Raw genomic sequence first — 124,789 nt, 5'->3', positions numbered from 1 at the left:
CACAGGATATTTGAAGTGAGGATTGTTGTGACTTTTTGATACAAATATAGATCCCTGCCCCAGACAGTCTCCACAGCCTTCACAGAGTTCTGGACAGTTCCAGGTCCAGGTGAAGCTTGCAGGGGGTCAGGAATAGTGACCCTATTTTCTCCCACTCACCCACTGCTGTTGGCAGAGGAGTAGAGGAGCCTGGAAATGTAAGAGAAGTGACTGGAGAGAATTATCTGTGTGGGCTCAGAAGAAGATAGGAGATGGAAGAGTCACCAGTAAAATCCTTGCTGGAAAACGGGGAAAAGTTGGTCACAGTGAGCAGGGATGTCAGAGGATGTGTGATGCCCACTGAAAGAGACAGTCTGTTGCCAACCTGCTGTTTGTAAACGTGTATCAGCAACAGCAGATTTTATAGATTAAAGCTTTCAAGGGAAAACTAGCGCTGAGTTTTTCCAAGAATTTGTGGGATTGGATCCTCATCTTCAGTACTCCTCAGGATGAACATAGCTCTTGCCTAATTCTTCGAGACTTTCCTGTATGAGTCATTGTTCATGGCAGAATAGCAGCTTTATACACAGATGGTTGTAGAACAGAGGCACCATTGAGAAGCAAACACTGAGACATCTATGTCCTGCAGATACAGGCACACACACACGCACACACAGATCAACAGCTTCATCCACAGAAAGCAGTCAGTCCTGCTCAGTGTGTTCAGGCAGAATCTCCACTCTTTCATGACACAAGAAATCCCTGATGGAATTCAAGTAACGAGCAATTCATGCTGAAGAGGAAAGCTTAGTGTCAAGGAAATATCAATGTCCAAGCTAGCACACCCAGAGGGAGTTTGGCCAGAGGGCTGCTTAGCTGGATTGTTCTCCTTAGCTGGCCAGAAGCCTAGTTCTCCACGGGCTTAAAAGAGAAGATCAGACACTCTGGGATCCAGCAAGCTGTTGCAGATTATCTGGCAAGCCCAAATCATACCACTAAGATTGATACCAAGCTAGAGAAAAGGACATTTGAAGGAAAGTTTGGGTGCTTTCATTAGAGCCCTCTTGGGATGTTGTCCTGTTTTTTCCAGCGCCCCTCCATGTAACCTTGGACAAGTCCCTCAGGACCCTTAAAATAAGTTCATGCTCACATCTCCGTGTGTGGGGAAATTTCAGAGTAATGATTCAGGTTTGGACTCCAGTGCAACTCTTAGGAGATGAAGGTCACTATTGGTGTGCTGAGCCTATGACTGTGGGCCAGCACAATCCTCAGAAGAAACAGGCAAGGGACAGGTTCCAAAATACCATGCCTGCACTGGAAACACTTGCTACAGAATGTTACCCATGCCAAGAGTTTGCTCAAAAAAATACCTAGCCTCAATAATGGAAATGAATGTGGAATGATGTGGTACCACCTCTAACTAGGGGAGGCATGAGCTATCATTTTTTGGAAATGAAGAAGGTGTTTTCAGAAATGTCTCTCTCTACCTGTCCTTCTCCCTAGACTTCTGCTGCAAGACATTGCTGGAGACAAGATAATAACCCAGACAGTCAGATCCAGAGCTATTTGTCTAATGTTGCTGTCTGACACTTAGAAGCTGAGATCCATGTAGTCACAGTTTATTGCTATTAATACTGTAATTACATGATTTATAGACAATGCCTTTCTTTCTTTCTTTCAATGAGTTTTCCATTTAGCCTGAAATAGTTAAATATTCAATAACCCCAAACCATTAAACATTTAATAACCTAGTGTTTATAGAGCTGGAAGAAGAGAGCATAAAGCTACAACAGTGTCTGCTTCAACAAATAGAAATGCCTAGGAATCATTGAGGTGGTTTAAAATGAGGCCTATCCTCTCTTAGTGAGCACACTGACACCATGAAGTGTCCATAATGTTTAGTTTGCAGCAAGAGAAATAGCTGCAAGACAAAGAGAGGGAAACTAATTTGAAATTCTGCAGCTATCTAATAGCAGCACATGGCTGTGGCTGAGGCTTTTCAGGGCCCTAAGAAGTGAGAGGTGAACACTGAGCTGTTGGAGAGAAGGCTTGGCATCACTCCTTCAAACAGGGGATTGTGACAACCGGCTGACACCTAACTCTGAGGCAAAGTGTCAGAGTTATTAGTCACATTTCTAGGACCAATTACTGTCTGTCATGTAGCAGGGTGGGGCCTGCCCTGCCTCTCAGTAGGAAATAATGTTGACTGGAAATAGGCTGATGTTATCGGAACAGTTTGTTATTCTCAGCCTGCTTCCAAGAAAGGAAGTGAATGAAAGCAGTCATCTCTCCAGGTGAATTATCCTGGCAGAAGAATCCAGTTTATTCCCATGTGAATCACCACGAGCTGTTTGTTCATGTAATATCACTGTCCATTTATAGAAAGAGAATACATTTGTTTATGTCTGACTCTAAAATAGTAGATACAGCTCTGGGCACTGCTGAGACAAGGATGACTAAACCTGCCCTGGAACATCACAAAGTTTTACTACAACCACAGCCAGGCAGAACACTGCACATCTGACTTCATTTTCAGGGTTGATCTTGTACAAGGGGACATCCAAGGTCAGCAGAGCCCTCTGAAAAACTTCTAAAAGCAGAAATCAAAGGTAAAGCCAAGCTGAATCCTTTGGTGCTTTTTTTAAAATTCATGTTTGAATCACATATTTGATCAGATGAACATGACTCATAAATCCAAGTGCTCTGCTTGGAATGTTTGAAGTCCTGGATGCCTAAATTCCCAAGTGTGATGCTCAAGAATATCTAGTCTAGGAAATTAATTCTCTGTGAATTGCTGACCAAAAAGACACTGTACACCAGATGAAGTTTTGTTCTGAGCTCCTGATCTGTTCTGGTGTTTTGGCTGTTTAAAGAACTGAGAATGGCTCCTTCCACCAAAAACTTTTAAGCATTTTAACAACTGAAAGCATCTTCTGTGTACATGCTCAGAACATTTACTCTCCAAAATGGAAATAATTTCTCCTGATCACTTAGATATCAAAGGTCATTTAAAGATCCAGTGCTACATGTGGCTTCGTTTTAGTCTCTTTCCTGGTTCCTGGCCTCAGGAGATGTGGTGCTGCTGTTCCTTGAAAGCAGGTATGGCCAATCAATTTTTCATGTGAATCTCCAATCCTTCCCAGTTATAAAGCTCTCCCATACACCTGTGCTAACTCATTCTCATTGGGAACTCTGCAGGATCTGTTCAGAGAAGACAGCTGGAGTCGTTTAGATCTGTTTCACAGGCTAGACAGATTGTCAAATACTGCTTTGAACAGAAAAGTTATTGACCATGCTGTTCCCACAGCTGTCAGGTGTGAACTTTCTTCCGGTACTCCCAAGATGTTCTTAGGTCCCTCTTCAGGAAATCTGCCCATCTGTACAGGACTTGCTGTAGTGGTGTCATTTTAAGGCCCAAGAACAAGCTCTGAAATCATGGAATGAGCTCTCTCTCTTGCTGGAAGACCACAGTGGAGGCTTTCTACAACATTATATGGAGTTGGTTCTTTCTCATTCACAGACAGCATATCTTGACATTAAGATTTGTTAAAAAGTTATTTGGCCAGGCCTTAGGTGTTCAACTTAGGCTTTTTGGTGGCAGACAGGAAGAAGAATGTCCTTTCAAGATCCCACACTAACACAGAATATGTGCACGGGATACTGGTTTAGAACTGGTACCTCATTGCTAAGTGGAATACCCTGCTGGAGCAGATGGCAGAGTGAGCATGACAGTTGTGATGGCACAGGAAATAAATTCTGGCAGATCTCACAGCCAGAGGGATTGTTTTGAACATTCAGTCAGACCTGCTGTGTACTGCCCAGGGAACACCTGCATGCAGCTGGGATGCTTCAGCTGAGCTGGCACAGACAGTAGGAACAAAGGCTAAGACTGAAAGCTGACCAGTTTATCCCAGTGCCTGGTACCCCTGAAGTGGCAAATCTGCATGTTTCTGGGATGGCTTCTCTACCTCATCAAAATTCTGGCTCTGATATGCTACATAAAAAAGACACCTATGCTCAAAAATAATTTTCCTCACACACCAAGCTCATCCCTTTTTAACATCCTTCACAATCCAGACATTATATGATCCAAAAGCAAGCACAGGTCCAACCAAGCCTTTGGCAAGAGCTGCTCTCTGTTGAGGAAGCAAAGCCATCCTGCAAGCTGAGGAGAAGGACTAGACATAGCTCAAGAGAAACCAACCTGGTCATTATCTGCAAAATGAAATGAGGATTATTTACAGAACTGTTCAAGAGATATTTTCCTTCAGTGAGGAAAAGGCACCCTCTGACAAGAATAGAACCCTGCTGCTTACAGACAGGATATTTGTACACAAGCCAAAGGAAAGTCATAGTAACAGGCTAAGAAAGAAAATTTAAAATAAAATTTAGGCAAGTGTTTACATTTGAGCTTGCCTGCTAAAAAGCTGAAGTTTGTAATTGCTTCAGGGAGGAGACAACCCTAGGACTGAAACCCTGCTAGAGGCTTTCCCATCAAGAGAGTTCATGCAAAGAAAAACAGGTGGGTGCAAAAATATTAGAAAGGGAGATAGTGACAAAAACCAAGTTGCAAGTAGAGGAAAAAAAATACCAGATAATAAACCAAAGAAAATATTGAAGCATTCTGTCAATGTCAAACATAAGAAAAGCAACAATTAAACCAAAATTAATTTTGGTTTAACTATTTTTTATGTGAATACTCTATGTGGATCCGAGTTGCAACACAGCAAAGCTGGGTTTGTATATTCTGAAGAAAAATACAGGATTTTGTTTTGATTTCAGCTCTTGCCATCTATAAATGGCATTGTTGGAGAACACTGATAGATGTACCTGGATGTGTGCCATGATAGCAGGTCTGTGGGGTTTTGCCAACCAAGGCACAGCTGGTGTGATAATACCACATAATGGATCATAGATCAGTAGTTATCTGCTTAAATACTTATCAAAAGGGGGTGATTTTAAGCAATTTATCACCATTCAGAGAATCAAAAATAGAACTGAGGAAAAAGGCTGAAAATTGTTGAAAGAATCCTAATAAAAAATCCTGAAGAGCTCCGATCAGTGCTGTCTAAATGAAGGACAGCTATATTGAAAGTCACCTTCTGAAAGCTCTGGGAGAAAGGCTACAAACTGGAGTGTCACACATGTGCAATTCACACACGAGCTACAGCCAGACACACATGAAGCAAGGGCAATTCACACAGGAGCATGAAGCAAGTTGTACACTCAGACAAGTGCTGCAGAGACACATGCACTTGAGGATGTGTCACACACACACTTCACACGTCCTTACACGTGTCACATATTGTCTTTCTGGCAAAATGGATCTCCCACCCTTGGTTGTGTGTAACGAGTGCACACACACAGTGAGTGCCCCAGACATCTGAGATGTCTCATGCTCGGGCAGGAATGATTCTCTCCAAACACACCCAATATCTCAGACACAGAGGGTCACACATGTAGGGTGTTAGACACGCAGGTGCTTCACCCACCAGCTCACAGACACACAGGTGACAAACACACAGGGTCACACATGCTCTAGGCACACTCAGGTGTCTCACCTGGTGCCTTTCACCGACACACACGGGTGTCCTGCTGTCACAAACACGGCGACTCCTCACACGTGGGCATCTCTAACACACCCACGAGGTGACACAGCGTCTGTCCCTCACACACACACACAGACACACACACACAGAGGGGCGTGGAGCACACAGAGCACACAGAATCCCTGGGAACGGTGTCTGTCACACACAGACACATAGACGGGTGTGGAGCACACAGAGAACACAGAGTCCGACGGAACAGAGTCTGTCACACACAGACACACAGAGGGACGTGGAGCACAGAGTCCCTCGGAACAGTGCCCGTCACACACAGAGGGATGCGGAGCACACAGGGTCCCTCGGAGCAGTGTGTCACACACAGAGGGATGCGGAGCACACAGGGTCCCTCGGAGCAGTGTGTCACACACAGAGGGATGCGGAGCACAGAGGGTCCCTCGGAGCAGCGTGTCACACACACACAGAGGGATGGGGAGACACAGAAAGTCTCTCGGAGCAGTGTGTCACACAGACACACACAGGGATGCGGAGCACACAGTGTCCCTCGGAGCAGTGTGTCACACACACAGAGGGATGCGGAGCACAGAGGGTCCCTCGGAGCAGCGTGTCACACACACACAGAGCGATGGGGAGACACAGAAAGTCTCTCGGAGCAGTGTGTCACACACAGAGGGATGCGGAGCACACAGGGTCCCTCGGAGCAGTGTGTCACACACAGAGGGATGCGGAGCACACAGGGTCCCTCGGAGCAGTGTGTCACACACAGAGGGATGCGGAGCACACAGGGTCCCTCGGAGCAGTGTGTCACACACAGAGGGATGCGGAGCACACAGGGTCCCTCGGAGCCGTGTGTCACACACAGAGGGATGCGGAGCACACAGGGTCCCTCGGAGCAGTGTGTCACACACAGAGGGATGCGGAGCACACAGGGTCCCTCGGAAGGGTGCCTGTCGCACCCATCCCCACGCGCGGTGCTCCCCGCGCACTCTCCCACACGCTGTGTCCCCCCGGCTCGCCCCTCAGGGTCACTCACACGCCGCTCCCCGCCGCCGTCCCGCCGACAGCAGCGCCACACGCACCGCCCGCCCCGCGCACCCGCGGCCTCTCCTCCCCCTCCTCCCACCACTCCTCCTCCTCCTGCCTCTCTCGCCCTCCTCCCCTCTGCCCGGCCCGCCTCTCCCGCCCCACCCCGAGCCGGCGGTGCCCGTGGGCGCCGGGCGCCGGGGCTGCTCGGTGCCGCTGCCCGCGCCGCCGGGGCCCCTCAGCGCAGCGGGCCGGGCGCGGAGCGGCGGCGGCTGCGGGCGCGTCCGGGAGGGATGTCGGGGACCCGCTGCCAGGCGCTCTACCCCTTCTCCGGGGAGAGGCACCGGCAGGGGCTGCGCTTCGCGGCGGGTGAGCTGATCACGGTGCTGCAGGTGCCGGACGGCGGCTGGTGGGAAGGGCAGAAGGAAGACGGGCTGCGCGGCTGGTTCCCGGCCAGCTACGTCCAGCTGCTGGAGGTAGGACCGGGGCCGGGGGCGGGAGGGGCCGGGGATGTCCCGCGGGGGCGCCGGCGGTCCCGGGGGCACACGGGGCCATCGCGGCGCTGCTGTTGGATCCCCCCTCGGCATCGCTGTGCCCCTGCCCCGGGCAGGTGTCCCGGCAGCCCGGGCTGAGGCTGCCGGCTGCTGTAAGAATCCGCTCGCTCGGCCTCGCTCCGGCAGGCAGAAGGTTTTGTGCTTGTAGCTGTAGCCATGGAGAGGCAGAGCTCAGGTGCGTGACGAGCTGCTGAGGACGCTTGGGTTTTCGCGGCGGCTGAGCAGCGGCACAAGTCGGTGGCTGCGGTGATGCAGCCCCTGTCAGTCGCTCACGAGGGTCAGATGCTGGGCGAGTTCCTCTCCCTCCTCTCTCCCTCACTCGCTCCTGCTCGTTTCCTTTCATTGAACACGTCGTGGCCATTATGTTGTGGAAGAGGTAATTCAGTACAGAATCATGGAATCACAGAATGGGTTGGGTTGGAAGGGACCTTAAAGATCATCCCATTACACTCACTTTGCCTGGTTCCAATAGACCAAGTTGTCCAAATCCCATCCAGCCTGGCCTTGGATACTTCCAGGGCTGGAGAAGCCACAGGTTTTCTGGGCATCCTATGCCAGGGCGTCCCCACCCTCACAAAGGAGAATTTCTTTGTAATGTCTAATCTAAACCGCCCCTTCATCAGCTTGAAGCCATTCTCCCTCCACTCCATGCCCCTGTCCAAAGTCCCTCCCCAGTACCTGTAGATATTAAGTTCTAAGTTCTCCCTGGAGCCGTCTCTTCTCTCCCTCTGTTGCAGCAGTTCCCAGCCAGCTGCAGACACCTCGCTGCCATACCTGTGGCATGGTTCAGGGAGCCCCGGCAGGGTTAAGGCTGGTTGTGCACACCCAAAGACCCATGGACTTTCTGTCAGGATACCAAAAGGCTCTGTCATCTTCAGTCATTTCAGTCACCCTGACAGCTGGGGTGACAGTTGGATTCCCACCTCGGGACTGCTTGTGCCTGAATGTGTTTATGGCTTTGAGTCCATGCAAACAAGACGGCATGTGGGGGTAAAAAATATGCCCGTGAAGAGTGCCTTCACAATCTCTGCTTGTGAATTTTGAAGCATCTCGTGCACTAAAGCAAGAACTGGCCATGACTCCATCAGTCCTCTTCTCGCTGGCCATTCTCTGTTGTCATTTGGAACTTACACAGAGGCTGTGGGCATGGCAGTGGTGTCTGGGAGCATCTCCCTGCAGTGACAGGGCTGGAGCCATTCACAGCACAGTCCTCAGGTCGGCCTCTGTTTGTCCTCCAGGTTCCCAAGGGGAATTGGCCAGCCTGCTTTGCTTATTTGCAAGGCAGGCAATGCCCATCCCAAGTTTTCCATGCATACATCCCACGGAATCCAGAGAGGCAGGAAGCAGAGTCCTGAGCAAAACCTGCCCACCAGCTGCATGTAGAGCAATGTTCTGTGAGCAAAAGACTCTGTGCAAAAGGACATTTTGCTCACAGATCTGGTGCTGCCTTTTCGTTTCTCTTGTCCAAATAAATTTTAAAAAAATCTGTGATGTTTCCATTGACTTCCTGTTTCTTATTATTTTTCCTGGAAAGACAGGAAAGAGAAGCAACAGTTGCCCAGACTGTGCTACAAGAGTGAGGCCACGGACTTTTCTGTGCAACTCATGCACTTGGGATTTCATTTGTTAGTTTCAGAGTGTGGGAGTCCTGTTGTTTGTCAGTTTTGCCACCTACAAGATCATCTATTGAGATACGTGAATGTTTGTGGTTTCACAAATTGCTAAATGTTTACACATCTAGGAATTTGGGAATTGTTTGAGGAAAAATATATCTAGAGATGTGAAAGATTCTGCTCAGCAAAGGCAGTGGGGAATTGCTTCAAAGTACCATAATTTTGCTTTTCTGTCATCTCCTTCTCAGAAACTCTTCTTTCCTGGCTTAAGTCAGAGCAAGCTCAGCTCAGTGCCCACAGATAGGCTTTTTTGACCCTTGGCTCATTCACCACTGACAGATTTGATGGATACCACTGGTCCACACAGTCTGGCCCTGTTTGTCTTGGGCAAACCTTCAGAAAGAAAGCAAGAAAAATGGGCTGAGCGTGCTCACTCTGGTATGTTTTCCTTTTCCCCAGAGATGGTACCTAATAACGACTCTGAGCCGGAGTTAAAAAATACATTAGATGAGAGCTAATTAACCAAATCCATGGGGTCACAGTGCTTGGCACCCATCAGGGGAGATGTGTGAGAAGGAAGCTCTGTGTCTGTCTCTCATGGCTCTGTTCAGGTAGCCCTTCCCTTCTCTACAGGTAGCTTATCCATTGTGTGCAGGCAAGCAGCTTATTCAGGGACCTGCTCTAACTAAAAGACACCACAACAGAAATACTCTCCTCTGTTCTCTGATCTGAGTCCCTGCCCAGCCATGCTGACATTGAAGCTGACCTCAGAGAGGTGGTCACAGTTCATGTCCAGATGGGGCTATGGACATGAGTCTGCTTTCTGTACCAGCCAGCCCTTCCATGGGCTTTGGGTGGCCCTGGCCCTGCAGCTCTCAGTAAGGTTCAGTTCTCTGTCCTCAGCTGAACCTGACCACACGTTGTTGTTCAAAGAGGAAGATGTTTCTGTCTCCCTCGGTTCTGCCCTTATTTCTGTGTGCCCACTTTCCCCAAGAACTACTTGTGCTCTCTCTGGAGCCTGAAGGAGAGTTGGCTGCATTTTCTGCCACAGCAGTGACTGAACGTACCTCATGGCATTGCCTGCCTCCACAGCACACACCCTTTCTTCTCTCAGCAAGGTCCATCAGTGCCTGGGAGCTACCAGAAGGAGGTGGCCTTCTTCCAGAACCTTTGTGACTTGAAACCTGCACTGTGTTTAGACAGGAAGCCTGCATTTTCTCATTCATAGGGCTTCACATTTATCAACCCTGGGATCTCCTCTGAGAGCACTGGTTCAAAAGTCTCTGCTGAGTTTTGGTTCTGAGCTGAAAGAGGGAAGTGAGAAAGGTGTGAAGCACAGCAGAGAGGGGAAGCTCTCCCACCCTTGAGCAGTGACTGAGCAGCCAGTCTGTGGTGTGCTGGTTCCTGAGAGATAAAGGAGGAGGAGGAGAAGTGAGTGTTCCCAATGCTGTCGTTGACTTGGGAAGAACCTGCTGCACCAACAGCACCTGGGTCTCCTCACAGACAGCCAGGCTGTGGAGCTGCCAGCACTGGTCATCCAGACCAGCACTGGTCATCCAGACAGCTCCAGCTGGCTTCTCCAGGAGCTGAGGGCAGGGCACAATCTCTCACCTTGTGTACCCCCACACTGTGTGGTAGAGTTGGGCAGCCCTGAGAAAACCATGAAGGTGGCTTCCAGGAAACAAAGCCCAGTGCCAGAGATGGATATTCCTGAGGGCTTGTTGCCTTCTGTGTTCTTTTGCTAGCAAAAATGTGTCTTCAGTTTGTTCATCACAGAAGATCGAGGAAAGGACCAAAAATGTGGTAAATGTGAGGCAAGAGAGACACAGAGAGGTAAAGAGATGAAGACATTTGGCATCCTTTTGTTTACTGTTCCCGTGGCTGCTGCAAGCCTGGAGTGGAGGGTTGAAGGGAAATGGTGATGGCTGGATGCTCCTGCTGAAGGCAGTGATGGAAGCAGTGAGAGCTGGAGGAGGACTGGAGGAGCTCATGGTAGGGGCAAGCCAGAAATTACATAGGGACAAGCCAGAAATGACATGTCTCTGTGAGCTCTGGAGAGGATACTGCTGTCAGAGAGCAAAAGTAGTAGCATAAACCAAAAAACTATCAAAAGCAGAGAGCAAAGGGAGAAGGGAAAGATATCAGCTTCATGGTGGGGTTCCAGATGGATTCCCTGAGGCTGGGCTGGTTGGGAGCAGTTGAGGAGGCTGCTGTGGTTTTAATCACAGAATCAGTGGGTTGGAAAGGACCTTTGGAGATCAGCTAGTCTGGCTTGTCTGGCTGTGTCTGCCAGGCTTCAATGTGTGCAAGGGTGGACATGACAACTGTTCTGGACAATGTATTCCAGTGTTTAACCACCATCACAGTTTTTTGTTGTGTTCTTTAAAGGGATTTATGTCCCTTTAAAGGGATTTTCTGTGTTTTAATTTGTGCCCATTGCACCTCATCCTTTTGCTGGTATCACTGAGAACAGTCTATATGCTTTTTTTACTGTCCCTCCCATAGATTTTTATTCACATTGATAACATCCCTCTCAAGCTTTCTTGTCCTGATGCTAAACAGTCCCAGTTCTTTCAGTTTTTCTTTCTATGACAGATGCTCCAGTCCCTTAATCATCCTCATGGCCCATTGCTGGACTCTCTCCAGCGTGTCCTTGTCTTCCTTATGTTGGAAACCCAAGTACACTTTCTTATACTGCTGTAGATAGTAGGTTAATGGAGAAATGGTCCCTGAGCAGTATTTCCTGAGCATGAGAATCCATGGACACTAGAGGAGTCCTGAAGACTGCTGTCAGATTCATTTGGTTTTGCTTTGGCTGAGCTTGGTCTGTGAGCAGGCAGCACCCTTCTGCAAGGTGAAGGGCTTGGGGAAGGATGTTGTTGCTTGGTATCCATATCCTATTGAGGAGATACCATCGGCTTCAACCCTCACCCCTCCTTTGGTGATTAATAGTTATGGCAGCTGTGAGACCTGAAAGTCTGGGATTTTCTGACCCTTTCCTCCCTCCTGTGTGCTTTATATTTTTGCCTGACCTTTTGACCATTGGAGCAAAGCCCTACAGGGCCCTTGGTACCAGGCTGTCACAGCCCCAGGTTAAGCAATTGGCTTTCCCAGCCTGAAGCAAGAGGGAATTTGTGCAGGTGCAGGTGAGGAGGTGGTGTACACAGTTCCAGAGCCAATGGAGTGTGTGATACACTGAGGGATTTCTCAACAGCTCATGTTTCTTATCCCGAGGCTGGCTGCCTCCTCACCCCAGCTGCATCAGGATTCTTGGGATGATGATGTGTGTAGAAAGATCTATACAGCTCCAGATGTAAGAGCAACCTGGCACAAGGCTCAGGTGCTCCAGTTTGTGACAACCTTTATGGTGCAGGGCAGCAGAGATGTTGAGAAAGTGGGTTAGTGTGTATTCCAGGAGGTGCTTTGCATGGGACCCTCTGGAGAAACCTCTGTTGCGTCTGTTTTTTCTAGACAAATGATTTTTGGAGTGTTGGAGCGATGTATCATTCAGTCACACTTGCAATTGGTTTCTTTGAAAACCTATTTTTGGGCCTTGATTTTTGTATTTGTAGTTAACTAGAAATCACTTATATAAGCAGCAGCAGCAGCAACATATGCAAATTTGCTGGAAATTGTCAGCACTTTTTATAGCTTCAGTCATCCCACAGATGTAAGTCTCTGTACGAAGCACAGCGTGTGCTTCCAGAATGGATGGAGGTGGCTCTGGAATCTGACTGAGCGGGCTGGGCTGAGTAGGACTGCGAGCTGCCACTGATCTTATCTGCACTCTCCACAGCTTGATTTACCAGAACTGTGAGGCACTTAGGAAGGAAGGAATGTGCTTTTCCCTGGTGCAGGCTTCACCTGCAAGTGTTCAGACAGATGGTTCATTGCTTCCACTGCTGTGCAGTATTCAGTGGGGAACTCACCTCGCCTAAACCAACCTGGGGCAGGTGAAGATGTGTAAACAGCTGAGCCTGGAGGTTGTTGCACATCCAGCTGCAGGAGGCATGGCATTGCATTCTGCTTCCTTTGTGGTGCCTGGGGAGTCAGAGAGAAAAAGGATGAAAGGAATACACAGAAATTAAAATGCCTTTTATTTATTTTGTAATAGCAGAGAGTGTGTAGAGGATTTCTGTGACACACTGCTCTCTGCCATCATGGGGCTGTATGATGTGTGGGATATATATTAAAAGGGAGGATGTTTTGGTATCTGTTGCAACAGAGTTTTTCCTGATGCACAAAGGAGAATAAAACTGTGTGTGCACCTGGATGGCTGTGGCTTCTGCGTCCTTGGAGTTTGTTGTCTCATTCTCTCTCATTCCTCCACCTCCCCACGCAAAAATCGGCTTACCATAAAATTCATGAAGAGCCACAAGAACTGAGGGGATGTGTGATGATCTCAGGCACAGGTGTGGATATTCTGTGGAGCAAGTGATGCTCCAACCTGTCGTCTTGGGTGCTGGGGAAGGAATCTGGTCTTTAATCTGGCATGATAAGGCTGTGGGTGCTGAACCCAAAAAGTGGATGGCATCACTGCCTGGCTGGGACTGGCATTCCTATCTCCTGCCCAGGGGTGCTTGTGACACCATCCTGAGTGTTCTGCCCATTTTGCTGCCCTTGGGAGGTGGTGCTGGGGCAGCAACCCCAGCTGAAGTGGGAATGGCATTTCCCCTGGTGGAGAAGGTGGGTTTTCATTCTCTTGGTGCAGGGATGGGTCCTTAATGAAGGCAGAGGGAGAGATTTGCATGGCTGTAGATGGAACCTGCTGTGGGTGTTGCCTCAGGGAAAAAAAAAGGTGAAGTTTCTAACGTTCAATGCTCATGGGCGCTGAGGCTGGTCTGCTCTGCATGATTCAACAGGAAATTTGTCCCAAGTGAGATGTTCGTGAGAGGAGTGACAATGAGAATACTGTGGTATTGCCTTGTGGTTTAGTTTCACACTGTCTTTTTCCTCTCTCTGACTTTCTGTAAGTGTATTTTTTAGAGTTGAAACTTGTGATCATCTGACCACTGATATTTCTGGCAAATGTGAATGAAATCAAATATAAAAGGGTGAGGAAATTATGTTTTGCTCCCAGAAAATGGCTCTTTAATCAAGGTTCTGAGGGAATTTGAAGCCCCAGGAGAATGTGAAGGGGATGTGATGCTGCAGTTCACAATCCCTGTTATCCGTCTAGCGATAATTGTCTCACACTGTTGAAGTTACAGATAAAATGCAAAAACTGAATGGTACCATAAATAGCCAAAAATTGTGAAGGGAAGGGTCATAATAGACAACTGTGGCATTTTTTGTGAACTCTTCTTTCCCCTGCACAAGTTAGGGTATTGCAGCAACTGGGCTCATATCTGCTGCTTCTTTAGCAGATGAGAACTGTCACTATGGCCTTACATAGGGCAGAATTTTAAAGGATGTTTTTCCTTTCTCCTTAGCTAAAAGATGAAAAAGTTTCCAGTTTGAACAGCTTAAACTGGAGTATCTCTTATGGCCTGTGGATTACAGAAAGAGTCTAAAAAGAGTCTCCCTGCAGACATCTGCCTTCTAGATGTGCAAGATTAAATGAGCTGCTGTGCACCTGCAATTTAAGGGTGGATATAGAGCAACCATGAAAAATGTGGATCGTTTAAAGACTCACTTGAAGATTGCTTTGATCCCTAAAGAATTTCCAGCTCATTCTGTGCTCTGAATGGGGCACATATCCTGTAGGAAAATACAAGAGTGATTTCTGCAGCAGTGAGCATGGGGAACTCAAGTCTCACTTTCCAGCTTGGGTGAAAAATGCACCTTAAGTGCCTTGAGTGTTGTGCCACAAACACTGGTGCTGAATGTGCCACACAGCACTTTATACTGCATGTAGTTTAAAAAGACACGGTAGGAATAATGAGAAGATGCCAGATACTTATTTTCTAAAAACAAAGCTTTGCTTTGGTGTCCAAAATGGAAAATTTGGCTCTGTAATCAAGACCAGAAAATTCTGGCAGCTTTGATGGAATTTGTTTTTTTTTACTTACTTCACTTTTATTTGTGGGATAATAAATGACCAGATAGAATTAACTGGTCATTTAACAAACCAGATTAAGCCTGTGTTTTATGCTCCATGATTCCTTATCTTCCATGGTTGCTTGTGCTCTTGAAGCACATTATTATCAGTAATGTGCCCCAATGCTCATTATCAGAATCTGAAGTGTCTGAGTGTGTTCTCAGGACTTGCTTTCGTTATTTTGCTGACTGCTGACACCAAGTGCTATCCCAAAGATAGGACACTGTCTGTTTTGGAGAAGCCTCACAATAACAGCAGCAGGCAGTATCTCTCTTTGGAAATGTTTGGGTGTGTTGATGGGAAGTTGTTTTCATTGTGGCCACGCTACAACTCAGGACAGCAGGAGTTTCTCACTTTGCCTGTGTTCATCCTGTTCCCCCCATCGGGAGCAAAGGGAGCCAGCCACTACTAACTTGTGTCTTGGAGTGTTTGACATAAGGCACTGATATTTCTGTCTCTCGATTTCTGACACTCCCAGGGAGCACTCATTCTGGGCAGCTTTCTCAGCATCCAGCACTTCTGCGCTGTGCCTTGCTCCCTGTGCAAGGCAGGTTTGCTGAAGCCACCCAAAAGCTGGGCTGGGGTGCAGTGGCTGCTCCCTGTGTGCTCATTTCCAGGAACCTGCACAGCTCTTTTTGTCCCTTTACAGAGGGACAGAGGACCTGGGGAAACCTGAAAGCAGCATAATGGAATTGGTGGTCCCCATGCTGTGCCTTGCACACTGTCATTAGTTCATGTCACTTCAAAGGGTCATTTGCCATATTTAATTACCTTTTGTGCTCCCTTTTATTGGTATGAGCCCTTGACTGTGCAGAACAGTGTGAAACCAGGGCCAACAGTTTGCTCAGCCACTGTTTTCCAAGATTGTGCTTCAACTAGTGTTTGTCTTGAAAATTTTAAGTATGCTTTAGCATATTTGGAATTTTTTGTCACGCCGCTGTGTAAAACATTACCTGTTGAGAGGAGCTGCTGTGCAGGGTTGGTATGTGGCAGGGCTGTTGATAGGTTTGTCCTGTACCTGCAGAGCAGGTGATCAGGCTGAGCCTCTGCAGCACAGGGTTAGGAGAGCCCCTTGCATACCTGTCATAGCTGCAGAAGTGCCTTTGTGATTGAGGGAGAGAGCAGGCTGCACATTTTCCTGGGATACAGACACCGTGGGGGCCTTCTCTGTACCTGCTGTGGTGACTGCCCTGGGGAGCAATCCTTTTACAGGCATATGGAATAGCAGAGAAAGCTTTTTGCTTGTACTAGTAATCCAGTTTTCCACATCACGCTATCAAAATAGCTTTTGTACTAGCCTAGTACATGTGTGGTTTGCTTTTTTGCTGGCACATTCCAGAAAGGGGTGCCATGGGTTACTCAGGAGCTGCCACTCTGCATTTTGTAGAGTATATCTGGCAGCAGAACAGGCCAGTGTCTTTTAACATCCACTTTTGTCAGCATTTGTGAGCAGTCCCCTCAGTACTCAGTCATCAGCATGAGGCACTTCGGAGTTAATTTAGGCTGACTGACAGATGACTTTGGTCACTAATCTTTGAGCTCCTCAACAGGTGCAGATACAAAGGTTGAAAACCTTTCTTTGACATAGTTTGAGACCTGTCTGGCATTTTTCCTACATTCGTGGTTGGTAAGAGTAGACTGTGCAGACTGTTCTTGAGCCACAGATATTCCCACTGTGATGCTGGCAGCAAAAGCACCGTGGTCTTCCAGTGTTTGTTTGAGCACCGAGTTTATTTACTGCACAGATCTCTCAGGGCTTTCCCAGCTCTGTGGCACTTGGAATGGCCTCTGCTGCTGCAGTCTCCAGGAACAAAACCTATCCAACTTTAACTCCTTTGCTGGCTATCACTTCGTGTGCCTGTATCCACCAGTTCTTTGCTTCTCTTTGGAGTGTGGAAAACCCCCTCAATAACAGGTAATTAGAAGTAATAAGCCTTGGGAGGACCTGGGGTTTTGTATTTTAAAATGGATGAGACCAAGGTCCATAAGGAAGGTATGTGATGTTGTACAGAGTGCTCCAATGAGATATTCTGTGATTTTCAGCAAAGAAGGGACACAGCAGATGTGAAAGCTGCAGAAGATCTGCCCTGCCCAGCGATGCCAAAGCAGGGGCAAGCTGCAAGGCCCTAGCCCATCACAGAGAGAGAAAGCAGGAGCTCCTCTGGGCTGGAAGTGAAGTCTGGAATAATCAGGCTGTCCCATAAACACTGGATTTTCATCTTTGAAATGCACTCTCACTCTCAGCAAGTCCAGCAGTGGGTAAAAGGGAGAAAGGTGTGAGAGTGGGGAAGGATCAGAGGCACAAAATCAGAAGTATCAAGCTGTTCATTTGATATTCCCAAACTTGCCCTTATGTTTTACTTGGAATCACGGTAAGAATTTCCTTGAAATCCGTTAGCTCAGAGTTAAATGTCATTGTTTAGTGCACCTGCAGTGTCCCTCCTGGCACTTCAGCACTGCTTGTGGCTCCTGTTCACCACCTCACAGCCCTTCTGCCAGGGACAGGCCAAGCAGCTCTGAGGCTGCTTGAGAAAAATGCAGCAGTGGAATGGAGAGCACGGAAGGGGTTAACGTGAAGCAGCTCTCTGGCTGCTAAAAGACCAGCTTTTGTGGAAGTCTGAGGGAAGGAACAGGGATCTTTGAGCTTGACATTGTTTGGGACATGAGAAATACAACAGGATTTCAGTTATTACCTCCATATGTAGTACTTTGCATTTATTCCCAGTGTGTTTTGTTTCCTGTGTTGTTGCCTGTTCTTTGAAGACTTAAGAGAGCTGATGTCAACAATAATGTATGACCTGAATGCATTTATAACACAATTCTCACTTTCCTGAATTGTCTGAGGGGTGACTGGCATCATCACTCCTTAGACACATAACCAGACCTTCGTGGCTCAGCTTTGATTTGAGAAAGACTCATTTTGCTTCTGCTCTTTGCCTTCTGGTTTATCTGTTTCATATTTTATAGTAGTTCTTTCACTCCTTGTCTGCTTCTTTTCTCCTGGAAGTCTTCAATAAAAGGAGTTTATGCTTTCACAAGCACACCTGTGATAGTTGGTCTAACAGCAGAGCTCAGCACTCCCAAGAGTACCATACACAGATTCTCATGCCACCATGGCTACAACATTGCCACTGAGTTTATTCTGTCATTCTGCTTAGATTTACTGTGGTCATCTATAAGCACTTTCAGAATGTTCTTTTAAATTGGCTGCCTGGATCTGCTTTGTCTTCCTGATCCTTTCTAATTCACTTATTTAGCCCTTTGTTGATGTTTCCAGAATGAAACCCTGCAGTTGCCATGTGCTGAAAGGCTCCTCCTTGAGCCATTTTCACAAAACCACAAAGCCAGACACACCGTGACAAGCGAGTGCAGGACAGGAGCAGTTCCACTTGCTACAGAAGTGGAATTTGGTCACAGAAGAGGCAGAGCTGGAGAGCTTTTGGGTTAGACAGAATAATTGGTACAGAGGATTTTGGAGGAGAAAAATGGAGATGAGGAGTGACAGAGTTTGCAAGGAGTGACAGAGAATGAAAAATTAACAGAGTTTGGATTTGATACAGATATGGCAAAGTGCCATGTAGAAATTGCACAGAAGAGGAATTGTATTTCCAAGGGGTCAGCAAATGCTTAACTCAGAAAGCAACAGACAGAAACTAGTTTGATAGATGTAGTTTGTTTTGTAGTCCTGAAGAACTGTGTGCAGAATTCAGTTTAAAAATGCTGCTGAGGGCTGTGTGTGCAGCACACAGCTGAGCAGTTCCAGCCCTGCCCATGTAATGAGCTGCCTGAGCAGCAGATTAGCTTCTCCTGTGCCAGCTGCTGTATAATAGGACTAATTCATTACCCAAGGCCAAGTAATCACTCTCAATAGCAAGATTTAGAAGAGAGCCTATGACTTGTCTCACTGCGCTGCAGACTGCTGATGATCACAGTGATAACTGAGACCAAATGAAGACTGGGAATAACCTCAGTCTGTTATGGAATGAAGAACAGAACTTCAGGTATTTCCAAGAAGAAATCATGTTTAAATCATCTTTTGGAAAAATAATTTTTTGATGAACCTGAGTCAGCGAACCCCTGTGCAGAGCTCCTCTGAGCTGCACTGCCCCAGAGTCTGGGGACTCCCTCCCTTGCTCTTGACCAGCACCATTTACTAAGGCTGAATATGAATCTTGAATATGAATCTTCGGTGAGGCACAAAGCTTTCCCTCAGTGCTTGCCAGAAACATCATCATGAGCCAGAAACATAATTCATCTCTGGGATGGGACTGTGGCAAATTCTGCTGTGCAAGTTGCTGGCAGTGCTGGGGAGGAGATTTTGCTGGTGCAAATCACTGTTTCCAGCACGTTGTGATCACTGTAGCCAGTGCTCTGTGCTGCCTGGTGTGCCCCAAGCACACCATGATGCTGCCTGAAACAGGATGTCTGTGATTCCCTCCTTGAAATCTTGTCAGTTTGGAGGTGGGACTGCCACATCTCAGAGGTGGAGTAGGAGAGGAGGTCTGCTGGCCACATTGGAGCCCCACATTGAAGACAGAGAACCCACAGATGGAGACCACCAACCACAAGTAGCACGTGAAAGGGGAAAGGAGCTGAGAACTTCTGAATGCTTCAACTCTGGCTGCATTTTTTACTCAGTTAGGTCAGAGAGCTTGATCACAGGGCTCCACCCAGTGATGCTCAGCAAAGTCTTTATATCACAGTCTTGTAAGTTTGCACACAGTGATTGTGGTGACACGTGGAACAAAGCTGGGTGCACTGAACAAAGCAGCTTTTTGCTGGGCAAGGTGTGAATCTCTGGAAATGCCTCTTTTGTGATTCTAGGGTCAGAAATACATGAGCAAGAATGACTGTAGTCCCTGTGTTAGTTTTAATAAATAAGGTTACAGCTTGGCTTTTGATAGTCTGTACACCTAAGATGTCTCATTCTGCTCTGTGGAGAGCAACAACTGTCTCTCTTTATCACAGAATGTATAACTACCTCAGTTGTCTTATCAGAACATTCCTAAGGAGTACAATTGAATTACTGTTCATCACAATATAGGACACAATTTTTTCCTCTCTTGTAAGGTTCTTCTTTGATTTATGGTGTTGCCTTTCTTGACAACTTCCAGGTTTTCTTCTCAAGGTGAGGAATTTATTTATAACTAAATAAAATATATGTATTCATAAATTTATGAATTCTTCACTGTTGTTCATTTTCCCCTCTCTCTGCTAGGCCACAGCTCCAGCAGTAGTAAGGCATTATCTTCAGCTGAAGGAGTTAAATACAGCACCCCAGAAAAGAGCAGGCCAGATCTGAAAGCTATTCCTGTAACACTAATTTTGATCTCAGCCCTGTTTCCTGTCTAAAGACTTTTCTCTTTCAGTGGAGATCATGAAATGTTACATTTGCTACTTTTGTTCAGCGCATGTTGAGAAAATATCTTTCAGCTCCAGAGGTTTCCTCTCTCAGGAGCCCAGCCTGAGGAACAACAACCACAAGTTACAGCGTAGTTTCAGTTCTCTATATTGTTAAACAGTATTATTCTGAGGAAAATAATACACTGAAGTGTGCTGTCATTATGTAGCAGAGTGTGATTAGTTGGGCACTAGATTCAATATGTTTAAGCATGCAAGACAAGTACTAGAGTGAGGCCAAACCCAAGATAACCTCTCAGATTTCCCCTCAAATAAAACAGGTTTTATTTTACTTCACATGGTGAGATCCTGCAGCTGTGCAAAATTCACCAAAAAAAAAAAAATTCCTTCTGTAATCCTCCCAACTCTTTTTTCCCCTTAATCCAGTCAATTACAGGAACTTGGAATGAACAGCACAGAGCTGCTGCAGCAAGAGCAGCACTGCACTGCTGACCCCTCTGAAGTGCCAGTGAGGATGGGAAGGCAGACATGGCTCTGTGGGGGCTGCACAGGAGGGCAGAGTGTGCACAGATGCCACAGGCATAACCATCCTGCAGATCCCAGGCTGCTGGGAAGCTTTGACTGTTCCAATTCAGCAGCAGGCACAGAAATATTTAGAGTTGTGTGAAGGATGTTTGGGCTGCGGCAGATGAAGACATGGCAACGCTAGAGACTGAGCTGCTCTGGGCTCCCCTTAAACCCTCTCTTGCCTCCTTAACCCCATCTGCACTCAGCAACAGCCCCCTGAAGGCCCTCTTGAACCTCTCTCCGTGCACTGGTCCAGCTCTCAGCGCTGGTGTTTTCCTGGCTTCTGTGTGGTTTGAGCTCCCGAGGCCACTGAGCACCAGAACCTGTTCAGAGTGGATGCTGAGGGTGGGCAGAGGGGCCAGACCCCGCTGTCAGCCACCTCAGTGCCTGCCCTGTTCCCCTGTGCCTGCAGCAGCCTGGTCTCCAGGAATATTGAATGTGCTGTGTGCTTCTCTGGATGGGGGCTAGAACAGTCTGAGCACATGGGGGAAAGGTGTTAGAGATGGCACCAGAGCCAGACCTCAGCCTGGTCACTGACACGTGGGTGTGCTGCTCTAACAGGTTATCTCCACCTCCTGACAGAGCTGGCCAGCCCTTCTGTACACATGATGCAGGAGATTTCTCCAGAGGGGATGACTGTTGGTTGATGCCTGGCAGGAGCTGCCCAGAGCTCACCAGTGGAAAACTTTTGGGATGGGGTGAGCAAGGGCTCCTCCTGGCAGCCTCTGTGCCTGATGGGGCTGTGAGTGTTTGGTGTCCACTGGCTCATTTTAGTCTCCAGGAGAGGAGGATTAACCAACCTACTGTGCCAGCTGAGCAGCTCAGGGGCAGAAAATAATAGATGTGGCTGCAGTTTCTTCTCTGCACGGAGTCAAGCACCACATACTTCCTCAGGGAGCTGCTATGCTGTGGTGTGACCATCCTGCTGCCCCAGGGAACCATTAGAAATGCCAGCACAGGGTGTCCAGGGGGATGGCAGGTTTCCCATAAGCTTCAAGGATTGTTTGTGCTGTAGTGTTCCAGCATGGACAGGTGAGAAGCCTCGGGGCAGGAACTTCTCAGTCCTGCAGACAGCAAAGAACAAGTTTATCCTCATTTCAAAAAGATGAAACACTCCAATTACAGCCAACTGAGGAAGGGAAACTCCTGAGGTCAGTCCTCCCAGTGCTTTTTCGGATGTCAAGGCTGAAGGAGCTGGGTTGTCTTTTCCTCCCTGGTGATCAGAGAGCTCAGCTGAGGTCTGCAGTCGAGTGGAGGCAAGAGACCAGAGCAGCTCTGCCTGTGGATATGCTCAAACAGGCTGTATGGCAATCCCCACAAGGAACTGCACTGAGATGTAGTTTTCGTGTCTTGCCAAGCTGTTCTTCTCTTGCTAAGTCAGAGAGCAGGAGCCTGAGGGTGTTGTTATCAATCTGGAGTTTGAATTCAGCATCTGTTCTGCATCGTCCTGCTTCTTTCCCAGGCATGAGGCCAAGGTTTGGTGTCCAGGAGGTGGGACCTGCCTGAAAATGCAGGGCTGTGCTCAGCCTCCCCATTCCCTCCTCCACAAACAAGGCTGCTGCAGCAGAGCAGGGAGGTGCAAATATGATTTTTACAGCCCAAAAAGCGGCTCTTGGCTTTGAATTAAATTTTCCCAGATTTTTTTTTTTCCCTCACCTTGCATCTGTCTGAGCCCAGCACAAGTGTTCAGGCAGCTGGGTGCAGACCACAGGTGTCACAGAGAGGTTCCCCAGGACTTCACTGGAAGTCTCAGAAGGGAAGTAGCACAAACAGTGAGGTGCCCTGGGCAGGACCAGCTCCTGACAGAAGGGATCCTGTAGGAGCTTGGTGCTCTGGGTAATATCAAGAGAGTGTTTCCATGACTCCTGGATTAGCTGTACCAAAAGCTGTGCCACAATACTTGTTTTTTCCTGCTCTTCACAAGGGTAGCAGCTTATGATCTGGAAATGTATGACCATTTATTTTTATGTAAAGTCTAGATTCAAAATGGAATTCTACCTTTTTCATGAAAGCATATGACTTAAAACCCCCACAGATTTAAAAATCTCATCTAAAGTAGTGGAATAGGATTGGCACACTCAACAGAACTTTCTTGTTTTCTCTAGATTTAATTTTTGTTTTGCAGTCCCAGGCTTCAAAATACCTCAGCTGCAAATATGACCATAATTCACATGCAAAAGCTTGCAGAAGTTCCTGTGGAGAGGGTTTAAAGGCTAGGAATGATTTTTTTATGCCTCTTTGAGGTAATGATGTAGAGGTGGTGCAGGGTGGCCAGGCAGCGCCTTCGCTGTGGCAGTATTATTAAAGGTTTCATTGTGAATGCCATCAGAAAGATTGTATCATCCCCACCCCAAGTCTTAACTTTCAGCTCCAAGTGTTGATCTTTCCTAAGTAGCATTTTCTTATCAGATTATGAGATTATTCCTATTAGATTTTATTTTCTTTCTAATACATGATGTCATACTTTAAATAATATTTCTATTTTCATATCAAATGTGTCCATTCCAATCCATCTCCCAGTGGAATGTCAGCATGGTGTAATCTTTGGAAACAGCTGCCGAGGATACATATGTGAACCTTGTACTCCTGCCACAGGCTCACTCCTTTTCTTCAGAAAGGCTGAATAATACCTACATCATTCCTTAAAAATAGTTATTTGGTGTTTTCTGGAAGAAGTTCAACCTTTACTGTGGCTTTGATACCACCTCCATCCTGAACCTTCCCTTTTGCAAGTTAAATTAAATTTTCTCTCTCCTGAGAGGGATGTGACTATAAACCATCCTTTTTCTTTTCAACAGATTGATGCCATATCTGAGACACTCCCCTTTCATTCACTATTCCTGCCCTGTATTAAATTACTTTTTTCTTTTTCTGTTGAGGTAATTTTTTCTAGGTTTTTCTTTTCTTTTGGACTAGATTTTCCATGGAGAAGATTAGCAAATGCTCTGAGAATTATGAGCCAGTTCTTCAGAAGTGTGTCAATCTCAGGGTTCTCCAACTTATTCTTTCCCTATTGCAGGCTGAAATCTTTGCACTTCTGACCTCTCTTGATGATGGAGGACTTTTTATTAATAAATGACACTATGTTGACTATCCTGAACACGGTCATTCATGGGTAGCTTTCCTCTGCTGAGCTTCAGCTGGTTCTTTTACTTAGTGTTCCTCTTAATATACATTTATAAAGTATTTCCTGTTACTGTTAATGCTTTTCTGCTGATTTTATCTCCCTTTTGCGCCTACACTTCTGTACTTGTCATAGGAATAGCTGGCAGCTTTTTTTAATTTAAGAGCAATCTAAAAGGTTCATTCTCTTACATGCCTAGTGCCAAGCACAAAGGCTTCCCAGTCCCAATGACTTGTGCTGTTTCCCTATTGCAATTATTCAAATTCACTGATGCAGTAACAGGTAATTATGTGCTGTAATGGACATAGGAGGAGGACAGATATCAAAATGCCCAGTTTCATAAACAAGATTAACTTGCTAGGTGTAGAGCAATCAAAGCAATATATTTTCTTTATCTACTTTGAGAGTGTGGTCTGATCAATGTGGAGTATGCAGCAGGTCACATTGGACCACGTTGGAAATGCATCTTCTTGGCAGGATAGTCCTAGGGATTAAAGTGCCAGGCAGTTTTAAAATAGGCAGTTTATTCATCACCTTCTTTAAACCAGTGTTAGTGGGATAGGAGACTGACTGGGAAAAGAGCAGGGGTGGAGGTGACCCAGTGACATTCATTGTGTTCTTCGCAGGATGCTCAGTTACTGCACAGGACAAATTAAAATTCATCAATAACTGTTTCCAGGGATTTCCCCCCCTGCTGGCTTTTTTTTCTGGGCTGTTTTCTCCCACTTGCACTTTTTCCAAGCTGAATATTGAATTGGTGTGTTTCTGCCTGCTCCATTTTTTTTTCTGCAGGCATCTGACCCATCTGCAGCTGGTCATCTCCCACCAGCAGGTCTCCTGCTCAGCTGCCACTGTTGTCTCAACACTTTCCTTGAGGTCTGCCTTTGCCACCCCTCATCTCTGCAGTCCTCCCCACCACTGGCCATGTGCTGCCTTAAATGTTATTGTTGCATATGGACCTGGACTGAATGAATTTCACTGCACAAATGTGTCCTGAATATTTTCCTTCTCAGATGAAATGTTTGAATGGCAGAGCTTTATTAAAAAGACCTAAAGCAGGCAAATGAGATCTGAACTCCCTTCAGCATGTAGAGGGCCAGGAGCAGCAGCTGTGAGGACAAGAAACAGGTTTTTTACTTCAGAGGTAGGTCACTAATTAAAAGGGAAATGTGAACAAACCCCTTAATTTCAGCCAGAGATAAGAGGCATTCACTTCATCAAGGACTGCCTGGTCTGGTGAAATGGCTGCTCGCATTACAGTCCTGGGAAGAAGGTTGCATGTGGAAGAACCACACAGGTCCTCTGCTTGTGTCCTCCTGCAAATCAGAAAGGCCAGAAGAAGGAGCAGAGCCACTGTGCAGGAATGCTGGGGAGGGGACAGCAGCTGCAGAGAGCTGATGGATCGATGAGAACCAGCTCAATTTTTTCCAGGAGCACGGGGAAGAGGGGACCAGTCGGCTCCTGCAGAGCACTGGAGACCCTCTGCTGCTCTGCCCACCAAGGGCTTCTTCAGGGTGCTGCATTACCTGGATGTCACACACACTGGCTGGCCTTGATGTCAGCCCAGCCAACAGCTCTGATGTGGCTCTCCAGACCTTGCTGGAGAGGATTGAGGCAGCCAGGCAGAGATATGTGTGGTCATGTCTGAGCAACCTCCAGAGTCGCTGAGCCTGGGGTAAAGGAGGATTTTCCTGAGCGACATCTCAGCCTTCTGTCAGGGTACAAAGGCAGCCCCACATTGCCGTACTTAGGGAAGGGCTCCCTGGAAAAAAGCTGCAGATGCAGGAATTTGTGTCAGTGGGGCTCTCCCTGCTTCCTGAGCCTGGCAGGAGTCTGTGCCCCAGCTGCAAGGGGCACCAAGCATTCTGCACTGTCCCCAAAGTCCCTTGTCCTTCCTGTGCCACCCTGTCCTGCCAGCAGGCATGGGCACATGGCACATGGGCAGTGCTGCCTGTCCATCTGCCTGTTTGTCTGCCTGGCTGCCCGTCTGTCTGGCCACAGCAGCAGGCAGGGTGAGCTAAGGCTCTGTGCAGGGGCTCCTGCAGCCTCCTTCAGGCATGCCAAGTGCTCAGAATCGCCTTCCTCCCATGCTTTATTTAGTTGTTTGTTTGTTTGCTCGTTTATTAAGACTTGTAGCAGCAGCAAAAATAAAATTAAAAAGAAACAAAACAGGGGCGGTGTGTCTGTGTGAGTGCATTGTGCTGCGGGGTTACAGGCACAACAGTCACATTCCCCACGCCTGAGAGAGATTACAAGGGAGGGCGCAGGAATGTGCATCTGGCAGCACTTTGTATCTTGGCCATTTCACTGCTTTCTCTGCATCTGAGGTTCCCAAAGTTTTGGTCATGGAGGACCATTTAGTCCAGGGAACAGATTTCCTCTGCGGGGGAAACGCCATTCAAGAAAAATGGAGGGTGTTTGTAAATAAAAGGTGACTGCTTGAAAAAGTGGTCAGTCACGTTGGGTGGGGGTCTGCTCCACCACAGCAACAGGAGAAAGCAAATGTCTTTTTAAAGTACAGGAAAGTGTAGCTATAATATGCCAAAAGATTGCTTAAGGCCTGGGGCCAGGAACAGAATCTGAGCTAACTACTGCAATTTTGTTTTAATTTCGTGGATTTTGAGATAGCACTTACAATAAAATCATCAGAAATGCAGATCATTAAACATAAGGTTCTCAGGCACCTCATCCAACATTCTTCCTAAAGACAGAAGATTATTTAAGCCTTTTTAAAAGTAGTTAAAGGTAAATAAATTAATGCCCTATCCCTGGAAGTGTCCAAGGTTGGACAGGGCTTGGAGCAGCAATCTGATCTGGTGGAAGGTGTCTCTGCCCATGGCAGTGAGTTGGAATGGGATGAGCTTTAATGTCCTTTCCAACTCCAAGCATTCTGTGATTCTGTGGTAAATACAGACAATTTATTGGGATTATTCATTGGACCCTTTCAGAATGTCCTTTTATTAACTTCTCATGAGAAGAAGAATACACTAGCTCTGGAGATCTGACAAGATCTCCAGAAACTGATCTGCCATGCTTTTACTTGCTTTTCTAACGTATAGATACATTACTTGCTCCAAGTAAATACATGATTTTAGCAGATGACTGCAGCAAGTTTGAGGTTGCTGTGCCTTAGCTCTGCTGTGCATGCCTGTGTGTGTATGTGGGTGGGAGTATCTATATTTTATGGGAGAATCCCTTCCTTCCTGAAAGGACACTAATTATTAGTTGTTATCAAGTGATTTTATTGTTTCTGGGAAACTGCAGAACCCAGCAGTAGAATGGGGCTTGTTAAAACCCTTGTGATGTATGAGAAATGAAGCACACATGCCCTGGCACAGATGGGAGAGAGGATGCTGGAACTGCATTGTTTGGAACTGCATCCAACTGCTGGAATTGCCGAGGATGCTGCAGGAAGGTAGTGCAGGTAGAGAGAGTGCTCAGTCAGGCTGGGCTTCCTGCAGTGCACAGGCTGGAGGCCCCACATTAAAACATTTGGCATTATTCCCAGATGTTCCATTCCTCCAAACCCAGCTGCACTCACAGGCACAAGAATTCCAGAAGGCAGCCACGCTGCCCAGCTCTTTGTTTGCCCTCAAGCCTGCTGAGGGTGACTTTTCTACCCCCCTTCTTCACGCCACAGCCCAGGGAGAGGGGTCAGACCGTGAATTTCAATCTGTGGGAAGTTTCTTTTTTTAACTGCTTCCAGTCACCCTTCCAGGGCAGAGCACCTGGGGCAAGCAGCATGCCCCCAGCTGCCTCTGGGACCTCTGACCATCTCACTGGTGTGCCACTCTCTGCAGACACTCAGGGAGGGGATTGGTCCCCACAGCAGGTCATTTCAAACTGGAGACAAGCAGCTGGCTTGCTCTGGGCTTGTGACTCTCTGTGCTTCTGGGGGTGACTCTGACAGTACAAGGTTTACTCAACAATGGCCCTGTTGTCCCTGGACAACACAGCCCTTCAGAGTACTTGGCCCTGGTTCTCTGCCTCCTACCAGATGCTGGTGTCAGAGACGGGGTGGCACATCCCTCCTGAGGAGGGTGAAGCTTGTAAAAAAACTCTGCTCCAACTTTCCCACAGCAGAATCTCAAGCATCCAATTTTGGGAAAAAAAAATAACTTAAAAATTGAGTCATACTGTGCTAGAAACAGCCCTGGGGGAGACCTCGAGCAAAGGAATCCCTGGGCTTTTACAGCCTTACAGTCCACATAGCCATTGCAGTGGTTAATTTGGGTCCAGGGTCTCTTGATGTTCTCTGGCGCCTACAGAGTCCCAGGGTGACCACGCACCCCCTGCTCAGCCCTGCAGGGCCCTGAGCCCTTGGTCAGGAGAAGGGTCAGTGTCCATTCCCAGCTGCTGGCCAGGGCTTCCAGCCATTCCCCACTCCTGGCACAACCTGCAGGTCCCACCTCAGCTCTTCCTGGAGCACTGGAGGTTCCATAGCAAAGGGAGGAGGGCTTCTGCCTGCTCCTGGGCTGGCCTGGCACAGGACACATCCAGCCCTGGGTTCTTGCAGGGCTGGCATTTGCCTCATCCCCCATCTTTCACCTTCTTCTGCCCATTCCTACCCTACCAAGCCATGGTGTGGTTAACTCCTGCCTGGGGAAGTCTTAGTATCCAGGAGGGCCAGCTCATGACAATCTCTGGCAGAGCTCTGGGTCTCCATTCCCACTGAGGGGATGGAGCTGTGACTCAAGCAGTTCATGTCAAACTCTGTCACATTGGAGTGGGCTGACTTGACACAGCAGCCTGCAGAGCTTTTGCATAGAAAGCTCTGAAATTGTGCTCATGGCAGCTCTGGATCTGAGAAATCAGCTTTGTCCCAGCTGGCCACATCCTCTTATTTGAGATATTGTGGTAGGGACACAGTATAGCTTCATTTTCTGATGACAGAAAGGGGAGTTCTGAAGACCAAAAAGCAGGGCACTCAGTGTGCTGGCTGTGTCCTGGCAGCTGAACCATGCCCGGACCTCCAGAGCCTATACCCACTCTGCTGGTTAGCAAATGAGATTCCAAATGTTAACTCTCTGAACAGCAAGAAACATTGGTGCTGAAAGGAAATAAAGGAATAGGAGAGTGCTAACTTCTGCATTTCTTTTGGGGAAGAAGGAAAAAGACTAAAGCTAATTCAGAAAAACTCCTTGACTCCCACAGGGAAACTGGCTGCTTGGAGGGTTTGCTCTGTGTTTCAGGGAGGTAATTGGTCATAGATATGCTTGGGAATGGGTAAGAGGTATAAGCCCAGTCCTTCCTGGCATTCTTTCCCTGGACTTTTAACTTCTGGGTGGTTCATATGCTGACTTCCCACAGGGGCGTCCAAGGCCACATGTTGATGCCAAAATCTGCCCCTTTTCTCTTCAATACCTGTTTCTTAGACAGGACAGACTGCAGTCATCAGTTAGGGCATGGACAGACAAATGTCATCACCTGCTGCCTATTTAACTGGTTCCTTGAATCCTCTTACCCTTCACTGGTTTAATCCCTTCCCTCATCTTTGTTTCTTCCTTCTGACCATCTACCCCTAATCACCCCTTATCTTGTAGAATACCTCTTCCCCTGCATCTCTCTATCAGTCCATGATCTAGGGAACCTTTCCCATGGCTCAGTGTGATGGTTTTCACCCCAGCCCAAGGGCTTGATGGCTCTTACCACAAGGGTGACTGCACAGAGTTTTGTGTTTGTGGGATAAGGTTATGTCAACTCCCGTAGTTGTCCCTCTGTGTTCTCTTCCTGTTCCTCTCTGCTCTATTGTGTGTGGAACTGGGTCCTTCATAGAATCACAGATTCCCTAAGGATGGAAAATCCTTTGGAGATCATCAAGTCCAGCCATTAACCCAGCACTGCCAAGTCCACCACTGAACCATGTCCCTAAACTCCACATCTGCCCATTGCCTGAGCACTTCCAGGGACTGTGATTCTACGACTTGCCTTGACAACCTCTCCTAATGCCTGAGCACCCTTTTGGTGAAGAAATTTTTCCTCATATCACAGCAGTCTGTCTGCTGACCCCTCACTGGCCTTCCAGGGCCATGCTGTGGAAGCTGCACCCAGCAGTGCCAGCTCCTTGTGGCTGCCCAGTGTGGTCACCCACAGCTTTTTTCCTGTCCAGTGTCAGTGTGTCTATCACCTGTCCATGCATGGCTCAGATGGATCAAGGAGAGGAGCTGCTCAAAGGGAATTGGACAGATTTCTCCATTAAGTGACTTGTCTGTTAGCATAGATAGAAAAAAAACCTGTGTGTTTTCCTGGGGGTGATTCCTGAGCTCCCTGTGGGTACATTATCCTATCACACAGTGTCCATGCAGCCATGGTCACTGTGTTCTAGATGGGCTATCTCAGAACAGACACTCCTCTCATCTGGCTGTCCACAGTCCATGGCACCTGGTGAGAGGGTGGTACTTCATTTCCCCCTTCTTGGTTAGTCCTTCAGTGCCAGATCTCTGCACCCTTGTCATGAAGTGCTGACTGCTGTCACCCCCTGAGAGCCCACAGAGAAAGGAGCACAGGAAAGGGAGCAGAGCTCAGGCAGAGCAAGAGGAGAGAAGGCTGACAGCTGGGCTGTACTTCGCAGACTGCTCTCACCCTCCTGTTCACTTGCCACTCCCCAATCCCTGCTGTCAAAGGCTTTTTTATTGTCTTTTTGCTAACCACGCTCTTCAAATCAGGACCCCACTCCCAATGCTCTTTCTCCACACTGAATCTCAACCCTGCCATCTTTCTTATGCTTCCTACTTCTTAACACCTGCCCAGCTTCCCTCCTCAGCCAAAACCCGCGGATTGCTATTGCCAAGCACTCCCTGAGCCGTTGCTTTTCCAGGGAGTGAGCATCGTCTGTGGCAGGATCTGGACCAGACCTGGTGCCAGGAGTCCCACGTCACCACCACAGGGGCCAGGCTCAGCTGCAGCTCAGTGCTCTGGCTTCTCCCAGTCTGGCACATGGCTCTGTGCACCAGGCACATGTTGGGAAGGAAGGGAGAGGGCTGAGCTGCACTGGAGATACTCAGATTTTTCATTTCTGGTTTGACAGCCCCTGTTTTGAAGGGGTCAGGATGGGATTTACAGGTCAGAGCATTTCTCTTCCCACACATTTTGGTGTCTCACACAGCACCGAGGCAGAAAACATCACCCAGTCTGTCTCTCTGGGTCATGTACCCTTCAGAAACAGCTTGTTTTCTCCTCATTTATGGTACTGAAGGAGAAAAATATACTAGTCCCAGAAGGCTCATTCTCTGCTAACACAGTGCTTTTCATGTATATTACATTAAAGCAAAGTCCTGGGCACAGCCAGGGACCTGGGTGGGTGAGAAGGGAGGCTTTTGGCAGCTATGGATCTGGCTGGGAACCAGGCAGAGCTGGGTGGGAAGCACACACACTGTGTTCCAGAGCCAAACGAGACAGAGAGCAGTGCAGAGATAAGGCAGAGCTGGCCACCCCTTCTCCTGGTCACAGCCACCATCAGCTGGTGGGAAGGTGGCAGAGATGGCATCCAAGGAAATGGAGATGCAGGAGTTTTTTAGGAAGAAGAAGGAGTGAAGCAGAGTGGCATGGCACAGAGAAAACTTATTAGCGCAGGTAGATTTTTAATACCGGGAGAAATGAGAGCTGCCCAGCTAAACTGGAATCTGGGCATAGCTCAGCACACAGCTTCAACCTCAGCACTCTGAGATGCTCTCACTGAACAAAGGCAGGGGACTGTCCTCTGTGGGGACCAGGGCTGGTGGCACAGGAGCTGGAGCCAGGGCCAGAGCAGAGGAATGGCACAGCAGGGCTGCAGGGCAGTGGCACGGGCAGGGCCACCCAGGGAGGGTGACTTGTCCCCAGCAGAATGTGCCATCCTATTCAGCCCGAGGGGAGCTGTGCTGGTTGCCAGGACAACCAGGACAGATCATATGACCCGTTCCACTTTCTATATATAAATCTGTTTCACACAGTGTATGTGACTCCATGGAAACCAAATGTTGAGCAAGAAGGATTGCATAAAAAATGAACAAAATACAGAATGACTCAAAGGACGAGGCAGAGAGGGGCTGTGGGTAGGGCCGAGGGGTTTGTGGGTGTCCCAGACCTTCTCCTGAGGCAGGGCACAGCCTGGTACAGGCATCAGTGAAGCCAAACACAGACCCCACTTCTCTAACTGCACCACACAGCACCTTCCTGTACCCAAAGGGGCTCCAGGACAGCTAGAGAGGGACTTTGCACAAGGGCCTGGAGTGACACAGAGCAGGTTTTGATAAGCTTTTAGGAAGAAATCCTTCACTCTGAGGATGGTGACAGGCACAGGGTGCCCAGAGCAGCTGTGGCTGCCTCTAGATCCCTGGAAGTGTCCAAGGTCAGGTTGGATGGGGCTTGGAGCAGCTTGGGACAGTGGAAGGTGTCCCTGCACATGGCAGGGGATGGGATGAGATGAGCTTTGAGGTCCTTTCCAGCCCAAACCATTCTGTGGTTCTGCCTTTTCTGAGCCACACCCTATGACAAACACCTTTTCCAAGCTCAGTGGTCACACAAACTGCAGTTAGACAGAGAGATAAGCTCAATATTGTCAGGTGCAGAACAAGCTGTTCCCCACAGGACAGAGGCTGTTCTGGGGCAGATTCCTGCTGTGTCCTTGCATTGTTCCTTGCAGGGAGTTTCCCCTCCACAGTTTGCACATCTTTCTGTCACCAGTGATGCTCCAGCCCTGCAGAGCAGCTGCTTGTTTGGGCACTGTGGCCTTTCCTTGTGCTGCTGGGTCTGCAAGTGTGACTGCACAGGTGGCAGCAGCAGGTGAGTGTGCTGATGCTGCCCTCCAGCCCTTTCCTGCAGCCAGAGGCTCCTTTTCATTTGCTCCAAGGCTGCATGCTCTGCTGAAACAGGATCATAAAATCACAGAAGAATTTAAATTGGAAGGGACTTTTGAAGGTCTCTGATCCAACCCCTTGTTCGGCGTTAGATCAAGTTTCTCGAGGCCTGAACTTGTGGGTTTGGGATTGTTCTGCTTTCCTTTCCCTGGGATTTTGTGTTGGGAATTGCCCCTGGTCTGAGCTCTGCTGGAGCACTGTGCAAGCCCACACATCTTCAGGGAGCTCAGGCTTGTCAACACACAGATGTTTCCTCCCCAGGATCCCTCTTTGAAGGAGAATGGGGATTTCCTGCAGTTTGAAAATAGGAAGTCATTTTCCTCTATTGAGCAAGGCAGAACTTGCCTCAGAGTCATCATGGATTAAACTGATGTGTGTTACTCCCTGTTGCCTCACTTTGCTGCATAAAACCCTCTTTGGCTTTTTTTCCACCACTGGGACAGAATTACGATGCCAAGGGCTTTTCCAAAGGAACAGAATGAGTTGGGCTGCTGCTAACTCGATCAAGAAGACCAAGAAAGAAAAGAAAAAAAAAAAACAGTCAGAAAGTCAGAAGAGGCAGAGTGGGAGAGGCACCCACCTGCCTCTCCCTGCTGGCTGTGCTGCCCTGTTCTGAGCTGGCCTAGCCAGATGGAAAATGTCAGGGCTTTGACAGGCAGGCCTGGCTGCTGCCCTTCTTCACATGAAGCATCCAGGATGTCTGATCCAGTTGTCCTTCTCTTCAGACACGCTTCTAGATCATCAGTGTACAGCAGCACACAGATGACACAGTATTTCCTGCTCAGGGTTGTGGTGCTGTGAGGTGGCTCTCTGGCCCACACACGTTGTCGTCTTCTTGACATCCCAGTGTCCATGGATGCAGGGGAACAAGCACAGAGAATGGTCAGGTTTGTGTGCTCTGACCTAAACAGCAAATCTCTCTGCCTCTTGTCAGTGTTGGTGTCCTGGATTAGGTGAGTTAACCCCATAGATCTCTTCTTATTCCACATGCTTGCCTTTGCCATTTCTCTATCTCATGGTTTGGTGCTGAAGAGCTCCAGTGCCCTTTGCTGCTCATTTCTGTTTCCTATCTGCTGTGCATTTATCAGGAGAATTCCATCCCTGTGTTTCTGCTGACAGCAGACAAAAACCATTACTTGTCACATAAAACAAGACCTGTTGGGTGGCTGGCTCTTGTATGTTCCCCTGCTACATGGAATTCTGATCCTAAGAAATCTCGTGGGAGAGAAGTGCTTGTGCTGCTGAATTTTAATGTTTTGTGAGACACTTTGATCCCTTTTCCAGGCATCAAATACAGATGGAGGAGGATTTCACTGGGGTCACACGTTCACTCCTCACATTGTTCAGGTTTCCTGTTTCCTCGACCATGTGTTGCAGACATCCTTTCCGGGTCTAGATTTGCCTGTCCACCACCATGGTGACAGCAGCTGGTGACACTTCCAGCAGTGACAGTCAGGGGAGTGGCCTGAACATTTCTGAGCTCAAAGGAGCTGTGGGAGTTGGAAGGTTTAGAAAGCAGAAGGGATTGCTGGGGCAGGGGTGTCAGGGTCCTGCCTTTTTCTCTTTATTTGAATAAAGCAGAACTTCTAGAAAGAGACACTTAATCTTGATGGAGGAACCCCAAGAAGTGTACAGCTCCCCGGTAAGCCTTGATACTTATCCTCATGACTGGCAGATTGATTTCAAGCTGAGCTTTTCTTCAACTTCCAGTCCCTGCCTGCTGCTCTCTCTGCTGGTTTACAATGCTCTCTGCTGATAGGGAACTGTCTCTCCATGCAGACATCCTCTGTTGTGATTTACTGTGCTCAGAAACTATCATAGCAAATATTCTTCTAAAATAGGAAAAAAGAAATCAAAGTAATAGTCCAGTCTTGGTGATCTAAGAAGAGAGTGCATCTACACATGGGTACCTCTAAGCACTTTCCTTCTTCCATGTGGCTGGGAAGAGGGGTGGCCTGGTGGGAGCTGGGTTTGGGGGAGCTTTGAAGCCTGTCCGTGGGTGCTGTGCCAGGTGTGGAGCTGTGCCAGGTGTGGAGCTGGCCTCTATCTGCCAGTCACCTCTGCTCCCTGTGCAGTCCCATGGCCCTGCCCTTGCAGCCAGGATTGTCATCACATACCAAGGTAACCAAAACTCCTCCCACGTAGGTGTGCAAACACCGTCCTGGTTTAACTGTGCTGATGCAAGAAGGAACTGCAGATGCCCTGGCAGGGACAGGGTTGGGTCTGCAGAGGAAAAGAGAGGAAGAAAATCTCTCCTTTTCCTCAGATCTCCTGTTTTGGCAGAAAAGGGACAATGTGCTACCCACGATGGCCTCTTTGGCACTCTCTTTTCTGAAAGGATGGCTTGCTGAGCATGCCTAAACTATGAGGTATTTAACCTGTGGTGCATTATAATGGCCAGGCTCATGTGTATCTATCCCAGATCTCATCATCCCACACTTCCTATGCCAGAGCATCCTGGGCTCCTACATGATAAGTATAGGGCTTGTAGTGATATGGCAAGGAGAATGGCTTCAAACTGAGAGAGAGTAGGTTGAGATTAAGACATTAAGAGGAAATTTTTCCCTGTGAGGGTGAGGAGGCCTTGGCACAGGTTTCCAGAGAAGCTGTGGTTGCTCCTGGATCCCTGGAAGTGTTCCAGGCCAGGCTGGATGGGACTTGGAGCACCCTGGGATAGTAGAAGGTGTCTCTGCTCATGGAGGGGGGATGAATGAGATGATCTTTAATGTCCCTTCCAACCCAAACCACTTGGTGATTCCGTGAGGGCAGAGTGGTGAGGAAACCTGTATGAAGTCAAATTTTGTTTCTTCTTCTGTTCCTCCCCTATGCTATTTTCAGTTCCTCTTTCTCCCTAAAGCTGCTGTAGGAGTTGGAGTCCCATTTTTGGGAAGGACTGCACTGGGACCAATTAGGGTTCTAACACAGAAGTGGTCCCAGCATTCAGTGGAACTTCCTCTGCAGTCTCCATGGGGGGAATAAGTCCTGCCTAATAGTGAGTTGAGTCACATTCCTGTCTAAAACAAAGGGAAGAGATCCACACATACTCCATGCTGTCTTGGTTTCAGCTGAGATACAGTTAGTTTTCTTCCTAGGAGCTGGCACAGTGCCGAGTTTGGATTCACTCTGAGAATAATGTTGATAACACACGGATTTTTTAGCTGGAGCTCAGCAGTGCTCACTCTAAATGGAGGACTCAGTGTCCTGTGCTGTGCCAAGCAAGGAGCTGCAGAAGGAGCCAGGAGGGAGCAAGGCCAGGACAGCTGACCTACACTGTCCAAAAGGATATTGCACACCACAGAGCATCATGCCCAGTGTATAAACTGGGGGAATTGGCCAGGAGGGGCTGGGTGGTGCTCAGGGAGGGGCTGGGTATGGGTGTTCAATTGTACTGTGCATCACTTGTCTTTCTTGGGCTTTATTCCTCTCTCTTTTTGTTTCCTCCTGTTTTCTTTGTTATTATCGTCATTATCATTATTATTATCATTATCTTTTACTTTATTTCAATGATCAAACTGTTCTTCTCTCACAAATTTTACTTTTTATTCTGATTCTCCTCCCTATCCCAGGGGTGGGAGGCAGGGAGTGGGTGGCCATGTGGTGCTGAGTTGCTGGCTGGTGTTAAACCCTAATACATGCATATAAAAGAAAACTGTTTCCCAGTTGTTTCCAAAAACTTCAGCATTTGGCAGTGCTGAAATTTCCTCTTGATTGTCATTGATAGAGACCACTGTGCTCACAGCACTTCTTGATTGGCAAAATCAGAAGCGGAGGTAGAAATATTAGTAACCAAAAAATAGAATTAGCAACTGCAAAGCATAATGCTTATATGCTTTTTAAAATTATGCACATTTTGGCAGGGACTACAGCTGAAACACTGTGTTAACTTTGCTTTTTATCCTGCTTCCATCCAACATTTGCTGGTGTTTACTGTATACCATCCACATCTGCCTCTTGGCATAGCCTTTGGTTAATAATGCAGCCATGGCACTCACCTGGGAGAGACCTCTGCTTTTCCTGCAGTCCAGCAGAGAGACATGAAGCAACACTGCAAATGTGACTGAAAGGATGTTGGGGTGATTCAGAGTTTCCCTTAAGCAAACTGCTAATGTCTGTCCTTTCGGGACACTGCTGCTGACTCTGCAATGTGGAGGAGTACCATGGGCCCCTGAAGTGAGCTTAATGGTGACCAGCTTGGCACATGGAATCACTGTAGGAGCATACTAAGAAGTAGGGGTAGTGGGAATGGAGGGGCTTCACTTCCAGAAGGGAAAGAAGGTGTTAGCAAGCGTGCAGCAAAAATATGTGAAATCTGGATCTTCTGAAACAGTGGCCAGGGCTGGATTACCCCAGATTCTTCTTTATGAGGTTTTTGTGCACAGCAGAGATAGTCTGGTCTATCTTTGTTATGTTCAAGGCCAGATATCCATAAAGGGAATATGAGGGAACCAACCTGCTGCTGTATTCTCGTGGAGCTGGTACACTCCCACACTGCAGAGTTTACTTTTCTTCAGTGTGCTTTTGCAAACAACAACAGGGGATAATTAATGCCACAGTGGAGGAGCTGTCCCAGGATTTGTTCCAGTATTCTGTGCTACCCAATGGAGCTTAGTGGGAGAGAGTTTGGTTTTGTGGTTCAGGTGATGGTGCCCCTGTAAAATAAATTGTGGCAGCACCTCCATGATTAGTGCTTTGACCCACTGATATATGCATGGGAAGGTAAAGGAGGGCCAGATACCTGCCTGTCTTTCTCAGACACTTGATCATTTCATGCTTTGCATTTTACTGCTCAATTAGAGTCATTTTCTTGGACAGCTCCACCTTCTCTTGGGACATTAAATACAGAGGGGTTCATTTCTGTCCCAAAAAGTGATTTCTTCAAGGCAATGTTGCTTTATGTTCTGGATGAAGCTAGCACAGATGAAGGGAGAAATAGACTGAAATTCTTTGGGTGTATTAGAATCTCTAGAATGCCAAATGACATCATTTCTTTCCAGCTGAGTGTCTGGTTAGACTTTACATTATCTTGATATTGATTTAATAAGTTGTTGTTTTTTTTCTTTTCTCAGCAGAAACCCCGAAAGGCAACTCCTCAGCCAGGAGAAGACACCTTGAACGGGCACCTTCCCCCTGGCTGGCAGAGCTACATGTCTCCCCAGGGTCGCAGGTACTATGTGAACACCTTCACAAATGGTAAGTGGGAGTGACTTTCCAGTAAATGTTTCACCACACCAGCACAGATCTGTTTCAGGAGATCATCTTGATAGTTGATTTTGATACCAAAAGTAGCTGCAGAGCCAAAGTAATTAATATGATCCTGACACCATATGAAAGAAAATACAAGAAGATTATGATCCTCTGTTATCTTAATTCTGACCATCAGAAGACATCTGAAATGTTGGCAAAAGACAGAGAATGTAAAGCAGAAATGCCCCTGTCATAAGTATTTTGGAATCTGAAACACTGTTAAAGCTACCATTTTTATCACATTCCCTATTTCCTTTACCTGAAGATATTTATGTCTGTATATACAAATACACATAAAGTAGTTTGATAGAACATCAGATATCACAAAAGCACCATTGGGGAAAAGAGAAACAGTGAACTGGTCAGACTCAGCTTGCCCGTGGAAAGAAAAACACGTGTAATGGGACAACACAGACAAAGCTTTCAGTCTATGTATTCTGTTAGTGTCATGTTGAGAAGCGAACTTAATTCACGATCTTATCACCTGCTCAAGACTTGTCAAACTTGTACCACCTCCTGTTTACCTGAGACTCTGTGTCGACCTGCTCTTCTCATCATGAGCTCACAGCAGCATTGCAAAACAGGGTCTTGTGACCAGCAAATCCACATTTCTTTAGCAAAAAGAATGCCAGAGTGACAGGAAGGAGAGGACAGCAGGAGCTAACCCTGTTCACAGGGAAGTTGCAGCCATCAGGAGTGACCTCTGGCATTCCTTTATTTCACTCACAAAGGAGAGCCATGGGCAGCTCCTCGTGCTCTGTTCAGGGGCTGATGGGTTTTATTTCAGAAGCTTTTGGCTCAGAACTTTGCCAAGTCATTTTTACTGGAGTTTGATGCACTCACATCTTACAGGATGCTCCCTCCAGAAGCTGCATTTCCATTTAACTCTGCCTCCATTTTCAAGCACAGTTTGCTCTGGCTGATGGGCACCATTCCCTGGGGAGATCAGCAGGAGTTAGATACCCATCCCCACTGCAGTTCAAATGTAGGGGAGGAGGGATTGCACTCAGTTCTGAGCCATCCCTGTGATGGACCCATACTCACTGGGTTGAGGCCAGGTAAAAACCTGTAAGAGGCAGAGCCTGTTTCTTTTGTGATAAGAGCTCTTGTCACAGGGACCCTGCCTCAGAAAGGTGGGGGACTGGGACTAAATTTCTCCATAATGTCAGGTAGTTATGTACTGCCATCACAAAAGTGACAAGTAATGTAACAAGGGCCAATTGCCATATCCTGCTTGGGAGCTGAGGCCAGAAATCAGGAGATTTCTGATTCCTCTAGGAAGGGAGGATAACTTTGGCACAGGCTGACCAGGGAGGCAGGGGAATCTCTGTCCTTGGAAACTCTCAGAAACTGGCTGGACAGAGGTGTGGCTGATCTGTTGTTAGCAGTGATCCTGCTCAGAGTAGCTGGGCTGAAGACTTGCAGAGGTCACTTCCAGCCAGTCTTTCTCAGGAGAATGCCCAAGAACCTATAGTTGTGCTCTCAACTATTGCAGTGTTGTGTAGTTCACAGAATAACAGCATGTAAGAGGAGGTAGAAGTGGGGTTTCTGTGTTCTGAGCATTGCTTTAGGGTTCACTTATTCAAGTTCTGTTTAGATGAGAATCTCTTCACTGGACTAATTCTAAGCCCACTTGGTTTGAAGTTAGGCTTAGTTTTTTTCCCATGCTGGACTCAAGAACCCTGCATTTCTGAGCCTCCCATTGTTCCGTGAGGGCTGTAGCATGTTGTGGGACAACAAATCTCCTGCAGCATGTGCAGGGGCACTCTGACTACCCTCCAGCTGGTGTTCCTGGCAAGCTCAGTTTATCTAACCTGCTCAGCTACAATATGCTGCTGCCCCAGAGTCTTCTAGCCTACATAGAGACTGTGGCTGGGTGATATTGCTTGAGAGTGTTTTTGCTCTGGTTGGGCTATATTGCACGATCAGACGCAGATCTCAAATGCCTGTGCTTCCTCCAAGTGGATTTTGTGCCATGAAGTGTCACCTGTGGTGTCATCTAGGCTTCAGACAAGGCAGAATGCAACCTCCAGGCCTTTTGGCTGAAGTGTGTGGTGAAGCCTTACCCAGTCCTGGCATGAGCAGCTGTCTGGACACTGTTTTGATTTAATCTGACTAATTGGCTTTGACCTCTGATCCCACAAAACCTGTAGTTCAGGACAATCCATAGGCTCATGCTGGTCAAATTTCATGTTGCTACACTTTCTTCCTTGACTGTGCTGCAGAGCTGGACCTGCTGAGACATGCAGTCACCATAAAGTCACTTTTGACATGTGAGACTTGCTCCTGACATTTAAAATGTATTCTCTGGGTTTGAGCCATAGGATAAGTCAAAGACAATATGCTCTAAGCCTTAAACCTGCAGTCCCCACCTCTCCTATGGTGGAGCTGCATTGGCATGGGTGATGTTTATTGCCACAGACTGGACAGCTCACTGCTGCCTTGTCTGAACTGCTTATTTGTCCTGTCACTGCTGCAGCTGCTGCTGGGAGTACCAAGACAAACACTGGCAATGTTTGTCACGAGGACACGGTGCTGGCACACATCTCTGTCACAGGGCTTCATTGGCCTCTGTCCTTCTTGGCCTCCTTAGCACCACTGTCTCAGCAGCAGGAGCCAGGTCTCTTCTCCATCAAGGTGTAGATGTACTACTAAGCTGCTCTCAGTTTAGCATTTACCAGATGATGAAAGTACACTGCAGCATTTGAGTGAGGTCTCACTGTTTAATCCATGCACATGGGAGCTCAGAAGTGAGTGGAAAGCTGCTGCCTTCAATGGCCTGCACAGAGCTCTCCAGCCTTCAGTGAACTGTGTAACTAAAGGTCTCCTAATCATCATTACCCACCAACAGCAGCTGATGCAAAACTCTTGGTGTGTAATGTCAGAGCCACTCTTCAGATCTCCCAGGGACCAGGAATCTCTTTATGGGGAGAGGAAGAGGAAGGAAGGAAGGAAGGAAGGAGGGAAGGAAGGAAGGAAGGAAGGAAGGAAGGAAGGAAGGAAGGAAGGAAGGAAGGAAGGAAGGAAGGAAGGAAGGAAGGAAGGAAGGAAGGAAGGAAGGAAGGAAGGAAGGAAGGAAGGAAGGAAGGAAGGAAGGAAGGAAGGAAGGAAGGAAGGAAGGAAGGAAGGAAGGAAGGAAGGAAGGAAGGAAGGAAGGAAGGAAGGAAGGAAGGAAGGACGGAAGGACTCCTCTCCATGGCATCCCACAGGATCCTCACCTCTTCTCAGCTGGAGCCCTCCCAGCAGTTCCTTGGAGCTCTGCCTTGCCCATGTGCTGTGTGCACCCAGGGGATCCTGCCAGCTGCATCCATCCAAGGGTGCTCCATCCATGGATGCAGCTGCTGAGTCCCTGATGACAGCATCCTGCTGCAGGGCTCCTCTGATCCCACTTTTCCAGAGTCCAGAAGGATAGAGTCTTGACCTGCCACTAAACGCAGTTAATTTAGTGGCAGGAGTGCTCCACTCTGGCTTTTCCTCCAGGGCTGGTGTTAGGCAGCAAATTAGCGCTGAATTTTAGGTTGAACAGTTCTCTGTGAGGTCTCTTGAAGCCTGAGGCACACAGATCCATGCTCCTTTCTTTTTGCACATGTTCCTGAGGCATTGCTATCATGCAGCCTCCCTTTGGTTGCCCCTTCCATCACAAGTCTCTCATGTACGAGACAGAAGAGAGTCACACAGCAGCATGGTGAGCATAGTGTGGGTGCTCCAGGCACTGTGTTCACTGTCTGTTCATGTAAATGTTGTGTTGGGACATCCTCAGAGTGGCATGTCCTTCACTGCAGCACTCCAGCTGTCCTGGGGGTCCACCAGTTGCCTTGCCAGTCAGTGGGAGACATATCCCAGGGCAGAGGGGGGGATTCATCCAGCTCAGGGCTGTGGCTGAGCCCCACTCTGAGACCTTGCTGGCACCCACTGCCTTTCTGAGGGGGAATGCTCTGAAGAAAAGGCTTCCTTGGCAAGTCTGTGGCAGTTTTAGCACTTCTGTTATTAAAATGCTCTGGTGAGAGGAGGTATGGGCCTTCTTGTGGGCAGGGACTGTGGCTGAACATTTACCCAGCATCAGGCAGGGTCTGTGACCTGTGTGAAGGAAGGCAGTTCATTGACGGGAAAATAGGTCTGAAAAGCAACAAAGGCAGTTTGAAAGCTGACTAAAGGGAACACAAAGCGGGGACCATAATTAAATCACAATAAGCTGCTGCAAAACTGTTTGCCAGCTCATCCTCAGAGCGTGGTCATCAATGGTCCCTTGTCCAAGGGGAGTTTGTACTGAAGGGAATCCTGCAGTGATCTGCCCGACAATCCATTCTGGGCAGTACTTCCAGGGATGAATGGCATGTTGACATTGAGAGCACTTACTCGAACAATAACTTTTAACTGGAGCTGAGGGAGAACACGGTGTTCTCTCCTGCCCAGAACAGGCTCAGAATTCACAGCCACCCTGGAACAGGAGGATGCTGATCAGTAAAGATGCATTTAAGATGAGAGATTTCATCAGAAATAATTAAGTGGCAAACACAGGCAATGGAACAGTTTACAGATGAAGACATTGGGGCTCTGGAGGATCTGGAGTTGAGTGAGAGCCAGCAGTGTTGTGCTAGTACAAACCAGCCAGCATTTTCCATTGTATAAATAGGAGTGTTGTCTGTGAGGCATGAAGTAAGCCTCCAACTTTACAAGGAAATTATAAAGCCTCAGCTGGAATATTTTATCTTGTTTGGACTCTTCACTTCAGGAAATATATGAGTCAGTTGGATAAGGCCCAGAAGAGAGTAGCAAAATTGATGGAAGATGTGGAAAACATAGCCTTTGGGTAAATGCTGAGAGACTGAGGGTGTCTGCCCTTAGAAAGCAAAGATATGGACAGGGTCATGAAAGGAAGCTTAAAGTGCAGAAAATGCCATTAAGGAGAAGTCTTTTTGCAATGCCTATCATCACTAGATTTCAATTTCAGTTTTCATCACTAGAACACATTTCGGTTTCAACCAGGACTACTAACCTTTCCAAGCTCTCTTGGAAGTGAAGTGTGGGAATACAGAGTTGCCTGGGTGTCTGTGTCACTGAAGCAGGTTATGCAAAACCATGAAAATTCACGTTGGCCTTGCTCTGGGGTAGAGCAGGGACAGTATGACTTCCTCAAATCCCTGTCAAGCTTGTTTTTTCAGTCTGTAAAGCCTAAACTACATGAAAAATATTTATCAGTGTAGAAACTGACGGATGCCTGGAACTCAATGGAGATCATTCTTTATTTGTGTCTTTGTGTTTCCCCAATTTTTACAATCATCACATCTATCCAGGCTCTTGTCATCTGCTGATTTGCTTTTTCTGGTTGTCTTGAGTCAAAGAATCTTAATATGAGTTCAGAGGAACATCTCAATTGTGCTTTTCATTTGCAGCTGTCCCGAATATTCTCACTGTGTTTTGGGGCAGGTCCTGCTCCTCCGTGGACTGTCCCTCCCTGGAGCTCTCCAGGGAAGGGCAGGATCAGCCAGGAATGTCACCAGGCAGCAGCAGAGGGTGGGCTCCACACCACAGGATCTGCTGGGATGGGTGCATGGCTGGGAGCAGGGGGTGGAGCAGCCTTTGAAGGTCAGCTAGCTAAAGTTGTACAAGATTTGGTGCAGTGGAGCATCTCCACAGATGAACAGTGTGTATTTCTGTGCCCTCCTCCTAAAGACCAGAGGTGCTGGGTGACCTGTCTAACAGCTTGTCTTTCTGACCATGCCTGGTGGTGCATCTTCTCTGCCTCAGAGCAGGAGCCTTTTTTTAGGTTAAATTGTTTTGTTGCTCTTAGTGGTTGAACTATTCAGAAATGGTAATGCAAGTATCCACTCGCATTCCTGGGGAAGGGAAATGGGAGTTTAGGGGCAAGTGACATCTTGATTCTTCTGAGCCTTCACAATAGAGCAGATGCCCCTCTTCTTGTGAGGCATTACTGTTATTGTCACCATTGTTTCCTGTGGTTAATGTCCTTCCACAATGGGATTATGTGCCTTTGTTACACATCTTGACCCTGAGATGTGCTCAGAGCAGGGTGCTAATAATGCCAGGGTTGTGGGTTTGATCCCCATATGGGCCATTTACCTAAGAGTCTGACTCCATAATCCTGGGTCCTTCCAACTCAAACTATTTTGTGATTTTGGGCTCTTATCTGACCATAAAAAATGTTAGGAGAATCAGTAATGAAGGAATTAGGGTGACCCTGGAACAAACAGGTGGGCAGAGGTGACAAACAGCACATTCCTGTCTGTCTCCACTTGATATCCCACCAGATAAACACTCCACATTTATCATCCTTGGAAGCAGGTTCGATCCTGAAAGCACTGTAAGGGCCTCTGAACTGGATACAATCTGCACAACAATTTCAGTGTGCCCAGGGTTTCCTGAGCATGGCCTTGCTACAGGGAGGTTGAGCCTGCACCAGTGACATTTCACTGGGTGCCTGGCATCTGCCTTGTGCAAGATCTGGAGACATCCCTGCTTGCCATGTCCAAAAACAAGAAAGAGTGCCCAGAATGCACAGCCACTACGTGGTTAACGAGTTACTCAGTGTCTGTAGGAGGGGTTTACAATTGTGTGTGGGTGGTAGATTCAGCAGGAAAATATTTCATTATGCTGAAGAAATTCTCTGATGGGCTGCAGCTGCAATACCTCTTGTATTAGTCAAACAATAGCACTCCAGCTACCTTGCCCATCACATTAAAGATGACTTATGTCCTTGTGATACCAGTGATTGTGTGGCTTACTGCCACCTTGCTTTCACAGCTGAGGCCAACCTTATGTGGTGTGTTTTTATTTCCAGCCTTTCCTTGTCTTTTATGTAAGGTCCTTCCCATTTACTAAACAGCATTTTATCTCCTGGAAAGCAGGACTTCTGCTTTCGTGTTATCTTGATGCTAATTAAGGCCCATCTATTCTTATCATCACAAACATCATTAGTAAAATGTGGCTGGAAGTGGTCATTTCCCTGAAAGGTCTCTGAGTTGAGGATTCTATTCATGCCTCACCAGCTGCAGTCAGCTCCTACTCCAACTAAACTTATAAATGCAGCTCAAAGAGTAAGTCATCTATGCAGACACCAAAGAGATATCAAGCATTTTTATTACATTTTTTTTCTCATACAGTTAGAACTTTCCAGGGACAATTTCCCTCTGATACAGGATACCCTAACTAAAGGGTGGTATAGGAACCTGCCATGGTAAAAAGTGGCCTAAAACCTAGAAAAACAAAGCATGTCTCAGAAAGTGCTGGAAATAGCATTATTATCGCTGCTAAGCCTGCAGTGAAGGGCTTGCTTTTGTCACATGGTGTTTGCAAAAGGAGGGGCATGGTAGAGATCCCAGCAATCATTTTGAAAGATCAAGTGAGAGCTCCTGTCAGCAGCTTTTCCCGTGCTGTGGAGGTGGTGACAAGCACCTCTCCATTCAGCACGTGGACTGAACAATTCAGGAACTCCTGGATGGTGCCTGTCCCCATGGTGTGTCTTTCCAGACTGAGGTCAAAAGCTGTTTGGCAGCCTCAGTCTGTCTTTTATTGGACTGTGGGATGGAAGTGGATTTCAGTTCTGACACCGCAGCTCCTGCTGAACAAGTTCATGTGCTGCCTGGTGTTCTACTTTCAGCACTTGTGTGCTTGACTCCCATGTCTGATGCAGGTGCAGAGAGATTTGCACTGGTCAGTTCTGCCTGCTTTTTTTTTGTCTCCTTTTATTAAGTATAAGGAGGGAGGTAAAGGCCACAGTCCTGGGAGGCCCATGGAGGAGTTTGAGGTCACAGTGTTGCAGTTCAGAGGCACATGCATGGGCTGGTGGTTTGGCATTTTGAGCTGATACAGATACAGGTGACCTATGCAGGATTCAGTACTGCAGGATTCAGTACTACAGGGCTCAGTGGAGCAAAATGTGGGAGCACAAAGATGAAGAAGCTGCTGTGTTGGATCAGAAGAGTCCACAGCCTTTGTTCTGCAGGAGGTCAGGGCTGGTCTGAGTCAGTTTTGTGAGCTGATGCAGAGGTGAGACCTTCTCGTTCCAATGAAACACATCCTCTGTGGAACAGAAGAGAAAATATTTTCATTGCACTCTTATTCACCCACTCCTTCTACTTCAGAAGCTCTGGATGGTTCACACCAGTCTCAGGGCATTGTGAGTGATGTTCCCTCCTTACATGTCCGAACCCCAACACTCCCTTGGCCGTTCCCTTGGGCTTTTTTCTCCCACACTCAGTATCAAGAAATGAAGTGCTATGAGAGCTTTGCTAATTCATCACGAACTGGGGGAAGATCTTAGCCAGAAAGGGGACATGAGGTGGGACACTCCTGACAGTTCTCTGATCCTGGCTGGTGAATTGAGGTTCAGAGTGTGGTGGCTCCAGGCAGATGAGAGGTTTGGGGAGGGAGTGTTGTGCTGTTCAGGAAAACCTGTTTCCAAAGCAGGGTTGGTTTGCCCTCCCTCTGAGTCACAGGGATAACCAATCTTTACCCTTTGGAGAGCCATGGACAGGCCACAAACCTTACTGAGAGCCTATGAAGATGCAGGGGAGAAACACAGAAAGGTTATGGAGGGTTTGCAAACTGTCTGCAAGGTGTTTCCTGCCTGCCATTGGCAAGAGTAAAATGAATCCAAAAGGGAAGAGTTAAAACTGTGTGGGCCTGTTCTACCCTCCTGCAGACTTAGTTCTGCTTGTATTCAGGACCAGTTTGGGAGAAGTTTTCAGGGTTTCTTCTTGTGGCATTGAGGAGGACATGTTCTGTTGCTGTTCTTCAGCTCTGGCTGTGCACCTTCATCCTTGGCCTGTGCAGTCTGCACAGCTTCAGGTTATTCAGGGCAGAAACTGGGTTTGAAGCTGCTCAGCATCACAGATTTATTGCTGTTAAAGCCAAAATAAATTCCAAACCTATTTATAAAGATGTGACTTAGCACCAGTAGCTGGGTGACAAAGGGCAGGTGCTACAGCTCCTTAAGACAGGAGAGGTTTCTGCACTGTAAGCAGGCCCAGAGGTCCATGGCTTGATCTGCCTCATTCTTGTAGTTTAGACAATGAAACTATGGAGCATTTAGCTCCAAAAATAGATCTACACGTGACACCTATGCTAAGGTACTAAATCCATTCCTAAAAGGAACAGAAGCACATTCATGAGGGACTGTGCTGGTACATAAAGCTCTGAGGTTTGGCTGATGATGTGTGTTCAAACTGGAGAGCAGCGCCTTCGACCTTAGGGTGCTACTGATTTCATGGAAGAGGGACCAGCAATTCGTTCTTCATCTGCCACAGTGTGATGACAAAAATCATCTGCTGCAGGATATTCTCAGAAGTTGTGTTTCTTGACTAAGACAACGTCCCACAGTGGGTGGCTCTCTGACACATCATGTCAATTCTGCCAAAAAGAAGTGAACTTCCTTCCCCCAAACACCACAGGTTTCCTCTTTTCCTCTGGTAGGAAATGTTTCACCACTTCTGTGAAAACCCTCTCTGGTTCCGTTGGCCAGTAGAGCTTGGATCTTGTAACTGTTTTTCCTTTTACTACGTCATTTCAGTTTTAACAAGTGGTTTTCTCCCGCCTCGCTGTTCACTAACTGAATTCCACAGAACCACGGAATGGTTTGGATTGGGGGGACCTTGTGCCAGCTCCCTGCAGGGGACACATTCCACTAGACCAGATGGCTCCTAGCCCTGGCCTTGGGTATCTCCCAGAGCTGTGAACAAAAAGAACTTCTTTTTTGTTTTCACAGTCCTTCTTCACAGTCAAGAATTGTCTGCAATTGTCTGCTGGGTCATCTCTCTCAAAGAAACTACTGGTTATTCCTTCCCCACGCTGCCTAAATGGTCTAATTAACACGTGGCTGATAAGGGAGGACAGAACTTGTTGCTGTTGGTCTCCCAGTGCTAAATTGCACCCAGAGTACAAGGCTTTAGCTTGACTGGAACATTCTCTGGGGAAAAGTGTGTGGGATATAAAATCTAGGCCAATATGGAATCTGTTCCTAAAAGCCATGAGCACTGTTTTACCACAGGGTTACAAGTAGCCTTTTGATTTTCCAAGCACCAGGATTGAAAGTTCCATGTGGTACTCCCAGGCAAGACTCTGCCTTTGCTGGATCAGACAGTGCATTATGTCTCAACAAGCCTTCTCTGTGTCTCTGTAAAAAAAGTCACCCCCCACTCACTTCTAATCCCCACTCTCATTTCTAATCATGACTAAGCTGCAGAGAAATTTGTAGTGTCACGGTTTTACCTTGGCAAATGTAGTTGCTTCCAGTAGATGGCATTCCAGCAGTGCAGTCCTGATCCGGAGTAGTTCCTATCCCTACTTGAGCTGCCAGAATAATCCCTGCACAAAGTGGACTTTTTTTTTTTTCTCCTAATGCTCAAAATAAATGGAGTTAAAACACTCTTGTTCATTTCCTACCCAATTAAAGATGTTTTTTTCTATTCAATGCATTTTATAGCATTGCTTTTTTTTTTTTTTAATTATTTTTTCAATTTGCTTAACTCCAAAGTCATTTTATTTTGGAAAATTAGTCAAGACACTGAATGTTTTGGATTGGATTCACAAGTCTGCTAACCACTGGGCACTGCTCTTTCATGTGTGAATTTTCTGCCCTGAAGTTGTGTCTGTGTCCTCTGTGTGGCAGAGGGGAAGAATGAGGCACTGCACAGCAGCTCTACAACAGCCAGCAAAGCAGAGACCAGTTACAAGAAGCAGCTGGTAATTTTCACAGAATCACAGAACATTCTGAGTTGGAAGGGACCCACAAGGATCATCGAGTCCAGCTCTTGAGTGAATGGCCCATACAGGGATCAAACCCACAACTTTCATTTATTAGCACCACGCTCTGATTAACTGAGCTATGTCTCTTTAACCAATTAATTACATTTCATATGTATTTGGTAGGTTTTTAGGTACATTCCTCTGTAGGGTCTCCAAAATGCAAAAATGCTGGGGGCAGATATGCTCGTGTGAAACCCCCAAGCCAAATATGATGCTAACTTGCTTTACTGCTAACATCAAAGCCAGTAATGGTGTTTGCTGGCAAATTAACATTTCTTCACTGACTGTACTGGGGCTCAGCATCAGTGGGCATCACATTCCCTTCTCACAGATCTCAACTTACATTATTAATTAATCAAAAATTAAAAAAAAATAAAATCTACAAGACATGTGGGTACTATATTGTTCACCTTTGTCTTACAGTAAATGTAAATCAGAATTTGTCTTTATTTAACCATGCACCTGTGGACTGTAAGCCAAGACAAGCTGGCTTATAAAAGACAACTCTTTGCATTTGATTTTGCTTCTGTTTAGTTAAGACACTTCTCAGGGCTTCTTTATTGACCTAGCATGGAATTTATTTACTTACTACCCAGTCCACAAAAACAGGCTAAAATTTAAATATTCCCCCGTGACTCAGCAAAGCTTCTTGTTCATCAGGTTTTGCACTTGGAAGGGAAGAAAAAGCTCAAAGTATTTTTCTTTGCAAGCAAAAGCATGCTGTGGCTTGGGGAGGGGGTGAGGGGGGAAGGATGGGAAGGGGCAGATTTGGATCTCAGGGACATTACAGGTGTGGAGGGTGGTACCTGCTTCCATTTGGGATCTGTAATCCTGAGTTCTTTCCTGAAGTAAGGGATCTAACACAATCCATGAGGACATCTCTGTGCATATATATACACATAGACATCTATATGCAGAGAGATACATATATGTATATACATATGTGCATGAATCTATATATAAAATATAGATAGATAGGTCTATAAAAACATATAAATAGGCCTTTTATGGTTCTTGAAGCGTGTTAACATCCTGCTTGATGCCCAAATAAGCACTGACCCAGGACAGGAGGCCTTTTGTGCCCTGAGGGAGGTGCTCACTGCCAACCCTAAACTGTTAATCCTCAAGGGCTCTCTTCCATCACCACTTGACTATGGTCATCCAGAATTCTGACACAGATGCAGGAATTCAGGCTTTGGCAGAATTAGATGGTTGTTGATTGGGATTTGGGAAACAGCAGTTTCAAATGAAGCAACCGAAGTAGTCCTCAGACTTGATTACAGAGACTTGCTTATTTTCTTATTTGATACCACATGGCAATCAGTGTTGTTTAGTTGATTTGGAACTGACATGTGCATTCATAAAGGAATGGTTCCTTGGGCTTTCTAGCTGGACTTCCGTGGAAGTTGCTGCTCTCGCTCCACTGTATTCTGTTCACAACTTCTAAAAAGTTTTGCACTTAAATCTTCTGTCTTCAGCATGTGGTCAGAAACAATTTTCCATTTGCTGAGAAAATGAGCAGAATGGTTAAACTACAGAGGCAACGGAGGAGGGAAAGCAGCAGCAGGCTTTGGAGTGTCACAACTGTTGTGACAGACATTTGAATATTCCAGCTGCAAAGTGACCTGAGGGGAAAAAAGGAAATTTTCCAGGGAAATGTTTTTTTGGGGAAAAAAGGTGCTATGGCTTGTGTTGTATGTGAGTGAAACGACATCTGTGGGTCACTCACAACTGCCTTTCATGGAGAGGGCAGGGGCAGAGGCACTGCCACTGCTTGGTGCCTGTCCCCTGGCTGAGGACCACGGCTGGCACATGGCACTGCCCACAGTGGGCTGCAGACAGTGGCCACACTGGGCTGGACTTCAGTGCACCTGGAAAAGCAGTCACTGCAGACCAGGTGAGTGTTCCCAGGCAGTGACCTGGAAGAACCAGTGATGCAGCTTCCAGTGTGCTCTGTCTCCACCCATCCCAGCTGGCAGCTGTAGCAGGAAGAGATGAAGGGAGAGAGGAAATGCAGGGAGGTGCAGGCATCTTCCCCACAGGGTGAGAACCTGGTTCAGAGGACACTGAGGGTCAGAGCCAGTGGTTTATGTGTAACAGTCATAACTGTGGTATGTGTGCAGAAGCCTCCATCACCTCACAGTGTTTCCCTTCAACAGAAACGACGTGGGAGCGGCCGAGCAGCGTGCCTGGCACTCCAAAGAGCCCTGGGTCACAGAAGAGTTCTGCAGGTACTGTTTGATGCTGTGCCTGACTGCTGCCCTGCTCAATCTGCTCTGCCATTCAGCAAAGCAAAGGAAAGTGCTGTGATATAGTGGGATGGAGACTTGATGGACATATAGAATCATGGAATGGTTCAGGTTGGAGGGGACCTTAAAGATCATCTCGTTCCACCCACCTGCCATGGGCAGGAACACCTATTATCCCCGGCTATGGAATATGCTCCAAGCCCAGTCCAGCCTGGCCTTGGACACTTCCAGGGATCCAGGGGCAGCCACAGCTTCTCCGGGACCCTATGCCAGGGCTTCACCACCCTCACAGATTTTCTCTTAATCTCTGATCTCAATCTACCCTCCTACAGCTTAAAGCCATTGTCCCTGGTCCTGTGAGTCCAGACTCTTGCCTAATGTCCCTTTCTATCTCTCCTGTATCCCTGTTAGACACTGGAAGGGGCTCTAAGGTCTCCCCAGACCCTTCTTTTCTCCAGGCTACATGGTCATGAGAGTGTAGCAGAGCAAACATGGTGAGGCCTTTCCCTCCTGACACATCTTCTGGGCTGTTGTTTCCCTGCCAGTCCATTTTCTATCTGGGTGTCTGAAGTGTCCACTCAAGAGCTGGGGTGGCTCCTCCTGGGAGCACAGAGGCAAAGAGGGGCCCAACAGGCACTTCCTCAGTTCTGCTCTCAGACAGGGCATGGAAATTAAAGAGCTGCAGATGCACATGGGCTGGCTGATGCTCTTCCACTCAGACCATATGCACAGCAAAGAGTTTTAGCATGTGATAGCTACAGGGGTGACCATATATATCATCTCTGTCTTGACCTGAGCTTGCAGGGAAGCAAGTAACAGAGTCAGATATGTAACTGTACTGAAGAACTCTTGGGTACTGCAGAACGACAAAGCAAAGCAAAAATTACTCTAGAATAAAAAGTGTTAAATGTAAAGGCCATTGCTGCCAGCTGACTGTAAATAAAGCAGGTTAGAGGATGTTTTCCTTAGGGATTTTTGAACTGATGTCCCTCTTTATTGGCAGATCTGGGTGGGTAGTCTGTGTGAAGATTGTGCATTTCATTGTGACCAAAGGATTTATAATGTAGTTGAGTGTCTTGTTTTAACACTACTTTGAGCATTATTCCTTGCCCAGTATATTAAAAAAAGGCAATTTATAGTTATGCTGGAACCATAAACATCCTGCAAAGCTTACCTTCTTGACATGAGAACTCAACTCCCTTGGACCAGTACTTTTAATGGATGCCAGGTGCCCAGCAAACCACTCTGTCACTCTCCTCCTCAGGTGAATGGAGGTGAAAACTACAACAAAAGGCCCATGGGTTGGGATAAGGGCAGGGAGAAATCACTTACTAAGGTCATGGGCAAAACAGACTCCACTCAGGAAAATGCTGAATCTATCAGCAATCAAATCACAGTAGGGTAATGAGAAATACAACTAAGTCATAAAACACTGTGATCTATATCTACATATTCAGTTATGGGATTAGTTTTTGTGCAGGTTTTAATTTGCTCTCAGCAGCAAGGCTGCTAACTCTCCATCTGTTCTTACAGTGAATGGCTACTACATCTCTGGGTCCCCAGTACACCAGCTCGACTCGGGTCACATGAGCCTCCGAAAAGCCAGTGGGGACCCCCAGGTAAGTTTTTGGGAAAAAGCCAAACAGCAGGATCCAAGAATAAATGGGTTTCCATTAAGTAATTTAGGAATTCACCCAGAGCAGGAAGTCAAGAGGTCATTTTCTTTTAGAAATTCTCAGATCAGACTGATTTGTTGCATGTAGCATAGTTAGTCTTTGTGTCCAGCTGGTACAACAGTAAAAAATGCCAAGATCCTTTGGGTTTTTTTGTCCTATCACTCCTTTCTGAAAAAATCCACCAGGCCACTTCAATCACTATTAACAGCCCTATGAATTTTCCTGTCACTCCAGCATGAACCCTGGGCCTGTGTCCAGCAGTCCTCTCTTTACATTGCACATCCGCCCATGTCTGTATCTCATTGTATTTTCCTGCAGCTCCAGCTTTCCCTCCCAAAGACATTATTCACAAAGAATTCATCCAGAGCTTTTTTCTCAATGACTTCATCCACTCTGGCCTGTCCTTTCACAGCCCCTCCTCAGTGCCTCACCCAGCACATCACCCCGAGTTAACCTACAGGATGCTGACCTGTGGACAGTTGGCCTCCCCTGCCTTTGTCCAAATTTCCAATAAATATCTCTGCACTTTTGCTTCCAACACGTCATATCCCTGGGAAAGTCTTCCCCACAGGTCTGCAGATGCAGCACAGGGCCCTCTTCCAGCTCCTCCCAAGGAACTCTGCTCCCTGCCAAAACATCACCATATGACCATGTGACTGCCACAGCTGGTGGAGCACACTCCAGTTGTGCTTCCCCACCCTCTGGCGTTTCCCCCAGTCGTCCCAGACCTGCCTTTTCTGTTTCATTTCTGTATGGAAGCGGGGAGGCCTTTTGCAGTGCTGAATACCCTTGGAGAAATGTGTGTTTGATTGGTGTGCTGCTGCCATGTGGACCTGGGCTGTCTGGTGCTCTCGGTGTCTCTCTGACATTCTCTGTTTCTTGGTCTAAATTTTGTGTTGTCTGACAAGTGTCTCACTTTGCCTTGACCCTCTTTCTCATGTGCTGCCTCTTAAGTAGTTCCCTTCAGCCTTTCACCTAGATCAGTATTCCTGGTTTAGATTTCTCATGATACAGTCCAGCTCTTTGAATTCGCTGTTTCTTCAACATCAAACATCTTGTACTAACTCCCTGTGCTGCTGTTTCTCTGAGCAATTTGTCTGGGCTGGAGACAGTGAGCTGAGCACCTAAACTAGGTCAAAAGCATTTTAGAATCTTATGTAGTGCATTTCCAGACACCCCTGTCCACACATTTACTGTGACTCCCTCAGAACCCAAATAAACTTGTAGGCTGTGACTTCCTTCAAAAAGTCCCTTGGGAATCCTTGTGCCAAAAAAAATATTAATTTCTCGAGGTATCTGACTCCCATGTTTTTGTAGTTGGCTCAGAACACAGTCAGATTAACTAACTTCTGCAGAACTTCCTTTGTAGCAACATCTGCCACCCTCTGTTTTCACAGTGCTGAGTCTTACCCGAATTCACAGACACCTTTTTACTGAAATTCACTTCTGAAATACATGAGGAGACAGAGTCACAGAATGGTTTGGGTTAGGAAGGATCTTAAAGCCCATCTTGTTCCACCCCCTGCCATGTGCAGGGACACCTCCCACTGTCCCAGGCTGCTCCAAGCCCTGTCCAGCCTGGCTTTGGACACTGCTAGGGATACAGAGGCAGCCACAGCTTGTCTGGGAAACCTGTGCCAGGACCTCACCCCCCTCACAGGGAACAATTCCTTTCTGCTATCCCATCTAACCCTGCCCTCTGACAGTGGGAAGCCATTCCTCCTTTTTCTATCACTCTATCCCTTGTCCAAAATCTTTCTCCAGCTTTTTGTAGGCCAACTTCAGGTACTGAAAGTTTCCACTAAGGTCTTCCTGGAGCCTTCTGTTCTCCAGACTCTCTCAGCCTTTCAGTGCTGTGCACTGCTTTGCTCAGCTGACTCAACCATCAGCCTGTCAGAAATCCCTTTCATGACTTTTCTCATTCCCTTCATTGCCTCTGTGATACTTTCCGCTGCTCCTTTATTACAGGTTTTTCCAAACTGAACTCCTGGCTTCATCCCTGCTTTGAACCTGCTTTGAATTAGTTCTGAATTTCTAACTGGCTGCTGGTGGCATTAATTCTCAGAACAGCTTGTGTCTACGCCCGCTTGGGAAGCTGCTTTTCCTGGGAGCTGTGGCAGCTTTTGCAGAAGAGTCCTTAGTGAGGAAAGCATCTGACCATAAACTCGTGGTTGCGAGAAGCTGTTCTGCGTACCCTCAAAGTCTTTTTGGCCTGTCTCTCTCTCTCTCCTTGTGTGTCTTGGGCCATCCTAAGCTGCTCTGCTCTGACTGCCTCCTTGTCTGTCGCTGGCATGGGCTGTCTCCCTCTGTGGAGCAGCTCCTAGGCTTTGGCCAGGATGCTTTCTTAGACCTGGGCAGCAGCCACCATGCAAACAAATGCTGGCAGGATCCCTCCAGCAAGCTCAGCCACATTTCTTGGAAACAGGTCAGGGGGTGGGGGGAAAAGCCACAACTGAGAACAACACGGAGCTATGCTGTGCTGGGCACAGGGCCAGACCCTGTTTATGGCTTCCTAGAGAGCAGCTAAATGCTGCCCGTTCAAATTGTCACAAGTGCCACCAAGCGGGCAGCAGAACTGCACGTGTGTGGTGCTGGGCACGATGCTGCTGCTGGGTGCCGTGTCCCAGGACGAGCACCGGGTGCCCGGGCAGCGGGGTTTGGGGTGGGAGTCCCTGGCACAGCCCGGTGATGATGCCAGGAACGATTCACGTGCTGTAGATCAGCTGTCTCAGCCTCTGAGCCCCACCAGGGACCCTGCCGCAGGGACACGGGCCACTGCCCGCCTGGGGGGACTGTGGGGCACGTTTGTGTCCCTGTCCCCAGGGGGATATGATGCCACCATTCCACAGACAGGTTGGAACTGCCTGATGCCACTGTTCCCAGCAGTGCATGTCACCATCCCCGTCCCGGTTCTCGTACCCAGCGGTACAAAGTGCCAGCCCGTGGGACACTCCTGTCCCCGTCCTCAGGGGGTGTGACACCACCATCCCACGGAGTGGCACACTCTTCCCACCCCCGCCAGCGGGTGCCACCGTCCCACGGCCCCGCGCTCGGCGCGGCGGAGGCGAGAGAGGCGGAGCAGAGCCGGGGCCTCCCGCGGCTCCCCTCCCTCCATCCTGCCTGCCGAGCCGAGCCGAGCCGAGCCGTGCCATGGGACCCGCCTCTCCCCGCCCCGCGCAGCCATGCTGGGCTCCGAGAGCGGCCGCGATGATGCGCTCCGCTTCCCTCCGCAGAGCCCGGGCTCCCCGGCGGCGCCGCGGAGACAGAGCAAGGAGAGCAGCCTGACGGTGAGTGCGGGACACCGGGGCTGGGGGACTGCGGGGACACCGGGGCTGGGGGACCGCGGGGGGACCGGGGCTGGGGGACCGCGGGGACACCGGGGCTGGAGGACCGCGGGGACACCGGGGCTGGGGGACCGCGGGGACACCGGGGCTGGGGGACTGCGGGGACACCGGGGCTGGGGGACTGCGGGGACACCGGGGCTGGGGGACCGCCGGGGGACCGGGGCTGGGGGACCGGGGCTGGGGACCGCGGGGATTCCGTGCTGGACACCGGGCAATGGGGCTGGGAACTGCGGGGATTCCGTGCTGGGCAATGGGCAATGGGGCTGAGGAACCTCGGGGATTCCGTGTTGGGCACCGGACAGTGGAGCTGAAGAACCGCGGGGATTCCGTGCTGGGCAATGGGGCTGGGAACCCCGGGGATTCCGTGCTGGACACCGGACAGTGGAGCTGAGAACCGCGGGGATTCCGTGCTGAGCAATGGGCAATGGGGCTAAGGAACCGCGGGGATTCCGTGCTGGACACCGGACAATGGGGCTAAGGAACCGCGGGGATTCCGTGCTGCACGCCCCGTGCCGCAGCATCCTCCCCGCCCGGCGTTTTGGTGTTCAAACGCCGGTAAAGCCACGGAGGGTTTGGGATCTCTGCCCTGCGCTGGAGTCCGTGGGATAATAGTGGTGGTTCCAGGATGAGCGGGAGGGAACGGTGCTTTAGGAGGTGCCTCGGACTGTGAACCAGGTGTCCTGAAAAAACTTCCTCTTCTGATCATCTCTTCTCAACAACAGCCTCTATACTGGGAGAAGTACTGAAGAGTTAGAGGCAGACAGAGCAGGATCTTTTTTTTTCCCTAATCTGCATTTGAGGTGTCAAGAAGGTTTCTTATGCCTGAGCGTCCAAGTAAAGTTTTCTTTTGGAAAGTATAGGCAAAGGATTTATATTTCAGTGTGAAGCTAAATTTACATTTACTTTTAGTCTTTATAATTAAGTATAACTGACTCAATGAAGAGACTTTTTACAAGAACATGTAGTGACAGGACAGGGAGCAGTGGTTTTAAATTGAAAGGAAGCAGATTTAGATTAGATAGTAGGAGGAAATTGTTCCCTATGAGGGTGGGGAGACCCTGGCACAGGTGCCCTGAGAAGCTGTGCCTTCCCCTGGATCCCTGGATGTGTCCCAGGCCAGGCTGGATAGAGCTTGGAGCAACCTGGGATAGGGAAGGTGTCCCTGCCCATGGCAGGGGGGTGGAACAAAGTGGGCTTTAATGTTCCTTCCAGCCTAAGCCATTCTGTGATTCTGTGTTACGAATGGAAAGGTTCTCAGTTGTATGATGTATCTCAGTTTACAGACATTAATATCATTTGTGTGCTTGGTGACCTCATCTGGAACACAATTAGCACTTATGGGCCCTTCAGTTCAGGACAGATGATTAAAAACAGAAAGGAAATCAAATCAGATGAATGAAAGTGGCTAATAATAGAAAGTTTTATTTAAGTGGAAATCAGAAGAAACGAACAGATAAATTAATTTTCAGCAATAAAGGATAGGCAATAACCATGCTTGCAGCTGCAAGTATTGGCAGGGTATCAAGTCCCTGAGAACAAAAGGAATAATTTAATATTATACATTCTTAATGTTACTACGAGGAGGAGACTGTTGTCTGCATTGTCATGTGCAGCCTGCAGATTTATTCATTAGTGGGTTGTGTTGCTGGTGACAGAGACCCGGGCTCCAAGGAAGCACATGGAGGTTTCTCTGACTGAGATGTGGGTCAGCCACTGCCATGCAGGTAGTGTTCTGGGGCAGGAGGGGGAAATCTTTTAACAGTTTTTGAAAAAAAACCACTTCAATCAGTGATTTTAGTTATTAAAATGGGTTGTTACCAATGTTAGTATTGCTAATTGGTATATTGAAAGTGCAGTGTGCTTTGAAGCAAGTATAAATCTGTGTGTTCAGACATTTATGCAGATGTCTGGGAAAATCAGCCGTTCCAGGGCTGTGGTGGGGCAGGAGACATGTCCCAGCCCTTGAATGTAGCCCCTGCCTACTCAGATTGGGAGGTTGAGGTGAATCATGGGCTGAACATTATGTCCAGGGGGGACTAGACATGGTCACACAGCGTGGCTGGCACTGGGTTTGCTTTTCTGAAATCCCTGCTGCTTACAGGGCTGAGGACTCAGGCTGTTCTCTCATATTTGCTGGCCCACGTGCCATCAGGTAACATCTGCAAAGCAAGAAGCTGTGTGTTATGTCAGGGTCACTGGGGGTGCATTTCTCCAGCAGAAGCCCAGAGCTTTCAAGTAGGATGAATCAGACAAAAAAATAAGCTAATTTTAACAGCTGTTTGCTCCAAGCCATTGCCTCCATCGAGGCAGCATTGTGAAAAATAAATCTCATATGGAGTGTAAACTGTAAAACAGTGTAAGTGTTTCTGCTGTCTCCTAGGAGGTTGTGTTTGCTCAGTGCCACTCAAGCTGACGTGGGGATGTTCTGGTTAGCAGAGCTGCAGGGCATGTCCTTAGCTTGCTGTCAGATGCTTTTCCTTGGTCTGTAGCTGTGCTCAGGCAGAACCTCTTCTTGCAGAGGGGGGGTTCTGTGATTTCCTTCAAGGCTTTTGGTCCAGGAAACCTCCCTTCAAACTGAAATCCTGTGGCACAGAAGCTGCAGATATCAGGTGATGTCCAGCCAAGCTGATGCTGCGTCATTGCCTTCAGCAGAGGAGTGGGAGCATCTTCCTCAGGATGCATCTGCCTCCTCTGCATCCAAGTAGCATTAAGTAGCACAGCTTCTGGAAACCCTGAAGGCAGGTGGAGCTGGAGTATTTCCCATCTGTGTGCAACCAACAAGAATAATCTGGTGTTTTCTCTTTGCTCAGTGAATGTTACTGACGTGGTCTTCCATCTTCTTTGGGAGAGAAACTCCAGTTAGGTGTATCAGAGGCTGTTATGAAACTGCAGGTCTGTGGTCTGTGCTGGTTTTACAGTGAGTTCCAAGGTGCACTTAGTGTTTTAAGGCTGGATGGTTTGCTGGCTGATTCCTGCAGCCTCTGACCACGAGTTATCTGTGGAAGCTGGAGATCATTTACAATATGTGGGGGAGAGTTAAATGGAGACTGTTCAGAGGGATATCACCTGAGGAACAGAGCTGTGTCTTACATGGAAGAGCAGGAAAGCTGCCTGATTATCACATATTTCTGAGCATGGGTTTCTTTCTTAAAAATTCTCTAGTGCCTCATTAGGACAGTGCAGGACTTGGAAAACGCTGGTGTTTGGATTGCATGTGCTGGCCACGTCAATGAACATGTGCTGCGGATGGGAAGATGGGCAGCCTGTGCACAGGAACTTGGGATTTCCTGCCGCTGTGCTCTGTGTCTGACCCAGTGTGACACACTACAGGGTTGTGATGAGCACAGCACAGTCCCCCCCTCTGCCCTGAGGTTGGCTGGGTGGTAAATATTGTCAGAAAAGCACTGGTTTGGCAGGGGCCTGAATAATCTCTGAACCTTTCTACAGATGGACCAAGTACAAAGAGCTCCTGCACACTTTTGGCAGAATCTTCCCTTTGATATAGGAAGGAATCAATAGATTTGTTAACAGAGAGTACTTGAATGATCTGTTCTTCCCTTCTATGGTACCATAGCTGCAGCATCACCCTGCCAGAGCTAAAACCCAGGGCAAATTCATGGACTTGAAGCTACCCAGACATAGCCTAGGCATTTCTGGGCTTCCCTGTCTGGGGAGAGTTCAGGCTGCCCAAATTCTTCTGAGATCTTCTCCAGCCTTTGCATTTGGCTTTTTTACCCAAATAGTTCCCTGTGCCACATGAACTCACTTAGTGGAGTTGGATGTTGTACTTTTTGGGTCTCCGCTTGTCTCAGCTCGAAATTGTAAAGAAGATACTCCAGCGAGGCAGTCTGGCACATCTATTCTGTTTAAGGTCTTTAAGGTGCTGTGAATGTAGGAATCAGAAAAATAATGGGCATTTTTAAGCTGAAGAAATAAGCAAAAATGTTGCCCTGCTTTAGTCGCTTTAGCATGGCACAGTGAGTTTGCCCACTCTCTGCTCATTTATTTATATTGCGCCTGATGTAATAAACATGTAGTTGATTATCTAAGCTTTGATCAAATTATTCTTGTTTTATTCATGTTGCCTGGCAATGTCTCAGTTGCTGGTGAGTGGTGGCAGTGACTTCAAAGCCTGTTAGAGACTCTGAAATCCAGGAGATTAATGTGCACGTCCAACCAAACAAAGTTTGTTGCTCCTGTGCAAATCCTGTGCATTCACCTGGCCCCTGGGTCTGCCCCTCTTCTGTCACCCTTTTGTGTCTCAGATGTAATTAAAAGTCACCTACAACATAAACAGCTCATTTTGCCATGACTGCCAATGTACTCATGGGAAATAGGAGCTGGAATATTCAGCTGTTAGGAGTATAATTGCATTTTCTCATGATCAGTGCACAGACAAAAGTATTTTAATCCATTGGGTTTGGCACACAGCTTGTCAAGAGAAAAGCATCGATTTGTGCTGCTTCTCTGATCCCCTCCGTGTGTGTCCTCCACCAAAAAGCTTTGTTTGTCACCGTGTTTTTTCCTTCTGTGACTCTGTACCTTCTGTCCTCTATGATCCAGTGGCTCTCAAACAGGTTTTCTGGTGCCACTCGTGGCCAGTGGCAGCTGGAAAGACAAGCTGCTGTCCTCTGGCATGTTTGCTCAGCTCTTCCTTGGGGTTTTGCCCTGCTGGTGTCTTGTTATTAATTTCGCTTTGTTGCAAGCTGACAACAGCCATTATTTTGATGAAGAGGCTGCATAAGAACTTAATATCATGGTGAGGCTGATTATCACCTCAGCTGTCCCAGTGGAGCTTGTGGGAATGCAATGCAGGTCATCACACCTTGTTTTCTCTTTATGTTCCATGATTCCATCATTATCTGAGAGACATGTTTTAATTTGTTTTGTTTCTTACTGGCAATTACAGCTGTAATAGTCACCTTCTGCAGGCTTTTTATTAGGCCTTGCTGGCAAGTCAGCATTGTTAAGATATCCCCACTGCCACAGGTTTGGATTTGGAACTTGTATGGAGCCTAGGCAGCTCTCAGGCATGTGAGAACAGTGTGGTCTCTCAAAATTAGTGAGGGCAGTGTGTTTGTGTCATTGTTCATGGGGCTGATGGAGCTGTTTAATGCTGTCAAACGTGGGGACATCAGCATGAGATGTTTTGGCTGTCCTTAGCATCACTCAGCTCATCAGTGGGACCAAGCTGGTGAAGCAGAGTGGGGGTTTTTTTTCGGCTCTCTTTGCTTTTAGAAGCAAGAAAAGGAGCATTTCAGAGGAAAGATTGGGAGGGGGAATGCCAGTACATCAGGCTGCTGCTGCTCAGTGCCAGCCTGGTGTTCCCCCCTGCTGGGAAATCCTGAGAGGTTCTGGAAATACCAGGAAATACCACTCCAAAAGCTCTCATTTAAGTATAAGAAATCTGGGGTAATAAAAAGAAGGAAAGATCACAGGATTACCTATGTAGTCATATGTAATTTTTAGTAATATTTCTAGAGTTTTGAAAATTTTATGTCCCCTGGTGGGACTTAGTGTAAAAAGCAGTAAGTTCTGTAAAGTTCTGTTTACCATAATCATTTTTATTTTTATTTAAGATTGTAAAAGCTTCTCCATTTTCGATTTTTTAATTCTGGCACCAATTTCCTTTTAAAAGTGTTACTAGACCCAAATGGCCTCATGACTCTTTCCAGACAATTCAGCGTCATTTCCAGATAATTCGGTCTTTGGAGAAGTGAAGAATATTTGGATTTATTCCTAAAACTTGGAGAAACATATGAATTAACCCTACTTTTATCACCTGCTGATGTACATATTCACTGTTCCACTTCCTGCTGCATTCCTGGAGTTCTGTCCACTGCAGTGGGACACTGTCACCAGTCCAGCCTTGGCATTTCCAGTGACTCTGTAGTTATTGCTTCAGGACATTGAGACTCACTGTCACGTCTCTAATCAGCCGCTTCCAGCTGACACAGATTGAGTTTTTGTGAATCAGGCACTGCCTTTAACAGGGAATGGGAATTTCCCATGCTGTTTCTCTTTGCAGATTTTTAAGCTGCAGGATACAACTCCTGTGCTCCCCACTGCAAATCAGCTCCCTATCCTGCTGTGCAGTGCCACGATGCAATGACCCAACTCAAGATCCTCTGTGATTCTGTGATGCCCAGACTTCTGTGAAAGGCTGCAGAATACACTTAGGAGGTGCAGCTGGTTAGAGCATGGCCATCCTGCTCTGGACTGAGTTCTGTTCTGTGACTCCTGGTGCTTGGCTTCTCTGATGGGGAGCACAAGGGAACAGGGAAGGTGTTTGCAGTGCTGTCTGTGATTGGGACCCTGTGGCCAGAGGAGGCTGGCACTGGTTGGAGATGCTGGCTCTGGTTGGAGATGCTGCCTCTGGTTGGAGGTGCTGGCTCTGGTTGGAGGTGCAGGGTCACCAGTGCATGGCCACTGCCTGCAAAGCCCAGATCTCTGACCTGCAGGTCGGTTTGAAGGGAGCTGGAGAGCAAGACACAGGGTTTAGGATCTAGCTGAGGTGACAGCCAAAGACACCACAGGCACAGGGTCCTCAGCCTGCTTTGGGCAAGCTCTGGGTAGAGTGGTTTATGTGGAGCAAGCTCTTGCACTGTTCAGGACAGCTGCTGAACCTCCAGCCTGGCCAGAGGCAGCAGAGCCATTGTGGGTTTGTAGGAGCAGCCTTATGTCAGCTAAAGGTTTTGTCTGCTCTGGCGTGGTGAGTTTGTGCTGTGTCAGCACCCACATCCTTTCTGATCCTCTCTGAATGGCCCAAAGGCAGATTCCCTGTGTGTAAGCCCTGCCTTTGGGTCTGCCCCTGCAGCTGTGCTAACCATCCCTACAGATTTGTGTGTGGGTTTCCTGTGAGTGTTAGCTGATCCAAAACAAACCCCCACCCCTAGACAGATCTGTGAGTCTCCCATCCCCAATATCTCTTGATCCCTTGTTAATCCTCAAGTGCTCTTAGTGTTGCCATGACCCTGAGAGGGAGTGATTTTAGGGTACCTGCCCAGCAGGGATTTGGGGTGAGCATCACAAGCTGGCGGTGAGCTCTGACTCTTGCTGGTGCTTCCTCTGAAAGGCTTGGCTGTGTCCAGGGTTGTTCTGCGGCGTGTTCTGCAGTAGCTGTGGTGCTCATTGCCTTCACTGTGCTGTTATCAGGCTGTATTGTTCCTCTGGGATAACTTAATGAGCGCTTAGACTTTTTTATGCTGTTGTTTAATGACCGTGTGATGAGTCCTGTCTGACAGATCGCTGTGGCCTCTGCACACTGAAGGTTCACTGACTCCAGAGAGCTCCTGCTCCTTTTTACAAGGCATCACTTCCATCTGAAAAGGTCTTAGAGATAGACTGAAGGGCTGTGCACTGAAAAAATAATTCCTTTTTTTTGTCATGCCAGGAGACTGGCATAGCCAAGGGTGTTTTGCACCCTGCAGTGCTCTCTGGTGCTCACTGTGTTTCTGTGCTCAGGGTGTTTCATATCAGGTTTTTTACCACAGTTTTTAGGGATCTGGGAGAACTCCCTGCGTGGTGCTTTCCCAATGCAGTAGGTTTTCCTCCTGTGAAATGGGTAGTTTATTTCCCTCTGAGCCAACACTCCTGCTTGCAGGGAGTGTCATTCTGGGAATACTTAGCTGCTGTTTCCATGCAACAACCAATTTTTCTTCACTGGCATGCATTCACTGCGGATTTTCTGATGGGAAGCACATGGATATAACTTTTTATTTACATATTTCTCATTAACAGCTAAATTCCATTATTGTCTAACTCTCCTTTTTTTTTTCTTTTTTTTTTTTTTTAACAGATTAACTGTGTGACTTTCCCCCACCCTGACGTAATGCCAGAGCAGCAGTTGCTGAAACCTTCAGAGTGGAGCTACTGTGATTATTTCTGGGTAAGTGGGCAGCCAGCCACATGCCACAAGCAGCTCCAGAGCTTCCAAGAAAGTGCAATAAACAGCTTGATTTGTGGTACAAGGTAAAAGGAGAATTTGGGCTGAGATACAGTGTGTTCAGGGAGTACCAGGGGATGCCAGTGAAGATCTCCTGGAAACATCTGACCAGTCCGAGATGTGGCTGATCATCAGAAGAGTGTGTGGAAAGGCAAGGACAGTTCTCAGGAGATGGATTTGCTCAGGAAAAATAGGGAGGATGTAGGACAAGTCACATTTCTCAAAATACCACAGGTAAAAGGGCAGTGCAGCCAGGAAGGGGATAGGATCCCAGAATCCTACACTGGTTTGGGGTAGAAGGGTTCTTAAAGCCCACCCTGTCCCACCCCCTGCCATGGTCAGGGACACCTTCCACTGTCCCAGGCTGCTCGAAGCCCTGTCCAGCCTGGCCTTGGACACTGCCAGGGATGGGACAGCCACAGCTGCTCTGGGCACCCTGTGCCAGGGCCTCACCAGCATCACAAGGAACAATTCCTGCCCAAAATCCCATCCATCGCTGCTCTCTGGCAGTGGGAAGCCATTCCATGTGTCCTGTCCCTCCATCCCTTGTCCCCAGTCCCTCTCCAGCTCTCCTGGAGCTCCTTTAGGCCCTGGAAGGGGCTCTGAGGTCTCTCCAGAGCCTTCTCCTCTCCAGCCTGAACAGCCCCAACTTTCTCAGCCTGTCTCCAGAGCAAATGTGTTCCAGCTTAGTGGCCTCCTCTGGACTCACTCCAGCAGATCCACAGGTCCATGGGATAGTGAGGTGGCTGGCAGGGAATATGATTTCAGCATTCCCAGAGCATGAGAGCCAGGGACACACAAGGACACAGGGGTGTCCTTCTAAAACAAGCAGATAGTCAAAAGCTCTTTGTTAAATTGTACAGCTCCCTCCACAGGATATTGCAGAGGTCAGATAATAAATGCATTCTTTGTAGGGTGAGGTTTGTGAAGGACTGGCCCATTTGTAGCTCGAGTGGTTTCAATGCAGCCTAGGGCATCACATCTTCAGTGGCTGGTTCTGTGTGTGCCCCCTTATGCTCAGAGCTGTTTTCATGTTGCTGAATCACATTAAAATGGTGCAGTAATCCTTGGAGTCTGGAGCTGATAGAAAACAATCTTCCAGTGGAAAACTTTTCTTCCACCAGATTTTTTTGGGTGGTGAGAGGAAAACCACAATGGAATTGACAAATGCTAGAAAAGGGGTCAACCATGAAGCTTTTAGGAATCTTGTGTGTTTTCAGTTGGCAGTTATTGAAGTGTTTCCCTTTTTGAACAGCAATGTCAGTGTTGGAGGGCCAGCAGCTTGTCCCCTTGTGCTTGCTCAGTGCTAAAATACACTGACATATTTGAAAATGGTCGTTTTCATTTTGACATTATCACAAAATTTCTTCGGTCTCTCCCAGTCTTCTGATCCCTGTGGGACTTAAATCATTAATGGTGTACAGACTGAATTTTTTGCACATGTTTTACAAAAGTTCCTGTCCTTTTTGGTCCTCCCCATTCAGGCTCAGCCAGTGCTTGGTTCCATGGGTTGGTCACATCTCGGTTTCAGTGAAAACCTCCTTACTCCTTGCAGATTTTTCTTTTATCCTGCCCTAACTCTGCTCTCAAGAATTTCCTCTTTGGCCTTGTCGTGGTCTGCCCACAGCTCTCTCTCCTTCTCCCACTCTCTGAGCCTGCTGGTGCCTGGCAGAGCATCCTGCCAGTCTCCTCCTTTGATTAATCTGGCATTTTCCTCTGGCTGCTTGTGCAGTGTGTGGGGGATCAGAGCAAAACCCACTGAGGGAACTGTTCTCTGAGAACTCGTTTGTTGGAAGAGAGTAAGAAATTAAATAGGGAAGCAGAGGGAAAACTGTTTTAGTTCTTGTAACAGCTCTGGAGCCAGTGGAGCAGAGGGCTGTGTAAGAACCAGGCAGTGGGGAAAGGGGTGTGTGGTGGCAATCTGTGGGACAAGTTGCTGGTTATACAGATCTGTGCAGACTGCCTCTGTGCTCCTTGGTGCAAATCACAGTTGAACTTGGCCGTCTGTGAAAGGTCTTTTAGGGCTGTGCTCCCCCTGGAAGGAGCAGCACTGTGCTCCTCTCTGCCCCAGGAGAGTTCCCTTGTGCTGGCTCCAGGATTCCTGCCCCTTGGGGCTGACTCTTACCCAGCTGTGAAGGGTCATGGGCAGAAATGACAGCAGGGCTGCTGCTTTGCACACATCATGCTTTGCTGGCTAAAGATATTTATAAACTTCCCCTTTTAAAATTAAAAATAAAAAATAAAAAAAGGGAGTAAAAGGAGCAGGAGAGTGTTGGGCTGTTTCTTGGAGAGGGTCTGGGGTGCTGCAGCCACCAGCTGCTCTCAGGGGAGGGTTCCTCGGGCACCACTGCTGGGCAGCTGCTGCTGGGAGCCACATCTCTGTGGTTTGGCCTCCAAAGCTTTCTGTTGAACTTCCTTTTATTTCTTTCAGGCAGATAAGAAGGACTCACAAGGGAACAATACAGTGTCGGGATTTGAAATTCTTCTTCAAAAGCAACTTAAAGGGAAACAAATGCAGAAAGAAATGGCAGAGTTTGTTCGAGAAAGGTAACTAGCACTTGGTTATCAAAATAGATATTTATTGCAATTGGGGTTTTTTTCCCAATTTAGATATTTCTTAAATATGTTAATGCTTGAACTGCATAAAAGGTATGCTACAAATTCTTAATGAGCATGTAATATTTCTTTAATGTTCATCCACGCTTTCCAGGCTTCTCCAGCTCTCACTTGTCTCTTGTGCTCTGAGTTGTAATGCACAAAGGCTGGCTGTTTAGAGGGAACCAAGAAGGTTTTAAGCTGCAGATTCAAGGAAAAAGCATAAACAGGAGAGAAGCAGAGTAGATGTGGTATTTAGAAGGGAAGTGTTTTGTCTGAAAAGTGCAGAAGCAATTTGTTCACATGCAGCATAGGCACAGTTTCCTAGAGGAAGATGTAAAATGGCATCACATTGGACTTGACTTGGTTATAGAACCACAGGATGGTTTGGGGTGGAAGGGATGTTAAAGATGATCTCATTCCAGCCCCTTGCTGTCTGTATGTCCAGCGACACCTTCCACTGGCCCAGGTTGCTCCAAGCCCTGTCCAGCCTTGGGACACTTCCAGGGACCCAGGGGTGGCCACAGCTGCTCTGGGCACCCTGTGCCACCCTCACAGGAAGAACTTCTTCCCATTATCCCATCTAACTCTGCCCTCTGGCAGTGGGAGCCATTCCCTGTGTCCTGTCCCTCCATCCCTTGTCCCCAGTCCCTCTCTCCTGGAGCCCCGTTAGGCCCTGGCAGAGACTTTGAGGTCTCCCCACAGCCTTGTCTTCTCAGGGTGCAGTTCAGTTGGGCACAGCATGCAGACAGTTGCTTCATTTATAGTTAGTTTTCTTTCTCCCTCTCACATTTTTTTTCATGCTGGGGATGTAGCAGCAGTGAGAAAAATGCAAAGTGTCACAGGCAATAATGGTGAGCAGATACAGGGCCCAGCATTCACATGAGGTTTCTGTAGCCTTTGACATAAGACAGTCCAAGAGACAGTTACAGTGTGACCAGAGGTAGAAGAAAGGACCACCTGGCACATTAAAAATACAATTGAGAAATAGCCTTGCTGAGGGAGAGGATGGGAAGGCAAGCAGAATTATGATAGCAAGGGAAAAGAGGGGGAAGCTGCTTCAAAGGAAGTAATATATAATGAAATTTGACAGAAATAAAAGCAGGAGGCATTCAAGAGGAAGGGAAAGTTGGTGTGAAATTAGATAGAACAAGGAGAGCAGCTCTGACACTGTGAGGAGGCTTGTCTGGCCTCAGCACAGGAAGAAGCAGGCATGCTGGAGAGGAAAAAAAAGATCCACTGTGTGCTAAAAACAAAAAAAAAAGTTGGGAATTGAGTGTGAAGAGGGTCTGGATGGGAGTTACAGAAAGATTATTACATTTTTCGTCTGTTTCTAACAAAGGATGAGGATTGTTCTGTGTGGAAAAGGAGGAGGGTGGTGTTGAGCTGGAGGAATTGTTCATGGAAACAGAGCTCAGGCCATCAGGGGAACCTCTATGTTCCCAGCTAAGAGGGCTGAAATACTGATAAGGTTTTCATGGTGACCATCAGGTGCCTTGGGGAGCACAAGACCACATTTAACTGGGGATTTTCACGTCCAGAAAAATTCTCTTTATATGATCAGCCTGCTGGAGGTGAGATTGAAGCAGTTATTAAAAACAGCTCTTCAACAGGGAGCTGGTATAAGATATGATAATCAGATTTCTTCATCATATATCCAACAAGAGGGAAGCTAAATGAAATTTAGTTTATCAAGTAGATGCTTTTAGAGGAGTTTCCTGTATATAGTGATCTCAGACTGACCAATTACATGTTCATTCAATTCTTGTTGACAGAGTTATAAAAGTCACATAGTCACAGACTTCAACTTTTAAGAAGACTGACCTCACGAAAGGGAGGAAAGTAATTAATAAATATATTGAACTGAAAAATCCAGAGTGTTGGTGTGAAAGAAGGTATAACTTTAAATCATAAGTGAAAATAAGGGCCAGCATTTGCATTCAGGGAAGGGCTCCAAAACAGCCAAAAAAAATCTGCAGATTGCCCTGAGAAGCACCAAGTATAAGAAGTAGTGTTTCCATTAGCAAAGGAACAGTGCCTTATTCAGTTTTTAATTAAGCAGTGCTATATTTAGAAACTGTAAGTTAAATAGCAGATTATTTAGCTTCTGCCATGTGCAGCAGATCCATGCGTGCACCTTTCACTGTTTGTCTGCAGCAATTTGTGGAAGACTTCTGCAGTCTCTGCACTACAGGAAAAGTAATTATGCTTCTGTTGTCTGATAATTTCTTTCATTGTTCCCTCCTAATCTGGAAGAACAATGTAAAAAGACTCACAGTCACAGTCTTCCCACAGTGGCAATTGTGGAGCTGTCTGTCAGATATCCTCTGCCACCTTTTCTCCCTGTTCCCCCTGTTGTCTTAATCTATTTAGTCTCTTCTTGCACGGCAGTCACATCAAATCATCTTTGCCTCCCTTTGCAGCTCTCTAGTTTTTCTTCACCCACCATAATATGTCATGTCTGAAATTATTTGAATGTGGGGACACAAAGTACTTTTTCTTTCAAAAAAAAAATAGTAAAAGAGCACAGGAAAATAAACATCCAAAGAGCAAATAGAGTTAGTAAAGTCAGAACAGTACGGGTCAAAATGCACTTCAGATCTGTAATGCTTCTGACTATATAGGGAGTGAAATTGTGAAAGTTTTCAAACAAATCAGTGGAAACAAGAACTTGAAGCTCTTTTGTTAGGAAGGTGGAATTACTGCCAAACAGCCACGTGGATGACTGAAAATGGACTCAGGAGTTCTGGCGTGTTTGTGTTTCACAGTCACTACAAACCAGAGTTTGCAGTGTGTTTGTATCAGGCAGGGTCAAGAGGCAGATTTTTTCCCCTCTTTGAGGTTTATCTTGGTTTTTAGCCCCTTTTAGCTGTGGATGGTGACAAGAAGCCAGGCTGGGGTAGAACAGTTTATTTCTTATATTTGGGGCTCTTGACTACAGATATTTCACCTTTTTATTTTTATCTTTTATTGATGTTCCTCCTTGCCAGGCAGTCTGCCCTTTTAGTAATGCTGTCTATTTGCAGCACAAGTTCAAATCCCTGGAAAAAATCTTGGAGCCTAGGCCAAAGCTGGAAGCAGTGAGGAGCTCTTCCATCAAAGCCAGTGGCTTTGCTTGCCTGGTGCTGCGTTTAGGACAGGCACTGATGGCACCAGGCACAGGGTGTATCTTGTGTGTGCTTGTGAAATCATGACAGTCACAGAATGCTTTGGGTTGGAAGGCACCTGAAAGCTCATCCAGTTTCACTCTTCCCAGTGCCATGGGCAGGGACACCTTCCACTGTCCCAAGCTGATCCAAGCCTTGTCCAACCTGGCCTTGGACACATCCAGGGGTGAAGCAGCCACAGCTTCTCTGGACACCCTGTGCCAGGGCCTCCCCACCCTCATAGGCTAGAATTTCTTCCTACTGTCTAATCTAAACCTACTCTCTTCCCTTCTAAAGACATGAGGCTTGCTTCTGTCTTAATAGATTTGATAATTCCTCAGCTTCAGCAGTAGCAGGGAAGAACTGGACAGGATTTTAAAGTCTGTGTTTTCACAGCAGACCTTTTTGATGGAAGATGGGCAGCTACTCCTCTGTACAGGAGACAAAGGATTGAGCTGCATGGGCAGCTCAGAACAGTCAGCAGACTGTTGCACCTTTGAACATGCAGCATCCACAGAAAATCACTCAAAGGCATCCTGAACACGAAATTCAGTAGGAATGAAGCTCACAATGAAGGCTGTAGACCAGAACTGTGGCTGGGAACTGAGCCCAAAGCAGTGAGCCTTAGCTCTGGAGAGAGACATTTGCACCTTTATTACTTTTGACCTGTTCTCTCTTTCCAGTCCACAGAAATTGTTGCTCTGAGAGAGCATTAATCTCATCCTGAAGTACATCTTTAAAGCACATTAGGTGAAAAGTGCCTGGATAAACCCTTTTCACAGTGAGGTCCCAATGCAGTGTAGCCTTTGATGCCTGTGTTTGTTGGTCCTGTTGGAGCAGGCGTTGGGAGCTGGCTGGTTTTGTCCTCCTGGGAGGGGGAAGAAGAGGACCCCCAGCTCCTGAGTAAGGTCTGTAGTGCTGTGTCACACCAAGCTGGGTGTCATCTTGGGCCTCAGCCAGCTGCATCCCAGTCAACTGCTGGAAGGGACAGCCCAGTCAGTGGCTGTGCTGTGGAGCTGTCAGCTGTGGCACCCAGACCTGCTCCCTCCCCTGGACTCCTGTGAGTGTAAGGACAGTGTGGCGCTTCCCCTCCCACACCACCCACCATTTCAGCAGCCCAGAACATCAGATCCCTCTCAGCTATCTCAGGGGAGCCCTTTTAGCTCAAATGTGCCCCACAGAAGTGCACTTGCTCAACCAGCTCCTGCAAATGCATATGACAGAAATGCCCCACCCTCTGAGTCTTTGTGGACAGACCCTTCAGAGCAGGTTTTGCCCCTGCTCGGGCATAGCTGGCACAGAACCAGGAGTTTTTCTACCTGGGGGCCACACAGCTCTCTCAGAAATGTTCTGTCAAGCCAGCTGGGTTGAAAACCAGCAAACAGCTGTTAGCTGTGCCTGGGAGCATGTGCACCTTGCAGTTGTCTCACTGGCAGCAGAGCTCAGGGAAGATGGTTTCAGGCATGATGCCCATCACCTCTGCAGCAGCAGCTGCTCATCCCTCCCTGCTGGGCTGTCAGCACGTACCCTTGTCCCCTCACTCCACAGCTGCCCTCCTCCTCCTCCCTGCAGTCATTCCCACAGCAGCTGTGTGCCAACACCTTTCCTCCTCTGCTCCCTGGCAAGCTCAGCTCTTGTTCCTGGTGCCTCTGAGTGAGTGAGAACAAGGACAGGGCAGTGAGTGGGGTGAAGGAGAGGAAGGGGATGCACCAGCCATGTGCTGGTGAGAGAAGCTCCTGCCACATCTCTGTCGTGCTTTGTCACCCATAATGGAGAGCATGAAGTATTACTGCTTCCTTATTGTCTGTCAGCAATTTTATTAACTTTTAACCCCTTTTTTTACTAAACATCATTGGTGAAAATATTAAATATGGCTCTTGAGGCACCTCCTCCTGAACAAATAAACTCGTGGTCCCAGTTCATCATTATCAACTATATCCTTCCCTTTGAGCGATTGATAAATTGGTAAATTTCCCTTTGGTAAATTCCTTTGCTGGTTTTATAAATCTCTACTCTCCCCAGCTTTCCTAGTAATGTGGCAGTGTACCAAGGTCTTTACTGGTGGCTGGGAAGATTAGATTTGGTGTCCCTAAGAGAGGTGCACTTCAGCCCCCCAAATCTCATTCGGATTTTTCCTGGCTCGACGCGTTCCTTCATTTTTGCCTCAAGGATGTGCAGCCTCACATTTCACAGCAGACTTAACCACGTGCTGCTGGTCTTTGCAGACAGCCTGTGTTGCACAGCAGAAACACTCTGTCCTTGTTATTTGCTCTCCAGAACTGTAGCTTCTTCAGCTAATTTTATCTCACATGCCGTCCTGCATGTAGCCCTGCTCTTGCCTCTGCATTTTTAGCATATGAGGGGAGAAGACGGCTCATCAAACTGGTGCTGCCAAGCCCTGGAGATTGAAAGGAAAATTCCTGTGGCAAAATCTGTTAAAATGCAGAGAATTTCTTCAAATTACGTGTGTGGGTTTCTGCCTTAAAGCTTACTTACTGCTGTCTTTTTATTTTCTCTCTGTGTGTATGTGAGTGTAGGATAAAGATTGAGGAGGAATATGCTAAGAACCTGTCCAAACTGTCTCAGAATTCCTTGGCTGCTCAGGAAGAAGGGTAAGTGTGTCTCTGTGACTTTCACAGAAGACGAATTTTAATATAAAAGGCATTTCTCCCACGCAGGTACATGTAATTTTCCCCAGCTCTCTCCCGTTGAGTAGAGGTTTATTTAGATTAGCAGCCTGGGCATGCTGGGGAAGGTGGAATTGCTTCAGAGTTGTTTGTTTGGGGTTTTTTTTTAGGCTGTTAATGAGAACTTTTTTAGGGATATGTGTATAAAATGTTGCTTTTCCAATCAGATTTATGTGCTGTCCTTGTTGTAGCCAGGAGTAGTTCCTTCCAAGATTAGCATGTATGTGTACTAAACTAGTTTGAAAATGGAAGAATATATAGATTATATATACATATATTACAGAGAGTGTATGTGTAAGGTACAATCAGCAGCACAGACAAGAGGGAGGATAAAGAAGTCTGTTCCCATCAGGGTTCTGGCCCTTCAGGAAGAGCAGCAGACTGCTTCTTATTCCCAACATTTTCACACTTGGGAAGTTATTAAGAAGACATTAGGCAGTGCAATTCAGACTGAATTGCAGTTATTCAGTGATAATGCAAAGGCACCACTCCTGAAGGATCAGAACTTGGTAACTCTGTGTGTTTCACCACAAACCCTCTAAGCACTGAAAGCCAAAGCTGGAAGTGACTGTCCTCACCATGGCTTTGACACAGTGTGCTTCTGCCAGCACTGAAGCTGCATGAGGAGTTTTGCTCATTTTCCAGGAGGCAAGGACAGAAATGGCAAGAGGATAACTGGGCTGTTACTGCCCTGAGCACCTGCGGTGGCAGTGGTTTCTGTCCTCCTTTCTCCTTAGGGATGGATGCTCACCTGATCCTACCAAAGCTAAACCCACTTTCTTCCATGTCTTCTTTCCACTTTCTCCTACCCCCAACGGGAGAAGCAGGCAATGGCTGAAAAAATGGAGGGGAAGGAAACTAGGGCAGAGTAGATGAAAAGAGAGGGAATGAGCACTCAAGCCTAAAAAACGTTGAAGTAGAAGTGGAAAGGACATGGTGCAGAGTGCATGGAGCTGAAAGCACTGTCCAGTGCTGCTCTTCCTGCAGCAGATGACAGTGTCACTGTCAATGAAAAATGGGCAGTGGGAGAGGGCCTCAGGGAAGGAGAATTATTGGGAGCACTTCTGTAGGTGTATCTGATGAACACCATATTTGAGGACTCAAGTCCTTGCAGTAGCAGCATCAGAGGTGACAGATCATTAGTTTGAGATTGCAGATGACAGGTGACTTTTCAGGCTATCAGGAACAGTCAAATCTCATTATCCTTGAAAAGGGGATAGGGAGGAGATAGAAGGAGCCAGGAACTGTAGATCACTCAGCTTTATTTAACCTTTGCAATGCAATAGAATAAACCATCGAACTTTCACTTAGAGGAAAACTAAGGTGATGAGCAATTGTTGTGTATGCATAGAGAACAATGCAAATCCAACCTAAATTCCTGCAGTGATGGAGTAAGAGAGTAGGTCAGGCATCACAGCTCTTATTTTAGTATTGCTTTTTTGTGATGGGAGATTCTCGTAGGCAGACAAGAGAAATGGTGGCCTAAATAAAGCCTAATGTGCAAAAAAACTAGGTAGGAAAAACCCACTGCTTACAAAAACTAAACTGCAGAAAGTAGCTGTGGAATGAGATCCCAAAGGGTTTGTCCTAAGTCCAGAGGGTTTTAAAATGTTTTTGTAGTGAACAACCTAGGATAGAAGAAATGATGGATTTACTGTCATCAGAGATGTGACAGAGCCAGGAGGGTTGGTATGTGTAATTTGAAGAAAAGGTTGCAATTCAGAATTCTTGTGTTAAAATGGAGAAATTAACTGAAAAAAAAATTAAGTTGCATTTTAATGAGGACAAAGCAGCGGGTTTTATACTTTCACAGGATGTGAAAGATACAGTTACATAACAGTTTGTGGGAGAAGGATCTGGCTATAGTGAATCACAAGCTTATTCATCAACAACTTCATGCTGTTGTCTAAAAAGGCAATCAGATTAAAATATGTCAAAGAAAGAGTGTCTGATACAAAATAATCTGTGACCAGTTTAGCCACTGGAGTTGTACTGTACTGAGGACAGTGTGGTTTTGGTGATGATGCTTTAAGAGGAGTCTGGGCTGTCGTAGAGGGTCTGGAGGAGTGTGCCTCAGCTGCTGCTGTCTTGGAGGTTATCTGAAAGAAAAAGACGATGGAGAAATTTTCAAGTGCTGAAAAGCTTCTCCATGGCTTTTCACCTGCAGTGGAAGTCTGTTCTCTGCAGTGGGGTGTAATGTGGAAGAGGCAGTGAGAGAACTGCATTGATGAAAACTTTGTTGTGGTGAGGACAAGATACTGAAGGATCCTTATGGAGGCTCTGGCCTCTCTGTAAGTGGAGATCGTCATCAGCTGTGTTTTCAAAGGTCTGCTGCAAACAATGCCAGCACAATTCTGCCTTGGTCACCAAGGCTGATTGTTCTCTCAGATTTCTGTTACCCTTTTCCACGATTCTGCTGATCAAGATGTGGTACAAAGTGTTGTGGTAGATTTGTCTGACAGATCCCAGGAGGAAGCGTGGCGAAGAGGCTGATCATTGTCCCTCTCTTCCTTCAGCACACTGGGAGAAGCTTGGGCTCAGCTCAAGAAGAGTTTAGCTGATGAAGCAGAGGTTCATCTCAAATTTTCTTCTAAGGTAAGTGGTTCTTTCTTTTCCAAAGATTTTTGCCCTGAATTGCTGGGCCTCTCCCTTCAGTGCATGTTATGGGGGAAATGCACATGCGCGTAGAATAAATTTAGAAGAATTAATAAGTTGGTGAACAAACTTCCTGAAACTCTGTCCAATCTTCCTCCCAAAGTCAGTTTTTTTAGTCTACCTGGTGAGTAAATTAAAACATATCTAGCCTTAATTTTTCATGAAAAATAAGTAAAACTGATTCTAGATGTTTATCTGGGCTCTGTGTTCCAGTCAGTAAATTTAACTGGTGCTTGTACACTTTACTTCCACCAAGGAAGAAATTAAAAGTAATATTTGTCTTCTCGACAAGAATCTACTCCACCTGTCTGGAAGGAAGAGAACCAGAACTCTGACTTTTTTGTATCATTAGCCTCTCTCAAAAGTGTGCTGGCAACAGCATGTTATTTTTGGGTTTTATCTCAAGTGATGCCCAAGGAGATTTCTTTTACAAATTATGGTATTTATCTGGGTTTTTTCCACCACATGTGACATGCTCTTGAATCCTGCTACATTCTGTTAACCTCTGTGGGTGTTCAAGTTTGATACAGTGGCAGATACCTTACCACCACAGCCATATTCTGGAGGAAAATTACAGCTCTGCACCATTTGCAAGCAATTCAGCAGAGGTTACTCAGGCAACCAGCTGCTGCCTTGGTAACCCACTGCTCTGCCTTAAACTTCGACATCAGGGCTATAATTAGTGAAATACTTTTTGCTCCCCATTGTCCTCCTGTATTGTTTTCCAAAAGGAAAAAAACGCACCCTGGAGTGAGTGATGTGTGTGTGTAGGCAGGCCAGGTAGAGAGGGGCTTTTCCATTGTTTTGATTCTCCTTAAACTCTGCACAGAAACTCCTGTAGCATCTTCTAAATCCTTCCCACTGTTTGTGTGCAGAGAACACGTGGATGTGGCACTTCAGGGGCAGGGTTTGGTGGTGGACGTGGCAGCCCTGGGATAACATGGGACTCAATGACCTTGGAGGGTTGGTTTTTCCCAGCAGTTCTGTGAAGAGCCAGGAATCACTGCCTGGCTCCTCATTACTGCCACTTCTTCCTTTGTCTTCTTTAAAGCTTCAGAGCGAGGTGGAGAAACCCCTGCTCAACTTCAGAGAGAACTTCAAGAAGGACATGAAGAAGTGTGACCACCACATCGCGGACTTACGGAAGCACCTGGCCAGCCGCTACACAGCCGTGGAAAAGGTGGGAGCAGGGAACAGCCTGGAGCCTGTCTGAGACTCTGCTGCTTTGGGAAGAGTTTCTGTTCTGTTCTGCTGCCCAGGAAGAGTTTCTGTTCTCTCACAAAAGACCACAGCTGGTCCTGCTGAGGGTTTTCACTGTTAGCTGTGTTTTGCCCGGTCCCCAAGAGTAGTTTGGGGTTTAGCTGACATCTGGGAAGTGTGGGGCAAACATCTTGCTGCTCAAGTGCCTTTTTGGTTCATCCTCCCCTTCCCAACTTGGGGCAATAAATTCCTAATATATTTGATGCAAATCTTTCTTATTCCTGTCCGTCTGTTGTCCTCAGAATTTAGAACAACTTGCCTTAGAATGGCAGCAGGGTCAGGAAGGCAAGGTGGAGGAGGAAGGCAGCTGGACCCTAGTCTGGCACATCACAAACCCTTCACAAGAAACATCCAAAAAAACCCAAACAGCAGCAGCACCCAGTAATGGGCTGTTGTAACACGAACCAGGAGGTAGCTGAGGTTGTGGGGCAGGGAGTTAGACCCACAAAATATCATCTCCCAGCTGCAGCTGGCAGAAATGGGGATGCTTCGTGCCTCAGCTGCCAAATTGTATCCTCATGGGGTTTGCTTTTGGGTGTAAACTGGAAAGGAAAACACCATTCCCCGTCTTCCCCCGAGCTGTTTGTGCTTTCAGTAACACCCAGCAGGAGTTCCCCGGGGGACAGAGCTGTTGGAGGATACACAAGGTCGTTAGGCTGAGGAATGTTTGTTTCTGCAAAACATGAAGTTCTTCACACTCCAATCTGCAAAGCAACTCAGTAGCAGTATTGGGAAGAGGGAATTAGGAATAACCGTGGGAATAAGAAGGAAGGAGAGCAGGGAAGAGCTGTGACTGCAGTGCCTGTGAAGCACTCAGCCCCTCACGGATTGCTCTCCTCCAGCTCCCTCTCCAGACCTCCAGGACCCAGAGCTGCACATGGAAAAAATTCCAGGAATGCTTCAACAGTAACGTTTAGGCTGGTGTGACTGCAGAAAACTGCAAGGTGCTAAGAAAATACGGTCATACAAATTTAATTTGAAACACTACTACAGTACAAAGAACAAATGTGACATGTTCTATAACAAATCTATGCAAAACAAGTGATTTTTATGTATTTATCAGCCTGCATGTAACAGTGTTTAGTTGTTAAGGTACTTTACTATTTTACCTGTGCAGTATATAAATTTGTACTGATAAATCAGGTTTTAACAGCTTGAAAAAACTTGAAGTAGTTCAAGTCATCAGTTGTAACTAGACCTCAGGTTCTTGATTGCTTCTGTTGGCTGAACCTGAATAAGTTTTTCTGAATTAAGTTCTTGTTGTTAGTTTGTGATAGGTGTGCCCTGAGTCCAGAACGTAATTAAGTATTTTGTGAAATACTTGAAATTACCTAAACTATTCAGATCCTAAGAAAAGTGGATGGAGGAGGTATCTTGGTAATGATGCTTAAGACATTTTGAAAGAGGCCACAGCTCTCTTTTCTTCCAGAAATAATGGGAAAGTTATTAAGAAGCAGGAGAGTCTGATGATGCCATCAGTCCTTTGCCTTTCTAAGAGTCTGTGAAGAGTTCAGATGCATTTGTGATTTGTTGCTGGTGACTTCTCTGTGGTTGTAGGACAGGACACTTCTGTGAACTCCACATGGTGTTGAGAGAACCTGAATCGTGTTAGGGCCCAGTTTCATGCGAAGTTGCTGACTCCTTGCTGAGAAACACTCGTGTGAAGGAGTCCTGGATGGCTGCAAGCAGCTGCCAGTTCATTTTCTCTGTAACCACTGACTCTTCTTTCATTACTCCAAGGCCCGGAAAGCCTTGACAGAAAGGCAGAAGGATCTGGAGATGAAAACACAGCAGCTAGAGGTGAAACTCAGCAACAAGACAGAAGAGGAAATCAAGAAGGCCAGAAGGAAGTCCACCCAGGCAGGTGAGTACCTGTCTCAGCACACAGCAAGAGCCAGGTGAGATGCACCTGCCCATCCATCCACATGGTTCTTGGCTTTTAATATTGTAGCCACCAAGTGAACCATGCTACAAATCTGTGTGATGTTAAATCCTCAGAAGAAACAAGCCTAGTTTTTTTCCAGCTCAGATGTGACAAATTATTGATAGGTGAGAACAGCAAAAGTAGGGTGAATCATCTCTCTGTTTCATGTAAGTGTCTTTAGATCACTGAATATCTGTGGAACTTCCAAAGCCAGATTCAGAGAAGCTTAGCTGAGGGTGTTTCTTCCATAAATCATAGTTCCTTCCTTGGTTCTTTCCTAAATCACACTCACCCACAACTTAGTGGGTGCCTATTACACTTACTATTGCTGTCTTTTTCCTTGAAAGTGATTTTTTTTTCATTTTTCCACTGTTACTCAGTGACTGAAATAATTTCTCTTCTAGGCATACTGAGGATATAGTAGTGTGTGCTGTACTGTACTGAGGATACAGCCACTTGCTGTGACCTGTGCATATTTTACAGAGGCTCAAGCCACATCTGCAGGACCCATCAGGAACAGTTTTTGAGATCTGCAAAGCTGATACATGCAGCTCAGTTAGTACCTTTGCTGAAAATAAGTTTTAGCTGGGGCTTCCATGTTTCATCCCTTCAACAAGGGCTCTTCCTTGGCAGAGTGGTCCTTCAGAGTTCTGAGGTTTTTAAAACTTCAGGATAGGTGTCTGGGTTTTAAGGAGACTGGGAAGAGCCACTGGCAGTGTGGCCACGTGTACAGGCAATCATTTGAGGAGAAAGACAAGTTGTGATTTAGCAACAGGAGGCTTGAGAGATGTTCTTTATTCACTTGAAAATTCACAGTCTCTCTTTGTTCCTTGGTCCTTAGAAGTTGTTTATAATCGACTTTTATTGAACAAGCAAGGAAGAGCTGAAGATCAGAGAGGGAAAGAGAAATTGAGCCTCATTTAAAGAACAAAGAGAATTTCCTGGCTGGAAAGCAGCATTTTCTGAGAATTGTTTTCCAAATTTGCCACCTGCCTTTCTCCTTCCATCAGTGCAGAGTCCTGCAACAAAGGCAAAAAAATGGAAAAAACTTCTTGTGTTCCTGCCCTGATCACAGAAGGAGCTGGAGCTCAGCTGGAATTTGGCATCTCCAGAGGCTGGAGAATGCATGAGGCTGCAGATCAGCATCCCTTCATCCAACAGCTGGGGCCTGATGCCTCACCCCCCTTTGAGACAGAGACCTCTTAGACTGCAGTCTCACCTACAGAGTGCTACCCTGCACTTCCAGAACTCACTATTGTTGATTCCCATTTTAATTACTTTATTTTTCAAATATAACTTTCCATCTATGCCTTTTTTTTTAAACTGAAGTAACTCAGCTTTTTATATTTCTGGACATTTTGTGAAATACTACTCAATGCTCATATTTTTCTTTCAAAATCTTATCTTTGCCCCCTATTCATTCTCACCCCAATCACCTGCTTTTTTTGCCATACATCAGTTGCATGCATTTAGTTGAAATGTTGGTCTGTGTGACGTGTATCATGTAGCAGATATCCTGTGAGCTCCAGCAGGGTTCATCTTCAGATCCCTGGGGTGTACAAAACCTGACCTGCACTTTCCTTCTGAGCTCTGGCTAGAAAAGATTGATGTGTTACCATCTTGACTCTTTCAGGGGATGACTTGATGCGCTGTGTGGATCTTTACAATCAAGCCCAGTCCAAGTGGTTTGAGGAGATGGTGACCACCACTCTGGTATGTAACAGCTAAAACTACCCTTGCAAAACTGGAATAGCCTCCAGTATTCGTCATTCACAGCTAGTTCAGTGCAAAGCAGTGGGGAAAATTGGGTGATAAATCTCTACATTGTGTTTCCTGTTCTCAGTCCTAAGAAAAACTCATAGTTAAGGGAAAGAATAATTGTTTCTTCGGAGAAGACATTAAACCAGTTCAGGGCTGCTTAGGGGCCAGAACATTTGAATTGTCCTTAGGAAGGATGAAGTAATGCACAAGAAAAACACAGAAAAACACACAATAAATCACCAGACCCATTTATACATTAATGACTTTTTCTATTCCACGATTTCACAATTTTCTTTGAAGTCTTCCCAGAGCTGACTCTTCTGCAGACTTAACAGCCCCAGAGCCATCTCCTCTGCAGACTTAACAGCCCCAGTGGTCTCAGCCTGGCTTGCTACAAGCTGCCTTGGAGCAGCTCCATGGCCTCCTCTGGACTTAATCCAGAAGCTGCACATCCTCCTTGTGCTGCCAGCCCCAGAGCTGGCTGCAATGCTCCAGGTGGGATCTCACCAGAGCCTCCTCTAAAGCTTCCCCTCCAGACCCTTTGCTCTCTTTGTGGCCCTGTTTTGGACGGCCTTAACAGCTTCATGTCTTTTTTTATATATTATGGTGCCCAAAACTGCACACAGTGCTCAGTGTATGCAGTCCAGAAGGACTAAATGCAGATTTGGGGGTATAATATCAGAATCCAGAAGAGAAGGGAGGCAGAAAATATCAAGAGGAAAGACAGAAAATCACCCTGCTTTCCAGCTAAAGTGTTGCTGGGTTCTGCTTACTGTCAGCTGGGCAAGGTGGAAGCGTGTCCTAGCTCATCACCTGGTGAGCTGTGCTCTGACAGGTGTCTGGTTGGAATGGGGGATGGTTTGAGCCATCCACCCCAGTGTGCTTTCTGCTGCCCCAGGGAATCACTGTAATTTCTGTAGCCAGCCATAAAGCACGCACAATTTCTTGCAGGAAGCAGATTCCCTCTTGCTTGCAGTCTCTGAAGGCAGTGGCTCCACTCTCTGCCTTGGCTGGCTCAGTTTTGGCACCTTTTGGAAAGGTTTGACCCTCTTCTCTGTTGCTGGGCTCAGGCTGAGGTGACTGCTGCTGCTTGCTGTTTCTTATTCTTTGCAGAGCAGAGGAATGTGCAACCACAGAGCCCAGCTCCAAAGCGTGACCCTGGGGCAGTATTGCACCTACTGGCAGCTTTTTGTGTGTCATCCCTTTCTCTGGGCCTCCAAAGCTCAGGTTCCAGTAAAAATATGGACTTGTTTTTCTTCATGTCCAGGAGCTTGAGAGACTAGAAGTTGAAAGGGTGGAGATGATTCGGCAGCATCTGTGCCAGTACACACAGCTGCGGCACGAGACAGACATGTTCAACCAAAGTGTAAGTGTGCTTTTGGTTTGCTCCCCGTGGTCTTCACTGCCCTCCAGCTGAGCACAAGGGCCCCTCCTGACCTGGTCCTGGCTGGCTTTTGTCAGAGGATGTGGGAGAAGTGTCTGCAGGCAGCTTGTTAGTCTGCAGCAGTGCTGTGCTGCCTCCCTGCCTGCAGTCCTGCTCCTCCAGGGCTCTCTGATCACATTTCACACTGCTGGATCACAGCTCTTTCCTGAGGGAGACACAACCAGCTGAAGTACATTTGGCCAGCATGAGCCATTATTAGCTCCCCCAGCATGGTGCACTACTCCTTGAGGTCTGCTGTTTGTGCAAGGAAGATGCTGAATTGTTTCACTGTTGGAAAAGGGAGTATATATATTTTTTTTTCTTTATTAAAAACTGGCAGTTTATCAAATATTAAAATATGGGGGATGCTGACTCAGTAGAGTTGTAAGGTGCAGATTACAGGATAGAAGTCAGAGGCTGCCTGGCTGCTGCCTGGCACAGGAAACCTGCCTCTGCTTCTTGATGTTAAGTCTCCTCTTCTGTGCTTACCACAAAGGCTGCAGGTTCAGACCTGTCTTGTCCATCCAGTCCCATGTACGTGCAGCTCTGACTTGTCTGCAGATGCAGTGTGGGCATGCCCACAGCTGCTCTGCATGTCAGAGCAATGACTCTGTGCTTGAAGTGTGCCCTTGACATTTGGATTCTTGTTTTCTTCCTTTCAGACAGTAGAACTTGTGGATCAGTTGCTTCGGAAAGTGGATCCTGCCAAAGACAGGGAACTGTGGGTAAAAGAACACAAAACTGGAGATATCCGACCTGTGGACATGGAAATATAGACTGATCTCTAGTTGGATGTGATGAGTCCACTGAATTTAAGCAGGCTAACGTTTGTTTTTAAGGGTCAAAAGAGCATAGGGGAAAGGTTGTTTTCACTACCAGACAGACACTTTGTAATTTATGCCTGTATGGGCTATCTCTGTTCCATTTAGTCATTACGATGGTCCTCGTTGTGCTAAGCCTTAAGCACCAGACATTCCAGGGTGAAAAAAAAAGATGTGTGCTTCCCACCAGAGGTTCCCAATTGCACGCAGCTTCCAGGAGAAATCTGCTTCCTGGCACAGAAAGTGCTCTGTTCTTCAGTGACTTTGTGCTCCACCCCTTGCATGACTTTCTCTATACAGTGTGTTAGAACAGCCACGCAGAGAGCCTCTGGCCAGCAAGGAGATAACTGAATATGATGCAGGAGGCAAGGAAGTTCCTGATCATGAATCCCAGGTCTATCACTGACTGCTCTCATGACCATAGGCAAGTCAATTAACTTTTCCTGGCTCCCCCATTTATAAAATCTCTGCATCTTGCAGCAGTGTTGTGTGAAGACATTGCTTTCATATGACACTGTCTTTCACCATGGCAGTGAAGTGATGGCCCTTCTCCCAAAATCTATGGAGAAGATTCCTGTTCTTCCTGTTTTATACTCCCTCTCAGGGATACATAAACCCATTTTCATGATGCCTGTTGTTGGCCAGTCGATAAGTTTGAAAGTGTTACCATCACAATTTTTTGTCAGGAAAGACTTGGTTGTACTATACCTACCTCATTAGCTGTCAGAGTGCCCTCAATGACAGAAGGAGGTCATATTCCAAGGAATAAATGAGATGTTTAAAATCTTTCCTGCTCATGCAAGGTGTTTTTCCACAGTATCTCCTTAAAGACAGCCCTCTAATAGTTTACTTGGGATTCAGGGTTAAATTTCCTTTGTTGGTTTCTTCAGGTGAATATCACAGATTTTAGGTATTTGTAATTACTGGGTTTGTCCCGCTAAATTTTGGCTTTTATCTTTCTGGAGCCTGATTTTCAAAGGTGCCATGAATATGTGATGCTAGATTGCATCCAGTGTAGATGTAGGTGCCCAGCACTTCTGTACCATCAGAGTCTTAACCTGAGGTTTTTTTTCTGTGTTACCCTTACTGCAAACCACCAAAAATTCAACACTGCTCTTAGCAAAATAGTGTTACGTAGTTTGGAGACTTGTTTTGAAAAGGTATTTATTTTCTTCTGCTGTTATTCCTGATGGAGTATTTGGTGTTGCTGTTAATATATTTTTTTCAGCATTTCATACAATGCAAAGGTTCTTCAGATTCTTGCTTTAGATCCAGGAGAAATCTTGATTCTCACCACTGTGGCCTTTACTCAGTGTTTACTGTTTTAGCTACAATATCCCAAACCATACTTGTTTCATTTGATCCACTGTTTTGCTCCATTTTAACTCACTGTAACTGTTTTTCTCCCCAGCCCCAGAACTGTATCCTTCTTTTGTTCTACTGCTATTCCAGGTTTTTGTTCAGCATCCTCTAAACGCTGTGAACAGATCACTGGGATCAATATTCCTCTTTACAAATACAAGCTGAGAGACAGCAAAGTCTTACCTGAAGCATGTTTATAACATTGCTGCAGTGGTCATTTTTCTGGTTTATTATTTCAAACCAAATTTTCTTGCATATTTCTATTGCTCCCTTTTTTTCAATCACCTCTTTACTAGTACAGCTTCATTCCTGTCTTGCAGATGCCTTCACAACCCACTCCTCTGCTGCTTCATTTCCCTTTATAAACCTTCAGCATCCTTTGCATGTTGGCAGTTGTAGTGGCATGACTGCTGCATGACTGTTTCACTGCTCCAGGTGGGACACTTCCTGTGCTGCACTTCCCCTGCAGACTTGGGAATTTGGATTACAGTTTTATTCTTGCTGTTGGAAGGCTCACTGTGATGTGAGCGTCACCTAAGTTCCTGCACAGACCACTGCAACAGCAGTTGAAGTGTTTGGTTTGCCTGAGTGTCCTTGAGCTTAGTGAAAGCCTCTCTGGAATTCTCTTCTCCTTCCTTTATCCCTCAAGCAGGGCAGTTGATCTTTCCTTTTCAGTCTTTCCACTGATTCACTCTCTGTCTTTCTAATTTTTGGCCATATCAGTGTATACTTCTCCTAACTCTTGCCTTGCACTTCAAAAGATAGGCACTTTCTTAGTTTTTAAGCCACAAGTGCAGGTTGAACTTTCAAAACTTCAGTGGCCAAAATGATGTGAATAGGTGAAAGCTGCATTTCAGGTTGCCCTCTGTTCTAGGCTCTGTTGTAAATTGAAATAAGCAATCTTGACAATGCCTCAGCACATTCTTGTTTTCATTGCAAAACAAAGCTAGTTGTGCACTTTATACAATAATCTCCTTCATAAATACCTGGAATAATCTGTTAGCAATTACACTTTAATTTTCCTCTTTCTTTAAAGAAGTTTGTTACTTCAGCTATTTTGGACTGGAAATACTGTCCATTAGCACAGGTTTCTCTAGACACTGTAATGTGTTTTGGTTCCTCTGCTAAGGTGTATTTATGCTGCTCTAAATGCTTAGTTAGTGTGGGGTTTTTTGTTGTTTTTGTTTGTTTGGGGAGGGTTTTGTTTTACTTTTTTTTACTTTTGGTTTTATTTCCAGTTTTCCTGTTTCTAGTTCTTGGCCCATTTGAGATGTTTCAGGGATGTGAGTTGCCCAGAACAGTAATTCTCTTGGTGGAGTCTGTATCTCTTTTTCACTTCAATAACCAGAGGAGAGCACAGGTACCTGGCTGTTTATCTTTCCCAGCCCCAGGACACTCTGGGTTCTGCTCCACCACAGGTGAGATGTTTCATCTACACTTCCATCTGTTTTCAATGCAAGTTTTTCTGTTGCTTATAAAGTTTTCAGCTCATTTCTTTCTAAAGATGATACTTCTTCTTGGTATGACGTGCAGATCAGTGTTGTCTGGCTGATTCCCTTCTCTGGCTGCTGGATTTTGGATAGTGTGATGCCTTACAGGTCAGGGCATGCTGCAGCTCCCTTGCTCCTAACAGGCAGCATCTTCAAAAAAAAGTAGTGGAATGTTTTAAGGAGAACATGGGTCCCTGCTCTCACAGGTAAATTTGGGAGTTTCAGCATTGCTCTGTTTGTCTTCGACTGAGTTCCAAAACTGCAGTGGAACCCAGTCTGTCTTCATGCTCATCCTGAACAGCTGCTGCTCCAGAGCAAGGTCAAACCTGGTGTTTGGTTAACACCTGACATGTGTGGATACTGCATGGTGCTGCTGCAGTGTAACTGACTAATGGAATACCAAATTAAGGCTCTTAGCACCAGTACTGAGCTTAGGCATCATCTGGTGTGACTTTTTGCTGGCTTAGTCACTGTGGGGATCAGACTGGCAGGGATATCTCCCATCTCTGTGTTCTCTGAGGTCACAGAGCAGTTCAGTTCTCAATTAACAGTCTTTGCTTTCACTGGCAGAGGTAGAACAAGGGAGAATACTCCTCTGGCCCTTAGCAGGGAGCTCTGCTTGCCCAAATCTGTTGAGCCACCCATGTTTTGGGAGTGTTGCCACACCTGTGAGCTCCCTCTTGGTCTGAGCAATGCTGTCACACACTTGTCCTGTGCTGGAGGACTCTCTGGCAATCTCCATTTCAGCCAGAGCCTTTTGGCCCTTCTCTTAGCAAAAGGGCTTCCTGAATTTCATGGCTTCAGATCTGTTGGATGTCCTGACACCCAGCAGTGCCAGAGCTAGTGAGGTGCTTGCCATACAGAGTGAGACCTTTTTATTCATCATCCAGACCTTCCTGCCTCTCTCTTCAAAGCACAGTTGAAAATCTTTCTCTCTAAGGTGTTCTTTCAGCTTATTTCCTACCAGAACTCGTTCTGGATCCAGTGCTGTTGGCTGATTCCTGTTGGAGTTTATGAGCTGAAAGGAGTGAGTCCTTTACCACGTGGGCCAGATGCACTCTTCTCCCATTAGCAGCAGGATTCCAGTTTCTTTCTTGGAGCAATATCCCAAAAAGGCCTAATTCTCAGTTTGCCAGCCTGCTCCAGATTCAGTCATCTCTGTAACTCACACTTGTTCATCACTTCTATAGGTTGGACATCTTCTGAAAGATGCTGGTTGCTCCCTTATAGGAACATTATCTCATTGTTGGACACTGGAATTGTAAAGATAGCTTTAATTTTATTTTTTTTTTAATTTTAAAATACTGTAACAGCAGTGAAAATCATACAGAAATCCCTGTTATGTTTCTAGACTCCCTTTTCCCCTGTGCAGCCCCTTCTGAGCTGCTGGGGGGCAGCTGTGCTCCCCTTTATTGCACAGATAAACACTGAAATCACACCTCCTTGAGTGCCTGACAGGCAGCATGCAAACTTGTGAACTGCTTCTTTTTTCCCTTTATGCAGGTGATTTTTTTCCCTTTGCTTGGGTTTTTTGGTTTTTTTTCCTTAACAGAAATTTTCTGTGAAGCATTCACAGGAATCTCCTAGATGCTTGTAGCAGTCATAGTTTCTCAGGCTTTGTTGAAACTTTTTAGAATTTTCCCTGTTCTTAATGTCATTATTTAAATATTGGCTGCAAGTTAGGCATATTATATAAAAATGAGCATTCTTCACCTGTTTTTGGAAGTGCTCAGCACTCAGAGATTTCTTGGAATACAACAGGGAGCTAAGAGGCAAGACTCTTTGAAAATCAGGCTAACAAACAGAAATGCACAAGCCTTTTTTTTTTTTTTTTTTTTTTTTTTATTAATTGTACTCAAGTACATGGATAAAGCAAATACTAAGAAATGAGAAATAATTGACATGTAGTTGCTCTCTGTGCAGCTCCCAGCAGCTCCAGGAGTGTTCTTGGGTGGGGCTGCAGTCAGAGCACACCTCTGGAGCGGGGAGCCACAGGTCACCTACTGATACAGCTGTAAAAACTCAAATCCATGGTTCAGTGACAACGTGGCTCTGCCCATCTATTTCTTCAGTCACACACAGGGAGAGAAAGGGCGCTGCTTACCCAGGTGGGTCCTTCACTACCAAGCACCTTAAGAAATCCAGACAAGCACTTTGAAGGTCCCCCTGGAATGAGTAGATGTGACCTCTTGATGTGATTTTTTGATGTTTCTTTCTGAGCTGAGAACAGATTGACTGTTTCAGTTTCTGGTGTGCCCTTGCCCACTCGTGCAGCCTGTGTCTGCTCCCAGAGATGGCAGCAGACTCCAGTGTCCTGAGGGCAGTCCTGGTCACCCTGACATTCCTCTCATTTGGCAATTAAGTCTTCAAAAGACAGTGTCAAAAAGGCACTTTTCAGAACAATGAGCTTTCCAGTCCACAGACCTCTCTGGAAAGCCTGCAGGCTTTTTGGTACCCAGCGTGTGTTGAAACAGGAGAGTGGCATGGCAGAGGTTGCTGAAGCCTTGGCTCTGAGCAGTTCCTGCGGTGTGGACAGCATCCCATCCTCTCACAGGGATGGGGAACAGCCCACATGCATGCTGTGTGCACCAGAGGAGCCTGCTGGCTACATCTGTCTTAACCAGGTGGGCAAGAGTCACAGATCAATTCAGATGACAGCAGACACACAGGGCAGGAGGATCCTTACCTCGGTGGCATCTCTCAGCCCCTGGTGGGTATTGAATAATGATGAGTGAGGGGCCCATCACTCTCCCAGTCCTGCTCAGCACTTGAAAATCCGTGCTGAAAGGTGTCTGTTGCTGATCCAGAGCTGTCCAGCTCACACCTGGTTGCACCCATGGGAGACCAGTAGGTGCCAGTGCTGCCCTGGGGACTGGAGAAGGGGCTGTGGCATTTGGCTGCCCCAGCCCAGGTGTGCTGAGCCTGCTGTACCTCAGGAGCATGCAGCACACAGCCCTGCTGTGGCACAGTGGGAATCAAGTCTTTCCTGGCAGCAAATCCCGATCTTTTCCTGAGAAGTGTTGTAAGAATAACACCCATTTGCTTTGTCTGATTTTATTCATATGAGTGGTGCATCTTTCAGCTCTTTATTTTTCCGTCTCTGTTGTTACTGTAGCCGGCCCTTCATCAGTGAAATGCAACACTTTCCAGGACCTTTAATTTTGGAATTTCATGGAACTTACCTGTTATTTCAATGTGCTTGACCAAACTTCATGCTTTTGGGTGTTTTCTGAGAGTTTTAAAAACTTTATTGGAGAGGTTATTTTGGGTTTTATTTTGGATTTTTTTTAATCAGCCACGAGGTTTGGAAGTGTAATAACTTCTTTCTGTGCTTATCACAGTTTCTTTTTCTTTTCTGGATGTTTTTTCTGAAGGGACCAACACATAGCACAATTCAATTTAAAGTTTTAATCCCATGCATTCCTCAAGGCAGAAACCTTTTGTGCCTAATGATGCATCTGAATCTAAGAACTGTACGTGGATAAAATCTTACATAGACTAATTTTTAAAAAAATAAGTCTTAGATTAACCACATAATAATCACAGAAAAATACCCCACGTATAGATTTAAGACAGTCAAATTTAGTTCCCTCAACTTACATTAAGTTGAAGTATTTCAGGTGTGTCGTAAGAGAAACTCAGTGGATATTCAGAACAAAAGCTTTCCAGCTGCTCTATCCAGGTTCAATGAGTGGACAGGACGATAATTTTGAATATATCAGGACTATAATTTTTGAATATATGCAGTCTTTTAGGGCTACTGATTTAACAAGTAACTAAGTAATGGCTTGTATCACAACCCTATTAAAATTCTGCTAGTAGATCCCCTTGAAGTGCCTCTTTAAATACTATCTGCTACAAGCATGTGAAAAATACACAGATTCACCCTAAAAATTGCCAAATCTCAGGAGCAGCTGCTGTGCACAGATCTGTGCAGGATTCTCAGCCCCTTCCTTGCTCTGAGCTGTGCACCCTTTTAGGACACCCCCATCTCCAGGAGACCTGCCTTTGGCTCTGCTAATTTGCTGTCCAGCTCAGGCATCCAAAGTTCTCAATGCTGAAAATGAAATAGAAAAAAATTAGACCTAGAAGCAGCTGCATTGAAGCTGATCTTTGGACCCATCCTTGATCTCAGTAGAATAAGCAGGGAATTCTGCATAAAAATAGTATGCAGTGATAATTTTGCATAAAAGAGTTGTTACACTTTATTGCATAAAGTTAATTAATAAAAATAATGATGATAATAATAATAAAAGGCCACAACTATTTTTTTTTTTTTAACAGCAGTTGTAGAGAGGAAATGTTCTGGTCCTGGAACTTAAAAGCTGAATGTGATTTCAGGGATCTCACATCTGCTAACATAATAATCAGAAAGTCATGTTAATCCCAGAATTTGGGAATGGTTGACCTAAAATCCCTTATTCCTTTGGAGTTTTTTGATAAAATGGCTGAGATTATCAGAATAGCCTAAGGAATTTGGATGTCCATACTCTTTTAGGTCAAAAACACTCTTTAGGGACAGCAGCTTCTATCCATTATGAAAACAGTTGGTACTAGTGTTGGACAAAAATACTTTCTTCTCCCTAAATGATTTCCTTGTTTTTTGCAACACAAGACTATGATAATTCCACTGGGCAGTTCTGCAGACACTGTAGCAGCAGGGATTCACAGGCAGGCCAGATTACCAGTCATACACTAAACCAGAGTTTTCTACCAAAATAAAGTTGCTTATTTGGTCCTTTTTGTGTAAGTTTTCCTAAATACTTCTAAATTTCTAGGAAAGATGTCTTTTGCCAGTACTAATGACTTGTTTTTAAAGATGCTTAACCAAAATTTTATAACTTCCCATGAATTTTGGCTGACTAGATCCCTTATAAATAGTTTATTGATCATACAGCCTCTGTCTGGGTAACTAGTAAATCTTGGATCATTGTGGAAATTAAAGGATGGCTTTTGTTCCCTAAGGATAGATGAAGGAATCACTTACTGAACTTAAGTTGAATGAAGAAAAGATTTAAGGGGCAGATCTTCAGCTCGGGTAAACTGGCAGGGTTCAGTGGAAGCTACTTGATGTCAGCTGTGGATCTTGTCCTTCAGTGTTGAAGGCATTTCCTATATGTAATTTTTCTGTCTTACTGTAAAACAATTTCATATGGTTAAACTGTATTTTCCTATATTTGTTCTGCAAGTTTATATACACCATAGTGCTCATCTCATCTCCTGTAAAATAAACTGTACAGAGACACATGGAGCATGGAATTGTCTTTACCCAGTTGATTTTTCTTCTCCCCCAGTCCCACACCTTGCAAGGTGCAGCTTGATCCAAGACATCCTGTGGGGTGCCACATGCACATGGACTTTGATATTAGCTTAATGCAGCTTGAACTTGCAGCCACATCACTGGGGTGTCATGTTCGTGTGCTTGCCCTTTTCAGATCTTCACATGATATTCACACACGTGTGGTCCCTATAGTTCTTATTTTAATTTTTTTTTTTTCCTGGAAAAACACATGGTTGAGTGGTTCTTCAGCAAGCAAGCTGACCATGAGCAGCCTGAGAGCAGCTGCCATGGAATTGGGTGTGTTTTCATGTTTTAAGTGATATGGAGGTCTTGCCCACCCAGTCTGTCCTTTATTTTCAAGCTTCACGTGCAGCCTGAAGTTCAGTTGGAAACTGCTATAAAACCTTGTTAAAGAGTTTTCTCCTTTAGATATTTGAGCTAACATGCATGCTGACAAGGTTTTCTGACAAAGTCAAAATCAGGCCTGCCAAAATCCTGCCTAACCCAACACCTGCCTGTGGAGGGGGGCTCAGAGCACCTGTGATGCCTTGGGCAGGCTGAGCTGAAACAGCAATAAGAGAATAAAGTAGATATTATTAAAAGGCCTTTAGGAAACACCTTGGGCAGGACAAGAGCCTGGCCAGGGCTACAGCCAAGGTGGACTCAAAATGGTCACAAAATGGACAAATGGTCACCAGGTCTCAGACTTTGATAAGTTTTGGTCCATTTGCATATTGGGGTTTAATTGTCCAATTACAGCTCCAGATTATGAAGTCCCATCCTTGTTTTCTCTCTGCACTCCACCCTTGTTTGTGCTTTTGGGCCTGAGAACTTGTCCCAGTTGTCCTTGGTGTGCAGCAGGAAAAGGATTTGGTTTTTCAACCTAATCTGTGAAGAGAGCTTACTAGCACTTAACATGAGGCTCAGAACTGCACCTCTAGGCAGCACAGAATCTGAAAAATATGAAAGTTAAAACTAAAGGCATCACCTGGGGGTCCCAGTTCTGCAGAACACGAGCCCTCCTTCCAGCAGGGTGTGACTCTTGGAGGCAGCACATCCCTACATCTCATAAACCTCGGTGGAGATTCTTTCTAAGAATTTTTCTGGTTTTGAACTCATTTAAGAATTGGTTTCTGCAACCCCCTGCACTCTGTGCTCGTGCATGGAGATGGGAAGTGGTGGCAGAGCTGTGCACAGTCTTCTCAGAAAGGAGGAGTCCCTGAAGGTAAAATATTGAAAAAGTCCTGGGTGGAAGCTTGGTTTTCACAGCAGTGTCTTTGCACCTTGTCCAAAATTGCCTAAATCTGTTTAAAAAAAAATAAATCTCAGAACCTTGATTCAAGTTCTGTTGCATGGTGTTAGAGCAGCTGGTGAATACCCTCCACACGCTGTGGTACATTTTAGCTGCAATCTGACAGCAAAAAGCACCTCCTGTTTTGGAGCACTTTGACATGACCCTGGAACCCAAGCTGGGGAGATACTGAACCAGCCATTTGCTGTGCTGGTGTCGTGCCAGTGCCCAGAAAAACATCACAGTGAGAGGACCAGAGCAGGCAGTGGCAGTGGCAGGGTGGCAGCTTTGCACTCTGCAATATTTAGATGCAGAACTCACCAGGTTTAACACCATTCTGCACCATTCTACCTGTATTAGACTTCTGCAGCCATAATAATTAAAAAAATCACCTTGGATTTCACAATGTAATTAAGCTTTTGACTCCTGAGATCCATCCAAGAGGAAAAGCAGGAGATAACTGCACCTACAACGTGCTTAGACACCCACAAATGTCTCAGGCCTGAACCAAAAGCAGTGCTCCTGGACCCATGGGCCAGCCCGAAGGCAGGTAAGTCCTGTTGGTGCGTTTGGGGGTCCTGACAATGATCTGTTGGATGTGTCTTCATCTCCGTTGGCCACTGGACACAGGAGGAGACAACTCTGCCTTGCAGGGCTTAGGATGGACAGCCAGACATCCTGCAGGTCACAGGTGTCTGTCATGGTTTGCAGTGGTCATGAAGGATGCACGTAAGGCCATCGAAATAGGAGTAGACATGGCTACTGCTTTGAGTCAATTGGAAAAGTTAAACTTATTCTACAAGGTGGATGGGCTGAAAGTGTTTTTAAGCCTTCAGGAGTCAGTGTGACCCGTGTTCTGCATGAGGCCCTCAGAAGTAAAGCTATGTGTGAAGTAACAGTAGAGCTATGTGTAAAGTTAAAGCAGTTGGTTTAACTCAGTTCTTGTCATCTTTCCTGGTTTGCTGCACTGCCACCATTTCTGTCATGTGGTTTCAAAGAACACAAATGCAATTCCTGAACTGATGGTCAGATGGCCCAGGGAATTCTATTTGCACAGCTTACTTTGAAATAACCTCACACACAAGGGAAGTTGCAGCAGTCATGATCCTCTAGCTTGACTGGAACCACAGAAATACTCATGTCCTGTTTCTTCCTTGGGGAAGTTACTTGGTCCTTACACAAATGAAAACAAATTACAAACATGCACTGGTGAAGTATTTATTGTAGGGACAAACAATCCAACCTCAGTGGTCTGTGCTGCTGGCTGTTTGCACTGTTGTTTTCACAAGTCCCTGAATGCAGAGGATGAAAACCTTCAGCTCAGATTTGATACTGACTTCCTGTTTTATCAAGTAGAAAACCACTCAAGTCTCCCAGAGCTGCAGGAGAAGTTACAGTCTATTTTATTTACAGAACTATAATGGGTGTTTTTCTTTTTTTTTTTTTTTTTTTTTTTTTTTTTACTTAGCAAATGTTTTAAGACTGTGTCACTTGTCTCTGGTTCTTTGCTCAAAGAGACTGGGACTGGATTTTTGTATCAGCTGCTTGGATGTCTTCAAGCTGAGTTCTACAGCTCTGCTCTCAGGCTTCAGGGGCTCTTCCCACTGCCCTCCCACTTTCTGCAAGTCTGTGTGAGAGGGAAGGCTGGATGGCACTGTGGTGGAATGTGGAAATGTGGGGATTAACTCCAAACATCCTCCTGGCACCGCTCACCGTTCTCAGGGATTTTCATGTTGGCTCCCACTCTCAGGAGAATGGCTGCAAACTGTGTGCAGCTCTGTGTTCACCAGCGCAGTTAACAGCCCGTGGTGCTCACAGACACCAAAGGCAGAGATGTGCTCAGTGCCTTTTGGACCTTTGTTGCTTTGTGCTTTTCCTCTGTCGCTGAAACCAAGCCATTTTTTACCTCCCAAATCTGTGAAAAGTAGAACTTTTGATTAGGCCAAAGGTCAGTATAACCAAGTGTCCTGGCATGACAGTGGCTAGTTAAGCACCAGTTTCATAGGGAAGGGTGGGAGAAGAAAGCTTGCTCATGAATTACATGGAATACATTTGGATTCAACCCTAGTTTGCACTTTGATCCTCTGCTCAGGGACCCTTCCCCAGCAGTGTCAGTGTTGGAGTTAAATAGCACTTGACAGATTTTTTGCCTCCCTACAGATAGGTAGATGGACAGCTTAGTCAGTGATTGATGATTGATCTTCTGTGATACCTTTCTCAAATAAAGTCCAGTAAATCCACCCCTTTCCTTCCCTGAAAGGCAAAGAGGAAGGAAAAAGCTGGAGAATTCTTCCTTGTGCCTTTTTGTTGGTTTTGTTCCTTTCCTTAGTCCTTCTAGGTGGTGTTTTGCATCCTCTTTGCTCAGCCAATGTGATGCACAAGCAAACAGCCTTCAAGCCTTTGAGGGCTGAGGATGTGGCAGCTGAACTTTAATTTCCTGGAGCTAATTGCAATGATGAAGCTCACGAGCAGCTGCTTCTCATTTGTAGCTGTCTGTGGCTCCAGGAATGACTGCAGAGATATCCAAACACGAGATGACATTTAGCACAGCAGAGAGTTTGTGAGATTTGAAACGGCAGGTGGAAAAAAAATAGTTAAAAACCCAGAAGGGTGGTTGCTATGGAAGTTGGGAAAGATGATGTCAGCAAAATAACATCATGAAGAATTTTAAAGATCACAGAATTTTCCTTAATGGGAGCTCAGACTGATGGGAAAAGAGAAGAAAATTCCCGAATCAATAAAAAGAAGTGAAAGGAAGGACCAGCAGCATAGATTCCAAAGCATAACTGACAGAGCTTTCCAGAATGGAATGTTTGTGCTTTACTGTTTCAGCCTTTGAGGCACAGACTCTGGCATGTAGAAGCAATATATTTAACAAAGAATGCAAGTACACATGAATAATTAGCATACAGTTGACATCTTTGGCTGTAGGAGGAGCCAATGTGTCTGGGAGGTTGTGCTCTAGGTGTAGTAAAATATAAAAGATTAATGGCCTGTCTCACAACAGATTACTGAGATGGAATAAACCTTATTTGTACATATCTGATCAGTTATCACACCACATCTCATGGCAGAGCTCTTCTGAACCCCATAGGCTATTCTGGGCTTGGAATGCAATTTTTTTTTTTTTTTTCCCTCATGCAAGTTTTGGCAGAAAGCAAAATCCTTGGCAAAGACAACTCCAAAGCTGTGGCAGTCAGGTTTGGGCGTGGGTTGTCACTGATGTCCTGAGAATGAATAAACCACCTTGTCTTACTGAATGGATTGACTCAGCAGAGCCCAGACACCCAGGGCTGTGGGGAGCCTTTATCTCCCACCAGGCTTTTTCATGAGGCAGTAGAAATCTGGGGAGCAAAGGTGAGAAACCAATTGATAAAGTGAAAAGAGCTCTTTTCTCTTGTTACCAGCTCTGCACAAGCATAAACCCCTGTTAATGTTAAACTTTCTGTTGCCTGATAATTAGTCAGTGTGCAAATTACATACATAATTTACATAAAATACCACTTGGAAACAAACACCATTTTAGGCCAGGCTGTCTCCTCCACTCTTGTTTTGTCAGAACAAGATCCTGTTCCTTGTCCTTCCCACTGTTTCTGTGTGTCCAGTCTGTGCACTTGTAGCATCCCTGGCTGCTGCAGGTGCTTTTATCAGCTCACCAGGGTCCAGTGTCCCTCCAGGGGCTCCTCAGAGGGGGGAAAGAAAATCCCAGGAGAATTGCTGACCTTCAAGTTCCCAGGAAGACAGTCAGCTATTCCTGACTCTGACCAACCTATTTGAATTGTCAATTGTGAAGTTCACTGCTGTCTTCTAGAAATATTTAGAAATTGGGAGCTTGTAATAATTCTGAAAAATAAATAATGTGATATTCTTGCTGTTATCTACTTAGAAAAGCACTTTCTGAAGGAATCCATGTGATGGTTGTTTTTGTCTGGATCAGACCCCAGGCCAACAGAGCCTGCTTATATAACAAGAGTTGATTTTTATAAACTGAAAGAGGCAAAAAGCCCAAACACTTAAGAGAGAGGAGAAAATGCAGCTAGAGGGACTGCTGTTCGAAACACAGAAAACTGGCTTCTGGACTGTATGAAAATCTTTAAAATGCAATTAAGAAGTAAACTATTTCACTGAGATGCCATAAACTCTTACAATTTCTATGTTGTTAACACCTAAGAAAAACACATTGTAAATCACTTCAGTCTCTTTAATGTCTTAAACAATGGCTCTAGAAGACATCAGTCTGTTTTAAATTGAGCAAGACACAACGTGTAAATGTGTGATGTCTGGTGTTTCCACTGGCTGCTGAAGAAATCCATTGCAGTAAAATTCTATATAGGCAGAATTCACATGCTAATAAAAAAACCTTTAAGAACTGAGGATACATTATTTTAAAACAGATCAATCATTTACAGTTTATTAATATATTACTGAAATATACAACTTTGTATTGATTAAATAGGTTAACACAGACAGAACTGTAAAAGAAATACTTTTTTAAAGTGCCAGAAATATGTTCTGGAACTAGTGCTAGTCAATGAATTGATCTCTTCTTTGCAATAAAAGAGTATAAATGCCACAGGTTGCATGGCTTAACCTTTGTAGCCTGATAAATAATTATAAAAAGCATTGGTCAGTAATATAAGCTGGTTCATAGAATATTAACAAACTTGATTGCATTTCATAGGTCTCTGGGTGAGTTTGGATGTGAGAAATGAAACTTTGCCATGGCTCTTTTTACATGGAGGAAGAAGAATTTCACAATATTCTTTTGGTTCTCTCACAGTCCCATGTCTTTATCCATTTTGGGTCCCCTGGGAGGAAGGTGGAGGCAGCACTTCTCATTGAGCTGTTTTGTCATTCAGGACCCACAGGACAAACCAGAAGTTACAGTGGCTTGTGTCAAGTTTAAAAAAAAAAAAAAAAAAAAAAAGATAACAAAAATTGTATCAGAACATTTTATTTGGGCACATTCCATGGAAGTATTTTAGGTTTTCATCTCGTAATGACATTTCCAGCACTAACCTTTAAGTGAAGATGCTCAAAAATGCAAACAAAAGCTTTGTTCTTCCCAGGTTTGTTTCTCGGGTTATATATGGACATATGTTTGGTCTGTTTGTTGTAAAATTGGGGTAGTTTTCTTGAGGTGGGGTATGATTTCAGTCTGTGAAGAAAGGAGTCTTCCACACACACCTCTCTATTTGTGAACCGCTCCTATGTAAAAGAAAAACTGAGAACTTCTGATGACATGACTCAAAGCCAGTGGCACATGGATGAAGCTGACAAAACGTGTCTCCAGAGCCTACTCATTTCCAGAGTTCATCCTGCTTCCTCGTGCACCTCACAAAAGCAAAAATGCTCCATCCAGAAGACCTCTTCTACCCCACCACATGGGTTAGCAACATCCAGATCAAGAACGTTTTTCCAAGAAAACTGGAGCACCAGGGCTATCGACTGCCCAGTCCTCGCACTGCACGTCCCCGAGCTTTGAGCAGCCTGGAGCTGAGAGACCTGTCCCAAAGCTGCCTGCTGCTGGCAGGTGCTGCCCCGTGGGGGACAGCTGCCTAAATTTCACTTTCCTCAAAGACCTCCTCGGTGGTCTCTCCGGTGGTGACCTCTCCCTCGCTGCTGTCGGACATGCTCATCTGTGGGGGTCCTGCCTGCTCCTCTGTCCTCTGCCTGCCCAGCACCTGCTGCAGCTGCATCTCCCAGGGTCTGCTCACCTCCAGGCACAAGCGGTGCTTGCTGCTGAGGTGATGCTTCTTCCTCTTCTGCGAACATTTCCTGAGGTATTTGATGTTTTCCCCAAGAAAACAGAGTTTGCAGCCAAAGGGATCTGCCAGCAGGAAGCGGGACCACTGCTTCTGCAGCTCGGCTTTCACCTGAGGGGAGGAGGAAAGAGTCACTGGAAATGATGCCTTAAGTTTCAGCTTTCATGTATTCCAGGTTCTGTGCTGCCCAGGGGTGCAGCTCTGAGCTCACAGTCAGTGTCACTCAGCTCTGCACACAGCAGGGACACAAAACAAATCCTTCTCCTGCTGCACACCAAGGACAACTTCCAGCCCAAAAGCACAAACAAGGGTGGGCTGAAGGGAGGAACGAGAAGGATGGGGCCTCACAGCCTGTAGCTGGAATTGGACAATTAAACCCCAACATGCAAATGGACCAAAACTTATAAAAATGTAAGACTTTGTGACCTGTTGTCCATTTTGTGACCATTTTGGGTCCACCTTGGGTGTAGCCCTGCTCAGGCTCTTGTCCTGCCCAAGGTGTGTCCTTAAAGGCCTTTCAATAAATATCTACTTTATTCTCTATCTCTGTCCAGTCTCTGTTCCAGCTCAGCCTTCCCAAGGCATCAGTAATGGCAGGTGACCACCCTGCAGTTCAGTGACACAAAAACTTGTTGTAAAATGAGAGGAAGTGCCATGAGCTTCCTGCCCCTTTGGGGTTCACCTTGCACCTGCTGCTTGTAGGGTAGGAACAGCTTTGTTTGCTGAACCAATCTGAAGAGTCCAACCTCTTCACCCCGACTTAGGGACAATTTTTCTTCTGCAAATCTGAGGTTTGTGAGAGCTCAAGTCACTCCCCTGTTCACAGGCTGCTGCAGGAGGAGGAGGAGGAGGAAAGCCCAGGGGCTGTGGAAACCAGGAACACGCAGATTTACCCAAGTGTTGCACTGGTGTAGCTGGTTTGTTTTGTTGAAACATTTATCTGGCAGCCTGATGGCAATCCTCAGCACTGAGGGTCCACCTGCCTGCACCCCAGGAGCCAGCAGGGCAGAGCAGAGCAGGTTCCAGCCCTGTGTGCGGGAGCTGGGGCTTCCCCTGGCTCTAACAGCAGCACTTTGGCCTGAGAGTTCAGCTGGACCAGCTGAAGAAGAAGTTGGTGGTGGAAGAAGGTTTCTTCTGGTGGAAGAAAGCCAAAAGAGCAGCTTTCAACAGCTGATGAGAGCTGCTGGCAATTCTGTGCCCTTTGTGTCACACAAGCACTTTTCTAGTGCAGACAAGTGCCAGCTCTCCTGATGCTTTTGGATTTCAGCTTTAATATTTTTCTTATCTTTGTAATCCTGCAATTCTTCAGTGCATAACTCTAAACTGCAGTGCTAGCTACTGTCTTCACACCTTGGTGAAACAAAACAATTCCTCTCTAGGCCTGAAACTCAAGGACATCTGACTGTCTCAGGCAGATGAGAGATGTCACCAATGACCTGAAATCTCCTTTCCCAGCATTGTGTCTTACCTCTCCATTAGCAAAGCAATAGAGAACTGCTACCAAAAAACCCTGTAGGAGAAAGGGAGCGAGAGGAAAAAGTCAGTGTGCAGGAAATACCTGAAGCTGTAATTTAAAGGTGACATTAGTGTTAAAGCCATAAATATAAACAATGCTCCGTAAAGTTCATAAAGGAAACTAGTTGTCTGCATTTATTTATTAATGAAAGGACCCAGTCACTTGTTTTTGTGCAGTTCCTTGGCAAGTGCAGGGCACATTTTTGTGCACATGCTGAAGAACAGATTATGAAACCCAGTTTTATCTTCATTTTTCTACTACATCATGGGGTTTTTTTCCAAACTATTGCTGTCATACTGTGACTGCTGCTGTTCCAAATGTGGTAAAATGAAAAAAATGCAGCTTGGTTTCTCATGTTATCTATATGCTTGTTTGTGAATGATTCTACTGAGATCTCATTTGGATTCTTTTCACAAATTATTTCTACATTAAGTGACTTGTGTTAGTTCAAAGTTCAGCTATATTGAGTGTTATGGCCATTTGGAATTGCTGTTTTTCCTGTAGATTTAGATAAACACCTTAAAAAAAATCCTACAGAAACAACTTGTTTTAAACTAACTCCAAAATTATTATTTCCATTTGCCCCTCTCTGTCTGCGTTTGATCTCAGGCTAAAGCAGCTTACAGGCTGCATCTCAGCCCCACAGACATGCAGATTTATTCCCACTGCTTCGGGAAATGCCCTTTTTTGGTGTGTCTAAAGGCATCTGTGACACAAGTTCTGATTAAGAGAATAAATACTCTGAGTCCTAAGTCAATATTTATATCACAGCTACAAAGGTGCAATCCACTTGACAGCATTCAATGGTTCCCACACTCACGTTTTTCCAGAAATGTTTCTGCTTTGCTCAGAGAGAAGTTTAAATGAGAAATTCTCACACACAGAAGCTTCAACGTTTTTCATTATACCTAAAATGACCCAATAGTGTTCTGAGCCTGCTGTTAATTTTCTAGCAGTCCTGAATTTAGAGTCATTAATTCCTGAAGCATATGTGCAGTTTATCTGCCACACCAGTGGGAATGGGGGCAGGAGAAACAGCAAACAGAATTCCTTTCTCCATGTATTTTATTTCTCTCATTTTTCATGCTTCACCTGGGTTATGGTAGGAAGATATAGTTAATTAGAGTTAATAATAGGTGATATTAAGTACAAATTGTAACTTAATATTTACATCACATAAATATATAATGTAGCCTCATCTAATATCAGAAAGATTTAAACATATTAAAATATATTATATTAAATACAAATTTACTAGCTTTACAAACAACTTTTTATGCATATCTTCTGCTCCTGGAGTCAGCTCTCTTTTTTTTTTGGGGGGGGGTAGAAAGTTCATGACTCTGATGGGTGATTTGGGACTGGTTTTTGTGGGTATGAATTCTAAATTTGGCCTCACAGAGACCACAGGCAGAAACAGGATTCGAATTACACCCGTGAGCCTGCTAAGCCTGGTGACAGCCACTGTGGGAAAGGCAGAGACTCCCCAGACCAGGAACTGCCCCAGTGAACCTCCCTGGGCTGATTTCAGTTTGTAAACGCCTCTGGGAATCTCGTTTGCTGCAGTGACAAGCAGGGTAAAATCACATCAGAAGGTGGAAGGCTTCTCTGATTATTTATATTTGATGCTCACTTTATATCCTGGTTTCTTCAACGCTGGCTCGTTTTCTTCCCAGTAAAGTGATTTTCACACTTAAAAACCTTTCCAGTGTGCTGTGACTTCACAAACACACGTTTTCAGAATTATCCCAGTGTGAGTGGAAACGGAGAATCAGAAATTCAGAAGGAATGTTCATTAGCAGAAACACCAATAGGAAAGGACAGATGCACAGGTAATCCTCACAGCTGTTCTTCAGTTCTAATGACAATTCCAATGTAATAAATTACTCATCAAATAACTGGGTTTTCTCCACCAGAAACCTGTGGTTTTAGCCTGAGGGTAACAATTTCCATGCACAATTTCCATGTCAAGATGTTTAGATTGTTCCATTTCCTAAAGCAAAGCAGCATCATACCTACAACAGAACTCCTATTTAGAATTTAATTTCGTGCTCCTTGAAAATGTTTGAGTTAAACCTTCAGCTGAGATCCCAGGGATAATTGTTTTTCTTTAACAAAACAGTTTAACTGCCTTTTAAAACTACTGAGGAGATTTACAGACTAAACAAATGTAATTGTGTACAGTTTATGTGCTTTTTGGCTAATCCCTTCATAAATAATGCTGCAGCTAAAAAAGGGAATCTGCAATAAACATTGGCTAAGATCTCTGGGTATTTTTTAATGGAGCTTTGCTTCTAAATCATGACATGCTGCCAAGCACATGCATGTTTCTCTAAAAGGAATGAAGTTTGTGTTCTTTAGCAAGGATGAGTAAGCTGGTTTATATATCAGATTTCTTTGTAGAAGCCAGTAAATAAAATCTTCACTTTAAATGATTCTGCACTTTTAAAATAACATCTAGGCACTGCAGCCTCTCCAAGTAAGGATATGTCTAACCAAGGAACTTATATTCCAGCATTAGGGTCCCTTCCAACCCAAATAATTCTGTGATTTTGTGAACACCATGTCAGCAGGCTCCTTGGGCTTGTGGCTCTCCAGGAATTCTCTGCTGTCACTCAGGACATTTTTCCCCTCAAGCTGCGGTGGAAATTTTCAAGTATAGCCTCACTAACAGTGTCAAAACACTGATGTGTGCATGCACCAGAGCACAGGCACATATATGCAAAGGTTAAAACCCAGGATGATCATAAACTGTGGGCACAGTGCAGCAATGCTCAGATGGCTTCATGCCGCGGGCTGCAGGGGAGGGCAGCAGTGTCAGAGCAGTGAATTACTGAAGAGCAGCCACTTGGAGCCAGAGAAATTACCCTAAAAAATGGGTTTTGCTGAAAATGAAGATCTGGAAATCGCTGTCAAGGCAGGAAGATGTGGGTGAAGGACAACTTTGCTGAGCAGGTTCATCAGCACAATCACAAAAATCCATGACTGAGCAGGGCTGCAGGACCCGAGACAGAGCAGTGCTTTGTGCCAGAGGGCAGTTCTCTGGCTTGGCACACTGGAGAGCAAACACACACAGGGAAGCACAGCCTGTGCCTGTGCATGAGTGGCCATCTGAGAACCACCTCTGAGCCCCGGGGACAGCTCACTCTGGAATCTGGACTGCTCAGAACTGGCTGTTTTATTGGAGTGTGGCTCCTTCACTTGCTGATGAGATCTGAGGGCAGAGTTGGCACAGTCACACTCCCTTCCCCACCTCAGGCTTTTGCCTACTCACACCAGAATAAGGCAGGGGGACTGAAGAGGGGCCAAATATCTGAAGATCTGTCAAACACCCCTGATTCTATGGGTCAGAAACTTCTTTTCCACCTGCAGATGCTGCTCCATTTTTCTGTTCCATGTGAGGGCTCTGACAAATTTTCTCCTGAAACTAACTAAAAATTGATGAGAGTACACCTAGGAGCCCACAGTGTCATTCTGTAGATAAGGTGAACAAAACATCCTTTAGGAAATGGAGCCCAAACCTTGGATGAGGCAGACATCCTCATGGTTGTGATTTTGGCTGGGAGTGATTTAAATGGACCATTTTAATCCTGTTCTCAGGGCTCTGGGGTGAACTGCTACCTGTTACCAGGGGACACCGTTTTTTACCTGAAAATGTCAGACTCCTTTTATTGGTGTTTGGGACTACCATATTTGAGTATGCAGCTTGTGAGTGCTTTATCTTGTTACTGCAACAGCACATTTAGAGACATTGTAGGTTGGGATATAATATTAAATCAGAATTCACTAGAACTGTACTGAGCAGCAAATGCACAAGGATCTATGAACCCTAAAAACAATACTTGCAAAACAGCACTTACATGAAATGAGCTCATAGTTAGCTGAATGAAAAGTCTTATATGTCTTGAAAGTCCTTCCACCTGTTCATCAGTGATGAAGGTAAATACAAATTCGTGGATCCCCAACAATGGAATCAGTACAAGTGTAGATCTTGCCAATCTTAAAAAGAAAATGTTTGATTATTGTATTTTTTAAATGTCCTTGGTGCCAAAAATCAGAAACAAAGAAAAAATAAAAAATTCAGAAACAAAGAAATAATTCCAAAAATACACCCTCAATATTCTGACTTTGGAATGGAAGTAGCAGTTTTAAGAATAATGTATGAATAAATCTGAGGAAATTCTAGTTAAAAGACATGTGTAAATGAAATGTTTTCCATGGCACATCCTGGCCAGAATAAAGTAATCCCTGACTCTCCATCAGCCTACAAACATAGTGCTAGATAGTTTTTCTTTTTCTTCCCGAATTTCAGTGACAAAAGGAAAAAAGAGGCCACAGGTGTGAGAGGAGTTCCCTGAGAGCAGAGATCTCACTGCACTGAAAAGCCTTTGTAAAAATGCCCCCAAAACTCAGCACGCAGGTACCTGTCTTTGCTTCTCAGATTGGGAAATGTCTGTGGAGCCTGTTTTCCTATTCTGAAGATCTCTTCTGAATATTCTGAATATTCTATTCAGAATATATCTATCTTCCATATTCTGAATATCTGTCCCACCTCGTGGCAGTGGGTACACCTTTAGGGGAAAGTGACAAGTTTTGGACGTGACAAAATTTTTAGAAAGAGGCCAGGACTTTTGTGTCATTTGTTCCATACCTGTATTTGTAGTCATGGAAGGTCATTTGCTGAGCTTTTAGCTTGGAAATCAGCATTCTGAGAATTTTTAAGAAGATGCCAAAGTTAACCTCGAAAGGAAAATACATATGGTTTACTTAACAGCAAATGTTGTGGCACTAAGCAGTTAACTACTAAATAAATGTATAATTGATATTAAACTCTTGCAAAACCTGCCAGCAAATAACTGGAATGCAGCTGGGATGAGATTGGAATACAAGTAGGTTATTGTCACATACTAATCATGCAAAGTTGAGTAACTTAGCATTGCCTTATTCAGCCTGACATATAATTTTATACATGACCTTCCAGTACAAAATTACATTTCAATTTTTTAATACAGAATTCTGCTTCCTCATTTTTTGGGCAAAACTTTACTTTATGTCTCGCTTGATATTTTTGTGGCAGGAAAGTGCATCTTATTTGTCCCAAAATTCTGAAGGACAAAAATGGCACTAATTACAAAGACCAAGGAGGAGAAAACCAATACAGGTTATAGAACTCTTACTGCAATGGAAAACAACATTGGTCCTCGGATGATCCACCAGATCCCCATGTGTTCATTTGTTCCCCAGCACCTGGAGAATAATTTAAAGTGTAATTATTTTCATAGGAAAAAAAAAAAAAAAAAAAGGTTGTAATGCTCAGATAATTTGTATTTGTATTCCAAAAGGAACTTGGTGAAGTTCAACTTTTTTAAGTGGCCCCCAAAAGAAATGGAATAAAACTAGGAACAGTTTCACCAACAGCTCTGAAGATCTTACACATGAATGTTGATGGAGGTTTCCCCAGGCCATAAACTTCAGAACTACCTGGCCAACTCAGTCTTTGAATCCACAAAACATGACACCAAACCCTCATCGTGGAATTAATCCTACTTAAATTATCTCTCTGAAACTGGAGACTGGAAATGAGTAAACTGGGAATTGTGACCATGCTTCTTGATCTGCTAAAAAACATGCATTCTGTTTCCTTGGAGCTGTCTCTTTTTCTCTTGCTTTAACCTTCTGATTTGTCCTATTTCTTTTTGCTAATTACCCTGAGGTTCTGTAGGATTTTGTCTTGCTTGTCATTTACAATTTATATGATATCTGACTCTGTAAATCCATAATTATGGTTTGGATGTTGCTTATTATCCATGTTGGCATTGCAAATAAAATTCTCTAGAAACCACAAGAAATAAGAGGAGAACAAAAAATTCCATACATAAACCACAAAGTTTGTGTGAGGTCGCTAAAAACTGGAGACCAGAAACTGGTGCCTGTGACTGTCACTGATGCCCCCACGAAATATCAGCTAATAGGTTTTGTCACGAGCTTCCATTACAATTTACTTTTTTTTTTTTCTTTGAAAAGTGGCAGTAAATAAGAATTAAACTCAAAGTGTCTCCAAGGAAATCTTCTAACTGACATGAGGCTCTCCATGAAGATATTAGTGCACACAATTTGCTTCGTGTAAATGGATGAACATTTCAGGAACAGTGGAACTTCATTCTGCTCCTTGCTAAATACATAAGTAAATCCTAAAAATAAAAATTCCTAGAAGTTTTTTTTTCAATTCAAAAGTACTAAAGGGAACCTTGAAAATGTAACAAGTATCAATAGGTGCTGTATAATCTGATAATTTGCTGCTCAGATCATTTGTCAAGTACTGCCAAGGGCTTTCGGCCGAGCAAACAGAAAGTCAGGATTCCAAAGAACATTTTATTTAATAACCTACCCAGTGTTCTCCAGTTTGGATCTGCTTATTCCCCAAGGGCCCACAAACAGGATTGGAACAACTGAAAAGAAAAGAAGAGTCAATTCCAGCCAAGCTTGTAGAAGTGTGTGGTGCAGAGATTTGTGCTTTTCAGTTTTCTGCAAAAAGAGAGTCTGCTGGAGCAATTTGGGCATGGAGCAGTTGGGAATAGAACTGGAGATCCCAGATTCTGGTGTATGAGGTGGTCTCATGAAGAAAAGTGGCACCCAGGATGACGAGGTGATGTTATCAAAGGCAGCTCCTGAGCAGCAGCTGAGGAAGTGGCACTGTGAGCCCTGGGTCAGCCCTGCTGCCTCAGCAGTGGGACCACAAATGTCTGTAGGACATGTCCCATCTTAGCAGTGGTTGTACTAAATGTATATTAAAAAAACATAAAGCTGATTTGTGGGGAAAGCCTTTAGAAAATTGGTGAATATGATGCGACCGATGGTCAAGGACCAACAGGCAAATAATCATTATTTTTTTATTACTACTATTATTATTATTAATAATAATACTCTTCTGGTAGGGAGGAAATTTCCAAACAGACTTAATCATTGCAGTTTGAACAAGGAACAAAATGACGGATTTAGAGATTTAGAAACAGATTTAGAGATGATGAAAGAATGAAACAACACTGAAAAACCATGAAAGACAGAAGTCTTGGTGCATCAGCAACCTGTGTGCTCATACAGCCAGGGAGCCTTTAAAGAGGAACGTGAGAGGGAACAGAGAAATCCAGGCATGGATGGTGAGAAGGGCACCTCCAAATTAATTACGTTTAAATTGTCTTTATTTCATGGATAATGGCTGAAATGCAAGACCTGACTCATGCAGTGTTTCAGATTGCCTCCTAACTTAAAGCACACCTTAGAACTTTCAGGTGAGCTGGGAAGGGGAGCATTTAAATGAACATTGCTAATGATTTGGCATTTTTGCTATAGAGGTCCTCTATTACAAAGGGAGGAAATGAAGTTGTTGGTAGTACCATCAAATCAGTAATGACAATATGCAGCTAAATATAAAGAATTTCTTCTTGTTCTTCCCACCAGGCATCTGTTTTCTTATGAAACAATTCCCTGATTTCCTCAAGCTGAGCTGCAGCCAATGTACCACTGCTTATATGTTTCCATTTAAAATTGCTGGCTTCAAAACTAACGAATGAAACAGAATTCAGATTTTTTTTCCTCTTTTACAAAATGTCCTCCACTGACTCAGGAAAGCACCACACAATCAGTGCTGGGAAACAGCTCTGGACTTACCCCATCCTATCACAATGTATGTCTGTAGGAGTCTTCTTTCAGAGAGTACCACAGTGATCAATAATGTATGCAGATAAATTCCTTCCACTAACAGCCAGAAGTAATTTGCCCCAACAAAGTAATGCATGAAAAACTGGGCAGTCCTGCAAATGATCACAATCTGTAGGAGTGAGAGACCAGGAGTCATTATAAATATAGATGTCATGATCTGCATGTGAGAGTTTTTACTGGTGAGCTGTTAAAATAATAGTCCTCATTAACACCTTGCAGATAATTTTTCTTGATGACGTGGGCAAGCTCCATTCCTACTACCACATACAAGAAAAATTTATCCACAGTGGTCACAAATGAGATGTGGTAAATGAGTGCCAAATAAACGCAGAGATTTCTTTCTAAAGGCTACAAGGTGTGAATGGTTTTGCTCAAGGGCTGTTTCTAAATATTACAAACAATCAATATGTTCTTTCTATTAATTTAAAATAAATCTCTTACAGTCAGGATTTCATCTTGATTGCCCCAGCTTTTCTCAACAAAACTGCAGCATCCAAAGCTCAACTTACAAACACCTCAACACTTGATGCTGTAGGGCAAACTTCCAAAACTGTAACTGTTATGACCACCAGAATTACATTTACTATTAACTGTGAGCTAACACGTTACCTCTGGACTGAGGTATAATATCCATCCAGTTTCATCATTTGGTCTTTTTGAGTAAATATTGTAGTACACAGAGTCTTTTATAAGAACTGCTGCGGCACGCAAGATAAAGGATGCAAATAAATTCATATGGATGTAGTTTCTTGTGCAGTGAAGTTTTCTGTGGGAGAAAAAAATAATATATGAAATCCTCTAGAATAGATCTAATTCGCAGAAATGAAGTTTTTAAAACCCAACAAAGGCCCAGCAAAACAACTGCTGTGTTCATATTGTCGCCATCAATGGATTCTGCTTGGAAATTGCATTTGTATTGCTCCTTAGAAAAATTCAAGTTATTTACATGGAATCAACAGAATGGTTAAGGTTGGAAAGGATCTGAAGGCTCATCTCATTCTATCCCCCCTGCCATGGGCAAGGACATATTCCACTTAGATCAGATTGCTCCAAGGCCCATCCAACTCGGCCTTAAGATCTTCCAGGAATAGCACAGTTTCTCTGCATGACCAGTGCCTCACAGTAAAGAATTTCTGCCTAATATCTAATGTAAATCTACCATCTTCAGCTTAAAGGCATTCTCTCTTGTCCTACCATTCCATGCTCTTGTCCAAAGCTCATCCCCAGCTTTTTTGCAGCCCCTTCAGGAACTGGAAGGCTGGAAGGTACTGGAACACTGGAAACTAAAGAATAACTTCAATTTCATAAGAACAAGAGTAAGAGTGCAGAGTTCTGGACGTTTAAAATGCATCTAAATTTATACTAACCTGAGGAAAGAAAGTATAAGCAGAGCTAATACCAGTGAGATGAGAGAAAAGTAATATCCTACGGTGTATAGCAGCTGTAACGTGGTGAGTAGTTTATGCTCTTCTTCCTGGGAACAAAGAAGAGAAATAGGTTATGTGGGCAGGGGGACAGGGCAGAAACACAGCTCAGAAACTTTGGGGATCACCTCCTTTGAGTTTCCAGGAGCCAGGGCAGGATTCTGATCCCATCTCTCTGTGCTGCCTTTTGAAATCCGTGTGTGACAAAGACGCTTGCACCCAGAGTTTCTTTTTAAACACAAAAAGAGCATTTAAACACTCCCAGACTATCCCCAGATTCCTCCTGCACAAACACCATTCGTAGTCCAAATGACAGCTGGTCCTTGCCATGATTCCATGCACCAAGTGCATCCTGGTGGGTTAACAGCTGCAGAGATAACTCACAGAACCTGCACACATCAGCGTGTGTGTGGCCTGCAGACACAGGCACTGACCAGCTGTGTCTGCACAGGCTGGAGATCCAGCCCTGTCCAGAGCTATTGAAACAGGCTGACTTGAGCTCAAAGAAAAAAAATATTGAATTAGAGCTGTCTTGAATGACATTGAAGGACAAATAAGACCTCAGAGGAGGAAGGGAACTACTCACACTTCCATAGATTATCACAGAGCATCCTGAGTTGAAAGGTAGCCACAAAGATTGTTCAAGTCTAGCTCCTGCCCCTGCACAGATTTCCTTTCAATTTGCCTAATTTGACATTCCTTTTTTTCTAAGGTTTTTCTATTTTACCTGCTTATATCTACCTCTCAACTATTGAAACTTCTAACCCAAGGAAAGCATCTCTGAAGAGGGAATAAGATCCACGAAATGTGGCTTTCATAATCTGTATTTGGCCTACAGAGCTTTTCTTGGAACCTGTGTCTTTCCCTTAGTGAGTTTGATGTTTTTCTTGTTCTGCTGCTCAGCACCAGGGACTTTAGCACTGTCTTCCTGCCAGCAGTTTTCTCTAATAATTTCATGCTAGTGAGCCATGCCTCTCTTGAAGAGGATGAAAGTGCCCAGGGAAAGCAGTGTGGGTGCAGGAGATTCCCAGCTGTTAGTCACTCTGCTCCATGGAAACATTCCAGCAGCTAAAAACCTTGTAAAAATCTCAAGTTATCATCTAGGCTATTTGGATTTTGCAACACCAAAACACATGAAACCAAGCTGATTCCTCTGATGTGTGGAGATAGTGGCTCTGGGTTATTTCCAGTATCTAGGGGGGGCTCAGTTAAATAAAACAAATGGGTACAAGTCCACATTTAGTGTTGGCAGAAAATCTGGCTAAAGCTTTCAAAGAAATTGTCTGCTATCACACAAGATGAAATAACATGTCTTGCAGAACCAAATATGCTATCCAGAATGGTCAACAAACCTTGGAAAACACTCAGAACTTAGGAATATTTATGACATTTTCATAAATAAACTGAAAGCTTGGAAATTCTTCTACCTTCTATATAAAGAACTTAGTAAAAACGTAGTAATACACAAAGATACTAAACTAAAACTGTTTCATAACTAATCAGTAAAGCAGTGTTACTTGATAAAGTAAGAAACAGCACTCAGTCAGAATTAAAAAGTAAAAAGTAGTGGTAATAGTGCTTACCTAAGAGACCTAATTCTGACATCTGCTAAGCTGAACTCCATGGCAAAAGAAGTTTGGCTGACAAAGTCCAGCCCCTGCCCTGATGTAATATGAGAAATACAGGAAGGGTGGCATTAGATTAGGGTGAATCCTCCAGTCTCTGACCAGCTAACTTTGAAATAACCAACTAACAGCTCATTAAATTCTGAAAGGCTCAGAAAGGAAGTTGTCTGACTTTGACAGACTGATCTGATTTGGGGAGATGCTGGGATGCTTACTTGCTTGACATGTTGCAGTGGTTTTCTGCTTTATCAGGAGAAAATCAGCATGTGAATACTGGACTCTGAACAGAAAACTTGTGGCACCTAAAACAGGAATCTCCTTCTTTAAGATTTTCTCTTCTGCTTCTTAGAAATAAAATAACAGCTTTCCATCTGGTAATTTAAATGAAATCTGAATATCCTTTGCAGGTATTAAATGGAAATGTTTTGTCAGTTACTCAAGAAAGGATTAAGAAGATTAAAGTTTTCAACCGTAATATAAAACATACTTACATTTTTTTGGAAATGATTTTTCTCAGAACATTCTGAACTATCTCGCCAAATGTCTGTGGAATTTTCCTTTGTTTGCCAAATCCCTTCATCCAAGCAGACTCTGTATACATGTCCTACACTTCCTGAAAGTAAACAGAGTTTTAGTTTGAAAGGTCAAAATAGAGATTTCATTTTTCATACACGTTTGAAGGATTTCTGCCTTACACCTCCACAACAGACTCTGCGCTACCCATACTCAAAAAAATAGAATAAAATCCACTTTTCTTTTGTCTTTGCCAATATATTTTCATATATTTACATAGGACAAAGTAGGAATGTAATCCAGCAGAATTAAATTCGCAGAATATACCTGTTTTTACAAGAAAACTCACACAGTACATCCAAAAGGGAAGCCTACATCTCATTTCATTCATTTTTCCTCATTAGGCTTGTGAATGAGCAATTCATTGACCAGAATGTGCAGTCAGAACTGCACAAGGATTTGATTAGGGAATGATTTTTCTCTGTAACACCTGATGTGTCAGGCTGGTGTTTCATTCCTGTGCTCTGGGGCCCCTGCAGCAGGTGGGGTGAACTGATGAAGTTCTCTTGGCCTTCACTGCATTGTCCCAGTTTATACTAATGAGGAATTAGCCCATAGCATCCGAGGAATGGTGTGAGAACCCTGGTTGACATTTGATGTTGTCCTTAACAGCTGCCATCCATTTATTTCTAATCAGACCTGAGCTTTTTCAATAATTTTTGAGTTGGAAGTGTTTAAGGGTGGTAGCAACAATCAGAATATTTTGGTTTAGCTCAGCTCAGAGCTGAGAGAATTGCTTTGGGAGCACAGTTTGTTGTGATGGAGCAGAAGCTCTGTATGAATACTAGACACTGGAAAAAACCTTAAACCATGAAATGTGATCAGAAATCGTCCTTTTGTAGAAATTCAGACAAAACAAAAGTCTCATACCATGGAGGCAAAATGCTTTTGTTTATTATGAAGAGCTGGGTTTGTTCTAAATGGTTGGGAGATTAGGTAGAAACCTGGCGTCTTACTGCTTATTAGCATAAAAGAGGATAAATTATATTAAAGAACAAACCATGTGTGGTTTGGGCTGGAGGAAGCTGGGATAAGAAGCTGGTAGCAGTCTCCCATAAATTAAAGGACTCTGGCAGACCTGGTCCCATCAAGTGGAATTAGAAAAGTAGCTCAGAAAGGCTGCTTAGCAGGATTCAGAATTGCTGCTTAGCAGGATTCAGAATTGCTGCTCTGTGCTCATTGCAGTGCCCTTCCATTCCTTTACGGGAATCTTGTTTGGTCTTCAATGCTTTTGCTCCTGAAGGTGTTTTTCCTGCCCCCTTCCTGAGAGCTGCATTCCCTGCAGGAAAAGCTGCTTGGAAGGCTGCTTTGTTCACACACTGCTGGCTGGTGGTGGGCTGAACCCCACTGGAGGACTGACTGCTGGGAATGCCACTGAGCTTGGCTTTTCCAGTTTTCTGGAGTTGTGTCTGGGATCAGTGGGGACCCCAGAAGCTGATGCTCAGGAGCTGAACCCTGAATCTCTAACTACAAATAAAGTCCTAAAGGCAGTGTGGTTACGTGACCTTGCAAATGTTGCTTTACAGCAGACAATACAGAGCTGTGGCAAGCACAGATGGAGAAAAAGAGAGATTAAACATTGAAAATATTTTTGTGCCTCAGTTCAGAAGTGGTAGAAAGAGGTGAGACTCTTTCTGCCTCATCCACTTCAGAGGACACTGGGGCACCACCTGTTCTTCAGCTGAATTCCTGGGCACAAACCCCAAGACAAGATCCCACTTTCACATTACCATTTTCCAGCCATGGCAAGTACGAAGGACAAGGAACAGAGACATTTCCTGGGCGTGAGTAAGGCCAGCAAACAAACTGATCAAATGTCCCATTGCAATGTACTCCTGGGGAGAGAAGCAAATAAAAGTTTTACATAAAGTTGTCCAGACAACAGACAATCATGGAAACCATTTTGTACTGTTCCAGGTAACCTGCAAGCTACTGCAGAGCAACAAGATATTGCAGAAAAGTGAGTTTATATCTCTGGTAATCTCTCAAAGTAACTCAGTTTTAATCTTCACAGTGATCACGTCACTCACAGGACTGAAGGTTAAGATAAAACATTTGATAATGCAGAATTAAAATGGTGCAGGCAGGCGACAGCAACATAAAATAAAAGGTATGAATGGCTGCCCTAATGTCTTGGTTAGTTTCTCTCTTTCTTTTAGGATAACACCAAAGTTCTTCTCTCTTAGCTTCAATACTTTTGCTCATCTTAAGCCAGAAGAGAATATCTCACTTTATTTTCCATAGTGCTTAGTAATGCTTTGAGAAACTTCTGTGGGAAAAAGAGCACAAGGAGCAAGAAAAATAGCTCTGAGCTATCTCACCAGCAGCTTTTTGGGGTGCTTCTACTAAAATACAGTGCACAGGATGTGCATTCTTACTTATTCGGTTGTACCTTTGAGGCTAAGCATCTCTGTAATGATCTGTGTAGCTGTTAACATTTACAGCTGCATTTTTATTGTTCTTTCCCTCAATTTCTGTTTGCTCAAGTGTGGACTGGGGAGGCTGCCAGGAGGAAATTTTTTTTTTCCATTTGATGAAAGCTGAAGTTCTGAGTCCCTATATTTCTCTCTTGCTCACCCACTACAAACTACTGCCCTTTAATATCTTGCTGGGTCACCTGGCTCAGTTCTAACTGCCACCAAAGCCATGATTCTCTGCTTTCCAGGCAAAATGCAATCTTCTTTTGCATCATGCTGATGTTTTCTGCACACCAGGTGTTCACCACAGGCTATTGACTTCCAGCTGCTCTCCACTGTTCCTTTCTTTCCTGTCAGCATTGGTTGTAAGCCATCCTGCAGGTGCACTGGCTGAGCTGATGGATGCTTTGCTTTCTCTGCATTCCAGGAAATGTTTTCTCCCCTCTGCAGTCCTCATCACTGTCTTCTTGCCTCCTTGACTGCAGTCACACAGTCAGTAACTTGTGGAAGCTTCTTTTCTCAGGCTTTCTGTGTTTTCCCCTTCCCTATTTTCCACGAATGGCTCTGACTCTTGACCCCTCCCAGTCTGGAGTCACCAACAAATTTGGTGCTCTCAACACCTGCCTAGAGCCAGTGAGTCCAAAACAGGGAGCCAGATGTTGGAAAAATCCTTTTTCTGACCCAGAGATAGGGCCTCTGAGAGGCATTTTAAAGACTTTTATTCCATTTTCAGTCTCATGAGAAGGGTGAGATGGTGCAGATGTTACAATTCACACCATCACAATCAGAAGCCAAACTATTTCCTAATTACAATCCATTATAAGTATTTTTTGGCCTATCAGATTTTGCCACACAATGCTGTTAATGCCTCTGAGCCAATCATCTATCATTTTACCCAACATGGGTCTTGCTACAATACATCTTTCATAATTCTATTTCTCCAAAGTATCCAGACTATTTGCAAAGTCATCATTTGAAACTTGTTTCCAGTTCCATTTCTCTCTCAACAATGCCTGTCCTATCCCATGGCCTTTCTAAGTCAGCATATTTTATCTCAGAGTTTGCACAGAGATGGACAAGACTGTGTGAGCTTTCAGTCAGGCTTTGGGAATTCTCTACAAACCCATTTCCCACACACAGATCCACTTTTCATCTTTCCTTGGTGAACAGCAGCCATCTCTCTCCTAGACACACCTTGGACTCCTCCAACTCCTCAAACCAAAACCATGCCCCCCTTTCCAGGAGACAGACACCTAGCTGAGTAAGAGTTTATACATTTAGGAGTGAAAAAATGACAGATTGTGAAGTCCCTTTTGGCAAACCCAATTGAAGGAGGGAGGCATAAATTCAGGAGGGGACACTGTAGGTGTGCTGCTCTTCATCTAAGCATCCAAAAGCCACAGAGAGAGGAGACTAAACAAAGGAATTCAGACTAAGATTTGTGTCAGGAGAATTGCTCTACGTTTAGAACTTAGGAACAGACACACAGCAAGACAATATTTGCATATTCCTGTCACTCAATGCATTTCTTCATTGCTTAATTCCTTACCACTGTCCACAGATGATTCCTCCAGCATTTTCAAGCATTCCTGTTTATATTTGTTCCATCCAGTAGTGGTTTTTTCCAGCAGAGAACCTTTGGCCTGGGAGTGAAAATACTGTACACGAGAAAAATCAGTTAGAACCTTTTTTTCCTCAATGAGAAGCTTCTTTCCATTATGAGAAATTCTGCTCTGAGCACAGAAATGGAGAGGAGAGGAGAGGAGAGGAGAGGAGAGGAGAGGAGAGGAGAGGAGAGGAGAGGAGAGGAGAGGAGAGGAGAGGAGAGGACAGGACAGGACAGGACAGGACAGGACAGGACAGGACAGGACAGGACAGGACAGGACAGGAGAGGACAGGAGAGGACAGGAGAGGACAGGAGAGGACAGGAGAGGACAGGAGAGGACAGGAGAGGAGAATGGAGGAATGGTAGGTAAAAAAGGTCTAAAGGGGTTTTTTTGGGTTTAGATTATTTTTAAAGGTAACCAAGCACATCTGGTTGAGTAGTACAGCAAAAAAAAAAAAAAAAAAAAAAAAAAAAAAAAAAAAAAAAAAAATTGAATAATTGAATAACAGTAATGCAATAAGCAATGCTATTTAGCTACTAACCTCTTTCCTCTAGTGCATTCTGTACTCCTGCCCAGCATTTCACAGACCACTTCTTTTACCAGCAGCTGCAATGTGCCATAGACATCTTTCTATTCCTTTTTCCTTTTTTTTAATAAACACCTTAGCAAATTTTAGTTTTCCTTGCCCACTTACACCATGTTTCCCTTTTTGCCTCAAAAGGGCACCATTTGGCTTTCTTCTTGTGCCCATTTGTGACAAGAGTCTTCGCCCTTGAGATTTCCCACATAATAAAGTGACAGACACATCTTTATCACACAACACTCTGACTGCGAGGTCTTTAGGAGGGCCACAGCTGATAATTGCTGTTTAGGAAAAGAAAAATGGCTAAAACCAGAAGAATTAAATGCAAATACACCTGAAGATTTGGGTGAAGAAATGCCTTATTAGGAGCAGAGCAGTTCAGAAAGGACAGTGGGAGATGCTGCTTACAGCTCAGTGTTAGCATGATGGCTTGATCATTATTTATCCATAGAAAAGGACACCATCCTAGTCATTGTCAGTGCAATAAAACCTCCTGGTCTCCTGAAACCAGGGCTTTGATAAGCCAGAGAAGTCACAGATTCCTGTTACAGCCACCAAAAATGGAAAATTCATTACTGGTTGAAAATTATCGATACTAAGGAGCAAATTTTGAAGACCAAATAAAATATAAGTTTTCTAAATAATCTTTTTTCTAAAAGATGCTCTTCTGTTCTCCAGGAAAAGTCGATTTCTTTTTTGTCTGGACCGCTCATTTTCTTTGAAACTGCCTTTAACACATGTGATTGTCCTGATGTTGTCTGAACATGGTGATGTGCCAAGAGCTGAGATATATAACCAGAACAGTATATGGCTGTGAACTTCCCCTTTGTTCCTTTAAACCTATGGTTTGATTTTATTTTAATGAGAAAATCGCATTTATTTCCTTTCAAAACAGGAACAGCGTTCTGGTGAGGTAGTTCTTATGCAGGATCACTACTTCATGCACGTTTTTACTGTGTAAAATATTGCCTGCTCAATACTCTGCTTTTTGTCTCCCAGCTAAATATCCACTTTAAGCTTGAGGGAGTAGAAAGACTGTAATCATTCTCCCGTGGATGGACTCGCGAGATAAGGGGAGAATATTTACAGCAGCCATGAGAAAGGAATGCATGTTTCCAAATTAAAAAAAAAAAAAAACAGGCATCTTGACTTTTCCCTGATGCAGGCCTCAAGGAGCTGGGAGCCAGGGGAGATTCTTCAGGCACTCGGGGGTCAGTGAACCTCCTTTGAAGAGGCAGAGACATGGAGATGACGCATTTGCAGACAGGACTGCTTGGTGGAGGGAAGGACACTCCACTTTCTGATAAACAAATCAGCGTTAAATGGCTGAGGAAATGGAAAGGAAACCTTGCAGTGGGTACCTGGCAGCTCCTTTGGTGCCGTTCCTGGGGTTGGGGTTGATGCACAGCCATGGAGAAGTTCACTCAACAAGAGTGAGGAGCAGGCCAGACCTAAAGGACAGCTCCACATCTCTTCCTGGAGGAATTGTCCATTTCCTCAGATCTGCAGGCACAGTCACTGCTGGAAAAGCCCAGCTCTACAGATATGGGGCAACTGAAAGGCATTTTTAAAGATTTTATTCCCTTATCAATCTCGTAGAAGGGTGAGACACAACAGATGTAAAACTCAACACCATTCTATCAGAAGCCAAACTATTTCTTGTCTACAATACCTTAAAATGCTTTTCAGCCTATCAGCTTTTGGCACACAATGCTGCTAACACTTCTAACACCAATCACCCATTATTTTACCCCATGTGGCATTGCTCCAATGCATCTTTCACAGTTCTAATTCTCAAAAATATCTGCTCTGTTTGCAAGGCCATTGTTGGAAACTTGTTTCCAGTTCCATTTCCCTCTCAACACTGTCTTCTCTTTCCCATGGCCTTTCTCAGCCAGCACACCTTATCCCAGAGTTTGCACACAGATGGACAAGACTCTGTGAGCTTTCAGTCAGGCTTTGGGAACCCTCCACAAACCCATTTCTCACAGATAACAGCCAATACCTGGTCACTATTGATGTAAATACTTGTGAGATATTTTTTTCTACTATAAAACTTTCTGGTGAAAAAAAAGTCAAGCTTACACAGAATCAGAGGCACAGCTGACCAAAAAAAAAAAAAAAAAAAAAAATTAAGAGCTGTCAGCTGACCCAAAAAATTAATTTTAAATATCATTAGAAGGACATATTTTAAAATTTAAATTGCTAATCAAAATGAAACATTTCACAGAGTAGCTGTGGCTTCTCCAAGTCTCCTTAATGGTTGATCTAAAAGACTAAGAAATCCCCTCAGGTTTATGTTTTCAAAGAAATAATAAACAGATATTCCACAGGAATATGACTCCTGCAGCATTTTCAAGTATTCCTGTTTATATTTGTTCCATCCAGTAGATGGGTTGATCTAAAAGACTAATAAATTACCTGAGGTTTATGTTTTCAAAGAAATAATAAACTTCAAAAAAATTCAGAGAAATAACAAATAATATTCCACAGGAAACCATGATGACTTGAATGGCAGAAGCTTGTGAATTGATCATCAGATACACACAGAGGGACTACCAAGAAAAATAGGTTAAAAAAGCAATCTTATATTCATACGTGACTATTCAGTGTGCAGGGGTCTCCACCCTGGGGAAAGGACATAAATATAGGGACAGGCTGAAAAACACTGGCAGTGCCTGGGAATGAGGAAAATCAGCTTTTCTTCCCTTCTTGGTGTGAAAGGGTTTGATGCAGGTGCCCTGGGGAGAAGATTTCAGTCTTTTCTGCAGCAGGACATCCTGTTAAGGCTTTTCTGTATAAACTGCATTTTTAGAGAGTTATTTTACTGTCCTGTGAGAATCAGAGAACGTCCCAGGTTGGAACAGACACACAGGATCACCCAGCCCAACTCTTGGCCCTGCACAGACACCCCAACAATCCCACCCTGTCCCTGAGAGCTTTGTCCCAACACTCCTGGAGCTCTGGCAGCCCCAGGGCTGTGCCCATTCCCTGGGCAGCCTCTGATGCCTGAAGTTTTATCTTTCCTGTATTTCAGGTTCTGTGGTGCCCAGGGGTGCAGCTCTGAGCTCACAGTCAGTGTCACTCAGCTCTGCCCAGAGCAGGGACACAAAACAAATCCTTTTCCTGCTGCACACCAAGGACAACTGGGACAAGTTTTCAGTCCCAAAAGCACAAACAAGGGTGGGCTGAAGGGAGGAACAAGAAGGATGGGACCTCATCACCTGAAGCTGGAATTGGACAATTAAACCCCAATATGCAAATGGACCAAAACTTATAAAAAATATAAGATCTCATGATGATTTGTCCATTTTGTGACCATTTTGGGTCCACCTTGGGTGTAGCCCTGGCCAGGCTCTTGTCCTGCCCAAGGTGTTTATTGAAGGCCTTTCAATAAATCTCTACTTTATTCTCCAGCTCTGTGCAGTCTCTGTTCCAGCTCAGCCTTCCCAAGGCATCACCTCAGTGCTCAAACACTCTCTGGTGTTTGATACCCAACCTAAACCTCCCCTGACTCAGGTCCATGCCATTCCCCTTGGGACCTGGGCTCCCAAGAGCCAAGAATGAGGATTTTTCATGGTACCTCTAAGCTGCCACAAGAAGGCAAACCAAGTAGGCTGGGGAGAAGGCACCAGCCCTTAGAGGGAAGAGGAAATGAAGGAAGGGAGACACTTTGAGCTTCTGCCTCTGTTTAAGTGAAAAGGAGCCAACAAAAATTCAGGGGCAGGCTTGCCTCTGTGTGCTGATATCCGTGTCCCCAAGGTTCCTCAGAGGAGGCCCAGGGTCCCTCAGGAAGAGGGGGGTCTCCAGCCTGGGTCAAGATGAGCAGGACAGAAATCACTGCTGCAGCCGCAGAGGCTTCTTCTGGTTTTGTCGTGTCGGAGGAGGCCGAGTCACAGAACAGAATTACACGATGGTTTGGGTTGGAAGGCAGCTCAAACACAAGGAAGGTCTTGTTCCAACGCCCTGCCACAGGCAGGGACACCTTCCCTTATTCCAGAGTGCTCCAAGCCCCATCCAACCTGGCCCTGGACACTTCCAGGGATGGGGTGTGGACCCCATGGCCCCACAAATCCCCCTCTGCAGCTGGAGCAGGTTGTAATTGCAAACCCCAGGAAAGCTCTATAATGGTCTCAGGTTTGGGTTAGACACGGTGCAAGTTCCGTGGCAGAAATACAAACTTTCAGGGAAATTTCCCGTGATCTCAGCCAGGGGAAACACTTTTTGATCTGTTTTGCAGTTTTTGATCTCCTGTGCGTTTCAGCTTTCAAACAGGGCTTCTGACTTGGCAAAATTAAACTCCAAGGGTCCAAGACTGAAGCCCAGAAAGTCCATGCTCTTTTACCCTAAAACATCATTTCAGGTTATCTGAAGTTTTTTTGGTAAAAAAAAGAACTGTCTCACCCAACAGCCTGGCCCCTGCTTGTGCTGAAGTTCACCCATGAGGAAATTTAATCAAAATTCCCTAGAAGTGTCTGGCCATTTATTTAGATTGCACCAAGAAGACACTTCATAAATTTGTTGGATGCAGAAGAAAATACTGTCTGAAGCTTTCATTTAGGAAATTGATTATATTTGGTGGTAGATAGGTTGAAATTTAAGTTTTTTGTAACTGACCACAGTACAGTCAGAATTTCACCCTTTTGATTTTTTATACTAAGTTAACAGTGAAATGAAATGTTGCTATTTATTCAAACTATGCTCTTATGGGCTGAAAAATGCCCTTTCAATTTAGGCATAAACTAAAAATAAATGCTCAAAAATATTTATTCATTCCTTCAGCCACGATCTGGGTTAAGTCTGATGGATATTTTTTCCTATTTATAAAATTTTTTGCTAGAAAATACAGATATAGTGATTTATGGCTGTTTTTCCTTTAACTGTTTCTTTCTTATGAAATAAAATATATAGAAATGCAGCACATATTTCTTTAAACAAGTTGCAAGAACCACTATGATTAATTAATTCACTGCAATAAGTTTAGCAAAGTTTGGATCTCACAGAAATATTTGGGAGATTTTCTGTTAGCACTGATGCTTTGGCCAAGGTGTCTCACAAATCTGAGAGTTGTTTCAGTTCTAGAAACAGAAGATCTAAGCAGAGAAGCTCTAGATTTGAATTTTACAAAAATATTAGGAATATTTCTTTTTTTTTAAACGAAAAAAGGTATTCATCTCCTGGTAATTTTTTCTTTATAAAAATGTTAGAAACACAGGTTTGGGCTTTACAGCACATACAGCTGCAAACCCACTTTCTTAGAAACCCAAGAAATTGGAGATTATTGGATCGAAATACCTTTTTCCTTTTAGTTTATTGACCCGATGCCCATATACTTCATGGAAATGGACCTTAAATATATGTGTGAATTTTATTCAGCTAAATTGAAATGCACCACATATCAGTAACTTTAAAAACTGTATTCAAATCAAGACTGCTATTAATAAATAAATAAGAATTATTAAAAACCTACATGAAAATTTCCTTAAAGTGAATTACACGGAGATATTTTCTCAGTAAATACCTAAACCCCTTCAAAATTATAAAGTAAGTAAGAAGCAAGCATTTAGAATTTTGTTAAGATTCAGGGAAAAAAAATTAAATAAAATGGTTTAGTGGATATCTACAGGAAATAAAGGCAGAAATCTCATACAGATTTATTTTCTTTCTGTATGAAGGTGAAGTGCAGAATGAAAGCAGCCAGATTTCACAAATTGGAGTTTCAATCCTCACAAGTCAGAGGCTAAAAAGTAGTGCCAGAAACAAATCAAAGCTGGGTTTAGAACAGAGGAAAAAACAGTAGAAAATAAATGTGATTAATAAGAGGACTTTTTTTCTGGTAAGAAAACTCAAAAACAAAAGTAATTCAATAGTGATCAATAGTGGTATATAAAGTGATTGTATATATTGGTCTAAATATAATTTATTCACTGTATGAATGAGGATTAATAGAATAAAACTGTTCTAAATGACCTAGTCAGAGAGAGTTCTAATATAAAACTCTACAGTTTTGCAGCCGTTATTTCTCATGGCTAATTAGTAATAAAAATCAATTATGTCAGAAGGATTTTTGGTACAAAGATGCTGTTTAATGCTAAAATTAAAATTAAAGTTAAAATGCTACATGTTAGAATTAACTTTTCTATTATCCATTATCAATTATTGAATTAGCTTACCTGTTTGACAAGAAACAATATCATGATAGAGCTGGCAGATGTTGGAGGTATCCTGGACCAGAGTCCCATGCTGGAATAAAGAGCAAAAGGTGTCACCATGCCCACTCGAATAAATTTGTCCCCAATATGCTGCTATTTCACTCTGTTGATCAATTATATATTAAAAAAAAAAGATATAGAATAGGAGTAAAAAAAGTCTTTTTTTATGAACGCCACTGTTCCATGAATCTTCTTTCCAAGTAAGTGAGGAAGTCTCCTGAAGTGTTTAGCTCTGCTAGACTCCAACTACGTTTTGATTTTTCTGATTAAAGGCAGAGAGAGCTTAGTCTAAACTTCACAGCAACTCTGCTTACTGTAGCTTGTCCATTAGCCAATAAGAAGTCAGAAAAGTCTTAAAACATTAAAGGGCTGATCCTGTTCCTTGAAGCTCCACAGGAATTTTGCCAGAGATTTTTCCAGAATGCAATCCAGCTCCACGAAAACACACATATATATATTTATACACACCTCATGAAATCAATAAACGACACCTCGGAACACAGAAAAGCTTTGTGTAGGAAACTTGCTGACTCAGTAGAAGTTTATGCTTTTTGATTCTGATTTCTGGTTTTATGCTTTTTGATCGTATTTTGTCAAACGTACACAGCCAGAGCAGGATCAGGGAGAATCTAAATGTGGAAAAAACAAAATTACGTTACCAGCAGTAAAGTTTTACTACAATTTTTGTGATGTTCAGTGTTTTCTTCAAAGCCTCAGTTGCCAGGTTGATGGTGGCTGCCTTGGTGTTACCTGCACATATTTGGTTTACACAGCCCTCAACTTCATTCCAGCAGAAATCACTGCATGTAACACTTTGCTTGAAGGAAGGGCCAGCAAATCGATTTGCTCCTCACTTATTTTCTTCCTTCTTTTTCCCAGTTTAGACAGAGCTAACCTATAAATACTCCTGCAATCCATTTCTCCTATGAAACACAGCATTCTCCCATGAAAAATTGGGTTGAAAGTTGTGGTACCAGCATTGCTGGGGCATGAGATGTCTCTGGGAAACATCTCAGACTGCAGCTGTCATTCAGAAGGCATCAATGGCTTCACAGGCCTCGAAATATATTTAATTACAGCCATATGCAGATTACTCACAGGGACAGAAACACAGATAAGTGTTTAATCCTTGGAAAGATTTCCCTCCCTTCCTCCCTCCTGCTCTCACACTTGCTCTCAGTCCCGTTCTCACAAGTGCTACACCCCTGTGAAAATGCAGTGAGACAAAGATGTAGGAAAAAAAAAAAAAAAACACCTCCTGTCTCGTGCTACATCTGGGTTTTGAGTTGTGAGATTTGCTCTGCCCTTGTAGACCAGACCTGCTTGGCTTGGCACTCTGTTGCTGACCAGCTCTGCAAGCTGAGCTCTTTATAACAACCCAAAGCACTTACACTGTTACCCTTGGCTTTTGTGCTGGGACTCATCTGCTTCTGCAGTCTGACATCTTTGGGTAGAGAGTTGTCTTGAAAATCCAAATTATTTTCATTAGAAGATACGTATGTGACTTCAGTGTCTGTTCTGGGGAGCCATTCTCCCTCGGGGCACATCTTTTTGACTTTGCATTTGTAAAATGAAGCAGTGAATTACTAACACCCCAGCTCCTTGTGGTTCTTTGCATAACTTACTTGCATCACCAAACAGTGAGAAAAAACCAATATATATAAATATATATAACGTGTCAAAGTGGGAAATGTTCCTAGGTGAAGAAAAAAGAAATGTTATTTCACAGAGTGAGAAGATGCACATATAAAATAGAGATAATTCAGCATTTTCTCTAATGTTTCACCTCACTTGGGCAAAACTTGTGTTATGTGTTCATGGAGGCAGACTGGGCAGTGCCCAGGAAACCATCAAGAGCAAATTCAGGTAATTTAAGACTTTCATTTGTCACTGGTGGAACTCTGAACGTAGGCAGTCACCTTTCCAGTGCTGCATGCTGTGAAATGCTGCAGCTGACCAACCAGTTTTTGCTCCTTATGAGTTTGGTTTTTTTATAATAAGAGTCACAACTGTATTTAATTTAAACTGTGTCCAGTGTTACAGGAGCATTTGGAACTGTGAGATTTTGTTTATTCCTTAGCTAAGAAATAGAGAGATTCCATCAGTCTGACTCCACCTCTGATCAAGGTAAAAAAGCAAGGGGTTTTTTTTGTATAAATAAAACTTCAGTGACTGCACCCTGGAGTACTCCAGCACTTCTGTGTTCTGTGTGTGATTCATGGGGCAGATTATCATTTATTGTCACACTTCCTCATATTTCTCTCACAATACATTGCTGCCAAGCAACACTGTCCTTTATTCTTAATCTCCTCTGCCACATGATTTCTGGTCATGCCCAGATCTCCTCTCTCTGTCTTAAAACTCCTAAGCTAGCACAATTTTCTGAGAGGGATGAAGAACGGGATGGTGAAAGCAGGCAGGTGTTCCACCAGGCAGACAGACCCGTAAATTTGCAAAAGGGAATTTCCAGAAGAATTATCTCTAGAATAATTGCTGGTGCAGTTCTGGAAGATGCCAGCCTCAATCCCAGAGGCAGACAGTCGGCACAGAGCCTCAGCAGCATTTTCCCTGAGTTTCCTCTCCTTAGTCTTCTCCATCACGGCGTTCAGCAGCAGCTACTGGTGTGAGGGCACCAGGAAAGTGGCCAAACCTTTCTGCAAAGGAGACACCAAAGGGGACCTCTGCATCCGCTTCAACAGCCCCGAGGGCAACAACAGCCAGGCTGTGCAGTACATCTGGGAGACAGGAGATGACAAGTTTGTGGAGAAAAAGTTCCACGCTGGCATCTGGTACTCCTGTGAGGAAATGATAAATGAAGACGGTGAGTAAACCCAAGGAAATTTACTGAATATAGTAATCACAGTTCCTCCTACTTATTTGCTGGTCTCTTTCCCCTCTGCTTCACTGTTATGGGGTGTGTGTCCTTGAAAAGTTGTTCTTCTCTGGCAAAGGGGACCTTGGAGGGTATTCCTAAAAAATTCCTAATAAATTCTGCAAATAACATTAGCGTGACAGGTTGTGGTTTTGATTCAGCTGGCAGGTTGTGGTACAGATGAAGATTACTTAGTTTTTTATTCCACTCACCATAACAGCAAGTTAAATGACTTTAACAGGAAAGCATTTATCATCTCTCCCATGTTTTTATTCCATTAGTCAAAAATGAACGTACTTGCTTCAAATGATTGCTTCTGATCCCCTATGGCAACATAAAAAAACACAAACTGATTTATTATTCTTTTTGTTTAAATCATTTGCACTAATATATCTGTGGGGTGTGCATTAGTTCCTCGATTTCCTCTTGAGCACAAGTATTTCTACTTTTTTACTGTGAGCTCACCTTGCATAAATCAAAGCAGAAGAGGATTATTTTCATCCTGCTAAAACATGATATGGACACTAGTCATAAAGGGTGGCATTTAGTCGGGTCTCACCCTGCATATGTAAATATTATTGGAATGAAATTCGCTTGCCATTACAGAAACTTTCCAGTCAATTTTGCATTTTTGCACAAGGGAATTGCTGCTTCACGAATTCAAGCATTTATTGTAAAACTAGATCAAGTTTTTCCCTTTATTGTCCTGATCAGTTTACAAGCAACAGCTAGAACAGAACCTCAGAAAAATCAAAGCAGCTGTCACCTATGCTAAAAAATACAAATAATTTCACAGTCACTTGTCCTGAAGGTCCGGTTCTACCAAAAGTTCTTGTAAGTTATGCAGTTTTATGGGGTAAATGTCAAAGATCAGAGAAAACTACATGTCCAAAAGA

General features: G+C 45.2%; 2 protein-coding genes and 1 long non-coding RNA gene across 4 annotated transcripts; 2 read left to right on the top strand and 1 right to left on the bottom strand.

The window, feature by feature from the left end:
* The first annotated feature begins 6,834 nt into the window (after window positions 1-6,834).
* Window positions 6,835-82,945, top strand: GAS7 (growth arrest specific 7). Of its 2 annotated transcripts, none has more exons than XM_066332126.1 (14): window positions 6,835-7,042; window positions 37,732-37,852; window positions 50,830-50,901; window positions 52,453-52,538; window positions 55,829-55,882; window positions 63,738-63,827; window positions 66,316-66,431; window positions 72,163-72,237; window positions 74,829-74,907; window positions 76,019-76,147; window positions 77,968-78,091; window positions 79,785-79,864; window positions 81,180-81,278; window positions 81,998-82,945. In XM_066332126.1, exons 1-14 carry the CDS (start codon window positions 6,860-6,862, stop codon window positions 82,109-82,111), a joined length of 1,422 nt encoding a protein of 473 aa, XP_066188223.1. In that variant the 5' UTR covers window positions 6,835-6,859; the 3' UTR covers window positions 82,112-82,945. The 2 variants fall into 2 exon arrangements, with proteins under 2 accessions (XP_066188223.1, XP_066188222.1); XM_066332125.1 differs by having other exon boundaries at window positions 37,729-37,852.
* Window positions 82,946-83,947: 1,002 nt separating this feature from the next.
* On the top strand, window positions 83,948-88,559 carry LOC136369341 (uncharacterized). The gene is made up of 2 exons (XR_010745014.1): window positions 83,948-84,605; window positions 86,615-88,559. It is a non-coding gene; the product is annotated as an uncharacterized lncRNA (long non-coding RNA).
* An 8,573-nt stretch (window positions 88,560-97,132) lies between these two features.
* Window positions 97,133-123,856, bottom strand: GLP2R (glucagon like peptide 2 receptor; the record flags this gene model as incomplete). The annotated part of the gene is made up of 14 exons (XM_066331827.1): window positions 97,133-97,456; window positions 98,814-98,855; window positions 102,722-102,860; window positions 103,513-103,601; window positions 104,039-104,108; window positions 105,250-105,310; window positions 106,530-106,689; window positions 107,190-107,346; window positions 107,948-108,054; window positions 110,121-110,242; window positions 111,933-112,037; window positions 114,169-114,277; window positions 120,983-121,052; window positions 123,672-123,856. Coding segments are annotated over 14 exons (1,734 nt in total), but the record flags the coding sequence as incomplete, so codon positions are not given.
* Between the last annotated feature and the right edge of the window lie 933 nt (window positions 123,857-124,789).

This window comes from Sylvia atricapilla, chromosome 18, assembly GCF_009819655.1.
Source record: "Sylvia atricapilla isolate bSylAtr1 chromosome 18, bSylAtr1.pri, whole genome shotgun sequence".
NCBI lineage: Eukaryota > Metazoa > Chordata > Aves > Passeriformes > Sylviidae > Sylvia > Sylvia atricapilla.
Note: the sequence above shows the minus strand (reverse complement) of the source record. Positions and strands in the feature narration are given on the sequence as shown.

Coding starts and splice junctions, on each gene's coding strand:
- GAS7 (XM_066332125.1), top strand. CDS start 6,860: ATGTCGGGGACCCGCTGCCAGGCGCTCTACCCCTTCTCCGGGGAGAGG. Junction 50,902..52,452: donor GTCACAGAAGAGTTCTGCAG/GTACTGTTTGAT, acceptor CTGTTCTTACAG/TGAATGGCTACTACATCTCT. Junction 81,279..81,997: donor CAGACATGTTCAACCAAAGT/GTAAGTGTGCTT, acceptor TCTTCCTTTCAG/ACAGTAGAACTTGTGGATCA.